Genomic DNA, 121896 nt, shown 5'->3' with positions numbered 1-121896 from the left:
TAAACCCAGGTCTTTTTCTGCATCTCCTCTGAATTATCCCAATGATCTCAAAAATAACTGTGCTAAGGCACGGAATTGAGATGAATGTTTATATTCCTGGTTTTGAACCAAGAGAGCCTCCATGATAATCTTCTATAAAACCTAATGATTTAGGAAGACTAATCCATACTAGCATACAAAATCAAATGAGGTAAATTCTCAGTTTGAGGAAGATGCAAATTGCAGAGAAGATGAGTATTTTATTTTTACCAAACCAGCAATTTGGAGATACTTTATTAAAGGGAAGTAGAAACAATGTCTTAAAGACTGAATGGCTCAGTGACCTGAGTGGCTCAGTCAGTTGAGTGTCCGACTTTGGCTCAGGTCATGATCTCATGGCTCGTGGGTTTGAGCGCTGCTTCAGGCCTGGAGCTTGCTTTGGATTCTGTGTCTCCCTCTCTCTTTGCCCCTCCTCCACTCGAGCTCTCTCTCTTAAAAACATTTAAATAAATACATAAATAAGAGGATACTGTATTTCACAGCCAAACACTTAAGAGCAGTTAAAGGGGAAAAGGCATTACAGACCTAAAAAGTTTTTTTTGTGTGTGGTATATTTAGCGAAGCAAAGGAAAAAAAAAATCAAATAAATAGGGGAAGAGGGGTGTACCCAACTTGAGATCTAAATTTTCTCCTGTCAACCTCTTTAAGAGAAAAGAACGGGAGGAAAATTTGGAACCAATTTGAGATTCTCTTTGCATTTGATGCTATATTATAGTGTAAATGTATATTCATTAGTTATCTCCAAATTCTCGTAAACTTTATCCCCCAGAAATAATTTAAAAAATTTTTTACAATGTAATTAGATGACTTTTCATGACCGACTGCTGTGGTAACTTTTTTACTTCATTTAAATGGTGTCCCTGCTTTCTAGGTGCTTCCTAGGTGCTTTCTAGGTCTGCAGCCTTCACTGGGCCATATCTGACTAGTTCTGTTCTGTGCATACAGATTAAATCTCTGAACCTAAACAACTATCTTGCACGTATAAACCACTGTATCAAAGGAAGAACATAGCTGATTTAGAAAGAATAAAATACCAAAACAAAAAGAAAAGAATCCTCTATATGTACTTCAGGATAAAAGTCAGTGACTGTCTCAGCTAAATCTCTAACAAACTATGAAGTATGGAATTACTTATAAACATGCATTATCTTTCAGTGTGCTTACCACTTACCACAAATATCAGGTACTTTAAGTTCTAGAGCAAGTAAAGAAATAGTCAGGAAGTAATAATAACTGGTAATACTATATGTCCTGCTACTTAACACACTCATTTTCCTATACATTTGTGAAAAAGAATATTCTATTTGTAAATTACTTCAGGGTACATGTGTCTGAAAAGAAAATCTGAATTGAGGCAACATTCATAAAAGCACATAGAAAAAAATTCTCAAGAAGAACAGACTTTATTTTTAACATAAATGTTCTATTTTCTTGTGAGGCAGCAATAAGTGTTCAGATACAGGGAATACATAAGTACATAATAACAATATTTATCACCATTGGAAATGCTGTTTATTGGGAGATTTTTGTTAGAAAAACAAAATTTTAAAAAATTGCATTTTAAAAAGATTTACACAGCTTAAACAGATGAAAGATACAGACTTTAAAAAAACATAAATTATATTCAACAGGATTTTTTAAACAAAGTATTGTTCAGGGCTGCTCTACTTATTGTTAATTTAAGCAGAGTTAAACTTTAAAGTGCGAAGTATTCTTAGCTTTTTAAATGCAAATTCAGCACTTCCACTGGTCTGATTTTGAGACATCAAAATTCCAAGCATTAAGGAATGAATCTTAAGTTTAGAACAGTGAACTAAATTCAGTAATGTCAATTTTTCTTTTATTTCCTTTAACAAAAGAAAATCTTGACAACCCAGTCCTAATCTTGGACATACAGAAGGCTGTAAGTTCTGCCACTTTTTTAAAATATCTTTTCCAGTAAAAGCCAACCATTTAAAAGAAAAAAATGGGGGGGGGGGGGAGAGCCTTTCTTGTTGCCAGTTATTCCACAGTTAGCAATAACACGTTCCAAAAGGCTGATCTGGCCTCTCATAAGTGTAAGAAGTATTTTAAACAAAATGAAGATTCTAGTTAAGAAATAATTTTGGCATCCATGCTCACCATATTAACCAGAGACAAAACAGATATTTTAAAAATATAATTGCTAACAAAAGCCACGACAAGTAGTAAGACTTAGTCATGATCAGAAACAATAAATTTTATGTTTTTATCATCACAAGGAAAAAAATCAAGAGTAAAAAATAACTTAAGACAAAGTAAATAACCAGAGAATACTTTTATGGAAATATATATGCTATTTCTTTTACTGCAATGGAAGTAAATTTATTTAAAACTTAAAAAAATTTAAATTATATTCCCACTGAAGCTATTCTAACTTATCTTCTGTATAGTTTTCTATAGAAATACAAGATAATCATGGAATGTAATTTTAGAAAATATTCTATTGGGGGTAGGTCCATTTAAAAAAAATCAGCCATCTGTGAACTAAGGGTTAAGCAAGAGCTGAATGGGACCTATGGTTAATATTTTTAAAGACTGCAATAAAGCTCATATGCTTAAAAATTAGCCCTTTGGCACTGGCAGTTGAGTTGTCTGTACCTTGTACCTTTTTTATTCTTTCAAACCTCAGGCTCTATTTCTCCCAAACCCAAGGGGTATGTTTGGTTACCATACAATGCATTTACCTGCAAATTCACATTCTCCTTACAACCAAACATTAAAAGTTCTACTTATAAGACTCTGTAAATAATAACTCTTAAACCTGTTCTCCCATTCTGGTTTTAAATTACTTTAGATAAAGGATATATGAAACGCTATAGAAAGATGTCACTTATACAAACATGCACAACAAAGAGAAAGATTGTTTATAAAGTGGCATTTTAGTTGTAAAATGCCCTTGTGATTTATAGGAATGGACAGAAGTAAGTGTAAAGTAAGGAAAAGAACACTGATTTAATGGAATTCAAGTAATCTACAAACTGAGGATTTTTAAAAAAACTTGTTTTTAACTTCTTCCTCTTACCATTCATACCAACTCACCTGAGGAGTTTCAGCTTTTCTTCTGTACTTTTGATAGAGCAGTTTTCAGTGGTGAAATGGTTAAGTCAAAAGACATAACATATAAGGCAAAGAATCAAGGTTCTCAAAAAAACCAACCAACCAGAAAATACAGACCCTGAATAACTGAGTTTTACTAATTTAGAAGCCACAAAGCACTAATTCCAAGCAAATTAGTTTTGTATGGAGAAGGTACCAAAATTTATCATTGTTACCAAGTGAAACTGGACAGACTTATTCAAATGTTTGAATTTATCTAATCTGTATAAATACATCACCATTTTAAACTTCACAGGGCATAATTTTAAATACTCAGATGTTTTAAAGGTGCATGAGTATAAGAAGTCCTTTCAGATTTATTGCTACCACTAAGTTTTCTTTGATGGTATATGTCTGAACAAATTGACGTATTAACCCTCTAAACTGTATTCCTTTTACAAGTATTAAAATTTTTTTCTCCCTATATGTATAGGAATATTAAATTATTGCATCATAGGTAGTATATGAAGGTCTTAGAAGGATGCGTTTTATCAACAGTGTTTGCTGGAACTCATTTTTAAAAAGAGCTGCTCCTTAATTTCACTACCACATACACAAACATGAAATAGTGTTGTCATGTGATATTGGCAGTGATTAAGATGAGCCTAAATCCAAAATTGTATGGATTTTTCAAAGAATCCTGTTGTTTATATGCTCCAAAGCTCTCTTTGCCTGTCTTCCGCACTGTGTGGAATGCTGGAGAGAAAACTAGCAAAACCTGTAAGCAACATATCTCAGTGCCAACCACCATAAAGAAAATGTCAGTCACAAGATTCTGTGACTACAGATTGCTATTCAATGGATTACACTCCTGGCAAACTACTAACCCTGACCAAATCCACGAGACAACAACATCACAAAAGCAAAGGAGGAAATCCATGCACAGCCATTTTAGGACCTCTTGGAACTATGATACAGTGATGATAAAGGGAGAGCATGTGATAAAATATTTTGCAGAAAACCAAAGGGGTTCCTTACTCCTAGCTAGCAATCAACACTGGGTAGTTTCCTTCTGGCTCACTGACTTTTAAACCAAGTTCCAACAATGGGTGAGAAAGTATTAAAGCACTTGTCTCCAGACTATAATTTTTCTGACCACATGGTGAAATGTGTACAGGAGTAGTGAAGAAAACAGTTTTACAAGTATTTCACCCAAAGCACAAACTTCTGACATCCAAAAACATAAATCACATAATGTACTATTATTTAGTATTGCTTTTTATCTCTGGTTATATATTTGTTCAATGCATTTACCTATCAATTGTTGTTTGGGAGAAGAACATAGTCATGAGATTAAGATTGCTGGGAAAATGTCAACAATCCCTTTGGTCCCAAAGCTGAAAACAGCTGAGAAAAGCACACATCTAGAAAGGGAAACAAGAAACAAGAGGCCACCAAAGAATCTTTGAACATCCTGTCTGCTACGTTTCAGAAAATGTAACATTGGTATTATAAAATAGTCATTTTCATATAAAAGATGGTTCTTGCAGCATCATTCACGTCTCCCTTCAGGAATTATGTTTGCAGGGATCAATTTTTTGTTTTTGTTTTTAAAGAAGTTTAATTTGAAAACAAAAAACAATGTGATATTGGCCCTCCAAAAGTAAAGAATGAGACCTTTTCTGTTTCAATCAGTGCTTTCAGAAAAAGCAGGCTAAGCAACGAGGGCTGGCCTTCATGAGTGAGCAAAGCCATCAGAGGGCGCTGCTTTCTTCCAGAAGTCATACTGTGACACATCACCATGGGAAGTGGGAGCACATCACAGCCGACTGGGAGTGCGCGATGCCATCACAATGAAATGATCTGAGGAGGTTCTCAGTTGCCCAGAAAAATGGCCACACAGTCTTGTGACCTATCCTTCAGCTTCTTCAATTGGCTCTGGTGGTGGAAGTAGAGAGGCCGATGGCATGACTGTACTTGTTCCTCGAGAGACCCGGTCTTGCTCTGTGTTTGTAGACAGGGAGGCCACAGCAATAGGCTGCAGCAGAGTGGTTGTCATACCAGTGGTAACTGTCAGACTGTGCCCAGAGCCCTTGAGAGTAAGATCTGGTGTGGGAAGGAGTGGCTTGAGGATGCTGACGAGGCAGAAGGCAGAACCGCTTTTAGGAATGAAATTCACCTTGTTTTTGTCAGGACAGTAAAAGGCTGGGATTTCGTGAAGCTGCTTTGGCCTAGGCATAGAACAGACAACCCAGTAATTTTAAGTCACAGAACACTGGAAGTAATTTTTTTTTTTTCTAAACAGATAACTTATAGATAATGAAAGGAATATAAAACTCAAGTTATGTCAAAAGCTCCAAATGTTATGGGCCAAAGTGGAATTAGACACCTAATTCAAAATAAGTATCTTAGAATGCCAGAAGTACATCATTCATCTCTGCTGCTTTCAGTTCCCTGGAGAGCCCCCTGCAGCATTCAGGTGACTCAGGCTGACAACCAACTGTATCTCAATGAAGATTTAAGACAGCCATTATGAATAAAGAATTTCCTAAAGCAAAAGAAATTCTAGATGTTTAAAAACAAAAATATGTTCCACTACATTTTTTCCAAAACCTGTACTATTTTGAAGGGAAAAAGCAAGTAAATTAACGACATACAATGTCCATCTTTTGCTAAATTCCACCCCTGTGTGACTCAACTTCAGTGGGTATGAGTTTTCAAGTGTGCTTAAAAATCTCTTTGGAACAATTTTTTTAGTTAACCATGATGGTTTTCTGAGAAACATAATGGAAATATAAAATCAAAATCAAATTATTCATTGTCCCTTCCTGTCCCCAGGGGCTCCTGAAAACTCACCCAAATGGGTGGAAAAAGATACTAAGTATTACTGATATTTTGTGAAAATAAAGATATTAAAAAATTCAACTGTTAAAGTAACATGGAAATGCCACAAAATTAAAAAGAAATTGGGGCTCCTGGGTGGCTCAGTCGGTTAAGTGTCCAACTTCAGCTCAGGTCACAATCTCACGGTCCGTGAGTTGGAGCCCTGCGTCGGGCTCTGGGCTGATGGCTCAGAGCCTGGAGCCTGTTTCAGATTCTATGTCTCCCTCTCTCTCGGCCCCTCCCCCGTTCATGCTCTGTCTCTGTCTCAAAAATAAATAAAACGTTAAAAAAAAATTTTTTTTTTAAATTAAAAAGAAATAACGGTGGGAGAACCTAAATATATCAAGATTCAGATGGAACAACGTAATATGATCACATGATGAAAGTACGATTCTCATCTCTCCTAATGAAATTTAAAAAATTAAAATTTAAGTGCGCCAAGTCTGCACCAGATTCTGGGGATCCAAAAATGAAACCATCTACAAGGAGACAGACTAAATATGTAGTTCGTGGGGGGAGGGAGATGCTGGGAATAGGACTGTATCTCAACATAATTAATCTCATTTGTAATCTTACATGTTTTATGCGTTTAAAAACATTATCAGGGGCACCTGGGTGGCTCAGTCAGTTGGGAGTCTGACTCTTGGTTTTGGTTCAGGTCATGATCTCACAGTTTGGGAGTTCAAGCCCTACATCAGGCTCTGAGATGACAGCGTGGATTCTCTTTCTCCCTCTCTCTCTCTGCCCCTACCCTGACTGCGTGCTCTCTCTCAAAATAAATAAACTTAAAATAAAAAACAAAAAACAAATGGGGCGCCTGGGTGGCTGTTGATTGAGCGTCCGACTTCGGCTCGGGTCATGATCTCACACTCTGTGAGTTCGAGCCCTGCATCAGGTTCTGTGCTGACAGCTCAGAGCCTGGAGCTGCTTCAGATTCTGTGTCTCCCCCTCTCTCTGCCTCTCCCCTGCTCATGCTCTGTCTCTGTCTCAAAAATAAAAATAAAAACATTTTTAAAAAATTAAAAAAAACAAATAATAAAAACATTATTCAGAGAAGTTACAAATTACTTCAAAGCATCCCTAATCTTTGCCAGACTGCCAAAGGTGTTCACAGTACAAAAAAGCTCAAGAAGTCCTGTAAGAGGTCTGACAAATGTGATAAAAATGACTTGTAAAGGGGTTTAAAGGTAGCACAAGGGAGTGGATAACCTGTGGCAGAGGAAGAGGGAGAATTTTGTAGGAAGAAGGCTTACAAGGGAAGTAACATCTGAGCTGGGTCTTAAAAAATTAATAAGCAACAGTCCTGGGGAATGTGCCAAAAAAAAAAAAAGGAAAAGAAAAACCTCCAAGCAGACAATGCTTTTGATAGGCAGATTTTATTAATAGTGAATACTACCCAAGGACAGCTTTGATAAATACAATAATTTAAGAACAAAGAAATAATTTAATTGATGTTTTACTTGTGCAGTCTTCTTTCTTATATACAATGGAAACATCAAGTAATTTTAGGACCACAAGTGTATCTGGGTAGATGAGAGGTAAGAAGAGCACACACTGCCCTATTTTTACTATGTGAGAGTATGGTTTTCAATTCCTTAAAGAAGATAGGAAGCTGAGGTTAGATTTCTATTATTAAATTATGCTTGAATTTTCTTTTGAAGGTGGAAGCACCAACCTCCCCCACCGAACAAAAAAAAACACACAAAAAAACAAAACACCTTCCTTTGTCCCCTCTTCCAGCCGCCACCCCAAGCTACCAAGAGGAATCACTCCTGACCTCTAACATTTTTCTAGGAGCTTAATTATTAACCAAGAAACAGATTATCCACTCCTGGCACACATGACCTATACCTATGCTAATAGAAGCTGCAAGTACTAATACAACTTCAAAGCTTCAACTTAGTAACTATAAATACAAAAAAAAAAAAAAATCTCAGAACTAATTTAAAATTTTTATTTTTCCTTAAGGATTATTCCAAAAAAATTGTGTCTCAAAATAGATATAACTGTTTACAAGCTGACTTTCTGAGAAACTGATGGGATAGGCTGGATAATAATTATAGACATTCTTATACTGATGCAAGGAATTCTTTCCTATCTGTTTTAAAAGCCTTATGTAATTTTTTTTTTAATGCAGGAATTAATTATCAGCAAAGAAAATGCTGGGTCCGAGTTACTTATAATTGGAAGAAGGGAGAGAGGGAGGATCATGTTATATTTTTTAAAATACTTCTATACCACAAAAAGGCCAAAATACTTAGGAGTCTAAGGTAACTAAGGCCAAAGAATTCATTAGTTTGGCAGAAGAAACAGCATATTAGACTTCCTTTAAAAAAGGAAAAAGTGCAGACGACATGGCTATGGTACGTGCTATAACACAAAGAATATAGAGACCGAAAGAAATACAAAATCTGGTATAAATTCTGGTCTAAATACAACCACCTATTTGCATTCAGGTAAATAAACATACATTTCTAGAAACCAGAGATCAAGCCTCACCCTACTCCAATCTCCAGTTCCTATCAGAGTTACTTCCTTCAAACCAAGAGTTAAAGAGGAGTATTCCTCAAACAATGATTAAATAAACTCAAAACTTTTAATTTGGACCAATAATCTACATTTGTTTGTTGCTAGTGTGCCCAGTGGATTTTGCTCTCATTTTGACAGAGGTAGTGCAAAAGAGATGAATTTTTTTAGATTTTGAGTAATTTGTTTTATTGATAAAAAAGTTAAAATTACCTCTAAGAAATCCACTCTTGGGTTACTGCTATTAATTTTTGTTTTGGTACATAATGAAAATGCTTAAAAATGCTAGACATCCTTTGTATCAGTATAATTTGTAACAAACTATGTACACTATAAAAAGAGCAAGTTTACCCTTCTTTTTTTTTAATTTTTTTTTTTAACATTTATTTATTTTTGAGAGACAAAGAGAGACAAGCGTGAGCAGGGGAGGGGCAGAGAAAGAGGGAGACACAGAATCCGAAGCAGGCTCCAGGTTCCAAGCTGTCAGCATAGAGCCCAACGCAGGGCCTGAACCCACAAACTATGAGATCATGACCTGAGCTGAAGTCGGACGATTAACCGACTGAGCCACCCAGGTGTCCCGCAAGTTTACCTTCTAATAATAGATGCATGTGCCATAAAACATGTAACATGTCAGGGTTTATCTTCTATTTCTTTGATCCATCTATCTATCCATATACACACACATACTCTTCCCTCCCTGTAGACACAAATAATGTAGCAGTATATACATAACTCAGACATTAAGTCCTGAGAAAACTTCCAAATCCAAGAGATTAAGGCAGATACCACAGGACACCAACCTACATAACAAATATTCACACAAAGTCATTTATTACAGAAATTCAAACTACTTTTGAGCCAACCAACAATTTCTCTGCATTTGGGCAAATCTCAATGAGTAAATCAAAGAGCTCAACTCCAAAAACGTCCACTTAGACCATTTGATTTTTACTTAAAAAATTAAAAAAAAAAAAAAATGGGATCATTGTATTAAGTTTATCTTGAGAGAGAGAAAGTGCATGTGCAAGTAGGGGAAGGGCAGAGAGAATCCCAAACAGGTTCTACCCTATTAGCTCAGAGCCTGATGCAGAGCTTGAATTCATGAATTATGAGATCATTACCTGAGCCAAAACCAAGATTCAGAGGCTTAACTAATTGAGCCACCCAGGCGGCCCTAGAATGATTCCCTCCCTCCTCCCTCCTTCCTTTCCTTTCTCTTTCTTCCTTCATTTTTTTTCTTTCTTCCTTCATTTCTCTCTCTCTCTTTCTTTCTTTCATGTTTATTTTTGAGACAGAGAGACAGAGAGAGTGTGAGTGGGGAAGGGGCATCAAAAGAGTGTCAGTGCAGAGTCCAACGTGGGGCTCAAACTGATGCACCATGAGATTGTGACCTGAGCCGAAATCAAAAGTCAGACATTTAACCAACTGAGTCACCCAGGCATCCCTTAAGAACTCTCATGGGAAAGTCTAAGCCAGCATCTGCAAATTGGGCATAAAAAATATGAGATATTTGTCAGAGATGTATAGTCCAGGTCCTATCTCCACATTTATGCATTAGGCCTAGGATGGGGCCTGGGAATCTGCAGTTTCAACTAGTACTCCAGACGATTATGATTCAGGGAGTCCATGAAACAGATCTGGAGAATTCTACTTAAATTTTCAATTTGCTACAGTCAAGCTTTTAGAATGACAGTGACATAGCAGTTGCTAAAACAGAGTTTTCAATTACTGTCACAAAAGCAGATAGGAGACTGAGAGCTGGGATTTCCTAGCATAGAAATTAAGGGGATTCAAAAACAATGCTCTTTGTGTGGCAAAATTATTCAGAATTTAGATTAAAGGAAGCAGTGACAGGAGAAGCATACAGAGGAACAAAAGGATGCCATATTCCAAAATAATTCCAAGATGTTCATAATGGGGGAAAAAGATAAATTACATTGAGTCAGACAAGGGTGGACAATCTTCACACTGTGTTCCAGGTTTCATAAGTGAGAAAAAGCCAGAAGGCTGACTCTTATACATGCAGCCATAGTGAGACTGGAAGGTGAGGGCTAAGAACTACCAGCACATCCCCAAATAATGTTCATCACCTAATTTGCTATCTCACACACACCAACCATCCTATAGCCATCACTCACAAAGCAAGAAGCCATGAAAATATGAAGGCTACAATACCTTTTGAGACTCTGAGTCTAAAATTGCAGCGCTTGACTAAAGTACCAGCCAACCGAAATAGAAGAGATCACATACCAATAGTACTAGATACTGCTTAAAATCCTGCCTGCTTCTTATGTTAGCTTTATCACAGGAACAGGAGTCTGTTACTATAATAGTAACAGAATTCTGTTTCCTATACTGGCAGACAAAATATTTCTAATAATTTTTAAAGAATTAGAGACCAAAAGTACATAAAAACTGAAGGGAATTCAACCCTTAAAAGAAGGAAGACATACTAGGTGAGAGCCATGGTCCACCTTGAATAAATATACCGCTAAATTCAATGTGCGATGTTGACTGTATACAGGTTCAAAAGTAACAGCCACAGATGACACACTGGAGACAACAGAGGAAATGTGAAAAACAACTGGGTATCAGTTGATATTAAAGCATTACTGTTAATTTCGTTTGATGTGATAATGGTACTGTAGTTATATAGGAGTACTATGGTTACTTTTAGGAAACAATATTAAATTGTACTTAAGTGCAATGATGTCTGCAACTTACTTCCAAACACTTTAGCAAAAACTACCACCACCACACACAAAGCACATATAACATAATGTTAACTAGAGTCTACGCTGTGGATACATGGGTGATCACTGTACTATTCTTCAACTTATTTGAAAATTCTCATATGGACTCTTACAAACTGAGAACAAACTGAGGGTTGATGGGGGGTGGGAGGGGAGGGTAGGTGATGGGTATTGAGGAGGGCACCTTTTGGGATGAGCACTGGGTGTTGTATGGAAACCAATTTGACAATAAATTTCATATATTGAAAGAAAAAAAAAAGAAAATTCTCATATGAAAAGTTATTTGAGGGGTACTTACGAGCATTCCTCAAAGACTTTGACCCTTTCACAGCCCTCAGGAGGTTCCCTTTTGAACATATAACTGTTGTTAGGTTTTGGTGAAGTTGCATATTTGGGCAAAGGAGAGTTGTTCCCATTCTCTGCAAAAAATGGCACGCTGGATTACTAACAAACACTACCACATAAATGCAGTCATACTAAATTGAATTGTTCATGACATTCCCCCACACCATGAACTACTTGAGGGTAGGAACAGTGTTTTATCATCAACATCATCCCCCAAGATCTAATACAATACCAGGTAAAGAGGAGATAATTAATGTTTGTTAAATCCATAAAACAAAAAATTTTTCTTTTCCACTTACAAGTACTACAGCTTAATCCTGTATCACTTAATCCACGGCACTGAATACTGATCTATCTTGCCCCCTTATTTCTTATACACCCAGCAGAGACTCATATGCCACTTCCTTGCTTCCCAGTACATGTAACTGAGGTGGCTCTTCACTGGTTGCCTATCACTCACTCTCATGCTCCTCTGGTTACAATCTCTGCTCCACTTAGTTAGGAGCCATCTGTGCACTATACACCAAAGACTTCCTCGGGCCTATGAACGTCTCCATACCTAAGAGGTCCATCTCTGTTCATGTGCCAAAACTTCTTTCAAAGTCTAGCTCAAAGTTTTGAAATCCTTTCAAATGAACCTTATCAAAGTGAATGCTTCTTTACTCTGGTATTCCTGTTCAATGTTGATGTCCTCAGTTTATACTTTAAAAATTCTTGATATGTTACCTAAGTGTTCTAAAACTTTCAGTTTGTGTCAACTAAGCTATAAATTTTTTGCTGGCAGTAGCACTGTGGTTTTATTTTCTTATAAAAGAAATTTCTTAAAAAAAAAACAAACTTTGTCTTAAAGTCAAATATAGCATTACACAAAATTCATGAGGTTCCTACTTATTACCGAAGTAAAAGTAGAAAGTATGAGCCCTGAGTACCAGGAGCCATGCTAAATGGTTTACACTCACCACTCCTTTTAATTCTAAAAGTACAGATAGTAGTTAAAATGCAGATTCCTGATAAGAAACACACGGCCCAACCAAAAGATTTAATTCAGTTTCAGATTTAGATGCACACTGGAGTCACCTGGGAGCATCAAACACTCCCAGTACCTGTATTCTACACCCCCAGGGGTTGTAATTTAATTGCTCCAGGGTGTTTGCCTAGAATAACTATATATTACTTAACCTAGAAGCTGGCAAAATGGGTCCAAATAGTAACATTTACAATTGCTTATGGCTTTAATTGACTTCTTTGGGAAATCTTATGTTCTTTGCACTTGTTACAGTCTCAATAATTTAGGGAATTGATAGTAATAGCCAACTGTAACATTTTAGGAACATTCAACACACTGTGATTAATAGCTTCTAAATAAATGACTGCTGAACTGAGCTGCAGAATTTACAAATATATTATTGCTCTCAAGTACACACAGTAACTTGGGTTAGGCTAACAAAATATTGCCCTGATAGAGACAGAAGAAAGGTCATAGTTGTTTTAAAAGGTAAGAACATTAGAAATTAATATTCAAATAGCTTATGTCTCCAAGTTATTTTTAAGTTGCACAAGTAGTTCAATACTATAAGGAAGCCCTCCAACCTTTTACTGTAGGCTTGCCTTCAATACTCATTTTGCATTGACATAAATCAGCCTAATTCTTGTTTGAAATTTCACAAAATGAGATTCTTAAAAAAAACAAACAAACACTAATTTGAAGGTTTCAAGTCAATTAAAAATAGTAAGGTAGTAAAAACAAGACAACTAAGGTGAGAGAAAACAAAGTGCTTTTTCAGGACCAATGTTCATTTATACCAAAAAGAATGTTTCTCAGTAATAAGAGACTTGAATTAACAAGTAGAGAAAAGGAAAAAAAAAAAGGTACAAAAATAAAAGCCCATACACCCACCCAACCAGACCATCTCTTGAGCACCACGGTAAAACCTACTGTTGTATACTTTAATTTTTAAAAATCTATGTTATGAACGTATGTCAAAGTAATTACCTTAGTAGCCTTAAGTGTGTGTGTTCTACTAGAAAATGAATAGAATGAATGATAAAATAGCTGGTGTTCATTTATCATCTGGCAACAAATTCCTCCTTCATTGTACCTTTATCCCTGGGATCAACAAGCAGGTCATCAGCTGAACAAGGGCTCTCTTCGCTACCTTCATTTGAGATGGTGAGGAAGGATGTGGGGGACACAGACTGAGAGCGGCTGCTGTTGTTGCTTCCCCTGTCTGCCCCACCAGGGGTCTGCGTGTCGATGCTGCGTGTGCTGCTGCTTCTCTGTACGAGGGGGGGAGGTGCACGATGGCCATCTGGAATATCTTGTGGCTGTTATAAAAATTTTTAAACATACATATATTTATCACTGATTTTGAAACTCACCAGAAATGCACCCAATATCAACCTTCCCCTATTGTTCCAGATCACTCACAGATCAGAAATGCCCTACTAGGTCTAGCAGGAAAAAAACCTTTGTGCTGCTCCATTAGTGACATCCCTATCTAATATGACTGCCCTACTAAACACTGAGCAGCATATGCAAAGACTCTGTATTCGCAGGGTTTGGTATATGACAGATGGCCAGTGCTTGATGAATGATAAACTGCAATGAATTAGTTATCTTGTAGTAAATATTTTTTAAATCGTGAAGAATTGCCATGGTAAATGAGGAGAAATCTAAGTGTAACACCAGGTTCTATATTAGAAGAAAAGTTTATCCATTGTGTGAACTAGTGATACTTGATGACAGGTCCTGTTACCTTCTCCCTCTGCCCACTTCCCCCTGAAAGAGTTTTTCCAAAGAAACCTTCCTAAATGAGGGAAAGATTAATGGTAGCAATGCTAATTATAGGGGAACATCAAGGAGAACATTAAAAGGAAAGCTTGCGTGGCTCACTTAGCAGGAAAACCAGCCCCCTGGTACACCTTTAGTTCATTTATCTTTATTATATCAGGGAGTTACTCCCATCATACAGTATGGACAAGAGGGTGTGGGGGGATTGTGTTTTCTCTAAGCTCAACCAACCTTTAATATCAGGGAGAAGATCTTAAGCATCAATAAAAAATAATACTGCAAACCCCCCAATTCCTCTTTCACTGAAGAATGAAAGCTTAAATATACTCTGTAACATGCTTTTCAATATAAACAGGAAACTTTCTGTGTCTTATAGATGAATCATTCTTATGTCTTATGCGGATAATAGGTAAACAGAAGTGTACTTCATGATGATAAAGTCAACCAAACAATAACTCACAAACAATAAGGAACAGGTAGATTCATGCTTATAAAGTTTCTAAGGTCCTATCCCTCCCTCCCCAACAAGTTTTAATCTAAACTTATGCTACATGGAGTTGTAACAAATGAGAAGTGTATACCTATCTAGTGATCTTTAAAGATAAGCAAAAAGCAGTTTCTGTTCAAGGATCCAAATTTAAGTCATTATCAGTTGTCTCTATGAGATGCAAGGAAATTAAAACTTTTCATTAACTTGCCAAGGTCAAAATTTTTCAAAAGAGATAAATTTTCATTCTCTTTCAATGAGAGGAAAGAAACCTAAGTACATATGGAAAATGAAATTGTAATTTTTAAAATAAATGGAACAGTTAATGTGGAAGGACAATTTTAAGATACAAGATTACTTACTATAAGTTGTTCTTCCTTTTCCCCAGTCTCTTTAATTATTATTTCAATCTCCTGATTCAATCCTTCCACACTATTTCGGAACCGGGAACCTGTTGATTTGGTGATGGGAATTACTGGAATAAGTGCACTCTTTGGAAGAGGAGCCTGAAGAAAAAGTGGTGGAGAAAGGAGAAAAGGGCTTTAATACACCACCTTTCAATTCTTTAGTTTGAAGCATACTTTTAGTTGACATGAATAACTCTAAAATATATCAAAATTAAGTTTAGAGGCCTCACAAAAAGTTATGAATAACCAAACATGCTCCTTGATAAACACAAAATATAATTTAAAGCCAAAATCCCAATCAAGGTAGAATTTCAGAAGTTAATTCACACCCATGAGGGACTGTAAAGAGAGGAGGTATAAAGGAAAATACTAAAAGAATGTCTATCTCAGAAATTTTTTTATGACTATAACTGAATTCAGATTTTGATTTTGTTTTTTATTTTTTGAGAGAGAGAAACACAGAGACACAGAGTGTGAGTGGGGGAGGGGCAGAGAGAGGGAATCACAGAATCTGAAGCAGGCTCCAGGCTCTGAGCTGTCAGGGCAGAGCCTAACATGGGGCTCAAACTCACAAACTGTGAGATCATGACCTGAGCCGAAGTCAGATGCTTAACCGACTGAGCCACCCAGGTGCCCTCAGAGTTCAGATTTTAGACAACGTAAAAGTCCTCTAGTGCCACAATTACCTATACTCGAGGAAAGGAATTTTTAAAAGGCAATTTATCAAAAAATATGTACACATTTTGGTTAGAAAAACAAAATCAGTGTCAAAGTCCACATATAATAGCAAGATTGTAGAAATAAGAATAATTTCCCTATGAAATTTATTTATACTTTCACTGTAATTATTTTATTACATTTTGTTAAGAAAATTATATAATTCATATTCTTCTTTTTCCACTGGCACATTATTGCTTTTGAAAAGAAATAACTGATTATATATAAAGGATATTACATGGTTTCCTGACAAGATACTCAAAGTAAAATATGAATAAGAATTGTAAAGGTATCTGCTAAAGTTAACAGCAACAGTGTGCCAGAAGATCATCTTGTATATCGTCTTGCAGTCTAGTAAAGAAATGTGATTAACCCACCCTTCATTTAGAGGGGTTTCTTTGAAAAACCTCTCTTTCAGGGGAAGGTGGGCAAGGAGACAAAGGTAACAGGGCCTCCAATCATCACTAGTGTCCATTCAATGGATATATCCCTGTTCTGTGATATAGAACTCAGTGTTAAAGCTATATTTCTCCTCTTTTATTCCTGCTCACCTTTATAAGTAAGATTTTTTTAGAAATAAGCATAATACAGGGGCGCCTGGGTGGCTCAGTAGGTTAAGCGTCCAACTTCAGCTCAAGTCACGATCTCACGGTCCGTGAGTTCGAGCCCTGCGTCGGACTCTGGGCTGATGGCTCAGAGCCTGAAGGCTGCTTCCAATTCTGTGTCTCCCTCTCTCTCTGCCCCTCCCCCGTTCATGCTCTGTCTCTCTCTGTCTCAAAAATAAATAAACGTTAAAAAAGAATTAAAAAAAAAATAAGCATAATACATCAACAATCCTTGGAAAAGGCAAATTTCCATCCTTGGAAAATTTGTGAGAAAACAGCTAAAGGGAAGCTTCAATCTGGAGTGGACAGAAAGAAAAGATGGAAGTGAAAAGGGAATAGATAATATGAGAAGCTTGAGGGTATGAGGAGAAGATTGGGAAACAGAGGAATTAAAGGGGGGAAATCAGAAGACATTATTAGAAGACAATGATATTTGAAAAAGAATGTGAAAGGACAAGAAATTATTTTAAGAATAAAATACATAATAGGGAAAACACAAAATAAAAATTGTAGCTACTGTTTACTGAGCATCCATCCAGTGTGGGCCAGATACCACATGCCCTCTCACTTCGTTTTCAAGACCATTCTCTGAGGTGAGCTGCAGTGGTTCCCCTGTTACATGTGAGAAAAGTAAGACTCTGGGGCCCAACAGTAAGCAATGAGGAAGTGCTGCTGCTTATCCATCTCCTTATTGCCACTTTTCAAAAGACAGCCTAGAACAGACATGATGCTTATTCAACAAGGCTTGTACTATGAAGTGAATGTCTGTGTCCCCTTTCAAATTTCATACACTGAAGTTCTAACCCCAAAGTGGCTATTATTTGGAGAAAGGAGCTGTAAGGAAGTAAATTTTGAGGTTACATAAGGATGAGGCCCTGGTCTAATATAAGAAAAGAAATAGTGAGGTGACAAGAAACAGACTCAGACTAAAGCAGTAAAGGGTTAAAAGAAATCTACAGCTCATGAGCATGGAGTTGAGAGCATATGAGAACATTTCTGTCACGCACTTATCCTACCTATACTTGGACTCATCCTGTGTCAGGAAACAATGGCAGAGAACTGGTACAGACTAAGAAAAATCTCAGGAGTTAGTATATATATAACAAACTCAACTCTGAGCTTAATTTTCTCTTCTAAATGTCACAAAACAAACAACAGCTTGCAGTGGATGCCATTTTCAGGCTGCTTTCAGACATTCATTTGGTTTGTAACTGTTAAGTTACAGAAATGAAGGAGACTAGAAGAGGAGGATGCTCTGACAAGGTTGTTACAAAAGGCTGACCTTTCTGGATTTTATAACCATAAATATCTTAAGAACAGAAAGCTTAAGGTTTCTGGCTGTTATGTTGGGAAATGCACATACAGAGAAACCTGCCAGTGTAATAAGTGACAGTACTGGTTAATGCTTTTCAAGGTAGCAAAGAAGTCATACTCTACACATCTGGTAAGAAGTTTTTCTCAAATATAATCTAAACAGCAGCAAGTATTTATCAACAGTTTAGTCTAATTAAAGCAAAGGAAAGAAAATAAGGAACAGAAAACTGCCACTTCCCTAAGGTCAACACAGCATTTTAGGTAAACGAAGCGAAGGTTCAACTATAATTAAATAAACTAGTTATATGATAATCCACTAAAGTTGTCAGGGATTTTCCTCATTAAACACACATTCCTTACATAAGCTATATTCTAAAATATCTAAAAATTAAAAAAATTATTATACTTAAATTTTCATGCTTCAAATTTCAAGGACTCAAGGAATTTTATGTGCATGTGCATATAATTTATTTTTCCCATATCTATAGAATAGGTTCTGTAACAAAATTTGTTTCTAAATATAAATCAGTCTATGCAAGTGTAAGTGGTTTATCATACTGAGAGGTCATCTTCAGACAGCTCTCAAATATTAAAATTTCTTCACTGTACTAAGGTAAAATCTATCTCTCCTAAGATCTGTCCTTTGGAATGTCAAAAACAAGGATCTCCTCTATCTTCTCAACTTTTGTTTCTTTTTCTTCAAAGCAGATATTTTTCTATCAATTAAGTGTTTTAAGGAGATGAACCAGCACGTTAAAGTTTTAGTTTTCCATTTTCATTCTTCATATGTCTATGTACATTACCATTTAAAGATCAAATTCTGCCTAAAAACTGAGAGTCTGCCAAGAAAGACGACCTAGAGGTTTGGCCAATACTGAATCTTCTAAGATGAATCTACACTATAACTTAAATACCTGTTTCAAAGTGTGGGGATAAGACTGTGTACAACAGTCAGGAAAGATGGGAAGAATACCCACTGAAGCAGTAGCTGAATAGGGAAAAGAAATACAGAGTTAAATTTTCAAAGGAAAAAAATAGAAAAAGATCTGTTCAGTAATTCAACAGAGACCTCTGAGAGAAATATGTGCCAGAATGTAACAAATATGAGCCTAATATAACAAAAGGGATGGGAAAACTGATGTTTGGAATGGTAAAAAAAAAAAAAAAAAAAAAAAATTAGAATGAATCAGAAAAAAACCCTTTCCTATCTTAAGAGCTTTTGATTTGGAGCCTCCACATGCCCTTGATGCCTCCTGTTCTGTCGACATAAATGTAGTTCTGTCCTCTCATCTGGTATCCATCTCTTAGATCTTTTAAGCTGCAGTTATACTCTCTAATAAAGGACGCAGCAGAAGTACCTACTCTTTTGATTTCTAAGTGGTAAAATCTTTAAAAATTTAAGAATACCAATCATGTCCTAGACTGCCATATCAAGATTCTAGTGCAGAGCAGCAATTTTTATTTTTAAAGTGCAATGCCCTTCATTCCTCAGATGAAAATAGGTTTTTTCCTTTCCTTTTTTTTTTTTAATGTTTATTTTTGAGAGAGAGAGCAGGAGAGGAGCAGAGAGAGAGGGGGACAAAGTTTCTAAAGTGGGCTCTGTGCTGACAGTAGAGAGTCTAATACAGGGCTTGAACTCAGAAACTGCAAAATCACAAGGTGAGACGAATTTGAACACTTAACTGACTGAGCCTCCTAGGCACCCCAGTTTTTTCCTTTTCTTCTTCACTATCACTTTGCTCTCAAACCCTCATAGGGTGCTACAAAACTATAGTGTTCCCAGCTCATACGAAGAAATAAGAAAATCCTACGGGAGGGCTTTCTTGCTTGAGGCTAAAACAAACAGAAAACACCTGCATGATTTTTTAATTCTCACCTCTAAAGTAGTTTATGTGGCTGTGAAGATGCTGGCATCTCCCATTCTCCTGTTACTAACATCTAATTCTAATCCCCAAACAATTCTGAAATGTGTTGGGTATATTTTCTAATGGGAGTATTTCTTGAAATACTCCTTAAAAATATGACATTATAAGCATCTAAAGGCTTTGTCAATTTTGGAAACCAGAGACATGTGAAAGATTCTAAGAAACTTGCCAGAATTTATTTTTCATAACAAATAATCACCCCCCAAAGAACCACTCAAAAAAGTATGTGAGAATTCTTTTCTAACTATAATAAATCCATTGTAAGCCCAAGGAAAAGACCTTTTGTTAACTAGTGGTTGTAGACTATACTACCATCAGAAGAGCAATACTGTTCCCCTGATTGTTAAGGAATACTAAAGGAATTTCCCTAGAAGTAATCTACATATCATGAAATACAAAGAAAACATTTTAATAACTTGGAAAGTCTATCAAGAGAAAAATCAAAGAGGGACCCCTGGATGATTCAGTTGGTTAAGCATCCAAGTCCTGATTTCGGCTCAGGTCATGATCTCACATGAAGTCCTGAGATCAAGCCCTGTGTTGGACTCCACGCTGAGTGTGGAGCCTGAAGATTCTCTCTCTCTTCCTTTGTACCTCCTCCACTTGCGCCCTCCCCCCCACGCCCCCCAAAAAAGAGAAAGTTCAAAGATCACTCCCCTAAAACATTCAGATTTCCTAACCAAATAATGGAAAATCTATCACCAGAAAAGGAAAAATGCAGAAAAAGCTTTAAGCACACACTGGACCCAACTAAATGGCAAATATTTGAGAAATGCTCTATAGAATTGGAAATATTAAAAATGTTCCTGAAGCAGTTGTAATAACATAAATATTTTTCCATGTTAAATAGAAAAAAAGCAATATAAAAAATAAGATATGGTATGATCTCAAAAAGGAACACAAAGGAAAAAAGAAAATTATCTTCAGAATGAGACTCGATGCTTTTTTTCTATTTAATTTATTTTAATAACACTTTTATGATATAATTTTTCTTTAAAAAAATATTTATTTATTTACTTTGAGAGAGAAAGGGAAAGAGAGAGAGGGAGAGAGAGAATCCCAAGCAAGCTCCATGCTGTCAGCACGGAGCCCAACACAGGGCTCAATCTCACAAATCATTAGATCATGACCTGAGCCTAAATCAAGAGTCGGATGCTTAACCAACTGAGTTACCCAGGTGTCCCTAAAATATTTTTCTATTTGATATTTTTTCATTTCTAAAATTTCTGTGATAAGCATATAAATACTTTTTTTTAATAATCTGCTTCTGGGAAGCTTTTTTAAAAAAAGGTTTCTTTTGAGAGACAGAGTGCACGTGTATGTGTGGGGGGGAGGGGCAGGGATGGGGAGAGAGAGAATCCCAAGCAGGCTCCAAACTTTCAGCACAGAGCCTGATGCAGGGCTCAACCTCATGACCCTGAGATCATGACTTGGGCCAAATCAAGAGTTGGATGCTTAAGCACCAAGGCACCCCATATACAAATACTTTTAATGATAAAAACTTGGGCCACCTGGCTGGCTCAGTTAGTAGAGTATGTGACTCTTGACCCTGGGGTTGTGAGTTTGAGCCCCATGTTGGGTACAGAGATTGCTTTAAAAAATAATAATAATAATGAAAATAAAATATAGCCCAAAATTTAAAAAGATAACATAAAAGCTTTAAAAATAAGTTTGATATTAAATTGGCAGAAAAGCCTGGTAAAAAACCCAACTGGTTTACTTCTTTTATATTAGATCCTACCTCAAATGACCTAAGATTTACTGAGCAATTATCAAGTGCCAAGAATTGCATTAAGTGTTTTATAATATTCTATCCCATTTAAACCTTAGAACAACACAATAGGTAATATTACAATGCAAAGAACCTGATGAACCTCATACAGTTAACAAGTGGCAGAATCATATCTAACCTAGAGTCTGACCTCAGAGCACCTGTACTTATTCTCTATACTGTTATATGACCTCCTGGTTTACTTTTTGGTTTTTACCATCTAATCTGTTATTTCCAGACAATTAAATTTGTATTTTATATATCTGTTTTTAATGTTAGTAGATATTTTTTATAAGAGCTTATTGAAATTCACAATACCTACCACTCACCCAATTAAAGTATACAACTTTTGTTTTAATGATTACTAAACAGAGTTGTACAACCATTATAATAAATTTTAGAAGCACACTAATTAAAAAAAAAAAAAACAACAAAACCCTCCAGCAATTGGCTGGAGCCAATTGCTCTGCCAGCAATTGGCAACCACCAATCTATAATCTGTCTCTACAGGTCTACCTATTCTGGACATTTTAGTGGAATCATATAATATGTGTCTTTTTGTATTTGGCTTCTTTCACTTAGCATAATGTTTTCAAGGTTCCTCCATACTGTGGCACATATCAGTACTCCCTTTTCATGACTGAATAATATTCCATTGTATGGATATACTACATGTTATTTATCCATTCATTGGCTGATGAACATCTGGGTTGTTTCCAAATTTTGTGAACCATGTTGCTATGAACATGTATTTGTGTACAAGTTTTTATGTGAACATATGTTTTCAATTCTCTCAGATACATACTGTGGAGAGAAAGCGCTGAGTCATATGGTAACCCTAATGTTTAGCCTTTTGAGAAACTGCCAGACTATTTTCCAAAGTGGCTGCACTTTACATTCCTATCAGCAAAAGATAGGCAAGCGTTCTAATGTCTCCACATCCTAACAGTTAGCTACCTTTTCTTTTTTAGCCATCCTTATGAGTATAAAGTAGTACCTCATTGGAATTTTTTACTGCATTTCCCTATGGTCGGGAATGATGGTTAGCATCTTGTTCACGTGCATAGTGGCTATTTGTATATCTCCTTTGGAGAACTCTCTATTAAGATCCTTTGCCCATTAAAAAATAATTTTTTTTAATCTTTATTTTTGAGAGAGAGAGACACACAGTGTGAGCAAGGGAGGAACAGAGAGAGAGAGGGGGAGACACAGAATCTGAAGCAGGTTCCAGGCTCCAAGCTGTGAGTACAGAGCCTGACATGGGGCTTGAACCCACGAACCACAAGATCATGACCTGAGCTGAAGTCGGATGCTTAACGGACTGAGCCACCCAGGCGCCCTGATCCTTTGCCCATTGGGTTACCTTTTTATTACTGAGCCACAAGAGTTCTTTATATATTCCAGATGCAAGTGCTTTATCAAATAATGTGACTTGTAAGTACGTTCTATTTTGTTGGTTGTATTTTCACTTTTTTGGTGGTGTCCTTTAAAGCACAAAAGTTTTCAATGTTTATAAAATCCAATTTACCTACTTTCTTTCTTTTGTTGCTTGTGCTTTTGGTGTCGTATCTAACAAACCATTGCCTAATCTAACCCTACATTTATGCCTATATTCTCATCTAAGAGCTTTTAGTTTTAACTCTTCCATTTAGGCCTTTGATCCATTTTAAATCACTTTTGTACATGGGTGTGAGGTTAATGGATATATATATATATTTTAATGTTTGTTTGAGAGAGAGAGAGGGAGGGAGAGAGAGAGACAGACAGAGCACGAACAGGGAAGGGGCGGAGAGAGATCGAGACATAGGCTCCAGGTTCCAAACTGTCAGCATACAGCCTGACTCAGGGCTTGAATTCATGAACTGTGAGATCATGACCTGAGCTGAAGTCAGGCGCTTAACCCACTGAGCCACCGCTCCTTGAAGGATATATTTTTAAAAGTCATGTTTTAAAGGCTAGAATTGGCATTACCCTTTTACTCCTATCTCTCCATTGTTACCATCTCATCAATCATCAGCTAACATAGTTTAAAAAATTCAGACTCTGAAGTCAAATTGCCTGGGGGTTAGAATACTAGCTCTAACCTAGATTCATATGACCTAGGACAAAAAAACCTAAATTCTCTGGGCCTCAATAGTAATAAGCCTTACCTCAAAGATGAGGATTAAGTGCTAGTAATACATACAAAAGATAAAGTGTTTGCCATATAGTAAGCACTTAATAGACTTCAATTATTAATTATTACTTTCTAAATATCATTCAGGTTTGGCCATTCTCTCCAACTCCATAGCTCCTATCTTATTTTAGACCACTGTCATTTCTTACCTGGATTACAAACCCTATTCTTAAATGGTTTTCCTGCCTCTAATCTTGTCCTCTTCCAAATTCATTCTCTACTCTGAACTCATAATGACCACTCTAAAACCAATCCCCTGTGTTAAAAAAAATAGTTCTGGGGTGCCTCTAGGACAAAGTCCAAACTTCTTAACAACTGAGACATGAAGACTTTCAGATCTGGCTGCTATTTAACTCTCTAGCCTAACCTCTTACTATTACTCCTACCTGGAGCCACGATTTCTTCCACCTCTAGAAGAATGACTAAATCAGCTTTCAGGTATCCACCTAGATACCACATTCTCTGAGAGGCCTTTATAGATGGCTCCAGAACCAATCCAAGGATAAATACCCCTTCTATAACAGTGTAAAACTCTGCCAAACACTATCAACACATTCATCACACTGTGTAATAACTGTTTACTTATATCTATCTGAGACTTGGTGGGGTGCAAGCCCCAATATTTCATTTATCATTGTATCCCCTAATGAGTACTACAGTATGAGCCATAGGATAGATATTGTGCAGACACAGCAACGACCTCAAAAGTACACAATCTCTAAGTGGTACTTTTCTCCACTAGAGAGAGAACCTACTAAAACTAAGCCATACCCATAACTTAGTATTTTCATGCTAATAGTACGAAAGTTTCAATTAAACACGAATACCACTGTTGTAGTTATCATGATGCATGTGTTTGATCTCTGGTTGGCTATTAACACTCAGAAAAAAAAAAAAAGTCAAGTAGTCAAGATGTTTGGTGTGCCAAGTGTACAAAACTCAAATTACATAAATTTATTTTTCAAGTTACCCTATTTTCTAGTCCTTATCTTCTCTGAAAAGAGAGGTTTTCAAGTTAAACATGAACTTTGTGCAACCTCCAATAATATTAAGCAAATTCAACTTACAAGGGGGGAAAGAAAGAAAATTCTGGATAATTTACTACTTTAATTGATGATTTTAATGCAACTTTAAAAAAGTCACTTCACAGGTACCTGGTGACTCAGTCAGCTAAAAATCTAACTTTTGATTTTGGTTCAGGTCATGATCTCACAGTTTGTGGAATCGAGTCCTACATCGGGCTCTTCGCTAACAGCATGGAACCTGCTTGGGATTCTCACTCTCCCTCTTCTCCACATGCACTCTCTCTCTCTCTGTCAAAATAAATAATTTTTTTAAATCACTTCAAAAACTGATAAACTCCTAAAATCTATCACTTAATTCAATAAAGTTCAACCTTAATCCTCATTCTACTTAGGAATAAAAATATGAGTGGAAATAAAAAGTGGCTCTATCTCTTAGAAATACATTACAAAGTATTAATGGATAAATTAGAGGGAGTAAAAGGTTGGCAAATTCACCTGTAAAGCTACCTATAAATTCACCTATGAAGCTTCACTTTTGAGAGTGAAGGAGTTTGGTTTTTAATTAGTATTCCAACTTTGACAGTTATCAGTCTATTCAAATTTTTATTTCTTATTTTGTCAATTTTACATTTTCTATTTCTCCAGACATAAATCCAGTTTGGTTATGTTTTTAAATGTATTAGTTTATATTCATATTTTATAATTAAAATACCTTATACATGGAAAAGAGCAATTAGAAACTACAACCAAACTATAAATTTATGAAATTAAATTTGACCCATGTATTAACATTTAAGGGCAAAATTAATTTGAAAAAATATATACCTCTATTTATACTTTCTAAATTTTTTTTTAACGTTTATTCATCTTTGAGAGACAGAGACAGAGCAAGGGAAAGGGGCAGAGAGAGGGAGACACAGAATCCGAAGCAGGCTCCAGGCTCTGAACTGTCAGCACAGAGCCCAACACAGGGCTCGAACTCACAAACTACAAGATCATGACCTGAGCCGAAGTCGGATGTTCAACCTACTGAGCCACCCAGGCGCCCCTCTACTTATACTTTCTCTTGAAAAAATCCACATATACTTACTTGGCAGTCATCAGAAGCTATCAACCTATAAAAAAGGGTTGGCAAACTTTTTCTTGCTCTTTTTGCCAAGGGACCCAATCCAATTTTAATTTAGTTTAAGAGAAATGTTTCCTGGGTGAGCCACTGAAAGCAGTTCATAGAGTTCTATAAAGGAGTCAAAGCAATTAAAGGTTTTCCCCTACTGAAAGACTTTATGAGATGTATCATCGTTATCTTCAATCTTTAGATGAAGAAACTGAAACTCAGAACAGACTGCTTATCCAGGGTCTGGTTCTATAGCCAATGCTTACCTCTCTATTATTTGGTCTCAAAATACTGAATTGATAAAGACAAAATTATGGTAAATCAAAATATGTAATTAGCTAGGTCTCCTAAAAGTCAAATCACAGATCACTAAAGGAAAATATCATTTTGTCAACTTAGTATCTTGAATTTTTTATGGAAGCTAATTCAGTATTTAATCACAGTTTCAAATATGCTTTTGGACATTTTTATCCTAATCAGTTACCTATAAAATAACATATCACCAGGAAAACAACAAATCCCTTATTTGGATTGTGTGGTATTTGGGCTCCTACCTGACACTGGTTAATAGCTGCATGGTTGCCATGGAATGGAGACTGTCTTTCTTTATCTCGATGATGTCGACTGCTGTGTTTACTTCTCTGCAATTGTTGGCGTAATTTTGCAATCTGAAAAGGGGAAAAATAAGAGTATCAGAGTTTTCCAAGATACACAAAATATATCCTTGCTTAGTAAGAACCAGTACAATTCAGCTTTAATAGATCTTTTGACCTTTAAAACCCTATCACAAAATCTGACTACACAAAATTTATATATATACACACATCCACATACACAAGTGTGCACTTATGTGTATCTCTCTTTTAGAGAGAAACAAAATTACATTCCAACACTGTTCGGAGCCTTCAAGCTTCCCAAATACTAAACCAATGAAGCTTTCAGCACTTAGAATAAATGAATTACATTATAGCTTTCACAAAGAATTTTAATGAAAATTATTCTCATTGTCCTAACAATGAGCCATATTTTATTTAGATTTAGATTTCTTTAAACGCCTAAGCTTCAACAGCTCCAAAAATCAAACAGTACTTAAAAATCAATTCAAGCCATGAAATGTATTCACAGATACAATCTTTAAATAACAAACACAATTTCAATCAATATCCCATATTATTCCCTGACTGAATCTTTCTGTTGTATGTAAAGTGCAAATATCGTAAGTGTAGGCACAGAAAATGGTAATCAGCATAGGACCATAACCAGTTTGGTTTACTGGATTAATCAATTTCAGAAACACTACCATTAAATACAGAAATAATAAACGTGAATTTGTTGTATCACTATAATTTTATAAATCTGACACTTAGATTAACAGGTATGGACTCTCATTTAATAAGAAAAAAGACAAAGAAAAACACATAATCTGTAAGTAATGTGTGTATTTCCCCCATTCAAATCTCTATCCAATCAATGTAAGAACTGTTTCGTTATTTCTCAAGTAAACAAAACCAAAAACAAACAAACAAACACCCACACAAAACAAAACAATGCAAACAGACAAATCCTTGTTGCCCACAACTTCAAGGAACTAGCCAGGGAAGAAATCAAACTTCCACACCCACTTCCTTGGGACCATTTTCCTGACCTCTTTAAGTTGATCTGTACTGCCCCATGATGCTGAACGCTTGTGAGACCCTTTCTTCTTTTCAGCATATTCTTCGGCCCATGCACTCTCTGTCTATAATGGGAAAAAGAAGGAAGGGGTATGTTAACCATTTAACGATAATGTACACCACATCTGCAACAAAATGGATGGATCTTCAGGACATTATGCACAATCAAATAAGTCAGGTGAAGAAAGACAAATACTGAATGACCTCACATGTGAAATCTAAACCACACACCCAGAGAAAAAGAGATGAGATTTAGGTTATCAGAGACAGTAGGAGTTGGGGGAGGCACCTGAAGGGGAATTGGATGAAGGTGGTATAAAGGTACAAACTTCCAGCTATAAGATTAAGTACTGTGGAGGTAATATATAACATGATGGCTATAGTTAATACTGCTGTGTGGTATATTTGAAAATTGCTAAAAGAGTAGATCCTTTTAAAAGTTCTCAGTGCAAGGAAAAAAAATTTGAATTATATGAGGTAATGGATATTAACTAAACTTACTTGGTAATCATTTCATAATATAAGAATTTCAAGTCATTATACTGTACAAAAACTTATACAGTATTGTGTATGTCAATTATATCTCAATAAACCTGAAAAATAATTTCATTTCTTAAAAAAGTATATATTTTTCTATTGTACAATGCATTCCCATTATAGAAAAATTAAGTACTAGAAATATTTAAAATAACACAATGACCCAAAATTCCTCTAGTACCAGTTGCTTTAATTATCATATTTTAGTTTATTTCCTTCATTTCTATTATTAACAAAAACTTAATTATTTTTACATAATGGTAAATATAGCATTTACTGAACAAATGCATACTAATAATAGCTAACATTCCTGTGATCTTATTATATGTTAGGCACTTTATGAAAGCATAGTGAAAGGTCTTCATAGTATCATCTGATTTAATACATACAAAAGTTCTGCAGACAAGGAAGCTTGGGAAATAGCCTAATGTCTCATAGCTAAGAAGTGGCAAAGCTAAGATATAACCTAAGACTCTGGAGTTCATAATCTTAACCTCTGTTCTATGTCTAGTCTTGCTTTAAATATCTGCAAAATTGGGGCGCCTGGCTGGCTCAGCTGGTTAAGCATCCAACATCCGCTCAGGTCATGATCTCACGGTTTGTGTTTTCAAGCCTCATGTCAGGCTCTGTGCTCACAGCTCAGAGTCTGGAGCCTGCTTCGGATTCTGAGTCTCTCTCTCTCTGTTCTGCTCCTGCCCCACTCATGCTCTATCTCTCAATAAACTTTAAAAAAATTTTTAAAAACCTTTAAAATAAAAATAAATATCTGCAAACAGGGGCACCTGGGTAGCTCAGTTGGTTAAGCAACGACTCTTGGATTCAGCTCAGGTCATGATTTAGTACCACGTTGGGCTCTCCGCCCCTGCCTCTCTGTCCCTCCCCTGCTCACTCTCTTTCAAAATAAATAAATAAATAAACTTAAAAACATTTAAAAATCTGCAAAGTGTAGCCTAAAAAAAATTTAACCACTAAGTTAAATCCTTAGTGGTTATACAAAATCCAGAATTTAAAAATCAGAAAAAAAAATACAAGTGAGTTCTCAGTACATAAAAATATGCACAATCTCTTCATCTAAACAGAACAACAACAAGGAATGACTTTGAATGACACACTGGACCAAGCGGACTCAACAGATATATTTGGAACATTTCATCCTAAAGCAGCAGAATATAAATTCTTCTCCAGTGTACATGGAATGTTCTCCAGAATAGATCACATACTGGGACACAAATTAGCCCTCAACAAGTACAAAAAGATCAAGATCATACCGTGCATATTTTCAGACCACAATACTGTAAAATTGAAATCAACCACAAGAAAAAATTTGAAAAGATAACAAATACTTGGAGACTGAAGAACATCCTACTAAAGAATGAATGGGCTAACCAAGAAGCTAAAGAGGAAATAAAAAGCTCATGGAAGCCAGACAAAACGATAATACCACAACCCAAAACATCTGAGACACAGGAAAGGCAGTCATAAGAGGGAAGTATATAGCAATCCAGGCTTTCCTAAAGAAGGAAGAAAGGTCTCAGATACACAATCTAACATTACACCTTAAAGAGCTGGAAAAAAAAACAGCAAATAAAACACAAAACCAGCAGAAGACAGGCTAATAAGGATTAGAGCGGAAATTAATGCTATTGAAACCAAAAAAACAGATCAATGAAACCAGAACCTGGTTCTTTGAAAGAATCAACCAAATTGATAAACATTAGCCAGTTTGATCAAAAATAAAAAGGACCCAAATAAATAAAATCAAGAATGAAAGAGGAGAGATCACAACCAACACAGCAGAAATAAAAACAATAATAAGACAATACTATGAGCAATTATATGCCAATAAAATGGGCATCTGGAAGAAATAGACAAATTCCAGAAACATTCCTACCAAACTGAAACAGAAAGAAATAGGAAATTTGAACAGACCCATAACCAGTAAAAAAAAAAAAAAAAAAAAAAAAAAAAAATTGAATTAGTAATCAAAAATCTCCCAAAAAACAAGAATCCAGAGCCAGATGGCTTTCCAGGGGATTTCTACCAACCATTTAAGGAAGAGTTAACACCTACTCTCTTGAAGGTGTTCCGAAAATAGAAATGGAAGGAACACTTCCAAACTCTTTCTATGAGGCCAGCATTACCTTGATTCCAAACCAGACAGAGACCCCACTAAAAAGGAGAACTACAGACCAATTTCCCTGATGAACATGGATGCAAAAATCCTCAACAACGTATTACCCAACCGGATCCAACAATATATTAAAAAAAATTATTCACCACGACCAAGTGGGATTTTATACCTGGGATGCAAGGCTGCTTCAATATCTGCCAAACAATCAATGTGACTCATCACATCAATAAAAGAAAGGACAAGAACCACATGATCCTCTCAACAGATGCAGAGAAAGCATTTGACAAAATACAGCATCCTTTCTTGATAAAAACCCTCAAGAAAGGAGGGATAGAAGGAGCATACCTCGAGATCATAAAAGCCATATATGAAAGACCCAACACTAATATCATCCTCAGTGGGGAAAAACTGAGAGCTTTCCCCCTAAGGTCAGGAACAAGACAGGGATGTCCACTCTCGCCACTGTTATTCAACATACTATTGGAAGTCTTAGCCTCTGCAATCAGACAACGCAAAGAAATAAAAGGCATCCATATCGGCCAGGAGGAGGTCAAACTTTCACTCTTCACAGATGACATGACACTCTATATGGAAAACCCAAAATATTCCACCAAAAAACTTCTAGAACTGATCCATGAATTCAGCAAAGTGGCAGGATATAAAATCAATGCACAGAAATCGGTTGCATTCCTATACACCAACAATGAAGCAACAGAAAGAGAAATCAAGGAGTCGATCCCATTTACAATTGCACCAAAAGCCATAAAATACCTAGGAATAAATCTAACCAAAGAGGTGAAAAATCTATACACTGAAAAGTATAGAAAGCTTATGAAAGAAACTGAAGAAGACACAAAAAAATGGAAAAAGATTCCATGCTCCTGGAGAGGAAGAACAAATATTGTTAAAATGTCGATACTACCCAAAGCAATCTACATATTCAATGCAATCCCTATCAAAGTAACACCAGCATTCTTCACAGAGCTAGAAGAAATAATCCTAAAATTTGTATGGAACCAGAAAAGACCCTGAATAGCCAAAGCAATCTTGAAAAAGAAAACCAAAGTAGGAGGCATCACAGTCCCGGACTTCAAGCTACACTACAAAGCTGTAATCATCAAGACAGTATGGTACTGGCACAAGAACAGACACTCAGATCACTGGAACAGAATAGAGAACCCAGAAACGGACCCACAAACATATGGGCAACCAATCTTTGACAAAGCAGGAAAGAATATCCAATGGAATAAAGACAGTCTCTTCAGCAAGTGGTTCTGGGAAAACTGGACAGCGACATGCAGAAAAATGAACCTGGACCACTTTCCTACGCCACGCACAAAAATAAACTCAAAACGGATGAAAGACCTAAATGTAAGACAGGAAGCCGTCAAAATCCTCGAGGAGAAAGCAGGCAAAAACCTCTTTCATCTTGGCCACAGCAACTTCTTAATCAACACATCTCCAGAGGCAAGGGAAACCAAAGCAAAAATGAACTATTGGGACCTCATCAAAATAAAAAGCTTCTACACAGCAAAGGAAACAATCAGCAAAACTAAAAGGCAATGGACAGAATGGGAGAAGATATTTGCAAACAACGTATCAGATAAAGGGTAAGTATCCAAAATCTATAAAGAACTTATCAAATTCAACACCTAAAAACCTAAAAATCCACAGAAGAAATAGGCAAAAGACATGAGTAGACACTTCTCTAAAGAAGATATCTAGATGGCCAATTGACACAGGAAAACATGCTCAACATCACTCCTCATCAGGGAAATACAAATCAAAACCACAATGAGATACCACCTTACACCTGTCAGAATGGCTAACATTAACAACTCAGGGAACAACAGATGTTGGTGAGGATGCGGAGAAAGAGGATCTCTTTTGCACTGCTGGTGGCAATGCAAACTGGTGCAGCCACTCTGGAAAACAGTATGGAGGTTCCTTAAAAAATTAAAAATAGAACTACCCTACGACCCAGCAACTGCACTACTAGGCATTTATCCAAGGGATGCGGGTATGCTGTTTCAAAGGGACACACGCACCCCCATGTTTATAGCAGCACTATCAACAATAGCCAAAGTATGGAAAGAACCCAAATGTCCATCAGTAGATGAACGGATAAAGAAGATGTATGTGTATATATATATGTGTGTGTGTGTGTGTATACATATATATGTGTATGTATACACATATATGTGTATGTATGTGTGTATACATATATGTACATATATATACATATGTGTGAGTGTATATATACACACATGCATATATATATATATACACATACATACATACAATGGAGTATTATTCGGCAATCAAAAAGAATGAAATCTTGCTATTGCAACTACGTGGATGGAACTAGAGGGTATTATGCTAAGCAAAATTAGTCAGAGAAAGACAAATATCATATGACTTCACTCATATGAGGACTTAAGAGACAAAACAGATGAACATAAGGGAAGGGAAGCAAAAATAATATAAAAACAGGGAGGGGGGCAATAACATAAGAGGCTCTTAAATATGGAGAACAAACAGAGAGATACTGGAGGGGTTTTGGGAGGGGGAATGGGCTAAATGGGTAAGGGGCATTAAGGAATCTACTCCTGAAATCACTGTTGCACTATATGCTAACTAACTTGGATGTAAATTAAAAAAATAAATTAAAAAATTAAAAAAAAATATGCTCAGTCTCACCCATAATAAGAGAAAAGTAAATTAAAACCACAAACTGGGTGATTTTATTTCATACTCTCCTACATTGCTGGTAGAAGTGTAAATTAGTACAGCCTTTATGGAAGGAGACTCAGCAATTGCTGTCAAAGTTACAAATGCACATACCCTTTATCTCACCCTTCTTTTGGTTATTTATCATGCAGATGTACAAAATGTTTATCTTTGTGCACAAAATGATACAGCATATTATTCCCTGTAGCACTGTTTTTACAAGATTAGAACAATGTAAATAGAGGATCTGTTAAATAAATTATGGTATATCTTTATAACAAAATACTTATTCAGCCATTAAAAATGAATAAGGAAGTTCACAATAATCTCTATGAGATATTAAGTGAAAAATTCAAGGCTCAGTATAGTATGTATAGCAACTACTTTTATAGAGGACCAGTATAAAGAACATACATATATATAAAGTATCTCTACAAGAATATACATTGTAACAAAAGAAACATCAGTGGCTTCCTCATGGGAAGAAGATCCTTCCTTCACTGTATTATACTTATGTACTTCTTGATTTTTGTACTATAAGAATGAATGTACAGCCTGTTCAAAACAATACTCTCTATATAAGGTGTGGGGGGTGACTTTTAAAGGGGGAAGTTTTTTTTGAGAAATGTATTTTTATTTATTTTTTAATGTTTAAAATTTTTTACTTAAATTCTAATTAGTTTAACATACAGTGCAATATTGATTTCAGGAACAGAATTCCGTGATCCATCACTTACACACAATACCCAGTGCTTATCATACATAATAAGTGCCCTCCTTAATACCCATCACCCATTTAGCCAACCCTCTACCCACCTCCCTCTAACAAGCCTGTTTGTTCTTTATCATTAAGAGTCTTTTATGGTTTGTTTCCGTCATTCTTTTTTTTTCTCATTTTTTTTTTTTGCCCCTTTCCATACATCCGTTTTGTTTCTTAAATCCCACATGAGTGAAATCATATGGTATTTGTCTTTCCCTGACTTATTTTGCCTAGTATAATACATTCTAGCTCCATCCACGTCACTGCAAATGGCAAGATTTCATTCTTTTTGATGGCTGAGTAACATTACACTGTATGTGTACATATATGTGTATATATATGTATATATATAATATGCATCACATCTTTATCCATTCATCAGTCAATGGACATTTGAGCTCTCTTCATAGTTTGACTATTGTTGACAGTATTGCTATAAACATCAAGATGCATGTACCCCTTCAAATATGTATTTTTGTATCCTCTGGATAGATACCTAGTAGTTCAATTGCTGGATCATAGAGTAGTTCTATTTTTAACTTTTTGAGGAAACTCCATACTGTTTTCCAGAGTGGCTGCATTTCTACCAACAAAAAGGTTCCCCTTGCTCCACATCCTTGCCAACACCTGTTGTTTCTTGTGTTAGTGTTAGCCATTCTGACTGGTGTGAAGTGGTATCTCATTGTGGTTTTGATTTGTATTTTGCTGGTGATGACTGATGTTGACCATCTTTTCATATGTCTGTTGGCCATCTGGATGTCTTCTTTGGAAAAGTGTCTATTCATGTCTTCTGCCCATTTCCTCACTGGATTATTTGTTTTTTGGGTGTTGAGTTTTATTAGTTCTTTATAGAGTTTGGATACTAACCCTTTATCACATATGCCATTTGCAAATATCACTTCCCATTCTGTAGGCTGCATTTTAGTTTTGTTGATTACTTCCTTGCTGTGCAGAAGCTTATCTTTATGAGGTCCCAATAGTTCATTTTTGCTTTCATTTCCCTTGCCTCCGGAGACATGTCTAGTAAGAAGTTGCTATGGCCAAAGAGGTTGCTGCCTGTGTTCTCCTCAAGGATTTTGATGGTTTCCTGTCTCACAATTAGGTCTTTCATCCATTGTGAATTTATTTTGGAGTATGTATAAGAAATTGATCCAGTTTCATTCTTCTGCATGTTGCTGTCTAGTTTTCCCAACAACATTTGTTGAAGAGACGGTCTTTTTTCCACCAGGTATTTTTTCCTGCTTTGTTGAAGATTAGTTGATTATATGGTTGTGGGTCCATTTCTAGGTTCTCTATTCTGTTCCATTGATCTATGTGTGTTTTTGTGCCAGTACCATGCTGTCTTAATGACCAGAGCTCTGTAATATAGCTTGAAATCTAGAATTGCGCCACCTCCAGTTTTGTTTTCCTTTTTCAGGACTGCTTTGGCCATTAGGGGACTTTTGTGAAAGTCCTCTGTGAAAAATTCTAGTGGTATTTTGATAGGGACTGCATTAAATGTGTAGATTGCTTTGGGTAGTATAGACATTTTAACAATGTTTGTTCTTCCTATCCCAGATCATGGAGTGCTCTTCCATTTCTTTGTGTCCTCTTTAATTTCTGTCATAAGTGTTCTATAGTTTTCAGAGTACAATTCTTTTACATGTTTGGTTAGATTTATTCCTAGATATCTTATTATTTTTGGTGCAATTACAAATGGGATTGACTCCTTGATTTCTTTTTCTCCTACTTCATTATTGGTGTACAGAAATGCAACAGATTTCTGTAAATAGATTTTATATCCTGCAACTTTGCTGAATTCATGTATTAGTCCTAGAAATTTTTGGTGGAGCCTTTCAGGTTTTCTACATAGAGTCTCATGTGCAGATAGAAGAAGTCTGACTTCTCCCTTTCCTATTTAGATGCCTTTTGTTTCTCTCTGATGTCTGATTGCTGATGCTAAGATTTCCAGTACTATGTTAAATAGTAATGGTGAGAGCAGACATTCTTATCTTATTCCTGACCATAGGGGAAAGCCTCTCAGTTTTTCCCTAATGAGGATGATATTAGCTGTAGGCCTTTCATATAAAGCCTTTATGAGTTGACGTATGATCTTTCTATCCCTACTTAAGGGGGAATCTTTCTATATGGATAGAGTGATGTCCTTAAATAAAAAACAAGGTTGAAGGATATATATACATCACATATATACAGTATTCCTGCCAAAAATGTAGTAAGTTGAATTTAATTGTGAAGAAACAGAGACTTACATTGAGAATATTCAACAAATATACTGGCTTGCACTCTTAAAAAATATATCTATGTCATGAAAGACCAAGAAAAGCTAAGGAATGGTTTCAGAATAAAGAATACCAAATAAGCATAACATCTAAATGCCAAGTGTGTTTCTTGACTAGATCCTGGCTTACATGAGAAATTACTACAGAGAACAATGAGAAAACTTAAAAAATTTGACTATGTACAACATATTAAATAATAGCATGGTATCAATCAATGTTAAATCTCCTGAATTTGGTAAGTACTTTGGTAATTTTTGTAAGTCCTTGTTCATATATACATGTTGAACTATTTGAAGAATCAGAATGTCTTCAACTTACTAACAATTAGCAAATAGTAACAATAATAACAGCAATTATATACACACAAAAAATAAAAATACATATTAAAATGTTCATATATAAATGTTTATATTTGGTGAATATAAGTGAGGAGTCTACTGGTGTTCAATCTACTATTCTTGCAACTTTTCTATAAATGAGACTTTCAAAATACAACTTTTTTTTTTAATTAGGGAAGTCTAAATATAATAAGTGTAAGATTTAACTCAAGGAAAAGCAAAACAATATAAAAGCTTCCTATAGACTTGTTAAGAACAAATTAAAATGAGAACAAGAGTATTAAGACAAATAAAAGTAAACATGAAGAGCAACAGCTTTGCTAATTTCAGTTGTAAGATGGTCAAACAAGAAAAATTACTTCGCAAAAATCACTGATTTTACTTAAACTCCTAACTCAAAAGATAATTGTTCTCTTTGTTCCACTAAGAAGCTGTGCCTTTAAGACACTCTAGATATTAATAAAAAGTAAAACTGAGTTTTAATTAAGTACATTTCAATTTTTGTTCAGCCTTGCACTGTATACCACAAAACTATTAAGCATCTACTACTAACATGTCAGACACTGGACTAGGTACTGAGGTTAGAGAGGAAACACAGTTCTTATTTTCAAGAAGTTTTTTCTAGGAGAGAAAGGATAAATATCCAATTATGTTACAATAAATAGCCACATGTGATGATAGAAGTTCCCTCTAAGAAAGGCATCTAAACCAGAACTAGAAGGACAGGGAAGCAGGTAGGCAAGATTTTATGAAATTGGGGGAGGCTTCAGAGTATAAATTATCTAAGCAAATGGTGGGAAAGCATTCCATACAAAATAGAAATCCTGGGAAGCATCAGTGAACAGAGTACACAGGGCACTGCAAGTCCATTATTGAGAGCTGGAGTGTATTTTCTAAATTATTTTTAACAGGTAAAAAAAATATCAATTACACAGTCAAGAAACTGTATTTGTTTTAAAGGATTCCATGATGTAATCCTACTTTGTTACAGCCCAGCCTATTTAAAAAACAATGTATAGAGTCACTGGCCTAGAGAAATCTGATCTAACGTGGGAAAAAAACCCAAAAAACAGGAACACCAGTCAAGTGGTGAAGCATCTGGAAATTTAAAAAAAAAAAAAAAAATTAATGTTTATTTATTTTTTGAGAGAGAGAGAGAGAGAGAGAGAGAGACAGAAAGAGACAGAGCACGAGCAGGGAAGGGGCAGAGAGAGAGGGAGACACAGAATCTGAAGCAGGCTCCAGGGTCTAAGTTGTCAGCACAGGTCCTGTCACAGAGCTCAAACTCACAACTGTGAGATCATGACCTGAGCCGAAGTCAGACACTTAACCAATGCCACCCAGGCACCCCATGGAAATTTAGATTACTTCAGAATCCTAGGCTTAACCAAGAAAGTCAAAGCTACTAGGAAGCAACTACAGAGCTTATACAGAGGTTATTATATTAAGTCTTAAAAAAAAAAATTTTTTTTAACACTTTTCTTCTCTCTTAATATTACAATCCAATTTTAACCAATGGACCAAGGTTTTATACAAAAGAGCAAGTTACTCAAAAAGTATTTTTTTTTAAAAAGCTAATCTACCTCTTTAGTACTTTCATTTCTAACACTAGACTTATAAATAGCTACCTTCAGTAATTCTACATTATTGTAGTCTCTAATTTACAAAGTATATAATTTTATTAGGTTTTAATAACAGGCCATCTTATAGTTTCTGAACTTGGACTACAATTTCACGCCAGTGCAAAAATTGAAAAAGAAAACAAGCTCTTAATCAAAATAAACCCCTGAAGAGGGAAAAATAGCCTCTGAAATGTAGGAGTTCTGAGAGAAAATAACATAAGATTTTTAAAAGGAAAAGATGACTGGTTTATGTAATAAAGTAAACCAGACACCAATCACATGAGTCACAAGTTCACATATTCACATGTCCCCTGTGAAGAAGCGTAGGTGGTTAGGAAAGTTGGGAAGAGATTACCTTTTGAGTCAAAAGAATGTCAAAGAATCCAGCCATACATACACGCTTCATTTCATTCCCACAAACTGGTATAGTCAGAAAATTCAAAAGGCACCCCTTGCAAATTAGGTGAATTAAATTAAATTAATGGAATTACAACATAGATAATGCTAGAAATACAAATTGGTCTAAGTTTGGAGGGCAAGCTGGTAAATGGTGTTTTTAAAAGAATCATTAAAAGAACATGGGAGGAGGGGGGCCAGGAGGTAGAGGTTGGTGGCAATGTAGTATTTAGTAGTGTACCAAACTCTGAAGCAGAAATGGTAGATGAGTCTTGCAGATGGTCTCATCGACCAGCCCTGCTCCACTGGCAACGGCAAGCTAAGGCACTGCACTAGAGAGACTCTCGGGCAATTTGAGTTCACAGGGAATAAGCAATGTCTTGCCAGAGACACAGAAAAAAAGAAATGATGCCACATTTTTGCTATCTTTGTGTCAAGTAATTAGGATAACAAATAATCATGTACAATAAAATCTTAATCAGGCACTCATTCTCATGACCAAAGCAATGATGGGGTGGAGGTACGGCAGGAGAGGAGATTAACATCTTTAAAAACTGGCTGCCACACTCCTACTAAACTTTTTGTTTTTAATGTTTATTATTTATATTTGAGAAAGAGAAAGAGCATGAGTGGGCAAGGGTCAGAGAGAGAGAGGGAGACACAGAATCCAAAGCAGGCTTCGAGCTGTCAGCACAGAGTAGGACACAGGGCTCAAACCCACAAACCGTGAGATCATGACCTGAGCTGAAGTCGGACACTTAACCAACTGAGCCACCCGGGCACCCCTTCCTAAACTTTTTTGATGCTGCCTTTCTCTGTATTTTTCAGAACCTCTGCTTCTCATTCCCACTCATCCCTGAAATACTGAGATAGACCTTGGAGTCATACATATTTTTTTAAATGAAGAACCAGGGCTCAGAGTCATAACATGAAAAGTTTTGTCAAAAGTCTAACAGGAATTTCCTGCAAGCGCCCATCTACACTATAAGATAAATTACTTCCATCATATTGTCTGCTCTAGCACTGTCTGGACCAGGGGTGATAAAAGAGCCCCAAGTCTCTCAACATGGGCAAAAACTGCTAATCAGTCCCAATAATCTTTAGCCTGAATCTTTTTCAACATAATCCTCCAGGGAAGCTAATAGCAGTTAACAAACTACACAGGATATGAAATCTACATGCCATTCTTGTTGTGACAATAACCAAAGGTAGTAATTTCAATGGCAAGCATTTATTAAATGCTTACTATGTGCCAGCCACTCTTCTAAGTGTTTTATATATATTTCCTTGTTTAATCCTTGTTTAATCCTCATAATAACCTTAAAAGACAGGTACTATTCTTTTCCCCATTTTATTTTTTTTTTTAATGTTTGTTTAATTATTTTGAGAGAGACAGTGTGTGCGTGTGTGCAAGCAGGGGCGGGGCAGAGAGAGAGGGGGAAACAGAATCCCAAGCAGGCTCCACGCTCAGCCCAATGCAGAGCTTGATTCCATGACCGTGAGATCATGACTTGAGCCAAAACCAAGAGTGGGGTACTTAACTGACTGAACCACCCAGGTGTCCTGCTCCCATTTTACAAAGAGGAAACAAAAGCACAGAGATGTTAAAAATTGCCTGAACTCCAAAGAAGATATACAATAAGCATATGAAAAGATGCTCAACATCATCAGTCATTAGGAAAATATAAATAAAACTCACAAGATATAATTTCATATCTACCAGGATAGCTATACTGAAGAAAAAACAGAAAAATAGTTAAGTTTTGGTGAGGATATGGAGAAACTGGAGTCCTTATACACTGCTGGAGGGAATGTAAACTGGTGCAGCTGCTGAGCCATATATTTTAGAGGAACTGCCAGACTGTTCCTCTAAAAGCTAAATACATGACCCAGCAATTTCACTCCTACATATGTGCCAAAAGGAATTGAGAGAAGAGATTCAAACAGATATCTACACACCAATGTTTGTTTCAGCACTGTTCACAATTGCCAAAATTTGTAAACAACCCCGATGTCCAAAACCAGAAATGGATAAACATGTTTATCCACCCAATAGAATATTATTCAGCCATGAAAACAAATGGTACAACATGGATAAACCTTGAAAACATTATGTTAAGCAAAATGAGTCAGATAAAGAAGTACAAATATCATATGCTTCCAGTTATATGAAATACCTAGAACAGGCAAATTCACAGAAACAGAAAGTTGAATAGTGGTTACAGGGGCTGGAAAAAGAATGAGGACTTACTGAGTTTTTGTTTGAGTGATGAAAAGTTTTGAAACAGATAATGGCAATAGTTGCACAAGAGTGTGAATGTAATTGATGCTACTAAGTTATATACTTAAAAATGGTCAAAATGGGGGCACGTGGGTGGCTCTGTCAGTTAAGCATCAGACTCTGAGTGTGGAGCCTGCCTGCTTATGATTCTCTCTCTCCCCTCTCCCTTTGCCCCCTCCCCTGCTTGCACTACTCTCTCAAAAAAAAAATTTTTTTTTACATTAAAAAAAACCCTTTTTTTAATGTTTATTTTTGAAAGAGAGAGAGAGACAGAGACAGAGAGACAGAGTGTGAGCAGGGGAGGGTCAGAGAGAAAGGGAGACACAGAATCCGACACAGGCTCCAGGCTCTGAGCTGTCAGTACAAAGCCTGACGTAGGGCTCCAACTCACAAACCGTGAAATCATAACCTGAGCCGAAGTTGGTTGCCCAACTGACTGAGCCACCCAGGTGCCCCATAAAAAAATGTTTTTAATGTTTATTTATTTTTGAGAGAGAGAGAGACACACACACACACAGAGTGCGAGTGGGGGAAGGGCAGAGAAAGAGGGAGACACAAAACCTGAAGCAGGCTCCAGGCTCTGAGCTGTCAGCACAGAGCCTGATGTGGGGCTCAAACTCACAGACCGAGCTGAAGTCAGACACTTAACCGACTGAGCCACCCAGGCGCCCTTCCCCACCTCCCAAAAAAAAAGAATTTTAATAAACCTACCTGTGTAGCCTTGTCCCTCATGCAAGGAGCAGCCTGCCCATGACTATCACGAGGCCAGTGCCCTGCAAGGTATGGAGCAGCAAGTGTATCCAGAGAGGAAGTGCGCCGGATAATACTAGAGGGGCTTGAGGATGGTGGTCGTGTTTTGTCACCTAGATTTAAGACAAATATATGTATTTTTAAAATAGATTAGGAAGGAAACAAAGTAGAAACTAAGTACTAAACTATGTGGAAATTCTCTAACTTAAAAAAAACAAGTAATAAAAAGGAGTAAGCGACTAATTCATACAAACTTGGACAAATCTCCAGGGAATTATACTGAGTGAAAACAGTCAATCTCACATGGTTACATACTATATGATTTCATTTATATAACACTTTTGAAACGAAAAAACATTTGGAAATGGAGGAGAGATTACTGGCTGCCAGGAGTCAGAGATGGGGAGGAGCAATGAACTGGCAGAAGAAAAGCAGGTGTTATAAAAGGGCAACAAGAGGGACCCTTGTGATAAGGAGCTATTCAGCTTTACTGTAGTGATAGATACACAAACATACAGAGATTAAACAGTATAGAATTATACACATATACAAATGAGTTCAAGTAAAACTGGAAAAATCTGAATTAATAAGAATAGATTGTACAATGTCAATATCCTGGTTGTAATATTGTACTATGGTTCTACAAAATGTTATTACTGAGGGAGACTGGGCAAAGTGTACAAAACCTGTATTATTTGTTACAACTGTAATGATCTCTACAGGAAAAAAGAAAATAAGACAAATGTATATCTACCCATTTTAAAAATGTTCATCTTGGTTTTAAGATTAAGTATAAGAAACAAAATACTTATTTATCATTATACCACCTATACTCAAGAGGATATAAGACAGCTAAGATAAAGTTACAGGGAAAATTCCATTTTAATCAGCTCTATATAGGGAGATTTTGTCACAATAAAACCATATTAACCAGGCTATAGGAACGTTCATTGAAGCCACATATGCAAAAATCTTTTTCATTTCAAGCTACAGCATATAGATTTAAATGTGAGTTAAAAAAAGGAAAAAAAAACTTTAAAAATTAGATAATGGGAAGTGAGAGGTGACAGAAGAAACACCTTTGTATCTCCTTTTTTTCTTTGATGGGAGAAGGAAATAGGCTTAGCTAATTTATACTTTAAGAAAAGGAAGGAAACAAAGGAAAGGCTTTAAAATATTAAACATATGCATAAATTGGACTGTATTATAATGCTCTCATTCTAGTTCTATGTGATAAATACCTTTGCTCTTAAGCCCATATACAAAAACACTTTGAGACACCTATCTTCTGTTTGTATTACATTATGTCTTAATAAGAGTCTTGCACAGTTACAAGTGTAAAAGTTCAGTTCCTGGTTATGTGACCCATATAACAAAAGATTCAATTCCACTAAAATAATAGTTACAGCATCTGTGTTGCTGATAATCATAAAGCTGCTTCAAAGATATGCTTCCGATACATAATTTGCTTTCAAAATGGCACAATTATTTCACTGAAACAATGCCTAATTGTTGCAAATGCCAACCATCTCTGCATAGTCTTCCTTTTAGTAAACACAAAATAAATGCTGTGTGTCCGTAAGTTCAAGAAAGCGCATTCTCACATTATTATGGCAAGTAAAAAGCAATAAATGTACATGTTCACAAATTTCCTCTAACTAAAAAATTAATCTCTACTGGACAGTCACATGACTGTTCTCAGCTAGGAAAAAAAAAAAAGACACTATGTGATCTGGGGTATATTCATCAAAATCAAATCGTCAGAAGCTTTCTGGTACCTCTTTCCTACCATGATGCTGCTTCAGTCACCCACCAGTGCACTGACCAAGCAGATCTTACTAATCGGTCTGATTCCATTTTGGAGATTTTTAATTATTGAAGAGTTGACTTTTCAACGAGGCCTCTTAAGACTATTAAATTTTCTATAATAGGGGCGCCTGGGTAGCTCAGTTGGTTGAGTGTCCAACTTTGGCTCAGGGTCATGATCTCATGGTTTGGGAGTTTGAGCCATGCATTGGGCTCTGTGCTGATGGCTCAGAGCCTGAAGCCTGCTTTGGATCCTGTGTCCCTCTCTCTGCCGTCCCCCGCTCATGCTCTCTTTCTCAAAAATAAATTTAAAAAACAAAAACAAAAACAAAACACTTTTAAATATTCTATAATGAAATGAAGAATAGAAAAATTATACATCATCACGTGTAAAAATACTAAACATTTTCTCTTTAGAACTCCCTTCCTATAACCCACTCATTTGAACATTTACTAAGGGTCTGTGAGCCAAGGCAAAGACCTAGAAATTAAAAAGACTTAAGTTACAGTAAGGAACACAGTCTACATCTAGCTTGTCATGATTCCATTTCAATCCAAGTTCCCAAAATTGACAGGATTTGGTGCCTAATTATAAGGGAGTTTAAGGATGGGAGGGAGTCTCAACAGTCAAAGATGACTCAAAGATTCCCATCCTACCTAAACAAAGGCTGTATTTATAAGAAGTCCAGAGGAAAAAACTCTGACAGCTGACAAGACCCTTCATGATCAGACCTCTCTAGCTTCATTCTGTCGCCTGTACTACCTCAATCTCTACACCAGGCTGAACGACCTATAGTTCCCAACAAGTACTGTGCTTTGCATGCCTCCATGCCTTTGTCTCTACCTAGATTTCCCTAGATAGCTCTTTCTTTGGTTTGGCTAATTCATGTTTAACCTTTCAAACTTCAGTTCAGATGTCTAAACTGAAATTCAAAATTCAGTTCAGATATTTCCCCTGGAAAATCCTTTTTTTTTTTTAAGTTTATTTATTTATTTTGAGAGAGAGCATGCACGCACATGAAAGCCTGCACAGGCATGAGTGAGGGAGCAGAGAGAGAGAGGGAGAGAAAGAGAGAATCCCAAGCAGGTTCCACATTGTCAGCACAGAGACCAATGTGGGGCTTGAACTGTGAGATCATGACCTGAGTGGAGATCAAGAGTAAGACGCTTAAGACTGAGGCACCCAGGCACCCCTCCCCTGGAAGATCTTCCTTGAACAGCCACCCAAGTCCAAGAACCACACCAACATCTAAGTCAAAAGTCCTACTGTTGTGCTGCCATAGCGCGGTTCACAGAAATAGTCCTTTGACTGTTCAGTGCTCTACTAAAGAATGAAATTTTGGAGGGCAGGAATTTTACTTCCCCTCCAACCCAATGATTAAGATGGTACCTGATACATATGCAGAGAAGACAATGCCTTCTAATGTTACTATTCTTCATAAACAAGGGCAAGCGTGCACCACACTCTTGTTAATCCAAAGTAAAACAACAAAGACAAATACTTCCTGGTATTATTTTCATGTGGAATCTTTAAAAAAAAAAAAAAAGTCAAACTCATAGAAAAATTATTGCCAGGGGGCACCTGGGTGGTTCAGTGGTTGAGCATCCAACTGTTGGTTTTGGCTCATGTCATGATCTCATGGTTTGTGAGTTCGAGCCAGGCATCAGGCTCTGTGCTGACAGTGTGGAGCCTGCTTGGGATTCTCTCTCTCTCTCTCTCTCTCTCTCTCTCTCTCTCTCTCTCTGCCCCTCCCCTGCTCTCTCTCTCTTTCTCAAAAAAAAAAAAAAAAAAAAAAAAAAAAAAAATTAAAAAAAAAAAGGATAAAGAAAAGTGATGGCCAAGGCATGGGAAAATAGGGAGAAGTTGATGAAAGGGTACAAACTTTCAACTGCACAATAAATAAATAAAGTCTGAAGATCTAACGTATAACATGGTGACTACACTTAATTATCATTGTATTGTACAATTAAAATTTACTGCATGTAGAACTTTAAAGGAGCTCCTGGGTGGCTGAGTCTGTTAAGTACCCGACTTCAACTCAGGTCATGATCTCACAGTTCGGGGGTTCGAGCCCTGCATTGGGCTCTGTGCTAACAGCTCAGAGCCTGGAGCCTGCTTTGGAATCTGTCTCCCTCTCGCTCTCTGCCCCTCCCCCACTCATACTCTCTCTCTCTCTCTCTCTCTCTCTCTCTCTCTCTCTCTCTCAAAAATACATAAAACATTAATAAATAAAAAATGAAAAGATACATATGTGAGATGATGAATGTTATTTAAACAGATTAGAGGAATCCTTTCACAATGTATACATACACCAAATCACTTGAAATATGTTAAAACTTTGTCAATTATATGTAAATGAAGTTAAAAATAAAACTAAATCAAAACAACAAAACAAAGGTTCAAACTTGACTTTGTTTTTTAACAATCAAGTCTTTAAAGAAGTTAACTACAACAGGGTGTGGCACTAAAAATAGCAGTCAATGCCTTGGGCTCTAAAGTTCAGAACTCCCCAACTATCTGTAACCAGTTCTGTTGGTTCCTGAGTAACTTCAACGGCAACAGTAGAGCATCCCAAAGCACAGCCCCCGGGTATTACATTAACAGGTTCTATAGACCTTGTTAGATTTAGGTATTTGTAGAGCTTAATCAGGTACTGCTTAAAGGTTGTATTCATATTCATTTGTTCAGTGAGGGAAAAAAAAGTCTCACCTTTTTCAAATACAAAAATGATAAAATACTTATTGTAAAGAAATCTAACAACACAAATAAATGCCAATAGGACACCACTCAGAGATAACCATTTTAGTGAGTATTTATCTCAGAGATTTGTCTACCATTCACACACACAATTTTATATAAATAAGGCTCCATTAGGCATGCTATTACTTATTGTTGAGAAATAAAATGAGCTTGTTGAGGACCTATTTCCATTGCAATAAATATAAATCTATAATACATCACCATTTTTAATAGCTGTATACTATCATATTGAATGGATATACTTAACTTAATCCCATAATGATAGACATTTCTCGAGGCAGATCAATTATCTTTTTACATTTAATTATCTCTTTGTGAAAAAATTTCTAGACGTCAAATTATATATCCAAGGATACACATATATTAAAATTTTAAGTACTGCCACACTGCCTTCCACCAGAAAGGATTTTGCCCTCACAAGAATACTCATTTACCCACATTCTGCAGTGTACTTTATCATTTTCTGCCAATCTAAAAAAAGATTAAAAATACCTTTTTATTTGCATTTTGATTACTAAGTTATAAAATACTCAGATTTTACTGGCAATTTATATTTTTTATACATTACCAGTATTTTTAAATATTACTCCTGATCTCTCTTTTAATTTTATAGAGATCTTTTCTTCTGTTGAAGAAACATTTAAAGGAGGTTCCTTCAGTTTCATTTTAGCTTCCTTTTCTCATTATTTTTAAGTAAAACAGTTAATTTTATGTTAAATACTATGCATAGTATGATTAAATTCTTATAAAAGTATATGCCTATTTATCCACTGTCTAAACTTCTTCCTACACACGCACACACACACACACGCACGCACACACACTCTCTCTCTTCCCCTCAAAATGTCTCTGGAAATTTTATTTCAGACCTGATTTTATTGCACTTTGCTTTAATGCATTTGACAGATTTGATTTTTTTTTTTTTTTTTTTTTTTTTTTTTTTTTTACAAATTGAAGGTTTGTAGCAACCCTGAGTTGAAAAAGTCTGTGCCATTTTTCAAACAGCATTTGCTCACTTCATGCCTCTGTGTCACATTTTGGTAATTCTCTCAGTATTTCAAACTTTTTCATCATTAAATTTGTTATGATGACCGTGATCAGTGATCCTTGATATTATCATTGTAATTGTTTTGGGGCACCACAAACCACACCCATATAAGACAATGAACTTAGTTGATAAATGTTGTTTGTGCTCTGACTGCTCCACTGACCAGCAGGTTCCCCCTTTCTATTCCTCTCCTTGAGCCTTCCTTGAGACACAACAATATTGAACTTAGACCAATTAATAATTCTACAATGGCCTCCATGTGATCTCTCACTTTCAATCAAAAGCTAGAAATGTTTAAGCTTAGTGAGGAAGGTATGTCCAGAGCCTAGATACGCTAAGATAGTCCTCTTATGCCAGTTAGCCAAGTTGTGAATGCAAAGGAAAAATTCTTAAAGAAAATTAAAAGTGCTACTCCAGTGAACATATGAATAAAAAGAAAGCCAAACACCCCTACTGCTGATATGGAGAAAGTTATAGTGGTCTAGATATAAGATCAAACCAGTCACAACATTCCCCTAGGCCGAAGACTAATCCAGACAAGGCCCTAACTCTCTTCAATTCTATGGAGGCTGAAAGATGTGAGGAAGCTACAGAAGAAAAGCTGGAAGTTAGCAGAGATTGGTTTGCGAGATTTAAGAAAAGAAGCCATATTGGGACCCCTAGCTGGCTCAGTTGGTAGAGTGTGCAACTCCTGATCTCAGGATCATTAGTTTGAGACCCAATTGGGCATGAAGTCTACTTAAAAAGCAAATAAATAAAAATAATGTTTAAGAAAAGAAAGAAAAAAGAAGCCATCTCTATAACATAAAGTGTAAGATAAAACAGCAAGTACTGATGTAAAAGCTGCACCAAGTTATCCAGAAGACCCAGCTAAGATAATTAATGAAGGTGGCTATACAAAACAACAGATTTTCAATGTAGATAAAAGTTTTATACAGGAAAAGGATGCTATCTAGGTCTTTCACAGCTAGAGAGAAGTCCATGCCTGGCTTCAAATCTTCAAATGAGAGGCTGACTGTCTTTGTTAGGAATTAATGTAGCTGGTAACTAGGGTGAAGCAAATGCTCACTGACCATTCTGAAAATCCTAGGACCCTTAAGAATTATGCTAAACTACCCTGCCTGTGCTCTATAAATGGAAAAACAAAGCCTGGATAACAGCATATCTGTTTACATAGTTTACTTAATATCTTGAGCCCACTGTTGAGACCTACTGTTCAGGAAAAAAAAAACAAAACAAAACTCCTTTCCAAATATTACTGCTCACTGAGAATACACCTGATCACTCAAGAGTTATGATGGAAATAGGCAATGAGATTAATGTTTTCACGCCTGCTAACACAACATCCATTCTGTAGCCCATGGGTCAAGGAGTCTTTTTGACTTTTCAAGTGTTATTATTTATGAAATACATTTCATAACACTATAGCTGCCTAGATGGTGATTCCTCTGTTGGATGTGGGTAAAGTAAAATTGAAAACCTCTGGTAAGGATTCACCATTCTAGACACCATGAAGAACATCTGTGATTCATGGGAAGAGGTCAAAATATCAATATGAACAGGAGTTTGCAAGACATTGATTCCAACCCTCATGGATGACTTTGAGGGATTCAAGACTTCAGTGGAGGAAGTAACCGCAGATATGGTGGAAAGAGCAAAACCAGAATTAGAAGTAGAGTCTGGAGATATGACTAATTTGCTGAAATTTTATGATAAAACTTGAACAGATGAGTAAAGAAAGTAGTTTCTTGAGATGAATCTGCTTCTAGTGAAGATGCTATGAAAACTGTTGAAATGACAACAAAATAATTTGAACATTACATTAACGGAGTTGATAAAGCAGCAGCAGGGTTTGATTTGAATTCTGAGAAAAGTTCTACTGTGGCTAAAACTGCTATCAGAAAGCATCATAGGCTACAGAGAAATCATTCATGAAAGGAAAGGTCAATCAATGAAGCACTTACTTTAAGAAATTTCCATAGCAATCCCAACCTTCAGCAACCACCACCCTGATCAGTTAGCAGCCATTAACATCAAGGCAGGACCCACAAGCAAAAAGATGACGACTCTGAAAGTTCAGATGGTGGTTAGCATTTTTTAGCAATAAAGGATTTTTCAAGGGGCGCCTGGGTGGTTCAGTCGGTTGGGCGTCTGACTTCAACTCAGGTCATCATCTCACGGTCTGTGAGTTCAAGCCCCGCATCTGGCTCTGTGCTGACAGCTCAGAGCCTGGAGCCTGCTTCGGATTCTGTGTCTCCCTCTCTCTCTGCCTCTCCCCAACTCATGCTCTCCCTCTCAAAAATAAATAAAACTTGAAAAAAAATTTTTAATATTTTTCAATTATGTACCTTTAAAAAAATATATAATATTAATTGCACAGCTTAATAATAAGCTACAGTACAGCACGAACATAATTTTTATATGCACTGGGAAACCAAAAAACTAATCTGTCTTGTTTTATTGCAACATTCACTTTATGGGGATGGTCTGCAACCACACCTGCAAAATCTCCAAGGTATGCCTTTATTTTGGATCCAAGTCCTCTGTCAAATATATGTAGCTGAAAATTTCTGCCTAGTCTGAGGTGTGTCTTTTCCTTTTCTTAATGATGTTTTCTGAAAAGCAATTTTTAGTTTCACTATAATAAATTTATCAGCTACTTCTAACAGTTTGTTTTTTACTTCCTAAGAAATCTTTGCCTACCCTAAGATCAAGATTTGCTTCTAAGTCATCTTCTGGACATTTTTCAATTTTAGCTTTCAAATTTAGATCTTTGATCAATTTAGATTTCATTTTTGTGTATAATCTGATCAGTGATTATCAGTCCCCACCCCACACATTTATTCCAAAACCATTTGTTGAAAGTATTATATCTGCCCCCACAGAACTAACTTAAGGAATCTTTACTGAAATATATGGGCTATTTCTGGATATTCTACTCTGCTCCACTGATCTATATCTCTGTCCACAAGCAGTACAGTATAAGTTCTTCAACTTTAAATTGCTATTTTTCAATACTGTTTGTCTACTTGCATTTCAATATAAATTCTAGGTCTTTGCAATTTTGTATAATTCTAAAATTTAATAATAAAAAATCAAATTTTATGTATTTTAATGTAAATTTTAAGACCAGAATAGGAGTCATAGGAGGTAAAATACTTAGTTTATTCCTGATCTTGAGTAAAGAAAGATGTTAGCTGTAGGCTAACATATCTATAGGCTATTATATATAAACATATATTATACGCTTATATATAAGACAATAAAGCAGGTTTTAGTTAATGAAGTTATCTTCTATTCTGAGTTTCCTGAGAGTTTTTAACAAGGATGTTTAATTTTGTCAAACACATTTTTCTGCATAAACTGAGATAACAGTGATTTTCCTTCTTTGCCCTTAGATAACAGGGTGAAATAGTCAAGTATCATTATTCGTGGTAATTATGTACTATAAAGTCTCCAATGAACACTGAAATTGTGAACACTGAACCACTGTTCCTAGTGGATACCCAAGTTTAGACCCCTATGAGCCTGATTACAACATTTGTAATAATTAATTAATACACAGCTTTAAGTGTTTCTGTTTAAAGACACCTTATATAATACACAGGATTGATTCATAAACACTGAAATCATGGCCAACATCACTATAATTCATGCCTAAACAAAGTTTATCTAACACACATATTTTCTCCATAAGGCACATAATGACCTTCTTGTGATTAGGAAGACAAGATTGCACATCAGCACTACACTTGGAGGCCATTTTAAAGAAAAAAGCAAAAAGCAAAAAATGGGAAAAATGTAACACTAAATAGACTGTGAAAAGAATACTTGTTTACAATAGGAGAGCTGAAAGAAAGCAGAGAGCTTTGACCTCAGTAGGGAATATGTGTATTGGGTGACTCAAATTTGTCATTAAATGTCTGCAAGTGATCCCAAGTGTCACAAGTATTGATTTTTAAGTTACAAATAAAATTCAGCTAGTGGGCAAATTTTCAAATGTGGAATCTCTGAATAGTAAGGACTGTATTTTTTTTTTTTACTGTTAAACTTATATACTTGGCATAAACTCCACTTAATCCTGATATATCATCATATTTATACTGCTGGATTTGACTTGATAATATTTTGTAAAGGAGTTTTATGCTTGTATATGAAGGATACTGTTGTGTAGTTTTCTTAAAATGGCTTTATATGGCTTTGATATTGGTGTTATACTATCTTATAAAATGAGCTGGGAAAAATCTCTCCTATTTTCTGAAAATGTTTAGGGACAATCATTATTATTTTTTTCTTAAAATTTTGATACAATTCACATTTGAACTATCTGGCCAGTTTTTTTTTATGAGTTTTTAATTATGAATTCAATTTATTTCATAGATATAAGGATAGTTAAAGGGATATTCAGGTTTTCTATTTCTTCTTGTGTCAGTTTTGGTAGTTTGTCTCTTTTAAGGAATTTGTCTACTTCATCTAAATCATTGAATTTACTGGCATAAAGTCCACAACGATCCTTTATTATACTTTTAATTTATGCATGATCTGTAGTAATACCCTTTCATTCTTGGCACTGTTAATTTGTACCTTTTTTTCCTTCATCAATCTAACTAAAGTTTTATCATTTTTATATATCCTTTCAAAGAACCAGCTTTTGATTTCACTGATTTTTCTCAATTATTTTATCAATTTTCTAAATCACTGATTTCGGTTTTATTGCCTTCCTTCTACTTTCTGTTTAATTTGCTCTTCTTTTTCTAGCTTAAAATAAACGCTTAGAAAATTACTGATTTAAAATTTTTCTTCATTTCTAATACAAATACAAGCATCTTTCAAAATTATACATCCCCACCCCCCGCAAAACAAGACAAAAAACCTATACATTTCCCTTTAAGCATGTCTTAGCTGTATCCCAAATAGTTTATGCTGCTTTCATTACCATTCAATCCAAAATATTTTCTAATTTCCCAGGACACATGGGTGACTGTTGGTTAAACATCCAACTCTTGATTTTTGGCTCAGGTCATGATCTCATGATTTGTGAGATCAAGTCCCACGTCAGTGGGCACTGTCAGTGCAGAGCCTTCTTGGGATTCTCTCTCTCCCTCTTTCTCTGCCTCTCCCCTGCTCCCTTGCTCTCTCTCTCAAACTAAAAAAAAAAAATTTTTTTTCTAATTTCCCTTGTGGTTTCTTCTTTGATCCATGGATTATTTACAATTGTTTTTTCAATTTCCAAATACTTTCCATATAGCTGTTGCTGATTTCTAATTTAACTGTTATGCTCAGAGAACACTTCTATATGATTTCATTCTTTTGAAGTAAATGAGACTTATTTTATGGTTCAACATATGGTATATCTTGGTGAATGTTCCATATGTAGTTGAAAAGAATGTGTACTGTGCTACTATTACATGCTCTATAAATGTAAATTAGGTTATGTTTCTTGATAATGTTGCTTAAGTCTTCTAACTGCTTACTTATTTTCTGTCTACTTGTATTATCAATTACTAGGAAAGGAATGTTGACCTCTGCTTCATGAATTTTGAGGCTTTACTAATGGAAACATACACACCTAAAGAACATGTTGCTGATAAACTGATCCTCTTGTCATTATGAAATATCTCTTTTTCCTTATTCTTAAGTCTACTTTAAATAGTAGTTAATATTCTAGCTTTCTTACACTCTATACTCAGTTTTGTACAGTGCATATTTTCCCATCTTTTTACTTTCAACCTATCTGGTTCTTTAAAGTCTTTAGGTTGTACATAATTGGATCTTGCTCCAGTCTGATAAGCTCTGTATTTTAACTAAAGTGCTTAGACCATTTAACACTGTTATGTGTATACCGATTTATTTTCTATTTGTTCCATTTGGGTTTTTTTCCCTCTTTTCCTAAATAATTTTGGCTGGAGTATTTTTAGTAGTTCATATACTCCACAGATACATTAGCTATATCTCTTTTACTTTTTGCTTGGTTGCTGTAGGGCTTTACAACATGCATCCTACTTTATCACACTCTACCTTCAAATTATACCACTTTACATATAACAGAAGACTCTTAGGGCTGCATGTTTCAATTGTTGCCTACTGTCTTTTGTGCTACTGTTGTCATGTACTTTATGTATACATTATGCACCGATATATATTACTATTTAGCTTTAAAGCAATTATTTTCTAAAGAAATCAAATGATGACAAAGTCTTTTCTCTCTCTCACTTACACTTACTATTGCCAGTGTTCTTTATTTCTTTGTATAGACCCAATTTGCTATTTGGTTTCATTTTCCTTTCACCTGAAGAACTGCTTTAACATTTCTTGCAGTGTCAGATTGCTGGTAAATAATTCTATCAGATTTTGTATATATGAAAATTCATTTTGAAGGATATTTTTGCTGGATATAAAAATTTCGAGTTTACAGTTTTATCTTTCAGCACTCAAAAGATGTCATTCCATCAGATTAAGAGGTATAAACTTCCAGTTATAAAATAAGTCACAGGGATAAAAGTAAAGCACAGGGAATATAGTCATTAGTAGTATTATATGGTGAAAGATGGTAAATATACACTTACAGTGATGAAACTGTGTAATGTACAGAATTCTTGAATCACTATGTTATACCCTTGAAACTAATATAACACTGCATGTCAAGTAAACTTCAACTGAAAAAAAAAGATGCCATTCCATTATGTTGATACATATTATTTCTAGCAAGAAATCTGCCAACATTTTTTTGTCCCTCTGTCATTTTTCTCCAGCTGCTTTAAACTTTTTTCTCTACCACTGTCTTTCAGCCATTTGAGTATGGTCTTCTTCGTGCTTATCCTGCTTGGGATACTGAACCCTCTGGATCAGTAGGTTTATAGTGTTTACAAAGTTGAGAAATTTTCAGTCACTTTTTCTTTAAAAAATTTTTCCCTGTCCCCCTTGCTCTGGAGTAAAATTACACCCATATTATACCTCAGGTCACAAAAGTTCTGTTCATTTATTTATTTATGCCTTTCTTTTCTCTGTGTTTAATTTTTGGGTAGTTTCTATTGCTATGTCCTCAACTTCACTGATCTTTTCTTCATCAGATTTTAAAAAAACTGATGTTAATCTCAGTTAATTTTTTCATTTCACTTAGTGTATTTCTCATCTGTACAAACTCCATTTTTTCTTCTCATTACAGTTTTCCTTTAAATCTTTGAGCACACTGAGCATATTTATAAAGTTTTGCTCTGCTAATTCTACTATCTTTATTATCTTAGTCTGTTTTCACTGTTAGTTTTCTCCTGGTGTTCATGTTTTCCTGATTCTAGTAATTTTTTATTGGGTGCTATACAGAATGATATACTTTTAAGTGTCTGGATTCTGTTATCTTCCTTTAAAGATTTTTAGGCTTTGTTCTGAAAATCAGTTAAGTAACCTGTGGATCAGCTTGACCTTTGAAGTTTATTTTTAAGTTTTAGGATAGACTGGGGGTAGATTTTACTCTTGGCTAGTTTAGCCCTACTACTAAGACATAGGCCTGTTGGGGTCTCTATGGAACATTCCAGGTAATGAAAAAGGTCTCACCTCTGTCTGCTCAATGCCTCAGCAATTCCCCAGCTCTGAAAATTACTCAACTTACAGCTCTCCAGTCAATCCTTGTCCAGTCTCACAAGTTTTACTCTACATACACACATTCTACACACTCCTTTAACAAAGGCTAGAGAAAACCCCTATGCAGATCTCTAGAACTCTTTTTCCACATAGCTCCCTCTTCTCTGAAACTCTGTGCAGCAATTTTCAGCCACTTCAACTTCCCTGAACTACAATCTCTATCTTATCAATTCAACCAGATATCATGCACCAACCAAGACTCCTCCTGCCTGCACCAAGCTCTGAAATGTGTTTTCCAGCAGAAATACAGGGCAATTATAGCAATCATCTTACGTGCTCCCCTCTTCTCAGGAATCACATTCCCACACTGCCTGTTATCCAGTATCTAAAAATAGTTGTTTGACATCTTTTATCCAATTTTCTCATTATTTACCTAAGGAGGTTAAGTCCAGAAATGGCTTCTCCTCATGGTCAAAAGCAGAAATCTCTTCCTCTCCTTTAAACTCAACTTTAAACTCAAGTTATTCCTGAGGTATCACCCAGAACTATATAAACAAATCTTTTGGTTAATGAATTGTTTTATTCATGGGGTAGTTTTAATGCACATAAAACTAGATAAATAATGAGGAAAAAGGTGAAAATAAAAATGAGAAAATGAAATACCTACATACAACTAACACTGACTGAGCAATTTGTATCAGGCATTATGTTAATTGATTTCCATACATTACCTCATTTAAACTACACAGTAACACTTTGAGGTGAAGAATATTCAATTCATTAATCCAATAAACCTTTATTAAACACATATTACTAGACATTTCTAGGTACTGATGATATAGTGGTGAGTACCAAAGTCAAAACGCATAATCCTTAGGAGTTTATCAGCATTAATCCCACCCTCCATATGACAAAACTAAGCGAGCATCAGAAAAGTTAAGTAACATGTCACCATTACAAAGGAAGAGGCAGAGGGGCACCTGGGTGGCTCACTTGGTTGGGCGTCTGACTTCAGCTCAGATCAACTCAAGGTTTGTGGGTTAGAGCCCTGCGTTGGGCTCTGTGCTGACAGCTTGGGGCCTGGAGCCTGCTTTGGATTCTGTGTCTCCCTCTATCTCTGTCGTTCCCCCACTCGGGCTCTGTCGGGAGGGAGGGAGGGAGGGAGGGAGGGAGGGAGGGAGGGAGGAAGGAAGGAAGGAAGGAAGGAAGGAAGTAAAAAAGAGGCAGAGCCAAGGCTTAAGACTAAGTCTCTTTAAAATTAGACTCTGGGCAAGATCTAAAATACTACATTAGGGGAGCCTGGGTGGCTCAGTTGGTTAAGTGTCTTGACTTTGGCTCAGGTCATGATCTTACGGTTCATGGGTTCAAGCCCAACGCGAGGCTCTGTGCTGAACGCTTGCTCAGAGCCTGGAGCCTACTTCAGATTGTGTGTCTCCTTCTCTCTCTGCTCCTCCCCCACTCGTGCTCTGGCTCATTCTGTCTCTCATAAATTAATTAATTATTTTTTTTAACTACTACATTAGAAGGCCTGTCACAGGACTCACAGTCTACTAAGAAATACAGGTAATTAGGTACATACAACATACTATAACAAATACTGGAAAAGTGATTATGTCCACATTAAGAAGAGACTTAATGACTTTGACTTTTGTGCTCACAGAGCACCTCTCACATTTTACTAAGAAGCAGCAAGAAAAAATCTGTTCAACATTTTGCTTAGAAATCTCCTTAGCTAAATCGCCCAGTTCATAAGGCACATTTCCTACTTTCCATGTTACTGAAGGCAAGAGTGTTACTAAGATATCTGCCTCAATATAACAAGGAACCCCCTTTCTCCAGTTTACAACAATACATTTCTCTTTTTTTTTTTTTTTTGAGCCCTCATTTGCAGCTTCCTCAAAGCCCAAATGTATAGTCTGTTCAAAGAAACTGCTCCATCATGATCAACAATATTCTTATAACCTCCACTCACTGCCTGAATCCAAAGCCATTCCCACTTTCATATATTTGTTATGGCAGGACCCCATCTGCAGTTACCAAAATCTGTATTAGTCAATCATTGTTGCAAAACCAGTTATTCTAAAACTTACTGGGCTTAACATATCACACATTCATTATCTCACAGATTCTATGGTTCAGAAATCTACATTTGATTTAACTGAGTGTCTCTGACTCTGGGTCTCTCACAAAGATGGAATCAAAGGTATCATCTGGGGCTGCAGTTATCAAGGCTTAAGTGGAGAAGGATCTGCTTCCAAGCTCTTTCACAGAACTATTGGCAGACCTCATATCCTTGTTGACTGTTGTTGGCCACAGACGTCAGTTTCTTTCCACTTGGGCCTCTCCCTTGGTCTACTTAAGTATAACAAGTTTCTACCCCCATAAGAATGAGGACTCACAGAGAGCAAATAAGCGAGTGATGGCAAGATGCAAATGACAACCTTTCAGTAACATAATCTCAGTAATGATGTCCCATCATTTTTGCTATATTCTTTCATTAGAATTGAGTCACTAAGTCCACCTCATATTCAAGGGGAGGGTATTTTACAAGGGTGTGAATACCAGAAAGTGGAACCAACTGAGAACCATCTCAGAGGTACAACCAAAGTAGCAGTAATCACAAATGAAAGAGGAAAAGGAAATGCCTAGAAGAGCAGAGGTTTTGTGACAGATGGGGCACTTGAGCCAACTCTTAAAAAGGGGATTTTGACACTGAGGGAACAGGAAAGGACATGCCAAAGGAGGGGGTAGGGGGAGATGATGAAATATAGCTCTAGGAACTACATGTAACCTTATACCTTATAATAACTAAAACAAAAGAACCATGCAATATGACTATGAATTGGCCCGAGAAGGTCTTGAACACTATGCCAAAAATTTTAGATTTCTTAAGGGAAATGACATGACCAGATTTGCATTTTAGAAGACATTTTTAGGCAGCAGTATGGATGGAGAATAAACTAATTCAGGAAGGTTTATCAAGTGGCAACTGCAATAATCCAAGTAAGCAAGACAACTAGAATCAAGAAACATGAAATATTTCTGAGCAATTCAAGAGATCGATAGTACTGAGTCCATAGGGGTGTCTATGTGCACTGTATTCATGGTGAAGGGAGGCGGACAGAAGTGCAGCGAGTGGCAAGAATATGGCATTTGAAACTATCTAGACCCTGTTCAAATCCAACTCTATCAGCTATATTGCCACCTGGTTAAGGTCCTTAACTGTTCTGAACCTCTCTTAATGCATCTGTAAAATAAACAGGGTTGCTCTGAGGACTAAACGAGAATGCTTATGCACAAAGCCAGGACATAGTAAATAGCATCTAGCATTATTATTAGTTTCAAAAGCTTCAGGCATAGGCAACCATAATATAATTAGTTCAGTTTCAAACCCACTGAGTTTCATACAGGTATAGGATACTAAATTGAGACTTAATGGACAGTTTTATACATTAGTGTGGTTACAAAGTGTGTCTGGAGTTCTGTGTCAGAAGGACAAATCTGTAAATAATCTGTGTAAAAAAGCTATTGGTATACAAACAGTTGATGACGCATAAGAGAAGTGAGTATTGGGGTGCCTGGGTGATTCATCAGTCAGTTAAGTGTCCAATTCTTGATTTTGGTTCAGGTCATGATCTCACAGTTCATGAGATCAAGCCCCACTTCAGACTGTGTGCTGACAGCATGAGTCTGTTTGGGATTTTTCTCTCCCTCCCTCTCTGTCCCTCCTACTCTCTCTGGCTCTTTCAAAATAAACAAACAATAACAACAACAACAACAACAACAACCAAAACAAAACAAGAAGTGAGTACTGACTGGAACCCTAGGAAACAAGAATATTCCAGGGGCCTGCAAAGAAAGAGTAGTTTGAGAAAGACACTGCCTCCGGATTGCCATGAGGATTAAAAAGAAAGAAACGCTGGGGCGCCTGGGTGGCTCAGTCAGTTAAGCATCCGACGTTGGCTCAGGTCATGATCTCACAGTTTGTGAGTTCAAGCCCCACGTAGAGCTCTGTGCTGATAGCTCAGAGCCTGAAGCCTGCTTCAGATTCTGTGTCTCCCTCTCTCTCTCTGCCCCTCCCCCACTCATCACACTGTCTCTCTCTCAAAAAATGAAGGAAAAAAAAAAACAGAAATACATAAAACACCTAGCATGTACCCCCTTCAAAAGCTGTTTCAATAAAGCCAACAAGCAGAAGTCACACTGAGGCATGAATAGGAAGTGAAAAGTTAGACACGATCCTTTAATAAAAGTTCCTTATGAAGAGAAAGAAATAAAGTAAAAACTCTATGAAGGAATGATTGACCTTTAATTCACTCTAAAGCTGGCTCTAGCAACTTTTTTACACTAAAATCAAGTCCAAAACAAACAGTAAGAGAAAAGGTGAAACAAGGACTTAGCCCTCCAGCATATACAGTATCAGCCAGCTGTAAACAAAGTTTATGCTTAGTTCAGAAGTATGCCATAGCTCCTTTCTGGGCTCCCAGTTGTAGTGTTTCACTTCTCTTTAAAACAAACAAAAACCCACCCCACACTAAAACAGATCCATCTGCAACTAATAAACACTTGCTAATAGCAGTCTTGAAAGAGTGACAATAAATGAACAAATACAAAAAGTAAATAGAACTTAAACTTCATATTTCAAAAGGTACTTTAGAATTTTAATATCTATTAGTAGTACACACATATTGTGCTTATTAAAATCCATACCATTAGCTTGTTCTCTCTCTTTCGCATGAGACATGAATTTGAACTGCCTGCCATATATATGCTTAGAGGTGACCCACAAGCTATTCTGAACCTATCATTTTTTTTTTCCAGTTTATTTATTCTGAGAGAGAGAAAACACAAGCAGGGAGGGGCAGAGAGAGAGGAGAGAAAGGGAGAGAGAGAATCCCAAGCAGGCTCTGTGCTCTCAGCATGGGAGCCCAATGCAGGGCTTGATCCCACAGCTGTGAGACCATGACCTGAACTGAAATCAAGAGTAAGACGCTTAACCAACTGAGCCACTCAGATGCCCCTGAACCTATCATTTCTATTGCCTTCTCCATTCATCCTATGTTGCCTACCTTCCACAACATTCATTCAAAAAACATTTATTAAGTATCTATTATAGAGGAATGAACAAAAGAGAAAGGTCCCTGCTATTGGAAAACATATTCTAATACGGAAAGTGAATCATAAACTAACAAATAATGTTACATACTAAAAATAGAGAAAAACCAAGTGGGGCAAAAGAATTGGGGGGCATGCTGTAGGGGTTTGCCATTATACACAGAAATTAGGGAAAGCCTTTCTAGAAAGGTGACTTGTGAATAGAGAACTTAGAACGACACAGGAGAGAGACAAGGACATCTGAGGAGTGATCCAGCTAGGGAGAATAAGTTGAAAAAGCCCTGAAGTAGAAGCACTCTTGGCCTCCCAAAATCACTTAACGTTTTCTTCTCCTATAACCCTCCTAACCAAACCAAGACAATACCTTTCTAGCCATTCCCTCCTTTCCATATCCATTACTACAGCTTTCATCACTTCTTGCTTTAACAGCTGCACCAAACTAGTCTGCCTTCAGTTTCTCCCTCCCTCCATCCTACACTCTGCTACCATTGGTTTATGTTACTAATTCGCTCAAAAGTTTTCATGATTCCACCGAACACACTAAATAAAATCTATCATTTTAACCTGGCATTTGAACACTCCTCCAAATTTGCCTCAGCCTGTACTTTCTATTTTACCTGTTGCTCCTACGAGCCAGTAGAATATGGTGGTTAAAAAAAACGCTCTGACACCAGACTGTATGGATTAAAAACCTTAATCTATCACTTACTACATGTATGACTTTATATCATCTCTATACTTTGTTTCTCCAGTAAAATGGGGATAATTATGATACTTTAAGATTGTTGTAAAAAGTGTTTAAAAAGTATCTATGCAGAGCATTTAGAATCACCCTTGGTACATTATACATACTTTGTAAGAAAATAATTTCAAGTATTTATACACATATATACCTCTCCTGCAACCTCCTCGTTTACATATCCATTAACTTTTTCAGATCATGATACATCTACATATTAAGTACAATTTCAATAAAATGAGTGAGGTGTACTCGATATAAATCAGTTATACCTCAAAACAAGTTAAGAATACATATAGTCCTTCCAAAAGACAGGTAGCTCTATGTATAAAAAACTCTCCAAGATTAACAGTAAAAATGTGTAACTTTCTATACAGTATATCATTCTACTAAATTTTTCAAAAGTTTATAAAATATATGTACTGTGTTTGGGGTATGTGTGCATGAGTGTATGTGTATCCCTATATAAAAATTCTGCAAGAATATCCAAACAATTGTTAATAAGGGGCCATGGAGAAAATTATTTACTTTTCATTAAAAAAAATTTTTTTAATGTTTATTTTTCAGAGACAGAGAGTGAGGCAGGGGAAGGGCAGAGAGAGAGGGAGACACAGAACCCGAAGCAGGCTCCAGGCTCTTCACTGTCAACACAGAGCCAGACACGGGGCTCAAACCCACGAACTGTGAGCTCATGACCTGAGCCAAAGTTGGACGCTCAACCAACTGAGCCACCCAGGTGCCCCTACATTTTCATTTTAAATCCCTTAATGGAGCACGAGTTTTTAAATAAAGTACACATATTACTAACTTTAAAAATTAAAAAATATTTGGGGGAGGAACCAAGATGGAAGAAAACATGGAAGTTTTCTATGTGTCTTGCAACCATGAAATACAGGCAAATCAACACTAAACCATCCTGCACACCTAGAAAACTGATCTGAGGATTAGCACAACAATCTGCACAACCTGAACCACAGAATTTAGCAGAAATTCACAACAAAAGAAAGAGCAGGAAGAAACGACAGACAGGGCCTTAACCAACACAGATGCAAGCAAGATGTCTGAACCAGAATTTAGAATCACAATAACAAGAATATTAGCTGGAATCAAAAAAGGTTAGAATCCCTTTCTGCAAAGATAAAAGAAGTAAAAACTAGTCAGAATGAAATAAAAAATGCTATAACTGAGCTGCAAACTTGAACGGATGCCACAGTGGCAAGGATGTATGAGGCAGAACAGAGAACCGATGATATAGAGGACAAGCTTATGGACAATAGTGAAGCAGAAAAAAAGATTAAGGCAAAGAGCACGATGTAAGAACTAGAGGAATCAGTGACTCATTAAAAAGGAATAACATGAGAATCATAGGAGTCTTGGAAGAGGAAAAGAGAAACAGGAGTAGAAGGGTTACGTGAGCAAATCATAGTGGAAAACTTCCCTAACCAGGGGAAAGACACAGACATCAAAATCCAGGAAGCACAGAGGACTCGACTCCCATTAGATTCAACAAAAACTGACCATCAACAAGGTATATCATAGTCAAATTCACAAAATACTCAGGCAAGGAGAGAATCATGAAAGCACTAAGGGGAAAAATTCCCTAACCTACAAGGGAAGACAGATCAGGTTTGCAGCAGACCTACCCACAGAAACTTGGCCGGCCAGAAAGGAGTGGCAGGATATATTCAATGTGCTGAGTCAGAAAAATATGCAGCCAAGAATTCTTTACCCTGCAAGACTGTCATTCAAAATAGAAGGAGAGATCATAAGTTTCTCAAACAAAAATTAAAGGCATTAGTGACCACTAAATCAGCCCTGCAAGAAATTTTAAGGGGGACTCTCTGAGGGGGGGAGGGGTGGGGAGGGGAGGGGAGGGGAGGGGAGGGGAGGGGAGGAATACCAAAAGCAACAAAGACTAGAAAGGACCAGAGAACACCACCAGAAACTCCAACTCCAAAAGCATCGTAATGGCAATAAATTCCTATCTTTCATTCCTCACTTTAAAAGTCAACGGACTTTGGAGAAGATGGCGGTGTAGGAGGATGCTGGGCTCAACGTGTCCTGCTGATCACTTAGATTCCACCTACACCTGCCTAAATAGCCCAGAAAACCATCAGACGACTAGCAAAACGTATTCTCTGGAGCCAAGCGCAGATGAGAGGCCCACAGAAGAGGGTAGGAAGGGCGGAGAGGCAGTGTGCGCTCCACGGACCAGCGAGAGGGAGTCGGGGCAGAGGGGCAGCCTGCCGGCCAAACAGAGCGCCCGAGTCTGGCTTGCAAAAGCAGAGGGGCCGGACAGAGTGTGTTCTGACAGCAAGCGGAACTTAACATCTGGAAGGTTATAAGCTAACAGCTCTGCTCGGAGAACGGGAGGGCTGGAGGAGAATGGGAGGGAAAGTTGTTGGGCCCCGGACGACAGAGCTCAGCTTGGCGGGGAACAAAGGCGCTGGCCAGCACCTGCTCCCTCGCCCATCCCCCAGCCAAAATCCCAAAGGGAACCAGTTCCTGCCAGGGAACTTGCTTGCACCCCACAAACACCCAACACTGTGCTTCTGCAGATCCATTCCTCTGGCGGTGGCAGGTCTGACTCCCTCCTGGTGCCACAGGGCCCCTCCCGAAGCAGATCTCCGAAGGACAAGCGAGCTGAGCCTGCCCCTCCCACCCCTATGCACCTTGCCGATCCACCCCAGCTAATACACCAGATCCCCAGCACCACAAGCCTGGCAGTGTGCAAGTAGCCCAGACGTGCCACGCCACCCCACAGTGAATCCCACCCCTAGGAGAGGGGAAGAGAAGGTACACACCAGTCTGACTGTGGCTCCAGCAGCAGGCTGGGGGCAGACATCAGGTCTGACTATGGCCACACCCACCAACGCGAGTTATTCAAGACAGCACAGGGGAAGTGCCCCGCAGTCCCGCACCACTCCAGGGACTATACAAAATGACGAAACTAAAGAATTCCCCTCAAAAGAACCTCCAGGAAGTAACAACAGCTAACGAACTGATCAAAAAGTATTCAAACAATATAACAGAAAGTGAATTTAGAAGAATAGTCATAAAATTAATCGCTGGGCTTGCTTGAAAACAGTATAGAGGACAGCAGAGAATCTATTACTACAGAGATCAAGGGACTAAGGAACAGCCAGGAGGAGCTAAAAAATACTATAAATGAGTGGCAAAATAAAATGGAGACAACCACGGCTCGGATTGAAGAGGCAGAGGAGAGAATAGGGGAACTAGAAGATAAAATTATGGAAAAAGAAGCTGAGAAAAAGAGAGAGAAAAACAATCCAGGAGTATGAGGGGGAAATTAGAGAACTAAGTGATGCACTAAAGAGAAATAATCTGCGCGTAATTGGTATTCCAGAGGAGGAAGACAGAGGGAAAGGTGCTGAAGGTGTACTTGAAGAAATAATAGCTGAGAACTTCCCTGATCTGGGGAAGGAAACAGGCATTGAAATCCAAGAGGCACAGAGAACTCCCTTCAGACGTACTTTGAATCGATCTTCTGAACGACATATCATAGTGAAACTGGCAAAATATAAGCATAAAGAGAAAATTCTGAAAGCAGCTAGGGATAAACACGCTCTAAGATATAAAGGGAGACCGATAAGACTCGTGACGGATCTCTCTAATGAAACTTGACAGGCCAGAAAGGAATGGCAGGAAATCTTCAATGTGATGAACAGAAAAAATATGCAGCCGAGAATCCTCTATCCAGCAAATCTGTCATTTAGAATAGAAGGAGAGATAAAGGTCTTCCCAAACAAACAAAAACTAAGGAATTCGTCACCACTAAACCAGCCCTACAAGAGATCCTAAGGGGGATCCTGTGAGACAAAGTACCAGAGACATCACTACAAGCATGAAACCTACAGACATCACAATGACTCTAAACCCGTATCTTTCTATAATAACACTGAACGTAAATGGACTAAATCCACCAACCAAAAGACACAGGGTATCAGAATGGATAAAAAATAAGACCCATCTATTTTCTGTCTACAAGAGACTCATTTTAGACCTGAGGACACTTTCAGATTGAAAGTGAGGGGATGGAGAACTATTTACCATGCTCCTGGAAGTCAAAAGAAAGCTGGAGTAGCCATACTTCTATCAGACAATCTAGACGTTAAATTAAAGGCTGTAACAACAGATGAAGAAGGGCATTATATAATAATTACAGGGTCTATCCATCAGGAAGAGCTAACAATTATAAATGTCTATGTGCCGAATACAGGAGCCCCCAAATATATAAAACGATTACTCACAAACATAAGCAACCTTATTGACAAGAATGTGGTACTTGCAGGGGACTTTAACACTCCACTTACAACAATGGATAGATCATCTAGACACACGGTCAATAAAGAAACAAGGGCCCTGAATGATACATTGGATCAGATGGCCTTGACAGACATATTTAGAACTCTGCATCCCAAAGCAACAGAATATACTTTCTTCTAGAGTGCACATGGAACATTCTCCAAGATAGATCACATACTGGGTCACAAAACAGCCCTTCATAAGTATATAAGAATTGATATCATACTATGCATACTTTCAGACCACAATGCTATGAAGCTTGAAATCAACCACAGGAAAAAGTCTGGAAAACCTCCAAAAGCATGGAGGTTAAAGAACACCTTACTAAAGAATGAATGGGTTAACCAGGCAATTAGAGAAGAAATTAAAAAATACACGGAAACAAACAAAAATGAAAATACAACAATCCAAACGCTTTGGGACGCAGCGAACGCAGTCCTGAGAGGAAAATACATTGCAATCCAGGCCTATCTCAAGAAACAAGAAAAATCCCCAATACAAAATCTAACAGCACACCTAAAGGAAATAGAAGCAGAGCAGCAAAGACAGCCTAAACCCAGTAGAAGAGAAATAATAAAGATAAGAGCAGAAATAAACAATATAGAATCTAAAAAAACTGTAGAGCAGATCAATGAAACCAAGAGTTGGTTTTTTGAAAAAATAAACAGAACTGATAAACCTCTAGCCAGGCTTCTCAAAAAGAAAAGGGAGATGACCCAAAGAGATAAAATCATGAATAAAAATGGAATTGTTACAACCAATCCCTCAGAAATACAAGCAATTACCAGGGAATACTATGAAAAATTATATGCCAACAAACTGGACAACCTGTAAGAAATGGACAAATTCCTAAACACCACGCACTTCCAAAACTCAATCAGGAGGAAACAGAAAGCTTGAACAGACCCATAACCAGAGAGGAAATTGAATCAGTTATCAAAAATCTCCCAACAAATAAGAGTCCAGGATCAGATGGCTTCCTAGGGGAATTCTACCAGACGTTTAAAGCAGAGATAATACCTATCCTTCTCAAGCTATTCCAAAAAAAAAGAACGGGAAGAAAAACTTTCAGACTCATTCTATGAAGCTAGTATTACTTTGATTCCTAAACCAGACAGAGACCCAGCAGAAAAGAGAACTACAGTCCAATATCCCTGATGAATAAGGATGCAAAAATTCTCAATAAGATACTAGCAAATGGAATTCAACAGCATATAAAAAGAATTATTCACCATGATCAAATGGGATTCATTCCTGGGATGCAGGGCTGGTTCAACATTCGCAAATCAATCAACGTGATACATCACATTAATAAAAGAAAAGATAACAACCATATGATCCTGTCAATCGATGCAGAAAAGGCCTTTGACAAAATCCAGCACCCTTTCTTAATAAAAACCCTTGAGAAAGTCGGGATAGAAGGAACATACCTAAACATCATAAAAGCCATTTATGAAAAGCCCACAGCTAACATCATCCTCAATGGGGAAAAACTGAGAGCTTTTTCCCTGAGATCAGGAACACGACAGGGATGTCCACTCTCACCACTGTTGTTTAACATAGTGTTGGAAGTGCTAGCATCAGCAATCAGACAACAAAAGGAAATCAAAGGCATCAAAATTGGCAAAGATGAAGTCAAGCTTTCACTTTTTGCAGATGACATGATATTATGCATGGAAAATCCGATAGACTACACCAAAAGTCTGCTAGAACTGATATATGAATTCAGCAGAGTTGCAGGATACAAAATCAATGTACAGAAATCAGTTGCATTCTTATACATAACAATGAAGCAACAGAAAGACAAATAAAGAAATTGATCCCATTCACAATTGCACCAGGAAGCATAAAATACCTAGGAATAAATCTAACCAAAGATGTACAAGATCTGTATGCTGAAAACTATAGAAAGCTTATGAAGGAAACTGAAGAAGACATAAAGAAATGGAAAAACATTCCGTGCTCATGGATTGGAAGAATAAATGTTGTCAAAATGTCAATACTAGCCAAAGCTATCTACACATTCAATGCAATCCCAATCAAAATTGCCCCAGAATTCTTCTTGAAGATAGAACAAGCAATCCTAAAATTCATATGGAACCACAAAAGGCCCCGAATAGCCAAAGTAATTTTGAAGAAGACCAAAGCAGGAGGCATTACAATCCCAGACTTTAGCCTCTACTACAAAGCTGTAATCATCAAGACAGCATGGTATTGGCACAAAACAGACACACAGACCAATGGAATAGAATAGAAACCCCAGAACCAAACCCACAAACGTATGCCCAACTAATCTTTGACAAAGCAGGAAAGAATATCCAATGGAAAAAAGACAGTCTCTTTAACAAATGGTGCTGGAAGAACTAGACAGCAACATGCAGAAGGCTGAAACTAGACCACTTTCTCACACCATTCACAAAAATATACTCAAAATGGATAAAGGACCTGAATGTGAGACAGGAAACCATCTAAACCCTACAGGAGAAAGCAGGAAAAGACCTCTCTGACCCCAGCCGTAGCAATCTCTTACTTGACACATCCCCAAAGGCAAGGCAATTAAAAGCAAAAAGGAACTACTGTGACTTCAGGAAGATAAAAAGCTTCTGCACAAAAAGGAAACAATCAACAATACTAAAAGGCAACCAATGGAATGGGAAAAGATATTTGCAAATGACATATCGGACAAAGGGCTAGTATCCAAAATCTATAAAGAGCTTACCAAACTCCACACCCGAAAAACAAATAACCCAGTGAAGAAATGGGCAGAAAACATGAATAGACACTTCTCTAAAGAAGACATCCGGATGGCCAACAGGCACATGCAAAGATGCTCAACATCGCTCCTCATCAGGAAAATACAAATCAAAACCACACTCAGATATCACCTCACGCCAGTCAGAGTGGCTAAAATGAACAAATCAGGAGGCTATAGATGCTGGCGAGGATGTGGAGAAACGGGAACCCTCTTGCACTGTTGATGGGAATGCAAACTGGTGCAGCCACTCTGGAAAGCAGTGTGGAGGTTCCTCAAAAAATTAAAAATAGACCTACTCTGTGACCCAGCAGTAGCACTGCTAGGAATTTACCCAAGGGATACAGGAGTACTGATGCATAGGGGCACTTGTACCCCAATGTTTATAGCAGCACTCTCAACAATAGCCAAATGATGGAAAGAGCCTAAATGTCCATCAACTGATGAATGGATAAAGAAATTGTGGTTTATATACAAAATGGAGTACTACGTGGCAATGAGAAAGAAAGAAATACAGCCCTCTGTAGCAACGTTGATGGAACTGGAGAGTGTTATGCTAAGTGAAAAAAGCCATACAGAGAAAGACAGATACCATATGATTTCACTCTTATGTGGATCCTGAGAAACTTAACAGAAACCCATGGGGGAGGGGAAGGAAAAAAAAAAAAAGAGGTTAGAGTGGGAGGGAGCCAAAACATAAGAGACTCTTAAAAACTGAGAACAAACTGAGGGTTGATGGGGGGTGGGAGGGAGGGGTGGCTGGGTGATGGGTATTGAGGAGGGCACCTTTTGAGATGAGCACTGGGTGTTGCATGGAAACCAATTTGACAATAAATTTCATATACTGAGAAAAAACAAAAGGAAAATAAAAAAATAAAAACTGAAAAAAAAAATAAAAAATAAACATCAATGGACTAAATGCTCCAATCAAAAGACACAGGGTAACAAAATGGATAAGAAAACAAGATCCATCTATATGCAGTTTACAAGAGACCCACTCAGACCTCAAGACACCTTCAGATTGAAAGTAGGATGAAGAACCATCTATCATGCTAATGGTCAACAAAACAAAGCCGGAGTAGCCATACTTGAATCAGACAACCTAGACTTTAAAATAAAGACTGTATCAAGAGATACAGAAGGGCATTATATCAAAATCGAGGGATCTACCCACCAAGAAGACCTAAAATTGTAAACATTTATGTGCCAAATGTGAGAGCACACAAATATATAAATCAATTAATCACAAGCATGAAGAAACACATTGATAGTAATACCATAATAGTAGGGGACTTCAACACCCCACTCACAGCAATGGACAGATCATCTGATCAAAAAATCAACAAGGACACAATGTCTTTGAATGACACACTGGACCAGCTGGACTTAACGGATATATTCAGAACATTTCATCCTAAAGCAGAATATACATTTTTCTCCACTGCACATGTAACGTTCTCCAGAATAGACCATATACTGGGACACAAATCAGCCCTCAGCAAGTACAAAAGATCAAAATCATACCGTGCATATTTTTAGACCACAACGCTATGAAACTTGAAATCAACCACAAGAAAAAATTTGGAAAGATAACAAATACTTGGAGACTGAAGAACATCCTACTAAAGAATAAATGGGCTAACCAAGACGTTAAAGAGGAAATTAAAAAGGTCATGGAAGCCAATGAAAATGATAACACCACAACCCAAAACCTCTGAGACACAGGAGAGGTGGTCTTAAGAGGAAAGTATATAGCAATCCTGGCCTTCCTAAAGAAGAAGAACGATCTCAGATACACAACCTAACCTTACACCTAAAAGAGCTGGGAAAAAAAACGGCAAATAAAACCCAAAACTAGGAGAAGACAGGAAATAATAAAGATTAGAGCAGAAACTAACGCTATTAAAACCAAAAAAACAGTAGAACAGATCAATGAAACCAGAAGCTGGTTCTCTGAAACAATCAAGAAATTGATGAACACTAGCCAGTTTGATCAAAAATAAAAAGGAAAGGACCCAAATAAATAAAATCAAGAAAGAGGAAAGATCACACCAAGACAGCAGAAATAAAGACAATAATAAGAGAATATTATCAGCAATTATATGCCAATAAAATGGGCAATCTGGAAGAAATGGACAAATTTCTAGAAACATATACCCTACCAAAACTGAAACGGGAAGAAATTGCAAATTTGAAGAGACCCATATCCAGTAAAGAAATAGAATTAGTAACCAAAAATCTCCCAAGAATCAAGAATCCAGGGCCAGATGGCTTTCCAGGAGAATTCTACCAACCATTTAAGGAAGAGTTAACACCTACTCTCCTGAAGGTGTTCCGAAAAATAGAAATGGAAGGAAAACTTCCAAACTCTTTCTATGAAGCCAGCATTACCTTGATTCCAAAACCAGAGAGACCCCACAAAAAAGGAGAACTACAGACCAATTTCCCTGATGAACATGGATGCAAAAATTCTCAAGAAGATATTAGCCAACTGGATCCAACAATTCATTAAAAAAATTATTCACCACAACCATTGGGATTTATACCTGCATGCAGAGCTGGTTCAAAATCCGCCAAACAATGTGATTCACCACATCAATAAAAGAAAGGACAAGAACCATATGATCCTCTCAATAGATGCAGAGAAAGCATTTGACAAAATACAGCATCCTTTCTTGATAAAAACCCTCAAGAAAGTAGAGACAGAAGGAGCATACCTTGAGATCATAAAAGCCATATACGAAAGACCCAACACTAATATCATCCTCAGTGGGGAAAAACTGAGAGCTTTCCCCCTAAGGTCAGGAACAAGACAGGGATGTCCACTCTCGCCACTGTTATTCAACATACTATTGGAAGTCTTAGACTCTGCAATCAGACAACACAAAGAAATAAAAGGCACCCACATTGGCCAGGAGGAGGTCAAACTTTCACTCTTCACAGATGACATGACACTCTATATGGAAAACCCAAAATTTTCCACCAAAAAACTGCTAGAACTGATCCATGAATTCAGCAAAGTGGCAGGATCAAAAAAATCAATGCACAGAAATTGATTGCATTCATATATACCAACAATGAAGCAATAGAAAGAGAAATCAAGGAATCGATCCCATTTACAATTGCACCAAAAGCCATAAAATACCTAGGAATAAATCTAACCAAAGAGGTGAAAAATCTATACACTGAAAAGTATAGAAAGCTTATGAAAGAAATTGAAGAAGACGCCAAAAAATGGAAAAAGATTCCATGCTCCTGGATAGGAAGAATATTGTTAAAATGTCAATACTACCCAAAGCAATCTACATATTCAATGCAATCCCTATCAAAATAACACCAGCATTCTTCACACAGATAGAACAAACACTCCTAAAATTTGTATGGAACCAGAAAAGACCCTGAATAGCCAAAGCAATCTTGAAAAAGAAAACCAAAGCAGGAGGCATCACAATTCCACACTTCAAGCTATACTACAAAGCTGTAATCATCAAGACAGTATGGTACTGGCGCAAGAACAGACACTCAGATCAATGGAACAGAACAGAGAACCCAGAAATGGACCCACAAACGTATGGCCAACTAATCTCTGACAAAGCAGGAAAGAATATCCAATGGAATAAAGACAGTCTCTTCAGCAAGTGGTGCTAGGAAAACTGGACAGCAACATGCAGAAGAATGAACCTGGACCACTTTCCTACACCATACACAAAAATAAACTCAAAATGGATGAAAGACCTAAATGTAAGACAGGAAGCCATCAAAATCCTCAAGGAGAGTGCTCACTTCAGCAGCACATGTACTAAAAATTCTTGAGGAGAATGCAGGCAAAAACTTCTTTGATCTTCGCCACAGCGACTTCTTAATAAGTCTCCAGAGGCAAGGGAAACCAAAGCAACATGAACTATTGGGACCTCATCAAAATAAAAAGCTTCTTTCCACACAGCGAAGGAAAACCATCAGCAAAACTAAAAGGCAAAAAGGGGTTCCTGGGTGGCTCAGTCAGTTAGGCATCCGACTTCAGCTCAAGTCATGATCTCATGGTTCATGGGTTTGAGCCCTGCATCAGGCTCTGTCCTGACAGCTCGGAGCCTGGAGCCTGTTTCGGATGCTGTGTCTTCCTCTGTCTCTGCCCCTCCCCACTTGCGCTCTTTCTCCCTCTGTCTCAAAAATAAACATTTAAAAAAAATTTTTTTTAAATTAAAAGGCAATGGACAGAATGGGAGAAGATATTTGCAAATGACATATCAGATAAAGGGTAAGTATCCAAAATCTATAAAGAATTTATCAAACTCAACACCCAAAAACCAAATAATCCAGTGAAGAAATGGGCAAAAGACATGCGTAGACACTTCTCCAAAGACGACACCCAGATGGCCAACAGACACATGAAAAAATACTCAACATCACTCATCATCAGGGAAATACACATCAAAACCACAATGAGATACCACCTTACACCTGTCAGAATGGCTAACATTAACAACTTAGGCAACAACAGATGTTGGTAGGATGCAGAGAAAGAGTATCTCTTTTGCACTGCTGGTAGGAATGCAAGCTGGTGCAGCCACTATGGAATACAGTTTGGAGGTTCCTCAAAAAATTATAAATAGAACTACCCCACAACCCAGCAATTGTACTACTAGATATTTATCCAAGGGATACAGGTGTGCTGTTTTGAAGGGACACATGCACCCCCATGTTTTTAGCAGCAGTATCAACAATAGCCAAAGTACGGAAAGAGCCCAAATGTCCATCGATGGATGAATGGATAAAGAAGATATGGTATATATACACAATGGAGTATTACTCGGCAATCAGAAAGAATGAAATCTTGCCATTTGCAACTATGTGGATGGAACTAGAGGGTATTATGCTAAGCAAAATTAGTCAGAAACAATTATATGACTTCACTCACCTGAGGACTTTAAGACAAAGAACAGATGAGCATAAGGGAAGGGAAGCAAAAATAATATAAAAACAGGCAGGGGGACAAAACAGAAGAGACTCATAAATATGGAGAACAAATTGATGGTTACGGGAGGGGTTGTGGGAGGCAGGATGGGCTAAATGGGTAAGGGGCAATAAGGAAGCTACTCTTGAAATCACTGTTGCACTATATGCTAATTTGGATATAAATTTAAAAAATAAAATTAAAAATAAAAATAAAAATAAAAATAATTAAAAATTTAAAAATATTGGAAACCAACATATGCCAGGCCCTATACTCATTTACAGTCTGTTGGGATAGGCATGTTCTAAACAAGCAATCAGAAGTCTAATGAGTCTTAGGCAGGGAGAAGAAGAGATTGCTCTGAAAGCTTATGAAACAGGAAGTGTCATCAATCTGAGACCTGAAGAATTAGCATGAGTTAACTAGGTAGGAAGAGTTCTTCAAGCTAAGAGGAAAGAATGTGCAAAGGACATGAGACAGAAAAGAGTATTTTTTTCTCATGAAATCAAAATACAGTCCATATGGCAAGGCCACAGAGATAAAGAGTATCGTTAACTTCCTTTCTTCTTATCCTGATGAAAGCCCATCTACTCTTAAGATCCAGTTCGAGTATCATCTCCAAGAAACTTTCCCCAACTTTCTGGGCCAAATATATTTCTTCTGTGTTCATATCAGAACTGAGTATGCACTTGACCAGTTGCCATACACTCTATAAACTCAACTACTTGTTTCTCACACTAGTCTATAAGATCTTTGAAGGAAGAGATCCATGTCTCCTTTGTCAATTATAGAGTACAGCACAGGTCAGCAAAGTACGACCATGAACCACCTAGCTAAGAATTGGTATTTATATTTCTAGAAGTTTAGAAAAAAAAAAAACACCAAAAAAAATTTTTTGTGACATGTGAGAATTATGTGAAATTCAAATTTCAGTGTCTTTAAATAAAATTTTTTTAGAACATAACCATACTCATTTATTTACACGTCACCTATAGCTGCTTTCTGCTATAATCTCAGAGATGTTTGTTGTGACAAAAACTATATGGCACACAAGTTCAAAATATTTACTGTTTGGCCCTTTCTAGAAAAGGTTTACCCACTCCTGGTGAGTCTAATATCTGGCATAAGGTCCCTGAGTTTTCTTTATAGTCCTTTCTATAATCTCAGTCATTTGAAAGTTGAGTAGGCCAGGGAATATCAGAATTTCCAGAGTAGTAATATACACTTAATATTATAATTTATTTGGTATATAAAACAATATCTATTGTTTTCATAACTATAGTCTCCTACAGAAACTAAAATTCTACTAAGATCGTGACAGTTCATACTTTCTTAACATAATTATAGATATTTTTTATTTTGAAGAGGACAGGTTTCATTTAAAAATAAGATTCAATGTTGAACTCACATAAAGAAACATAAAAATGTATCCTGAGCTGAGGCCTCATATTCAACACACAGTCTACTGGATGTCTTCCTGGAATCATTTTTCAACTTTAGGCAGGATTTTCATGTATATTGGACAAAGGTGAGGTGTTCTCTTCCTTAGCATTGTGTGTTTGAATATCCTAAACACAAAGGCCTTTTATCTTAACCCCCATTTAATGGAACTAATTAATACAAGCCTTATTAAAAAAATTTTTTTAGATTGGATTAGAGAACATACTGGAATCCATGAAAATTGTTAAAAGTTTTATATTAAACTGTACTTCTAATCATATAGAATAAATTAGCTACTGGAAAAATCTTTTTGAAAACTTATACACCAAGTGGTGTCAAAACTTTATTTAAAGACAAAATTAAGAAATTGCAACTGCATTTCTTTGCTAAAAGATAGACTAATTAGTTAGGTAAGAATCTTCAATTTTGTAAAAACTAAATAACTCCTCTCATTTTTACAGTTTGTGATGCATATATATCAATAAAAGAAACAGTAATTATATATGCTCAATATACAATTAAGTGGAAAAAATGCACTTTACAGGTCTCAGAGACCACCGTTAAAATTAATTAAATCTTGACGGCTAAGTAAAATTCTTCATTGCCAACTGGGTAGGGATAGTTAATGCCTACCTTCCAGTTAGGCTGGAGCCACATGATTGGTTTTAGCCATGAGCTATGAATAAAGTGACACGTCCAATGACAATGTAAGAATGGGTGTACTGTATCCAAGCTTTCTTCTGTCTACATGGTGAATAGAAAGGACTCTCAGTGGAGTTTCAACTTGGGTCTCTGAGTCATCAGCTGAGAGAGACAGTGAGCCACCCAACCTACAAAAGGCATGATAAGCCTTTGTTGTGTTAAGTCACTGAAATTTCAGGGGTATGTTTCAGCAGATAGTGTTAACTACCACAATGCAGTGTAAATAATGGGAGACTCAGGTGGGAGAAGCACGGTCAGTGTAGATACTGATGTTATTCTAGCAATATATGGGAATTTTGATGAAAAATCATAGGAAAAATATATCTACTTTGAGGATATACAATATCTTTCACCATTTATACTTGAATTTATCAGTGTCCTACCCATATTCATTCATAGCCACTATGGGAGGCACAGACAATTCTCCAGTTTCTTAAGCATCCATGCCTCTGGCTGAGAGCTTTCTCTAACATGAAGGAGTATACTCAACTTGGCAACAGGACAAGCAGAAAGTGCCTAGGAGTCAACCCCTAGATTTTAAGGTTAATTCCTTAAAATCTTCAACCCCTAAGGAACAAGAGGAGGTGGATAAATACCCTAGCTTCCTCCCACACTGGGACAATTCTGAGGTATTTCTATATAATCTCCAGAGGTGCTCATTAAGATTTAGCTCCAGTTGCCCACTGTACTTATCAATGCATCCTTGTTGGCTTTTGTCCCTTCCCTGTCTCTTCCCTACTTCCTAAACCAAACAGGATCTTCTCCTGGGGAACCCAAACTAAAACACCATGTTATATTAATGTTCAAAACTATACCTTTATAATCTATAAGATTACAACATTCTTGTCAATATGGCAAATAGTTTGGGAAATAATACACTGTATCATTAAATTATTTGTCTGGCTCTTTGGGCATCAAACTGAAGATCACCATTACCCTAGATTTAGAAACCAAGAGAAAACCAACACTTTCAAGCTTTCAAAGCTAATTAAGTGTTGACATACTTGGTAAGTTCATTTGAAACACTGAATATAAGGACTCAAACTTCAAAACGAAAACACCAAGGAAGAGCTACCATCTTTGCCTCTCTAGTATATACTCTCTCCGCCCTCCTTTCCTTCTTTTGATAACAGACTCTGGTCTCTGTACAGCATGTCTAAATGACCCAGACTCGGTTAATAATAGTACCTCATCCTTCTGGGTGCAGTAACTGGTTCTGGAATGGGCACAAAACCTAACATAGTACCCTTCCTTGGAATTTCTGTAGCTGGTGCTGATGGGGAAGAAGCCCCTTGCGTCATGGGTCTTGCAGATGAAAATATGAGTCTGGAATCGTCTCCGGCCTTGTTCCCAGCTATGTACTGAAAGTTACTGTGCTAGAAAGTATGATTCTGGAGGACACAGACTTACTCTGTTTTATCTCATTTATTTCAATTGTTTCCCCAGCAACTAAAATCATGTCTAGCACCTAGCAGATACTCAATAAATACCTGTTAGTTTGAGACAGCAGGACAGAGTGAAGCTAACAGACACAGATGAAAGATTAAGGGATTATGACAAAGTATCCCGAAAACATTCCATCCTTGTAGACAGATCTATCCAAGTTATTGGTTATTTAGCATTTTCTCAACTCTATTGTTATTCTACTTAGTATAAGTTGGGTTGTTATTTGCAACCAAGAGTCTAGAAAAATGTTACTGCAAGCAAACAAAGGAAAATTCAAGAAAATGGATAAAACAAATTGGTGCTTTTAACATTTCTTCATTTATGGCCTAATAAAATACTGAAAGATTAAGGATTTCAAAGGAAAAAAAAAAAGCAATAGTCATCTGTTTTTTCTGAAGGATGATTTAAGGAAACACTTTCACAATGACATGCCTGAAAACTTCATCTGAAACAATGTGAAGAACATCTCTCTTTGGCCTCTTGGCCAAAATATCTCCAAGAATAGTTTATATAATTTAGGCTTGATTCAGTTAACAAAGTAACTTTCAAAAAAACAATCACAATATTTTCAGTGGAAAATATCTTCTAGTTCCTATCCCCTTCTCCTGCTTTCCAAAATAAGTAAACTATCCTCTCTTTATTATTTATTTTGCAAAGCTGGTACTTTTTATTGCACTTTTGGCAATAAAAACAAAGATTCCCGTAAGTAAAAAAACTCAGATTTCCACACTATGTGGGACTGACAAACTTGTTGGCTTACTAAACACGCTGATATTACATCATAACTGTTAAAAAAAAAAAACAACACTTTTTTTTTTGAGAGAGAGAGAGAGAGTGAGCTGGGAAGGGGCTGAGAGAGAGGGAGACACAGAATCTGAAACAGACTCCAGGCTCTGAGCTGTCAGCAAGGAGACCAATGCAGGGTTTGAACTCCCAAACCGTGAGATCATGACCTTAGCTGAAGTTGGACACTTAACCAACTGAGCCACCCAGGCGCCCCCATACTTTTATCAATTATATTTTCTCCTTGAATTACTATTGCTTTATTTTTGAAATTGTCTGTTTTGAAATTTCTAACATTACAGTACAATATTTGTGTTTACCAAATATTGACGTGATTTTAAAATGCTGAAAAATATTTCTACTTAAAATGTCCTGTTTTCCAACCTGTTCTTCAGATTTTTCCAGCTCACTCTATCCACTGATTTATCAGTGTATTTATTCTCTATGTTTCCCCTAAGACTACTCTTTTACCAATTTAGAGGCACTCACTACTAGACATTCCTCCAACCAGAAGCAAGAAGGGAGGAATTTCTGGTATACATTATGCTTTATTTTTTTGTTCTTTCAAACCATCCAGCTTACAATGATATCTATTCATAATAAATATTCAATGTAGGCCAAATTATACTACATAATACTGTGACAAGATTTAAAAACACAGGCCTCGAAACAAAATAGACAGGAATTGAAATCCCACATCTAGTAATTCTGAAATACTAAATGACTTAACTCCCTGGGCCAGAGAATTCTCATTTATGAAATGGGAATAAATACAGCCTAATCTGGAGGCATGCATCCAATGCAAGAGGCATGGATTCAAATGTTACTTCCTTTCCTCTTTCTTTGCTGATACAGAAAATTAAAAAAAAAAAAAAAAAAAGACTCCAAATCCAATGCTCTGTACTACACTTTACATAATGCTCTTAAATAAATCTTTATGTCAGATGAGGATTATTACTAATCTCTCTTTAAAAATATAAAACAGACGGGCACCTGGGTGCTTCAGTTGGTTAAGCTTCCAACTTCAGCTCAGGTCATGATCTTACCATTAGTGAGTTCAAGCCCCACACTGGGCTCTCTGCTGTCAGCACAGAGCCCGCTTCTGATCCTCTGTCCATCTCTCTCTCTGCCCCTCCCCCTCTGTGCTCTCTCTCTTGAAATAAACTTTAAAAAATAAAAATATAAAACAGAAAAAAATACATATATAAAAAAGAGTATTTTAAAAATTATACTTCCTAAATATTTAGATACTCTAGATAAACTAAAGTTTTTGCACTTTGATGTGATGGGTGCTTCTCAATAAAATCTTTAGGACCTAGTTATTTTGACCAGTCAGTCCTATGTATGCTGATTTGACAGTGATTTTACTTTTTTCTTTCTTTCTTCTTTTGCAAGCAGGGGAGAGGGGCAGAGGGGAGGGGAGAGGGAGAGACGGGGGAAAATGGGAGAGAAAGGGAAAAAAGGGAGAGAGAAGGAGAGAGAGGGAGAGAGAGGGAGAGAGAGGGAGAGAGAGGGAGAGAGAGGGAGAGAGAGGGAGAGAGAGGGAGAGAGAGGGAGAGAGAGGGAGAGAGAGGGAGAGAGAGGGAGAGAGAGGGGAGAGAGGGGGAGAGAGGGGGAGAGAGGGGAGAGAGAGGGAGAGAGAGGGAGAGAGAGGGAGAGAGAGGGAGAGAGAGAATGGGAATCTTAAGCAGGCTCCATGCAGAGCTCTTCATGGAGCCCAATGCAGAGTTCAATCCCACAACCCTGGGTTAATGATCTCAGCTGAAATCAAGAGTTGGACCCTTAACCAACTAAGCCACCCACGCACCCCTGATAGTGATTTTACTTCTAACTCTACCACTGTCCTCTATATTATTCCATAACCTCATCCACTACTCTATTATGTGGGTCAGCCATGCCAGATGTCTACTTCACAACATATGCTCACTAGCCACTACCAAAGGCCTCGCAAGATGGAAACCTAGCAGAAACACACCCAGCAGACCTCTTCAATGCTTAACCAACTGACCCACCCAGGCGCCTGCAGAACTTCACCTCTATGAAACTAGAGTACACATACACAGAAGAAACTTTCTCTAAGCCAGCTCAGAGAAAAATTTACAGAAACAGTCCAAATAGAGACTGGAGCAAGTGGAAATAACATTGATACTGTATTTTAATCCTTTTTCTAAACACTTAACTACACTGTAAATTACTGCTATAATACCAATAGATTTTTATTAGCCCTTTTATTATAGAAATGAAACATTCGGGGTGCCTGAGTGGCTCAGTTGGTTAAGCATCTGACTTCAGCTCCTGTCATGACTTCCCAGCTTGTGGGTTTGAGGCCCACATCGGGCTCTGTACTGACAGCTCAGAGCCTGAAGCCTGTTTCAGATTCTGTGTCTCCCTTTCTCTCTGCCCTTCCTCCACCCAGCTCTATCTCTCTCAAAAATAAACATTAAAAAAAAATTTTCTTAACGAAATGAAATACTCTATTTCAAAGTACTCAAAAAAACCCAGAACTGTTTATGTAGAAAAGTCCAAGTTATCTGTGCTAAACTCCCCCATCCCATCAGTGGAAACCCAACTAGCAGGTAAAAATGCTTTTCAGAATATAAACGTACATATATGTACACATTCAGATACAATATTTTTTAAAAAACAGATGTGGCAATTAGAGCTTCTCTGAGTCCAAGTCTTTTGCCCCTACCATCCCAACCCAAAGCTATGAGTGTATGTATATGTTATATGTGTATTTGTGAGTTACATTATTTTTTTACAAAGTATTTTCCATTGCAAACTCTACTGAGTCAACTTATTTTTTGATTAACTTACTAAAGACAATAAATTGCTTTTCCAATCTTGTTTATTTTGCTTCCATTTTTCTTTCATTTCAACTGCTTTCAATACAAAGCTTACAACACTCAATCTGCTTTTGGGTGTATCAAAATTTAATCAGAACTTTTATTTTCAAGAGTTTCCTTCTGAAACAATAATAACTGTCATACCCAATTTTATAAGGGCAAATTGTGCAGATACATACATAAGATCATATGTATGATCTGTATAAGGTTTTCAATGTATTAAAGATGTAATATATACGACTATAACACAAAGGAAGAATATAGAGACACAACTGATTAAAGAACTGCTACCTTTCATTTCAAGCATGTAAAAAGTTATCTACATTGTAATCCCCATAGCTACCACCACCAAAAAAACTATACAAAGAGAGAGCCAAAAAGCCAATATATAAATCAAAAATGGATTATCAAAAAATATTCAAGTAATCCAAAGGAAGATAAACAAGGTGGAACAAAAAACAAAAGGGAAAACAGAGAATAAAACAGACATATAGCCAAACATAATAATTTCACTAAACATAAATGATCTGAACATATTAAAAAACAGAAATCATCAGACTGAATTAATAAAACAAGACCCTAGGCACCAGGCTGGCTCAGTTGGCAAAGCGTGCAACCTTGATCTCAGGGTTGTGAGTTCAAGCCCCATACTGGGCTTAAAGCCCACTTAGAAAAGGCCAACAAACAACAAAAAACACCTAAGACCCAACTATATGCTATCTACAAGACAAACCCTCCAAATACAATACAGGTAAGATGGAAATATAGAATAATGCAGAAAGGATGAAAAAAAACATTGATCAAAGCAGATTTCAGAAGAAAATCAGAGATAAAGAAAAATGCATAATAAAAAGTCAATCCCAAAAAACATAATGATTCTATGTTTCTCCACATTAAAAAAAAAGTGTCAAAATAAATGAAACAAAAACTAATAGAAATGAAAGAAAAATCCACTATTTTATTTGGAGAATTCAACACCTCTCAGTAATTGATAAAACAAATAGAAAATCAGCAACAATACAGAAGACTTGAAAACTATCAATCAATTTTACCTAACTGACATTTACAGAACATTCCACCCAACAACAGAATACACAAGGGCACATTTGTCAAGGCAGATCACATACAGGGACATAAAACAAACCTTAAAATATTTAGAAGAAATGAAGTTATAGAAAGTATGTTCTCTGACACAGAATCAAACTAAAAATCAATATAAGAAAGCTATCTAGAAAATCCTCAAATATTTAGAAACTGAACAAAAGTTTTATAAATAATTCGTGAGCCAAAAAAGAAACCTCAGGGAAACTAGAAAATATTTTGAACTGAATTAAAATGAAAATACAAAACATCAAATTTTGTGGGGTGGAGCTAAACAGCTGCTCAGAGAAAAATGTATAGCATTAAATGATATTAGAAAACAAGGTCTCAAATTAGTAATTTAACCTTCTATCAGAGAAACTAGAAAAAGAGCAAATTAAACCCAAAGTAAGTAGAACAAAGAAAATAATAAAGACAGGAGCAGCAATCAATGAAACATAAAAATAACAACATAAATGAAACCAAAAGCTGGTTCTTTGACAAGATCCAAAAATTATAAACTTCAGACTGACTACAAAAAAAAAAAAAAAGAGAGAGAGAGAAGACAGATTTCCAGTCTCAGGAATGAAAACCCCTAAAACATCCTTCAACTGGTGGATGAATAAACAAAATGGGGCACATCTATATAAAGGAATATTACTCAGATATAAAAAGGAATAAACTACTGATACATGCAATAACATTAATGAATATCAAATGCATTATGCTAAGTCAATGAAGCCAGACCCAAGAGACAAGTTACTGTGTAACTCATTTACATTATGTTCTGAAAAAATTAAAACTACAAAAACCAAAACAAATTAGTGGTTGCTATAGCCTAAAGGTAAAAGGAGAGAAATGGCTTAAAAAGGCATGAGAAACATTTATGGGTAACAGAAATATTCTATACCTTTATCATGGTTGTGGTCATGCAACTGTGTTACTTATCAAAATTCATACAGCTATGTATCAAAAAGGATGAATTTTAGTGTATGTAAATTATACCTCAATAAACCTAATACTCCACACACCTACCAATGAGGCAAGCCTTTTAAAAACAGGAACAGTTAAAAATGTTAGTTACATCCTTAATGAATAAAAGGGTCAGGGGTGTCTGGATGGCTCAGTCGGTAGAGCATGCAACTCTTAATCTCAGGTTGTGAGTTCAAGCCCCACACAGGGTGTAGAGATTACTTAAAAATAAGATTTTTTAAGATTTTCAATTTTTTTTATGCTTTATCTTATATTTGAGAGACAGAGAGACAGAAACAGAGAGTGAGCAGAGGAGGTGCAGAGAGATAGAGACAGAATCTGAAGGAGGCTCCAGGTTCCGAGCTGTCAGCACAGAACCTGACACGGGGCTCCAACTCATGAACTGAGAGATCATGACCTGAGCTGAAGTCGGACGCCCAACAGACTGAGCCACCCAGGTGCTCTCAGAATAAGACCTTTAAAAAATAAAAAAAATAAAAAATAAAATAAAAAAATAAATAAAATAAAATAAAATAAAAAATAAAGGGTCAGTCAACAGACACAGAGTTAATAGACTCCACATAAACAGTAAATAAGCATTTTAAAAGAATATTCAGTCCTGTTATTAGTAAAAGGCGAAAAGATTTATTCGACCTGAAGAGAAACCAGAATATCGATCCTGTTATTAGTAACATTATTTCCTTATTAAATGGTATTAATTAGCTACTATACTAGGATGACTAAGTATATCATCTCAAATACTCACTATGACCTAAGGAAATACAAATGAAAACTATGATGTACTCTGTTGTACACACTGAAGTGGTAAAACTAAAGAAAAGGTATGAACTCTAATTCTGACAAGGCTTCACAGCAACAGGCAGACAAGACAAGCTCATTTCTGTTTGACAGGGTAAAGTGATTCAATCCTTTTTTTGGAAAGCAATACTACAAAGCATCACATCATTTAAAACTTCACAAAATAACCTCAATCCTGGGACTTTTTTTCCTAAAGAGGATACATATAAATGTGCACTCATACCACACCCAAACACATACATTTACAAAGTTTTTACTAAAGTAATTTACAAGGAGGAAAATAGAAACACATGTCCACTTAAAAGGAGAATGACTAAGCCAAAATGTATAAACTGGTAGAGATTTCAACCTTACATATAATAGCATACATATTATACTTTCTTACCTCTTATTTGAAGGTTCAGACTCAAGAAATTTGTGTCACTTTACAAATATTTTTTAAATAGTTAGAATAGGATGCAAATCTGACTCTAATTCTATAGTTTTATTAAGAGTTACATTTAAAAGCTTTACAATGGGCTAAACTGTTCCATAATCTCTTACTATACATACTTAGCCTTGAACCCAGCTAGCAATTAAAAATATACTATTAATCAAAAAAGGATCAGGCAAGAGTGCGTAGATGGACCAGAATCATCTAATCAACTGTTGCTAGAAACATGCAACTTTCCAGTATTAAAGGGATTTCCAACAGGGGGACTCCAAGGATTTTAGAAGATACTATACTCAACAGTGAGCTAGCAGTATAATCTTCACACAAAAAGTTCATTTATTAGACAAACAACAACAACAACAACAACAACAACAACAACAACAACAGTACTCAAGTCAAGTAAAATCCACCGATACCCAATACTTCCAAACCAAAAGGGAAAAAACAGACAAAAGACAAATAGAGGAAGGGGCATGGGTTGTCACAAATATTTTTAAAGACAGGAATCCATCCATTCATTCGAACAAAATTTTTACTGGGTCTCATTCAAATCTTGCAAGTTCTCCCTACCCCAATGGAAGAGAGAAAGGAACAGATTCATTACAATAGAGGTACTGGGTGAGTCATACTGTATTAAAAAAAATTTAATTGGTAGAAAGACCGTCCAAAGGTGTGGGTCCTAAGCTTTTCTTATACAATTGAAACATAACATTTCTGAAGTAGATCAGGTGCATTGCTATGACATGAATCGATTTCCAGGAGCAGATGTTCCAAGAATTCTTAGGGATATCAATAAAGGCAACTGTTTTCTAGAGAAGTGAAAAATGTCTACCTACAAATCACCTAGCAATCCCTGACTGCACATAAAGCACTCTGACTCACAACTGAGTCCCATATGGCCATTATCAGGCTTTTACCATTAAATACTACTCCTTACTAATCTTATGTATTTTCTTGTCTTTACTGCTAACCCCTGAAGTGTGCAAAATTCTACATTGCCTCTCTCTTTAATTCTAAAGTCTGTAAGGTCAGGGATGTCTTCTTAATACCTTATAAGCTGCTCTGCACAGAGTGAGCTTGAGTTCTAAAATAATATAAACAGACATCATTCATCCTTATCTTTAGAAATATCAGTACATGCACAATGGGAAAACATGATTAATGTGAAATGGTTTCCCAGAAACTACTAGCTAGAGCTCAGTAAATCTTAGTGTAACACCAAGTAAAATAATTTTTAAGAAATGGTAAATTAGAGGGGCGCCTGAGTAGCTCAGTCACTTAAGCATCTGATTTTTGATTTTGGCTTAGTTCATGATCTCATGGTTCATGAGCTGGGCCCCACATCAGGCTCTGTATGGAGCCTGCTTGGGATTCTCTCTCTCTCCCAATCTCTCTGCCCCTCTCCTGTTTGCTCTATCTCAAAATAAATAAACTTAAAAAAAAAAAGAGAGAGAGAGAGAGAGAAAGAGAGAGAAAAGAATAGTAAATTAGAAGAGTATGTGTAAAAAAAAAAAGTTGTTCTTTATCTTTCAAAATGTCTGTATTATTATATTACTTTTGAATATATTCAGGCTCAGCTGAACATCTGACTCTTGATTTTGGCTCAGGTCATGATCCCAGGGTCGTGGGATTCAAGCCCCGCATCAGGCTTGATGATGAGCACAGAGCCTGCTTAAGATTCTCTCTCTCTGCCCCTCTCCTTCACACGCTTGTGCTCTCACTGTCTCTAAAAATTAAAAAAAAAAAAGTAAGTGCACTATGCTCCAAAAGTTTATGATCTACTCTGTATGCACACAGAATATAAAAGCAGTTATGAAACCAGTTAATGACAACATTATTAACATTATCACCCAAGTAGGTTCAAAACCTCAGCCATCATTATGTTCTCTCATCTCCTTCATCCTTCAAATGTAATGAGTTAACAAATTCTATCAATTCTTTGCTTCTCAAATAAGCCCTTTTGCATTCACACTACAACCACTCTATTTCACACAGAGTGCTCAAGATGATAAAAATGAGTAAATATAAAATTATCTTACTTTTAATTGCTTAATAAAAGATAATTAATCATTTAAAGTAAAAACAGTAATAATGTATTGTAGGACTTCTAATGGAGAAGCAAAATATTTGACAATGATAGCACAAAGGATGAAAGGCAGGGAACGGAAGATTCTAAAATGAAATATTAGACAACACAGACAGAACATATCCATCACTGCAGGAAGTTCTCTGGGACAGCACTGCTTGAGTGCAACCACTAACAGCACAGTAAAAAGAGAGATAACTAAAAACTAATAGTGGAGATAAAACGGAATCATAAAAAAAAAAAAAAACAACCTCAAAAGATAGAAGAGAAAAACATAGGCTGGAAGTCAACTATGAGCTGATATCAAGTCCTGAAATATATCAGACAACTGAAAGAAAAATGTGTACCTCTGGTCAAGAAATTTCATTTCTAAGAATTCATCCTACAGATAAACTCATATATATAAGTACACGAAGTATAAACAAGAATATTCAACATAGTAAACCATTTAACAGCAAAATATTGCAAATGATCTAACTGTTCAAACAAAAGCCTGATAAAATAATGTCTGGTACATAATAAACCTATATGCACAGTAACATATCTATATATTTGTATATGCACAGAATAATTCTGGAATAATATAAAAGAAACAGCTACCTGGATTTCTCTGAGAATAATGAACTTAAAGTAGGGGGAAGACTTTTTATTGTATTTTCTTTTATCATTTATAATTTTTATCATGTGTATATATTATCTGCAGAGAAAGAAAGGATGGAAGGAGGGAATGAATACATGCTGGTAGGTAGACTATAGCATACAACTACAAAATCAGCTCTTTGAGAGTAAGAACTCCAAAAAAATATTAAAAATTAACTAGTTAATAAAGAAGAATGGTCAATTTAAAATGTCATGTAGAGACTGTGGGGGAATAAACCACAGGTTATTTCACCTCCACTGCATGCAAACCTTTAACAGAAAGAGTATCAAAGACTTCCTATAATACGGAAGAAGTAAAAAGGTATAACCCATAAAGGACAACAAACAGGAAAAGAGACAACAGTAGGAAAGATGTTTCAACAAAGTTTTGAAAGCAAATGTTTGTGGTAAATTAGCTGCAGTGTAATTATAAGCTCAACCCAAAGTTTCTTGATCTGGCTGGTAGAAGTTCTAAATGTCTGTGCAAAAAAAAAGTGCCTTGCCATTCAAAGGAAAGCAATGAATAATTTGCTGCATTTTCAACTTCTTATATGAATAAACAAACTTTTTCTTGTTTAACAAGCATCAAAAGGAAAGAAGTGTTTCATTTCATCTGAAAATGAAATGTGAGTGTGCTCATTTCAAGTTCAACTCCAAATTGTTTTATTTGTACAGCAAAATAAAAACACCCAAGTAAATGTTTTGCCTTAAAGAGATAAATTTTGTTTTTATTTTTGAAACATCACTTTTTTAAGTATAAGTCTACATAAAAGATACCAAGAAACAAACATATATAATTCTGCATAACTTATATTTGAGACAGATCATGTTACTCAGAATTTTTTCAAACTATTATGCAAATTGTCTCAGACTAAATTTTTTTCATATTATCTTGGCTTATGGTTTCCATAGCTTTATTACACAACTTTGTCAATAAATTTCCATATTGTAAAAAACTAACTTTACTAACTTTATTTAAATTAAATCTACTGAGGGGTGCCTGAGTGGCTCAGTCAGTTAAGCGTCTGACTCGATTTCAGCTCAGGTCATGGTCTCGCAGTTCATTGTAAGATCAAGCCCCACACTGGGCTCTGTGCTGCCAGCGCAGAGCCCACTTGAGATTCTCTCCCTCTCTCTCTCCCTATCAAAATAAACATTTATCAAAAAAATAAATCTACTAAATCTACCTTTAGAAAAATTAATCTCATTGGTTTAACCCAATTATTTAATCAAAATGTGTTGTGGTTGCCTTATGAGTTTTGAAAATGTATGCATAGGAAAGAGATTGGGGCGTCCAGCTGGCTTAGTCAGTGGAGTATGCTACTCTTGATCTCTAGGTCATGAGTTCAAGCCCCACATTAGGTATAGAGCATAAGGAACAGGAGGGAAAGGAAAGGAAAGGAAAGGAAAGGAAGAAAGAGAAGAGAAGAAAAAAGAGGCTAAGCTTAACTATGTTTTTTCCCAAGAAGAGGTAGAGGGGAAAATTACACAAAATGAATAAGCTTATAATACGCTGGCCAAGTAGATCCACAGAGAAATCAATCTGTACTCAGAAGATCACTGATTACCACCACACCACTATATCTCAACTTACTGATCATGAAAAGCAGAGGTTTCTTGAGAAATGAAAAATTATTCCAAGGGTTTCTCCAGAGCGAAAAGACTGGGAAAAACTGCTCTAGAGAGATTAACTAGGCAGGCTCTGGACTTGAAGACACCAGACATATCCTCAGGCATGATACTGTAGGACTCTCCCCTGGGAAAGCTGGCAGAAAAACCCTACATTAGAGAGTCCTTGCATCATCATTCTCCTTTAAGATCCTCCAGTCTACCAGCCTAACCTAGTCAGAAAGAACACCTGATCAGCATTTTTGTCTCTTATTTAAATATTAACAGAAAACGAATAACAGTTTCAACATGACAAAGCTCAAGACAAAAGGAGCTCTGAAGATAATGCAGAGGGCAAAAAAAAAATAATAACTTTGATGGTATTTATACCTTTCATAAACGTTTTTAGAAAATCCTGACAAGACAAGGACTAATAAGACAGCAAGGTAAGTTCTCTTGAAAAATGAAAATATAATGACCAGGATTTAAAAATCAATTGAAAAGACAGAAGATAAAACAAATCTGCTCGAAAGAAGAACAAAAAGGTACAGAGATGGAAACTAGCAGAAATTTAAAAAGTATTAGCTCAATTCAAGAGGTCCCATATAGCAGGGGTTCCAAAAAGATTTAAAAAAAAGATAACAGAAAGGAGAAATGATAGAAAAAATTTCCCAGAAACAAAGACTACCAAGAGTTGAAAGTGACTGTCTCTAGGAGGCAGGAAGTAGGAGTGGAGAGAGATGTGTCAGGAAAACATTTTATTTCATTATAAGTTCAGTGTTATTTTTCTTTTTAAAGATCTGTTAAGTAATCTCTACACCCAACACGGGGCTTGAACTCACAACCCTGAAATCAAGAGTCGCACCCTCTACCAGCTGAACTAGCCAGGTGCCCCCAGTGCTCTTTGATATTTTTAATTACATACATGTACTTTAATAAAAACAAAATTTAAATTTAAGAATACAGTACTAAGACAAACATGCTATTTTTTTCTTCAAGTAGTTTGGAAATGGAAGTAGCTGACTTTCTCAACTTCCTTCCCTTCTACTGCTTCCTTCCCTTCTATTGCTAAGTTATCTATCATTTTAACCCACCCTTACCACCTTCCCATCCTCAGAGAAAGAAGTGTCCTTAGTTGTTTCTGAGATTTCCAGACTCTACCATGTGCTGGATCCCACTGCCTCTCACATTTTCCATGACCTTGCTCCATCTACGACTTCCATTTTCTCTTACACTTGCAGTCTCATTCTCCTAATAAATCCCCTCCCCACACCTATGAAACATGCTTAAGTTTTTCCTATCCTATAAATAAATGAACCTTAGCTCAACTTTGCATCCTGTTTTGTCACTTTCCTTCCTTTCAGTGATATAAGAGTAACCTGCACTTCTTAGGAGTAATTTATAATCCTTACCTCTACTTTCTCACCCACCACTTTAATCCAACTTGTGTACCCCAGAAACTACTCTCTCTCAGAGATCATCAACTGATGGAAATACCAAATTCAAAAGCCTATTCTCCAAGGTCAGCCTACTTGCTCTCTTGGCAGAATCTGAAAATCTTTATCATCCCCTCCTTGAAATCCAATCTTTCTTTTGGCTTTCTCAACACTATTCCACCATTTCTCCTCCTTCCACACAATCAGGCTTCTTCACTGGCTTTTCTTTCTACCCTTAAAACGCTTGTTTTCTCCCAGAGTTCTATCCTCAGCATTCTCCCCATCATCTTATCCATTCTAATCATTTCACATATTGCCCACATGTAAATGCCTAGCCTGAAGTACATGTTAAATGAATGTTTACTGGAATCAATGAGTCCCAATTTCTTGCCCCCAATTCAAACTGGACCCCTGAGTTCTAAAACTGTATTTTCCAGTCTAGGGAATTACCTGGATTTCCTGAGAGTACAAACTAAACAGGTCTAAAACACTGTTCATTTTCTTTTCCCATACTTGCATTCCCTACTGTGTTGCTTATCACAATTGGTATCATCAACCAAACCTATTACTCTCAACTGCCCCTTTCTCAATCTCTATGTCCAACAGGTTACCAAATCAAAGTCTCTTCACTCTCTTTTTTCCTTGCCATTCCCACTGCCACTGCACCTAAATTCACGTGTTCTATGCCTTAGTGAGTTATTATCCTACAGTTTCTCTCATCTCAAATTTGTGCTCTACTCATCGTAAATAATTATAAACTCTGGGTTGCCTGTGTGGCTCAGTTGGTTGAGCATCTGACTTTTGATATCGGTTCAGGTCATGATCTCAGGGTTGTGGGATCAAGCCCCACAGGGGGCTCCACACTGAGCATGGAGCCTGCTTAAGATTCTGTCTCTCTCGGGGCACCTGGGTGGCTCAGTTGGTTAAGCACCTGACTTTGGCTCAGGTCACAACCTCGCAGTTCGTAAGTTTGAGCCCTGCGTTGGGCTCTGTGTTGACAGCTGAGGGCCTGGAGCCTGCTTCGGATTCTGTGTCTCCTTCTCTCTCTGCCCCTTCCCAGTTCATGCTCTGTCTCTCTCTCTCTCTCAAAAATAAGAAAACATTAAAAAAAAAATTTTTTTTAAGATTCCTTCTCTCCCACTCTACCCCTCTCCCTTGCTCACAATCTAAAAAAATAAAAATAAATTATAAGTAATTATAGACTCTACACATTCTAAGAAGGTAAATACTACCACTACTAACAAATTAACCTTGAATGTCTAAACCCTTGGATGATGAGGAATGTAAAGATGATATGAAAACAGCTAATACTAAGAGATTTCTATACCCATGCAGACATTATAAGCATTTTATCCTTCTAATAATCCTCTACTGCAAACACTATTATCTAGTATACCCTTTTTAAAGGTGAAGTGAATTTACTTAAAATTAAACAAGTTGTAATGCCAACATTTGAACCCTGGAAATCTGCCTCCAGAGCTTTTAACCATGGAATACATTCTAATTCATATATTCTCTTCAAGGCTTTTCTGAAAACTTACCTTTCTACTTTGTTTTCTACTGTTCCCTCTTTTCTCCTACATCCAATACTCTACACTTTAAGACTATAAGTCTGAATATCCTATATATATTTTCACACCTTTATGATCCAAATATAAAGTTCTGTTTTTCCCCTTCCAAGCCAAATCAAAAGCCATCTCCTCTGGCTGAACTTCTATACCCATTCCCTACAGAACTACTCACTTCTCTATGAGCCCAGAGCACTCATCATATTATATGCTTTTGTACATGTCTTACATAGCTGGTTTGTGAGTCTCTGGAGTTCCCTGTGTCTTCTACATCTTTGTACTGCAGTTACTAAGAGTAGTTCAATCACAGCTTACAGAACTGAATTAAATATAAATTCTGCTAACCAAGATACTGAACTAATAGTAAGACTCCACTTTGCCTCATCTACAACTGTAAAATACAGACATAAAAACCAAAAGGATTCCCCTGATGAAGCTAGCATCAATCTCCCAAATGTTAGAGAAACACTGAGTTCTTAAAGCTGTGTACTTCACAAAGTACTAGAAAGCAGAAGTCTAAGATGCCACAAATATGAAGTCCTGGTAACCTACCTCCAGATTATTAGTCCAGAGAAGCCCACTTCTTGTTTCTGCTCTTGCCAGTCTCCTACCCTAATAAACAACCAAATTCATACATAACATAATACATATCAAGTAAGGGAAAAATTAGCAAAAACACAACTTGCTATCTACATACCAGCCACACTGCAAAAGTACATACTGCAAAAATACATACTGTAGTAACACTCTTTTCTGTAATGAGTTTTCAAACTATTTTTCTTTGGTGCTTCTAGTGACTGCTTTTCAAATACAGAGTAAAATCAAAGTCAGAGGATGGGGGGCTTTCAAAGTCTGCATTATCAAGGACCCCAAGTAATTCTCATACAGACAAACCACAGACCATACTTGAGCTACAGTTCTGGATGTTCAAAAGCAATGTTCTCTCCAATTTGAAATTTCATACAACCATGAAAACTAAGCCTACACTGGCAATTTATGTTAAATCCACTAAAACTAGAAGCAAAACTAATATGATATACAATAGCTAACTTTCATACTGAGGTACTATGCTGAGGATTTTTCAATTTCCTTTCATTTAATCTTTACCACCATATGAAGCAGATATGCTGATCATCACCTATTTTACAGATAAGAAAGTTAAGGATTAGGGGCACCTGGCTGGCTCAGTTGGTGGAGCATATGACTCTTGACCTCAGGGTTTTGAGTCTGAGCATTAGGTGTAGAGGTCACTTTAAAAAATTACAAAATCTGGGGCGCCTGGGTGGCTTAGTCAGTTAAGCATCCAACTTTGGCTCAGGTCACGATCTCACAGTTCATAGGTTCAAGCCCCACATCGAGCTCTGTGCTGACAGCTCAGAGCCTGGAGCCCGCTTGGGATTCTGTGTCTCCCTCGCTCTCTGCCCCTCCCCCTGCTCATGCTGTCTCTCAAAAATAAATAAATGTTAAAAATAACAATAAAAAAATATTTTTTTTAAAAATAAGTTAAATGTTACAAAGTTATTCACTTCCCCATATCACATGCCTTCTAAGTGGTGGAATACAAATATTTAACCTAGACTGTCTATTCAAAGCCTATGCTCCAAATATGCCACCTCTCCATTTGTAATACACTCATCATTTTATCAAGACAAAAGGAGTAGGGGGCGCCTGGGTGGCTCAGTTGGTTAAGCATCCAACTTCGGCTCAGGTCATGATCTCACAGTTCATGGGTCTGAGCCACACACTGGGCTCTGTGCTGACAACTCAGAGCCTGCAGCCTGCCTTGCACACTCTCTCTCAAAGATAAATAAACATTAAAAAATTTTTTTAAAAAAGACAAAAGGAGAGAAAGCACAAAAACAAACCTCACCTCCTTCCTCATTTTGTCTACAGTTAACACTGTTGCCTGGTTACCTTCTCTAATTGAGATCAGTTCCTAATGGCAAGCCACTTTGCCATGGAGATGGCAGGCCCTGAAGGTGAGAAGTTTAAGATATGTCAGGGATAGGTGCTTGGTTTACCTTAATAGTAGTCACGAGAAAAAATTCTGGGTTAGCCAGTTATTACATCTAACCCTGGCAAAGTAGAGACTCCCCTCCAAAGATTCTAAGACCTTCAACTCAGAGGCTTTCAGATATTGGATCCCTAAACAAAGATTAAAGCATCCAGTTCATCTGATAGACACCTTGAAGTTGGCGGCCGTATCTAGATGATCCTTGGAATTTGAGTCATATGAGGTTTACGAACTACAGACCATTCCCTTCTACCAGTAAGGACTTCTACATTTCACTAAGGCTGCAAACTGGTGATAATTTCCCTTTAATCAAAGAGTCCCAGGGATCAAAAAGATTCTTTTTCCCCTCTTCTCTCTTTCCAGATTTAGTCTGAGAAAAATAGCAAATTATCTAGTTTGTGCTATTAAGACTTGAAATATAAAATCTGAAAGTCCTATCTGCATGAAAGTTCACTAGAGTGGAATGAGACATTTCAAGGAAAGAAGCTATCAGACATTCACTTCAGTAAAACTTAATGACCCACACTATTCCTTTCACACATAGTTGAGCATACCATACTAGAAGAAAATGTTTTTTTTATTTTCTGGGAAGTTTTTTGGTGGGGGGACAGGGGAAGCTTTTGAGAAAGGTTACTTTTATAGCATGACTAGAATGACAGCCTAAGACAAGGGAGCTTTGGGAAACATGAAGAGTGGGCACATGAGACCAAGATCCGAGAAAATAAATCCTAAACAAAGAAGAAAAGACCACCTTCTTCCACTCTTTGCCAATACTTAACTGGGCTCTCCTCAGGTTTCTGCTCTGCTTTAAGGGTCACATAGTTGAGAGGGCAGCCAGATTCTGTTATGAGATTGCAGTCACCACCCCCTTCTTCCCTTCCACTTGCCACACTATACCAGCTCCAGAAGGTTGAAGGTAAATTGAAGTAATTACGTTCACCAGATACCTCTAAGAGTTGCTTCAAAAACACATGTGATTTTAGTATGTTATATATATCCCAGATCCTGTCTTATACATCATGAACCTACCTCCTTGATATAATGTGAAAGACACGGTTTTGGAGTACCATCCAGCAAAATTCAAGTATCTTGTTACTTGCTACTTAATCTCTCTAAAACCTACTGTGGAAGTTAAAATGAGATCTTGTAGGTAAATTACCAACCATACAGTAGGAGCTCAGTAAAGTGATAACTATATTTTGAGGGGAAGGAGGATTCTAGTACCTTTAACAATCGAAGTTTAAAAAAAACACAACAATGAATTTTCAAACGGGTTTAAAACCATATTCTCATTCTAATTAGAAAACACTATTGATCATTTTTTAGGCCAATCTCTCCCAAAAATGTATCCACTATCTAAAATCTTTGATAAAATAAACAGTAAGAGTCATCCTACTCCCTGCATTTCTGAATGAACCCTTGAAGCCACTTAATCTGTTTTATTTGGTTGAGAAGTACTTCTGTACTAAATTTCCCGAAATTCACAGCAATTCTGCATGAAAGATTCTAAAGAAATTCCCCCAGACAAGGGAAAAACAAAGGTATATATCATCAGTATAACTGCATAAGCCAAAAACCATCCATTTGTTTTTTACACTAGATTCTAACAGAAAGACAACTGAATGACAAATTTTCTTTCCACTTTCATAATTTGAATCTTTTAAGTTACTCTTTATGAATGACTCCAGTGAAACCCAACAGTCCCATTCAGGACCTTTTCCAAAAAAGCTTCCAAGTACACAGAAAAACAACAGGGTTTTTTTTTTGTTTTGTTTTTTGTTTTGGGGGGGGGGGAGTTGTCCCTAAAATAATAAGAGAAAAACGTTGATCTGTTTTTTTTTTTAAATAAATGGCTTTACATCTAAATAAAATCAGTATATCAGAAACACACCCGGACTCTAAGACAAAGCTTATAGAGTTTTCTTGCTACCCACGTACCAGGTCTAAGGAAATACTAACACGTTGCCAGTCTCACGTCTCTTCAGGGATCCAAATCTGCTATGCTAATGAATTCAGTCTTTACAATCTGAAACTGTTTTACAAAAGAAATACTTAGCAGCAGACATGTGCTATAGTAACATTAACCAGGTCACTAAAACAAAGCGGCAAACCACTCCTAGCCTCACCCCCAAGAAAGGGTTAGCAGTAACCAACGGGCGGCCAGAATCCCAGGTTTATCATTAACACGTATCAGCCCAAGCAGAAGGTTAGGAGCTGCACCTGCACTATCAGCAGAGCAATGAATGAGACAAACAGGGAGCGGTGGAGAGGGCGCGGGGCTTGCCCGGGGAAGGCGGCACCGCACCACCCCGGCCCCGCCCCCCGCCCCGCCCGCCCGGGCTACGCTGTAGCGCCGCAATCCCCGCACGAAAGCGGCGCGCGCCCAGGACCCCTTCCTACTCCCTTCCCCTAGCCGCTCGGCTCCCAGCACGTACCTGCTTTGCAAACCGGGGCGCTTGGGCTCCTCCTCTCTGGGGAGCTACGGCTTTGCTCCGGGGACCTTCTCCGGTGCCGGACGCGGGCTGGGGGTGGGGCCGTGCTCACCTCGCCAGTCCACAGGTGGGTGGGCGAGGAGCTAGGAGACGAAACAGTGCCCAGCAGCGGCGGCGGGGGCTGCGGCCGTGGGGGGCTCCCGCGAGCCCCGGGCGCGGCGCCGCGCGTGGGGCTGGTTCCTCGCGTGGACGTCGCGGACGCGCCCGTCTGCGTAGCTACTGTGGGGCTGGTGCGCGCGGCCGCACTCCCGCCGCCGCGCGTGGGGCTAGTGCTGCGCGAGGCGGTGCGCGGGCCCCCGCCGCCGACGCCGCCTGAGGGGCCTGAGGCGCCACCACAGCAGCCGCCGTTGTTGCCGCCGCCGCCGCCGTTGCTCCGCGTGGGGCTGCCATGTTGCTGCTGCTGCTTCAGCTGGAACGGAACCGTCGCCCTCATGGGTTGCAGGCGGCTCCCGGCTCCCCCAGCCGTGGCGACCGCACCGCCCCCGAGGGAGCCGGCCGGCGTGGGGGACCCATTGCGCCTCACCCGCTGGGACATGGTTCCCCCCCCTCCCCGGTGACTGGGCGAGACGGGGGGAGGTTTGTTGTTGTTGGGATGCAGGGGTTGGATTCTCGAGGCCGGAGGGAAGGTCCCCGCGACGGGTGGCGAGGCCGGAATCCGTGGAGCAGGGGGCGCCCGGGCCGCGGCCGGCAGCAACGAGGTGGTGCAGCAGCCGCCGCCGCCGCCGCTCCTCCTCATCAACAATAGTGTCTCCTCCGCTGCCCCCGCCCCCCGCTAACGCCCATTGGTGTAGCGTCAGCCGCGCTCGAGACGCTCCACCGCGTCCATTGGCTGCGAGCAGCTCGGGTCCCGGGCCCCCAGGGCCTTAGAGAGCCGGGGTTTGCAATAAGACCGTCTGCTCTTTAAAGAGGAAGAGACCCCGCCCCCCGGGGGGAGGGGGAGCGGAGGAAACAGTCGGTGTGTATGTATAGTGTACGCGCGCGCGCGAGCGTGTGTCTATGTGCGTGTGTGTGTGTGTGTACACGTGAGTGTACGCGTACGCGAGCCTGGCCACGCGCGTCTTTCCCTTCCCACTGGGGGGAGCCCTAGGGACTCATACTCTGGAGTATTGCCGAAGGGAACGTCCCGAACGAGAACGGTCACCAAGGAGGTCTGAAGTCTTTTCCCCCATAGCTCATTTCCTTACCTCAGTCTTAACGAGCAGAGGATGTGTAAGTGCGTCTTTTTGTTCTGTCCAAAGTCAATGTTTGGACAGAGCTCAAAGGAGAAATTTAGTGTATTGGCATTTTACATCTCGTCTCCTTTTTTAAAAACCTCTACAAAAAGCCAAATCTCAGATTAAAATTGCTAGTTAGAATGTGGTTTTAGATTGTCTCTATGAAGTCCAGTAACCAAATGCTATTGCTACCCTCCTGTATCTCAAGTAATAAAGAATTTACTTTAATCAGCTACTTCAGTTTCTTGATACCTTGGAAAAATGTGTGCTACTTACAAGTTTGTAAAGTGCCATAGTTTACAAAGGGCTTTATTTGATCCTCACATCGTTATTTGAGACAGAACTGGACCAGACATTAGTAGTTTTGTCTAACGGGGGAAACACGTCTTTGTAACGTGGGCAAGCATTTAGGAAGACAGGCAGTAACACTGGCCTGAAATAACGCTTGGAGAGCCTCATCAAGACAAAAAAAAAAAAAAAAAGACTTATTACACCACATATTCACTTCTCAGGCTATAAACTGCCTGTACGTGATCACTTTCTACTACTTTATTAGATGTACATTCTAGACAGACTTCGTCTTGTAAAAATGTGAGAGTGGAGGGCACAATATGATTCACTCTGGACCTGAAATTCTACTGGGACCCTGTGCACTTGGAGGAAAGCTTTGAAGACCTGGAGACGAGATTCAGATCCCTGACCCAACACTTACTCTGTGACCTTAGATAGATCACTACCCAGTTTCCTTATCTGAAAAATACAGAACCATCCCCTTCATACAATTGTGATTTTTAATCAAGGGTTAAAATGAAAATATGGTGTGTAAGATCCTCAATAATTCCAGAGTCTCCATGTGATTCAGAGGCCCACATCTCTCCTTATCACCCATTCCTCCTCTCTCCCCTACCACAAAAAGCACCCAAGTCCTTAGCTAATGAACTGCCTTAAGTTAACTAGTGCTCTGGATATATCTGGCATTACTATCCAACCCCACAACCTGTGGTAAGACAAAAATACCTTCTCATGAGACAGGACACAGGAAACTGCCAACACGATCCGTGCAGAGAGTGAAGTCCCATCTTAATGCATAAGAGAGAACAAACCTTTACATAAAGATGTTGGGGTGCCTGGGTGTCTCAGTTGGTTAAGCATCCCACTTAGGCTCAGGTCATGATCTCTCCGTTTGTGTGCTCAAGCCCCGCATTGGGCTCTCTGCTGTTGGCATGGGGCCTGCTAGGGATCCTCTCTCTGTTCCTCTCTCTCTCTGCCCCTCCCCTGCTCTATCAAAAATAAAATAAACATTAAAAAAAAAGATGTCATGGATGCTGTATTAGACACTTTGTACTGCACAAAGTAGGAGCTCAATACATACTTACTGAATTAAACTGAGTTCAACAACCCTCTTGTTTTGAACTTCCTGATCAGTTACTTTTCCTTATGAGTTGAAGATTATTATATTTTTGCCTACCCTTTTAATGCATCCCTCCATCCTCAGTGCTTTTATTTATTTTCCTTTTTTTTAAATAAAAAAATTTTATTTGACTTAGTTGATACACAATGTTATATTATTTTCATGTGTACCTGATAAATTACTTTTGATGTCACCAAACTAGAGAGTTATTTGTCAGTGGCAAGACACTTTCAGCTTTTCTGAGCTAAAATACTGATTTCAGAACATAATTTCATTAGATCAAAGAGTTACAAGTCCTTAGCTCAATCATGAGTTTACCTTTTGCTTCTAGTCATGCTTCCCATAGGAAAAACTCCACAGTTCCATAAAATGCCTATTTTTCAGCTTATCTCACTCATCAGTTTATAGCTTAAAACAAATGAAAGCACTTTAACTGAAGCAGGTATTAACCATTTCAGCCCCTTTGTACGAAAGGGTATTTGTGATGGCTTGTAAATAAAATTTTGAAGGTATGAAATCAACAGAATGCTAGATACATACATATGCATATACATATATGTTATACATATATACATATGTGTGTAAGGTTCTTGGATACCTTAGAGCTATCCAGTTAGTTTTTAAGTTTTTTTTTTTTTAATTTACATCCAAATTAGTTACCATATAGTGCAACAATGATTTCAGGAGTAGATTCCTTAGTGCCCCTTCCCCATTTAGCCCACTCCCCCCCCCCCACAATGCCTCCCACCCTCAGTTTGTTCTCCATATTTATTGGTCTCTTCTGTTTTGTCCCCCTCCCTGTTTTTGTATTATTTTTGTTTCCCTTCCCTTATGTTCATCTGTTTTGTATCTCAAAGTCCTCATATGAGTGAAGTCATATGATATTTGTCATTCTCTGACTAATTTTGCTTAGCATAATACCCTCCAATTCCATCCACGTAGTTGCAAATGGCAAGATTTCATTCTTTTTGATTGCTGAGTAATACTCCATTGTATATATATATATATATATATATACCACATCTTTATCCATCCATCCGTTGATGGACATTTGGGCTCTTTCCATACTTTGGCTGTTGTTGATAGTGCTGCTATAAACATTGGGGTGCGTGTGTCCCTTTGAAACAGCATACCTGTATCCCTTGGATAAATACCTAGTAGTGCAATTGCTGGGACATAGGGTAGTTCTATTTTTAGTTTTTTGAGGAACCTCCATACTGTTTTCCAGAGTGACTGCACCAGCTTGCATTCCAACCAACAATGCGAAGAGATCTTCTTTCTCCGCATCCTTGCCAACATCTGTTGTTGCCTGAGTTGTTAATGTTAGCCATTCTGACAGGGGTAAGGTGGTATCTCATTGTGGTTTTGATTTGTATTTCCTTGATGAGGAGTGATGTTGAGCATTTTTTCATGTGTCAGTTGGCCATCTGGATGTCTTCTTGGAGAAGTGTCTATTCATGTCTTTTGCCCATTTCTTCCCTGGATTATTTGTTTTCTGGGTGTTGAGTTTCCTAAGTTCTTTATACATTTTGGATACTCGCCCTTTATCTGATATGTCGTTTGCAAATATCTTCTCCCATTCTGTAGGTTGCCTTTTAGTTTTGCTGATTGTTTCCTTTGCTGTGTAGAAGCTTTTTATTTTGATGAGGTCCCAATAGTTCATTTTTCCTTTGGTTTCCCTTGCCTCTGGAGATGTATTGAGTAAGAAGTTGCTACGGCCAAGGTCAAAGAGGTTTTTGCCTGCTTTCTCCTCAAGGATTTTGATGGCTTCCTGTCTTACATTTAGGTCTTTCATCCATTTTGAGTTTATTTTTGTGTATGGTATAAGAAAGTGGTCCAGGTTCATTCTTCTGCATGTCGCTGTCCAGTTTTCCCAGCACCATTTGCTGAAGAGCCTGTCTTTATTCCACTGGATATTCTTTCCTGTTTTGTCAAAGATTAGTTGCCCATACGTTTGTGGGTCCATTTCTGGGTTCTCTATTCTGTTCCATTGATCTGAGTGTCTGTTCTTGTGCCAGTACCATACTGTCTTGATTACAGCTTTGTAGTATAGCTTGAAGTCCAGGATTGTGATGTCTCCTGCTTTGGTTTACTTTTTCAAGATTGCTTTGGCTATTCGGGGTCTTTTCTGGTTCCATACAAATTTTAGGATTGTTTGTTCTAGCTCTGTGAAGAATGCTGGTGTTATTTTGATAGGGATTGCATTGAATATGTAGATTGCTTTGGGTAGTATCAACATTTTAACAATATTTGATCTTCCTATCCAGGAGCATGGAATCTTTTTCCATTTTTTGGTGTCTTCTTCAATTTCTTTCATAAGCTTTCTATACTTTTCAGTGTATAGAGTTTTCACCTCTTTGGTTAGATTTATTCCTAGGTATTTTATGGTTTTTGGTGCAATTGTAAATGGGATCGATTCCTTGATTTCTCTTTCTGTTGCTTCATTGTTGGTGTATAGGAATGCAACCAATTTCTGTGCATTGATTTTATATCCTGCCACTTTGCTGAATTCATGGATCAGTTCTAGCAGTTTTTTGGTGGAATATTTTGGGTTTTCCATATAGAGTGTCATGTCATCTGTGAAGAGTGAAAGTTTGAACCTCCTCCTGGCTGATGTGGATGCCTTTTATTTCTTTGCGTTGTGTGATTGCAGAGGCTAAGACTTCCAATAGTATGTTGAATAACAGTGGCAAGAGTGGACATCCCTGTCTTGTTCCTGACCTTAGGGGGAAAGCTCTCAGTTTTTCCCCACTGAGGATGATATTAGTGTTGGGTCTTTCATATATGGCTTTTATGATCTCGAGGTATGCTCCTTCTATCCCTCCTTTCTTGAGGGTTTTTATCAAGAAAGGATGCTGTATTTTGTCAAATGCTTTCTTTGCATCTATTGGGAGGATCATATGGTTCTTGTCCTTTCTTTTATTGATGTGATGAATCACATTGATTGTTTGGCAGATATTGAAGCAGCCCTGCATCCAAGGTATAAATCCCACTTGGTCATGGTGAATATTTTTTTAATGTATTGTTGGATCCTGTTGGCTAATATCTTCTTGAGGATTTTTACTTCCATGTTCATTAGGAAAATTGGTCTGTAGTTCTCCTTTTTAGTGGGGTCTCTGTTGGTTTTGGAATCAAGGTAATGCTGGCTTCATAGAAAGAGTTTGGAAGTTTTCCTTCCATTTCTGTTTTTGGAACACCTTCAAGAGAATAGGTGTTAACTCTTCCTTAAATGGTTGGTAGAATTCCCCTGGAAATCCATCTGGCCCTGGACTCTTGTGTTTTGGCAGATTTTTGATTACTAATTCAATTTCCTTACTGGTTATGGGTCTGTTCAAATTTGCGATTTCTTCCTGTTTCAGTTTTGGTAGGGTATATGTTTGTAGAAATTTGTCCATTTCTTCCAGATTGCCCATTTTATTGGCATATAATTGCTCATAATATTCTCTTATTATTGTTTTTATTTCTGCTGTGTTGGTTGTGATCTCTCCTCTTTCATTCTTCAGTTTATTTACTTGGGTCCTTTCATTTTTCTTTTTGATCAAACTGGCTAGTCGTTTATCAATTTTGTTGATTCTTTCAAAGAACCAGCTTCTGGTTTCATTGATCTGTTCTACTGGTTTTTTTGTTGTTGTTGTTGTTTTGTTTTGTTTTTTGGTTTCGATAGCATTAATTTCTGCTCTAATCTTTATTATTTCCTGTCTTCTGCTGGTTTTGGGTTTTATTTGCTGTTCTTTTTCCAGCTCCTTAAGGCTTAAGGTTAGGTTGTGTATCTGAGATCTTTCTTCCTTCTTTAGGAAGGCCTGGATTGCTATATACTTTACTCTTATGACTGCCTTTGCTGCATCCCAGAGGTTTTGGGTTGTAGTGTTATCATTTTAATTGATTCCATGTACTTTTTAATTTCCTCTTTAGCTTCTTGGTTAGCCCATTCATTCTTTAGTAGCATTTCTTCAGTCTGCAAGTATTTGTTATCTTTCCAAATTTTTTCTTGTGGTTCATTTCGAGTTTCATAGCGTTGTGGTCTGAAAATATGCACGGTATGATCTTGATCTTTTTGTACTTCCTGAGGGCTGATTTGTGTCCCAGTATATGGTCTATTCTGGAGAATATTCCATGTGCACTGGAGAAAAATGTATATTCTGCCGCTTTAGGATGAAATGTTCTGAACATACCTGTTAAGTCCATCTGGTCAGTGTCTCATTCAAAGCCATTTTCCTTGTTGATTTTTTGGTTAGATGATCAGATGATCTGTCTATTGCTGTGAGTGGGGTGTTGAAGTCTGCTACTATTATGGTATTACTATCAATGAGTTTCTTTATGTTTGTGATTAAATGATTTATATATTTGGGTGCTCCACATTTGGCTCATAAATGTTTATAATTGTTAGGTCTTCTTGGTGGATAAACCCCTTGATAATGATATAATGCCCTTCTGCATCTCTTGATACAGTCTTTTTTTTTTTTTTAACGTTTATTTATTTTTGGGACAGAGAGAGACAGAGCATGAACGGGGGAGGGGCAAAGAGAGAGGGAGACACAGAATCGGAAATAGGCTCCAGGCTTCCGAGCCATCAGCCCAGAGCCTGACGCGGGGCTCGAACTCATGGACCGCGAGATCATGACCTGGCTGAAGTCGGACGCTTAACCGACTGCGCCACCCAGGCGCCCCTTGATACAGTCTTTAAAGTCTAGATTGTCTGATATAAGTATGACTACTCCAGCTTTCTTTTGTCAACCATTAGCATGATAGATGGTTCTCTGTCCCCTTACTTTCAAACTGGAGGCGTCTTTAGATCTAAAGTGGGTCTCTTGTAAACAGCATATAGATGGATCTTGTTTTCTTATCCATTATGTTACCCTGTGTCTTTTGATTGGAGCATTTAGTCCATTGATGTTTAAAGTGAGTAATGAAAGATAGGAATTTATTGCCATTACGATGCTTGTAGAGTTGGAGTTTCTGGTGGTGTTCTTTGGTCCTTTCTAATCTTTGTTGCCTTTGGTATGTATGTATGTATGTATGTGTTTATTTATTTATTTATCTTTTCATCTTTTCTCCCCTCAGAGAGTCCCCCTTAAAATTTCTTGCAGGGCTGGTTTAGTGGTCATAAACTCCTTTAATTTTTGTTTGTCTAGGAAACTTTTTATCCCTCTATTTTGAATGACAGCCTTGCTGGATAAAGAATTCTTGTCTGCATATTTTCTGATTCAGCACATTAATATATCCTGCCAATCCCTTCTGGCCTGCCAAGTTACTGTGGATAGGTCTGCTGCAAACCTAATCTGTCTTCCCTTGTAGGTTAGGGATTTTTTCCCTTGCTGCTTTCATGATTCTCTCCTTGCCTGAGTTTGTGAATTTGACTATGATGTGCCTTGTTGATGGTCGGTTTTTGTTGAATCCATGGGAGTCCTCTGTGCTTCCCGGATTTTGATGGCTGTGTCTTTCCCCAGGTTAGGGAAGTTTTCCGCTATGATTTGCTCACATAACCCTTCTACCCCTATTTCTCTCTCTTCCTCTTGTGGGACCACTATGATTCTGATATTGTTCCTTTTTAATGAGTCACTGATTTCTCTAGTTCTTATATCGTGCTCTTTTGCCTTAATCTCTCTTTTTTTTTTCTGCTTCATTATTCTCGATAAGTTTGTCCTCCATGTCGCTGATTCCCTGTTCTGCCTCATCCCTCCTTGCCGCCACTGCATCCATCCATGATTGCAGCTTAGTCATAGCATTTTTAATTTCATTTTGGCTATTTTTTACTTCTTTTATCTCTGTAGAAAGGGATTCTAATCTATTTTAGACTCCAACTAGTATTCTTATTATTGTGATTCTAAATTCTGGTTCAGACATCTTGCTTGTATCTGTGTTGGTTAAATCCCTGGCTGTCGTTTCTTTGTGCTCTTTCTTTTGGGGTGAATTTCTTTGTTTCATCATTTTGCAGGGAGAAAAGAAATCAATGAGGTAGAAAAATTAAAATTAAAAAAATATTAAAATTAAAAAATTAAAAACACACACACAAAAAATCGAATAAATGATGCTAGATCCTAGGTGTGTTTTGGTCTGGGTGTTGATAGTGGTTTGATAGATTAGAGAAAAAAGGGGGGGAAGGATATCACTTGAGGATTTGGAAAAAATGAATACACTGAAGTAGACTAAAATGAAATGATGGAAGTAAAATAGAATTTGAAAAATTTACATAAAGAAAAGAATATAGTAGAAAATAATTAAAGAAAAATATTTTTAGTAGTTTTTAAGATTTAATGGCATTACATAAAAGCATCATTTACTCTTGCCCTTGACTTCATTATCAGTTGTTGAAGATTCAGAACAATGTGCATCAAGGTGATATATTGGTCTTCAGTTCCCTAGTTTAGCTATGAACCGAGTCTTTGTATTTCAAGGATTAACAGAATAAACATGTCTCCCTCTGGTTTAACCCTGTTCTTCTTAGGATGTCATTCAAATTATGTATGAAGTTGAAAATGCAACATATTGGCATTTGTTATCTGTATTTAAACTCCAGAAGACATTACTGATAGGCTCATTTGCTTCTGTGTTTTTTTAACTCTTTAAAATGATCTTTATGGTAAAGGAGAGTGGGTTATGAGAAAAACTTTATCTTCCTGTAGTTTTTTTTCTTCCTATAGTTTTAGTGGAGTCAGCCATATCCTTTTATAAATCTCTAAGATGCTATAAAATGGAACATTATATAGCCACTAAAATGATAATTATGAAGTCATAAATTCCTTTCACTTTAAAAGGGAAAAGTAAAATACATCTATTATAACTCCAACAGTACAATAATGGTTATGCATTATAAACAAATATTGAAGGGGGTTCTGAGTGGCTCAAACAACTGACTCTTGATCTCAGCTTGGGTCTTGATCTCAGGATTGTGAGTTCAAACCCCTCGCCGGGCTCCATGCTGGGTGTGAACCCTACCTAATAGACAAACAAACAAACAAATATTGAAGTATAAAATACTAATATGAAAAAAAATAGTCATTTTTAAGGTTGGGATTTGAGTAGGTGTTTTTTCCCCAAGAAATGTTGATACAATAAGCCCCTCTTACCCATGGTTTTGTTTTCCATGGTTTCAGTTACCTATAGTCAACCTCCGTCTGAAAGCACATGATCCCACTTCTGACAAATGGTCAGATCAATAATAGCCTATAATTCCTATGACATTAATGTCACCTTATCTCATCTTGTAGACATTTTATCATTTCACATCATCACAAGAAGTGTGAGTACAGCATATTTTGAGAGAAAGATCACATTCACAGAACTTTCATTGCAGTATATTGCTTTATTTTATTAATAGTTCTTATTGTTAATATCTTACTTTGCCTAATTTCTAAATTAAGTTTTATCATAGGAAAAACATAGTATACATAGAGTTTGATACCATCCACAGTTTTAGATATCCACTGGGTGTCTTGGAATGTATCCACTTTGGTAAGAAGGGCCTACTATATACAATTTCCTAATGAAGGAGGGGAAATATCAGAACTTTAATTGCTGAGTGATGTTCTCTACTTAAAATCTGACTACTACTTCACGGATAGTTTTGTTTAAGACCATTTCATCAAGGCCTTCCATAGCATCACACATTCTGATGTTGCTCTTACCTCTCTAATCCTTGGTCACTTTTCCTGGCTTCTTCTCAATCTGGCACTTAAATGGTAAGAGTACCTTAGGACTCTATTCCAAGTCTTTCACTTGACTCACTCCTTAGGCAGATGGCTTCATTTGTATGAAGAGTTCCACTGAGCATCACAGTGCCATCTATTTCACTGCCTGCTTGACATTCCTCCTTGTATATCTCACAGCTGCCTCAAACTTTGTCCACAGCTGAACTTGCCTTCTTCCCCCACATTCACCCACATATGACTGGCTCCTCTTTCAGTTTTCTCTTTTTTAAAAATTTTTAATGCTTTTTTTTTTTGAAAGAGAGAAAAAGTAAAGAGAGGGAGGGGCAGAAAGAGAGGGGAACAGAGGATCTGAAGCAAGCTCTGTACTAACAGAAGAGAGCCCAATGAGGGGCTCGAACTCACAAAACTAAACTGTGAGATCATGACCTGAGCCGAAGTCAGATGCTTAACGGCTGAGCCACCCAGGCGCCCCATAGTTTTTTCTTATCTCAATAAATGGTGCCACTATCTACTCAATGGTCTAAATTGAAACCCTGGAAGTCATCGTGGCTCTCATGCTCTGTTATGGCAAGACCAAAGACTCACCATATCTTAACTATTCTAGCTTCTAAATATTTTGCAAATATACTACTATTCTCCAAACTCATCACTTGCTCCAGCCAGGTCTCTATCATTTCTGGCCTATGCTCTTACACTTACCTGACCAGTCACCCTTGATTGTCTCTACCCTGGCCTACTTCTCCAAGCTCCCCATTCCTCACCTTAACCCATTCCCCATACATCTACAGTGATCTTTTGAAACCACAAACTTAACTGCCTTACTCTATTGCCTGAAGCTTTCCATTTCTCTTAGGAATAATCTCCCAATCCTAAGGTTTACCACACATTCCCTGGGCCCACCTCTTCCTCTCTAGGCTCCAGCCATACTGGTTCATTGGTTTCCCCCAAATACTTCCTACTCTCCTCCTGAGGCCTTCATACTTGTTATTTCCTCTGCCTGGAACACTCTTCACTATCCTCACTAGGCCTATTCTGGATCAGTTCTCAGATCAGGGAGGCCTGGATTGTCTTGCTCCCCACTTAAATTAGCTTCCTCAGGTTTACAGTAGCACTGTTGTAGTCATCATAATACAGTTATCTATTCAGTGTCTGTATTCTTGATGCTAAGCTCTATAAGAGCTTATTTTTTCACTCAACAAATATTCATTGGCAGCCTTCTCTGTGCAGAGCACTGTGAGGCATGGGATCTACAGCAATGAACAAACCCATAAGCTCCTTGTTCTCTTGGACTTATATCTGTGGGAGACAGATAGTGAACAAAACAGTTATGTGTGCACACACACATAACCACACATGTGAAAAAATTACCACCTGCACAGTTCTATAAAGGAAACCATAGTGTGCCATGAACAACAACAATCGAGACCCCAATTTGTTAGGTAGAAGGCATGTTTTGAAAAGGTGACATTTTAGATAAGACCTAAAAGATAAGAATAGGCTATGCATGGAAAGAATATTTTAAACAGGGAATAGCTGTGTAGAGACTAAGAAAGTAAAAGGCTTTGTGTGCTTAAGGAACCAAAGGAAGACCAGTGTCAGAAAAGGGGAAAGTAGTTCAGATATAAGATTGGAGAGGTAAATAGAGGCTAGATGATTTAGAGTTTTTTAGGCCCTGGTAAAGGATTTAGATTTTATTCTAAGTGCAGTGGTATATTTTGAATAAAGCTGAGCCCGCTCATTGCCTGTTTTGGCATAACATCTCATTCAAAAGAAACAACAGATACTGAACATAAAAATGAAAAGCAGTCTAATATTTACTGAAGTCTATGAAATAAGCATGAAAGGAAAATTTCTGTGTATGAGTCTCAGTAAACATGACTTAAAATTGTTTTCATCTATCTCCTAAGTTCTACTCAGCACTGCACAACAACACTCTCCAATCTCTCTTCTTTCTAAATATTACCCCCCAAAAGTAGGCCAGACCTGGTTTTGGCTCTTCTTTATTTGGCTTAATTCTCTCATCTTCAAGATTCCACTCTTGAATAACTCCCTCCCTGCCCTTGTTAACGTAAGTCAATCTATCCTTTTTGACCTAAATCTACATCTCAACCAATTTATCCTCATAAGCACAAGGGAAGCCCCAGATTTGGGGCAGGTGGTGGGGGTGGGGTGGGATGGGGGTGGGATTCTTCCCAGAAAGATGTGGAAATAAAAGAATTCTTATATTTTCAGTTTTGTTTAATTTGTTTTGTTTGTGTTTGTTATCATTACTGTTGCTGCTCCTTTCATGCTGGAAATCTACTCTGGCCACTGTAGCCAATGGTTTGTTGGGGAGCAAGAAGTAGCAAGGAAAATAGTGAGGAGCCTATTGCAAAGAAGACTGAGCAAGGGGGATTGCAGAGAGAGAAACAGTGGATGGATTCAAGATCTACCTTCTAGGTAGAACTAATTTGTTTTGCAGGTGGTGGGATGTAAGGGAGAAGAGCTGTCATGGATATCCCCCAGATCTCTGGCTTGAACACCTTGGTGGATGGTGGTCTGTTTATAAAGATAGGAAAGAGAGGAGGGAGGGCTGGCCTTGGGATCAAAATCAGTGTAGATTTGGAAGTATTATGTTTGAGTTTCTTATGAATTATTTAAAAGGAGTCATCAAAAAGGCAGTTGTATATGTAAGACTCAATTTCAGAGAGGTCAGGCCAGGAGGTATAAATTTGGGAATTTTCAGCATATAGATGTTATTTGCAGTTGTGTGAGTAAATGAGACAGCCTAAGGATTTACCACTACTTCTTGGTTTTACCACAGTGCTGGCACACACTGAGTTCCTATCTATCCTGTTCACCCTTTTATCCTCATGCCTGGGACAGTTTCTGCAATATGGCAGATACCCAATAACTTCCTGTGAATGGAATGAATGATTTAGCAATTTTACCATTCACAGCAGCAGAACAGTGATTTTAGACCTATGTCTCTTAGACTCCAAAGACAATTTGCTTTCACCATAGGATGGTACTCTACTTCAGCAGATAGTCTCAAAAGCTAAATGAGAAAGACAAGTGCATGGTATCCCATTATATAAATGAGGAAACTAAAGAGGTTACATGGATTGCCTAAAACTAGAACCCAAGTCTTTTGACTTATATTCTAATATTCTTTCACCATAGTAGGGATGACCTTCAACAAGCTAGCATTTGCTCTAGATATTTTGTACCTACCAATTAACATACACGGGAAGAAAGAAAAAGAGAAAATCCAAATATATTAGGTTTGGAACTCATAAGTATTACCACTTATAACAATCTTCTACTTTTCAGCCACGTAGGCTTTTCCATAAAGATTCCATTCAAATATCACATGGCTTTTTCTATTCCCCAAAAGCAAGGTATTGGCTCCCTCCTCCGTTTGTTGATTACGTGCTGTTCCCTATACCAGCAGTTTTTGTACCTTTTCAGGAACTCTTCGATCTAATCTGTGTATTAAAAGATACATTAATCAACAAAGGCATGGTATAAAGCAATGCACACTGCCAGCAGGGCTTTTCTTTTAGGGATTATAGTTGTATGCATGCTTGTATGTGTATGCACAGAGTATTTCTGGAAATTGGTCTCTGAAAATAGGAACTGGGTGGGGAGGGGAAGGAAGATGTTCTTTCTTTTATGCGTACTCTTTGTACAACTTTTGAAGTTTTTATTTTTTATTTTTTTATAATTTTTTTCAACGTTTATTTTTGAGAGGGGGGGGAGAGACAGAGTGTGGGACGGGGAGGCGCAGAGAAAGAGGGAGACACAGAATCCGAAGCAGTCTCCAGGCTCTGAACCGTGGGCACAGAGCCCAATGCATGGCCCAAACCCACGAACCGCGAGATCATGACCCAAGCTGAAGTCAGACACTCAACCGACTCAGCCACCCAGGGGCCCCAATTTTTGAAGTTTTTAAAGCATGCTTATGTATTAGTTTTAGCTCAAAAAAAATGTAATGTAAAAAAATTAATCTCATAAAACCTCAGGTTATTTTGGTGAACACTAAAGTTTGAAATTAGGACTTGTAAATGATAATTGCACTCTTATATAAGCTTCAGTATCCAAAATATTTCTGTATTTTGTTTATATTGGATTATATTGAGAAAATCCTGATCAATAAAGCTAAGTGATTGCAAATGGTAACAGTTCTTCTAATTGGTCTTCAACTAGGCAGATTCAGAAACCTGAAATGGGAGTAATAGGAAATGTTTATTGGGAAAAAATAACCAAGTAGGGAAACAGAATGACATGAGAATGGCAGAATATTCATAATTTTTGAAGCTGGGTGATAAGTATAGAGCTGTTCATTATTCTACTGTTTACTTTATATCTGTTTCAAAGTGTCCATAATAAAATATTTTTTAAAATTGGTTCACAAAAATAGACAACTGTTCATATCTTTTATTATAAAAGTTATAAAAGTCAGACAAACACTGGAAACTTATAAAGCTCTAAATTTAAGAATCTGCAAAACTCTACCCATGTTACCTGACACGTTATCCATTTATTTGTTCTTGCATGTAAAAATGTACATGAAGGGGCATGTGGCTGTCTCAGTCAGTAGAACATGTGACTCTTAATCTCGGGGGCCATGACTTCGAACCCCACATTGGACATAAGAATTTACTTTAAAAAAACAAAAGAGGAGATCCTGGGTGGCTCAGTTGGTTAAGCATCTGAGTCAACTTTGGCTCAGGTCATGATCTCAGGGTCCGTGAGTTCAAGCCCTATATTGGACTCTGTGCTGTCAGTGCAAAGCCTGCTTGGGGTCTCTCCCTGCCCCTCCCCTGCTGGTGTGCATACGTGCTCTCTCTCTCAAAATAAATAAATAAACCTTATAAATTAATTAATTAATAAGAAAAAAGAAAAGAATGTACATCAGCCAGATGAACTTTGCTATGTATTTAATTGTGCTCAGCACTTATGCTATGGTCACAGTCATCTGTAGATTTTTTTCTTAATGTTTATTTATTTTTGAGAGAGAGAGAGAGAGAAACAGAGCATGAGCAGGGGAGGGACTAAGAGAGGGAGACACACAATCCAAAGCAGGCTCAAGGGACTGAGCTGTCAGCACAGAGCTCAATGTGGGGCTCGAACTCACCAACTGTGAAATCAAGATCTGAGCTGAAGTCGGACACTTAACTGACTAAGCTACCCAGGTGCCCCCAGTCACCTGTAGATTTTTATATAAGCAGACATACACGGACTGGATTTTAAAAAGACCAATGTAAAGACAACCTTCCTACATAATGACATGTTTACAATAAATACAAATATATACTTTAAAATTACAGGAAAAATTTATGTCTGACAAAAGAATAGTTTACCTGACAGTAGACATTAGCAAGTGGTGGTCTCAATGTATTAAAATTTATTATATTAAATTAATTGATTTTGTTACAGATGTTTTAATAGTTAAAATATATTTTGAAAATGAAATTCAGATCAAACATTTATTCCACCCCTGAAACACAGGGCAGTTTTAAAATCATTCCACCAGACTGATAAAATTTAAGGTAGAAAATACATTTTATTCATCTCTGTCTCTCCAATACCAAACACAATAGTTTGATGAATGAATATTGTTAACTGAAGGTATGGGAAAATTGATTTCTAAGACCTAAAGTAATCTGATTAAAAATTCATCTGTGTTGATTTTTCTGAGTACACAAAGTCCATCCTCATTATAAACAGTTCAATACAAAAAAATTTAATGAGAAAGTAAAACTTCACAGTTGCTCAATCTTCAGTTTTTCTATCTATAAGGTAATACATATGAGAATTTTTTTACTTTAAAAAATAGGATCACATTATAGAGAAGTTTTGAAACCTGTTTTTTTTTCCTTAAACATATATCTAGGTCTCACTAACTACACATCTAGATTCTCTCTCCTTCTTTCTAAAGGATGCATAATGTTCTTTTATTTGGCAGTACCATAATTCAATCATTCTCCTACTGATGGACATTTAGAGTATTTTCAATTTTGTGATACAATATACAGTGATATAATGGTATCTTTGCATGTATACTTTGCATTCATGTGAGATTATTTTAAAGTTAATATTGTATGAAAGCAATATATATACACAAATTAAGAAATTAAATAGCTTTGAAACACTGATTTTCTTTTTTTTAGCAATTCTTTTTTTAATCAATTCTTTTCTTTAATGTTTATTTATGTATTTTGAGAAAGAGAGAGAGAGTGTGTGTGGGGGAGAGGCAGAGAGAGGGGGAGAGGGAGAGAGACAGAATCCCAAGCAGGCTCCACACTGTCAACACAGAGCCCGTTGCCAGGCTTGATCTCATAAACCATGAGATCATGACCTGAGCTGAAATCAGGAGTCTGATACTCAACCTACTGAGCTACCCAGGCTCCCCCCACCTTTTTTTTTTAAATGTTTATTTATGTTTGAGAGAGAGAGCATGAGCTGGGGAGGGGCAGAGAGAGAGGGGAAGAGAGAGAATCCCAAGGAGGCTCCTCACTGTCAGTGTGGAGCCCAATGCAGAGGCTCAAGCTCAGAAACCATGAGATCATGACCTGAGCTGACGTTGAACACTTAACCGACTGAGCCACCCACATGCCCCTGAAAAACTGATTTTTTCTTTCTTTCTTTCTTTCTTTCTTTCTTTCTTTCTTTCTTTCTTTCTTTCTTTCTTCTTTCTTTCTTTTGTTCTTTCTTTTTTAAATAATTTACTTATTTTTTAATTTACATCCAAGTTAGTTAGCATAAAGTGCAACAATTATTTCAGGAGTAGATTCCTTAATGCCCCTTACCCATTTAGCCCATCCCCCCTCCCACAACCCCTCCAGTAACCCTCTGTTTGTTCTCCATATTTAAGAGTCTCTTATGTTTTGTCCCCCTCCCTGTTTTTATATTAATTTTGCTTCCCTTCCCTTATGTTCATCTGTTTTGTCTCTTAAAGTCCTCATATGAGTGAAGTAGAAGACTGATTTCCTAAGTAGTCATTTGCTTCATTTCCATTGCCCTTCCCAAACCCTCCAAAGAATGGTTAAAACTCTCCCAAAATGAATAATGGTTCCTTTTTCCCTTAAAGTCATATTATGGAGGTTTATTTTCTCCTGCTCTGTTTAAACTAAATATGTTCTAGGATATCTGCACAGCTGACTCCCTAGGCTTTACATTCACTTCTTGGTTGTGCATATATAATGTTCCCTCAACCCAGGGTGTTCCATTTTTATTTAACTGTTTGTTTACTCCTCTGTTTTGTAATAGCTTCCTGAGAAATGGTGTATAGAAGGTAATTTTTTTTGACATTCAATACATATTTGCAAATGTCTTTATTTCATCCTTACACTTGATTGATGATTTGGCTTGGAAAGAATATTTCTTCAGAAATTTGAAGACATTGCTTCCATTGTCATATAGCATTTAATGTTGCTGTTGATATATCCGATGCCATTCTGATCCTTTATATATGATCTATTTTTTCCTCTCTGGAAGATTTTAGGATATTCTCTTTGTTAATAGCGTATTGAAATTTCATTGTGTTGAGCCTTATGTAGAACGTTTTGTTTTGTTTTTTTAAGTTCCCTGGGATGGACACCAGATGTTTTTCAGATGGGAAAGTGTTGTTGTATTATTCTTTAATAATTTATTCCTCTTCACATACTAACCCTGCCCTGCCCTGAGAGAACAATTCCTGTGGACTATAATTATAATGGCTGGTTTCTGGTTAGGTTTGGCTGATATGCGATCACAGGGGATCACAGGAAGAGAGAGAAGTCAAAATATTTCTTCTCTGCTGTATCCCTTATGTAGAACCATATCTCTCACACAGTAGCTATATGTCCCACTGGGAGGCCCTTGCTCCTGGGCTCAAGTTGTCACTGGGCTTCATTTATGCTACCTCCCCCTCTGACCTAGCCACTTCTGCCCTGGGAATATAAGTTTCCCATTGTGGCTAGTCTCTGGACACGATAGCACCCTGTATGTTCCCTAATTTTTCTTGCTCATACTTCTTTAAGTAGTCACTTGCTAAAAATCTCTTTATCTGCACCATAGAGGGTGAATTGGGTTTGCTATTGGGACTCTTTTATAGCCTGTTCTCTTTCTCTGTGTCTCTCCCTTTTCTAAGAAATATTGAGCTTCCTGGACTAACCCTCTAACTTTCTCATCTATTTTCCATTTCTATGTCATCTCTTGGATCTTTCTTCTGGGAAATTTCCTTGTCTTCATCTTCCAACTCTTGTATGAATTTCTTATTTCATATTTTTCAATCATATTTTTCATTTCTAAGAGCTCCCTTTATTCTCTGATCTTCCTTTTTAATATAGCATTCCATTGTTGTTTATTCATGTTTCACAGATATAATTTATTTATCTTCCTGCGTTGTCTATGCTTTCCAAAAATTCCTTTGTTTTGGTGTCTGCCTTTCATGATAGAGACATTCCTCAAATGTCAAGTGACTTTCACATAATAGGTGGTTGTTGGTTTTGTGTACTCAAATGGGGCTTGTCCTTGGTGAGCTTTTCATTGGGGTCATGAAAAAGGAATCCACCTGCTTTATTGTAGGGCCTCCAAAAATCTTTTCCCTTGTGCTGTTAAATTTTTTCAGAAGAGAATCTGCCAACCTCTTGTCTGGCATTCTTAGAGCCAAGGGCAGAAATTAGGCTGAGCAGCGTCAAGTTCAAAATGGACTTTCATTTAATGGGAATATTTTTTCTGGAAGAAATTCCTTGAAGTGAAATTGTGGAATCCAAGGATATGCATTTTAAAATTTGATAGATTCCAATGTGATTTTGGAAACATCCAAAGAAAGAAGTTCAATATGGCTTAAAAGAACCACGCAAATGCATTTTATAAGCTTTAAATGCCAGAAGAATTTAATAAAGTGTTTTCCTTATGGAATTAATGTTCCAAGTGGTAAAATAGACTGAAATAAAATCTTCTTTTCTACTTTGCTTCACAATTAGTGCTAACATAGGTTGTTTGAAAGAGTAAATTCTTCATCTTTCTAGAAAACAAAATTATATTCTCCAAAAAATAAAAAACAAAAAAACATTTAGTTGGTATAGCAGTAGAAACAAAAATGGAAATCTATAAAGAAGTGCTTGGTCTTATTTATCTATAAGGACCTAGGGAAATAGCAGATTAAAAAAAACTGCTTAAACCACACGATCTTTAGTCAATGATTTTGAGTTTATGACTTCAGTGTTTATGGGAGATTTAATCTCAAAGCAGTGTTTTCTCTGTAGGTTATGAGAATAATTAGGGCAAGAAACTATTCAATAACACACCAGAGAGAGGCAGGCCACAGAACATGAAGATAGTTATTGCTAGAGTACCTAAATTATATTCAGGTCATAACTGACCTGTATGACCTAGCTGTATGCTAATCAAAGGAGGTTTTTTCTTTTTTATAATTGCTAATCATCTTACCCAATAAGGGTACTCCATATTTTGTGCTAAATTCCTCGCTACATAGTAGACAATAAGAAACTCTTCATAAACTCTACTTCTGAGAGGCCAAGTCTCAGCCACAAATAGACATTTCCCTTCCAAAATGATTGTAATGAAGTCTTCAAGTTTTCTGTCTCTATGGTGACAACGTGATGCAGACAGTTGAGGACTAGTACATGAAATATGCCTTGCCTTTTCAAATTCTGTAACAACATAAGCTCATAGACACCAATCACTGCTGTGTAATGGCAATCACTTTACCATTGCTAAACTGGAGCTGGGATTTCTTTCTTTTCTTTTCTTTTTTAATGCTTATTTAATAAGAGAGAGAAAGTGAGAGGGGGAGGGGCAGAGAGACAGGGAGAGAGAAAATCCTAGGTAAGCTCCATGCCATCAGTGCAGAGCCCGACACAAGGCTTCATCCCACAAACTGTGAGATCATGACCTGAGCTGACATCAAGAGTCGGATGCTTAACCAACTGGGCCACCCAGGCGCCCCCAGAACTGGGATTTCTTAGCAAAGAAACAAAAGTGAGAAAATATATCCAATCTACATTGTACCTAATCTTTCTTACCTGTAGCTATTGCTGAATTTTGCTTAAAGAAATGCAGTTAAGGAGCATCTGACTGGCTCATTTGGAAGAGCATGCAACTCTTCATCTTGGGGTTGTTTGAGCCCCACATTGGATGTAAAGATTATTTAAAAATAAAATCATAAAAAAAAGAAATGCAATTAAATGCTTTATATTGGCAAATGTGCAGTCCAAGAACTAGCTCATAGTCAACAAAATATAAACTTCTACTATGTTCCAGATACTGTATTCTATACAGATACTCACCATTGTCAATAAATATTTGCAAGTGAATGATTTTAAGAGTACTAATACCACCAAAGATTACTCTATCTTTTCTCAATATCACTTAGCCATGTCAGAATACAGAATGAATTCAAAGGGGAGGGTGTCAAATAACTACTTCCTGTTATACTCCATGGGAAGTAGCTTAGCCCCCCATTTATGCTATCTCTGGTCATGGTACTTTGTGAGATGACTTAGGCAGCTAACATGTAAATAAGCTGAACTCTGTACTCCACCCATGTAGTGAAAACACAGGCCTGCCCAGACTTGGTATTTAGAAAACTAAAATAAGACTCCTTGTTTGACTCAGCTCCTAAGAAGTCATTACACATGGGGCAAAAGACCTCTTCTTGGAGATCTCTCTAGAAAGAAAAAGGATTTCAGAGGGCCAGCAACACTCTGACCAACCTATGAACAATGGCAGTCACCTATCATATTATTGCTTTTTGTATTTTTAAGAAATGTCCTTTTAAAATCTCACCTACTAACTGCATTTTAAGTGCATGCAGTTCTGAGGAGGAGTTGGAGTGTAGATTACTTCTCAATATATCTATAGTCTATTAATAGTAAGGATGAAAAAGAGGAAACCAAAAGGGAAGTTAAATTCATGTTCAATCTGTAAGTTAATAAAATGGCAACCCCTGGGCACCTGAGTGGCTCAGTCGGTTAAACATCTGACTTGGGCTCAGGTCATGATCTCACGGTTCGTGAGTTCGAGCCCCACGTTGGGCTCTGTGCTGACAGCTCAGAGCCTGAAGCCGGCTTCAGATTCTGTGTCTCCCTCTGTCTGTCTCTCCACTGCTTGCACTCTGTCTCTCACATTGTCTCAAAAATAAATAAACATTAAAAATATATATATTAAAAAAAATAAAATGGCAATCCCATTCCTCCATGTGTACAACCCAAGAGGCTCTACACTAACCAAAGTCTCAGGCTTCCTTCCTTTCCCTAACTTCTAGCATGATTCTTCTTCAAGTAAGACTGGCATTTTTTAAATTTATTCTCTTAGGAACATCACTACGTTTCTCATTACTTCCCTCAGTGTGATTCTACTGATCCCTAAAACTGTAACTTAAGAGCAAAGGACTTGTGAGAGGAAAATAACCTTAAACCAAATTTCCCCTTTTTCTTATTCTGGCAATTATTGCACTATTTTGCCAGAATCCAAGACATAGGATGATAACAATTTTATTTGTACTTAACTTTTTTTTTTAATTTACATCCAAGTTAATTAGCATATAGTGCAACAATGATTTCAGGAGTAGATTCCTTAATGCCCCTTATCCATTTAGCCCATTCCCCCCCACCAACCCCTCCAGCAACCCTCAGTTTGTTCTCTGTTTTTAAGTGTCTCTTATATTTTGTCCCCCTCCCTGCTTTTATATTACTTTTGCTTCCCTTCTCTTATGTTCATCTGTTTTGTATCTTAGAGTCCTCATATGAGTGAAGTCATATGATATTTGTCTTTCTCTAATTTTGCTTAGCATAATACCCTCCAGTTCTATCCACATAGTTGCAAATGGCAAGATTTCATTCTTTTTGATTGCTGAGTAATACCCCATTGCATATCTATACCATATCTTCTTTATCCATTCATCCATCGATGGACATTTGGGCTCTTTCCATACTTTGGCTATTGTTGATAGTGCTGCTATAAACATTGGGGTGCGTGTGTCCCTTCGAAACAGCACTCCTGTATCCCTTGGATAGATACCTACTGGTGTCATTGCTGGGTCATAGGGTAGTTCTATTTTTAATTTTTTGAGGAACCTCCATACTGTTTTCCAGAGTGACTGCACCAGCTTTCATTCCCACTAGCAGTGCAGGAGGGTTCCCCTTTCTCCACATCCTCACCAACATCTGTTGTTGCCTGAGTTGTTAATGTTAGCCATTTTGACAGGTGTGAGGTGGTATCTCATTGTGGTTTTGATTTGTATTTCCCTGATAAGAAGTGATGTTGAGCATTTTTTCATATGTCAGTTGGCCATCTGGATGTCTTCTTTGGAGAAGTGTCTATTCATGTCTTTTGCCCATTTCTTCACTGGATTATTTGTTCTTTGGATGTTGAGTTTCCTAAGTTCTTTATACATTTTGGATACTAACCTTTTATCTGATATGTCATTTGCAAATATCTTCTCCTATCCCGTCAGTTGACTTTTAGTTTTGCTGATTGTTTCCTTCGCTGTGCAGAAGTTTTTTTATTTTGATGAGGTCCCCTAGTTCATTTTTGCTTTCGTTTCCCTTGCCTCTGGAGACATGTTAAGTAAAAAGTTGCTGAGGCCAGGGTCAAAGAGGTTTTTGCCTGCTTTCTCCTCAAGGATTTTGATGGCATCCTGTATTACATTTAGGTCTTTCATCCATTTTGAGTTTATTTTTGTGTATGGTGTAAGAAAGTGGTCCAGGTTCATTCTTCTGCATGTCACTGTCCAGTTTTCCCAGCACCTCTTGCTGAAGAGACTGTCTTTATTCCATTGGATATTGTTTCCTGCTTTGTCAAAGATTAGTTGGTCATATGTTTGTGGGTCCATTTCTGGGTTCTCTATTCTGTTCCATTGATCTGAGTGTCTGTTCTTGTGCCAGTACCATACTGTCTTGATGATTACAGCTTTGTAATATAGCTTGAAGTCTGGGATTGTGATGTCTCCTGCTTTGGTTTACTTTTTCAAGATTGCTTTGGCTATTCGGGGTCTTTTCTTGTTCCATACAAATTTTAGGATTGTTTGTTCTAGCTCTGTGAAGAATGCTGGTATTATTTTGATAAGGATTGCAGTAGTTAACTTTTATTTAACACTCACTGTGTGTCAGGCACTGTGATGAGTAGTAACACACTACAACACATTTATACTTTACAGTAGTCCTATACATAGGTGCTATTTATCCCCATTTTTATAGACAAGGAAAAGGAAGGGTAGAATTTTAAGTGGACTATCTGGGAGTGTATAATAAGGGCTACAGCAGGATAAAATCCCAAAGAGTCTGAATCTAAAGGTCAAACTGTCAACCCTTGCACTAAGGTAATTTTCTCCTGTACTTTTTGACTTCAGAGATGCAGTCTAGCATAGTAGTTAAGTTGCTTTAGAACAAGAGTACCTGAGTTCAAATTCCAGTTCCTCACTTATACTTGTATTACCTGGAGCAAGTTATTTAATTTATTCTCATATAGTTCTGTTGAGGTTAGAACTCATTAATTTGTGTGACAAGCCCTCAGCCCGGTGACCAGCACATAGAAAGCCACCAGTGACAGCACCTGGGTGGTGCAGTCAGTTAGGCATCCGACTTTTGATCTCAGGTCTGGTCATGATCTCATGGTTTTTGAGTTTGAGCCCCGTGTCAGGCTCTATGGTGGTGATACAGAGCCTGCTTGAGATACTGTCTCTCCTTCTCTTTGCCCCTCACCTGCTTGTGCTCTCTCTCTCTCAAAATAAATAAATAAAATTTTTAAAAAATTTAAAAAAAGAAAGCAATCAGTGAGTGTTGGCTATTATTGTCCAAACCTACAGCTGCAGCCCTAACCTGGGTCTTGCCACTAACTTTTCTAGTTAGTTTATATACAGCAGGAAGATTCATCTTCCTTAGATCATTTCACATGCCATTTCCATTCTCAAGAAATTTCATTGACTCCCCATTCCAAACTTTATCAGATCCCATTACTCAGCTTGGCATTCAACTATATTTCTACAAATTGCCTATTTAGCTTCTCCATTCACTCTCTATTCAAGCCCTTCTCACATAGCTTGCTATGTGATTTTTTTTTCATTTGTGTCTTTTGTATTCTCTGGAATATGACTTGGTGGGCCTTTCTTTAATTATTTATTTAAAATTTTTTGAATGTTTATTTTTGAGAGAGAGAGAGAAAGAGAGAGAGAGAGAGAGAGAGCAAGTGTGGGGGAGGGGCAGAGAGAGAGGGAGATGCAGAATCCAAAACAGGCTTCAGGCTCTGAGCTGTCAGCACAGAGCCCGATGTAGGGCTTGAACTCATGAACTGTGAGATCATGACCTGAGCCGAAGTGGGAGGCTTAACTGACTGAGCCACCCAGGTGCCCCTTTAATTATTTAAATCCTTTGTAAAATTGTCCCTGGGTTTTCTAGGTGAGTATGTTAATATATTCAATTAAATTTGCAGTGATTATTCTTCTAAGAAGCTAGAGGCCTTCTCTGATTAACTTCACCCAGGCTTGATCATGCCAGTTAACTCTTAAACATATCTGGAAATACTCTCCATTACATTCATTTGTACTTGTTTCTATAGTACTTAGTGTTTTCATGCATTCTCAGACCTCTCGGCATTGTTTTAGTTCTCAAGGCCAGAGATCATGGTTTCTCTTCCTTCCTAACTTTGCTTCATTCTTAAGGGAAGGGTTTCATAAATGCTATTGAGTGACTGATGGTGTGAAAGAGTTGATGGAAAAAGAGAAAGGTCTGTTAGAGGTAAACAAAGTAATGCGACACTGGGCCTTATGTTCCTTTAAGTGCAGGTAACAAATAGCTATGCATTCTGCAGCTTTGCACATCAGGGTAAATTTCAGGGTTTGCCTCTGACAAACAGGGCATCCTTTCAACGGCAGCCAGAAAACTGATCTCTTGATTCTCCATTCCTGGGCATGTAGACATGTAAGTAGAAGAAGGCAAGGGATAGGCTGGGATGATATGTCTAGGGGACTTTACCAAGACAACACAAAGCCAGTAACCCCACGGTGGGAAGAGGAGTCAGGTTGCAACTAACTCTTTGTCACCCACTGTAGTAGAGTCAGCAACGTGGCAGCTTTCCCCCTTATTCTTAATGTTCCCTCTTCCAGGCCCCTCCCTGGATCTCTAATCCTGAGGAGACACTATGCCCTTTCTCCCAACTCTACTAGAAGCAAAAAAGACAGGATCCATGGATACCATGTAACTCCAGATAAGGGATAGCTAGAAGAGGAGGTTTAGAGATTTCAAAGTAATGCTTGAAATAGAACTCAAAGGAACTGAGTCATAGAACAACTTTAACCATTGTGTCAATTACTCCTTTGGTAGAATGACAAATGGAAGATAATAATTGAAGCCATTGAAATGAAAATTAAATCACTCAGTTACACCAAACAGATCAGAGAAGGTCTGTCAACATTCACGTAAAAATGTAAGCATGATCAAATTCCATGGGGCTTAGGTGTGGCTTTTACTTTAAATGTGGAAAAAATTTTTAATTGTTTATAAATCAGAAGTGGAAACAGGTAGAATCATAGGATTTTAGAGTTCATATGGTTCAGGTTCTATGTTTTATAAAATGAGGAACTGAGGAAAATTAACCTTCCCAAGGCCACAGGAGTGGTGATAGAGCCAAGATGAAAGATCAAGTCTCCTGACATTCCAGTGCAAAGTACATCCACTGAACAGTAAAGATATCTGCGCTTGGGGAAAGCTCTCACAGTCAGCTGCTGCCCAGAGAACATGAGTAAACATATCTTTCCAGAAAGATGAAGTTTGTGTTGTTACTGGGCCACAACGCAGTATTTCTAAAACTTCCAGTTTTTCTAAAAACTTCCAAGTTCTATGATTTGCATGTTGATCTCATGTCTAAGTGGGAGGGATAGAAAAACCAAAACAAAAGTGTATAACCAGTCTCCTTAGTGGGTAAGGGGTATTTAGTAGCAAACTAGGAGCCAGGAGGACCTGGATTCTCCTGGCTTTATCTCTGCCACTAACCAGCTTTGAAAAGTCATTTAACCTCTTTAGACTTCAGTTTCCCATTTATAAAATAAAGGCATTCTACAGTAAATTATCTATAAGACCTCTTTCATCTCTAACTTTTTTTTTAATGTTTATTTATTTTTGAGACAGAGACAGAGGGTGAACCAGAGAAGGGCAGAGAAAGAGGGAGACAGAATCTGAAGCAGGCTCCAGGCTCTGAGCTGTTAGCACAGAGCCCGACAGGGGGTCAAATTCATGAACCGTGAGATCACAACCTGAATCGAAGTCAAATGTTTAACAGACTGAGCCACCCAGGTGCCCCTCATCTTTAATGTTTGTAAAAAATATGTATTTGGGGCACCTCGCTGGCTCAATCGATAGAACATGAGACTTGTATTCTTGGAGTTGTCGAGTTCAAGCCCCACGTTGGGCATGAAGTCTACTTAAAAAATTTTTGTTTATTTTTTTAATTTGGAGTACAGTTGACACACAATGTTACATTAGCTTCAGATGTGTCATTCATCTCCAAAATTTAACATAATATTAGGACAGTATTCAAAGTTTCATGATACTAATAGGATTTTATCATATCCCAGGTTAGTAACAGAACAATATATATAAAATGAAAGTGATGAGTAAGTAGGTGGTTGATTTTTAATTAAGTCAAACAGATATTTATTACGTGCTTGTTCTATGCCAGGCCTAGAACTCCCAAGACAAAGAAGACATGGCCCATACTCTTGAGGAGCTGACAGTCTAGGGGAAAGACCTATAAGACCCTG

General features: G+C 37.4%; 1 protein-coding gene across 1 annotated transcript; it reads right to left on the bottom strand.

Moving 5' to 3' along the window:
• Positions 1–1431: 1431 nt before the first annotated feature.
• Positions 1432–95747, bottom strand: FAM117B (family with sequence similarity 117 member B). The gene is made up of 8 exons (XM_027053176.2): positions 94819–95747; positions 41397–41548; positions 27584–27676; positions 26493–26606; positions 15247–15390; positions 13706–13931; positions 11560–11680; positions 1432–5327 (listed from the first exon to the last, which is right to left on the bottom strand). The coding sequence occupies exons 1-8, from the start codon at positions 95609–95611 to the stop codon at positions 5009–5011; spliced, it is 1962 nt and encodes a 653-aa protein (XP_026908977.1). The 5' UTR covers positions 95612–95747; the 3' UTR covers positions 1432–5008.
• Positions 95748–121896: the final 26149 nt, after the last annotated feature.

The sequence above is a fragment of the Acinonyx jubatus genome, chromosome C1 (genome assembly GCF_027475565.1).
Source record: "Acinonyx jubatus isolate Ajub_Pintada_27869175 chromosome C1, VMU_Ajub_asm_v1.0, whole genome shotgun sequence".
In the NCBI taxonomy this organism is placed as follows: Eukaryota; Metazoa; Chordata; class Mammalia; order Carnivora; family Felidae; genus Acinonyx; species Acinonyx jubatus.
Note: the sequence above shows the minus strand (reverse complement) of the source record. Positions and strands in the feature narration are given on the sequence as shown.

Bases quoted from the DNA above. Each gene is read 5' to 3' on its own strand.
- FAM117B (XM_027053176.2), bottom strand. From the start codon at position 95,611: ATGAGGAGGAGCGGCGGCGGCGGCGGCTGCTGCACCACCTCGTTGCTG. The intron at 41,549-94,818 runs GTACGTGCTGGG...TCTTAAATCTAG, and splicing joins CGCCCCGGTTTGCAAAGCAG to GTGACAAAACACGACCACCA. The intron at 27,677-41,396 runs GTAGGTTTATTA...TTCCCATTATAG, and splicing joins TGAGGGACAAGGCTACACAG to ACAGAGAGTGCATGGGCCGA.